This window comes from Malania oleifera, chromosome 13, assembly GCF_029873635.1.
Source record: "Malania oleifera isolate guangnan ecotype guangnan chromosome 13, ASM2987363v1, whole genome shotgun sequence".
In the NCBI taxonomy this organism is placed as follows: domain Eukaryota; kingdom Viridiplantae; phylum Streptophyta; class Magnoliopsida; order Santalales; family Ximeniaceae; genus Malania; species Malania oleifera.
The window spans coordinates 70182802-70321640 of record NC_080429.1 but is presented as its reverse complement, the minus strand read 5'-3'; the positions used below and the strand labels follow the sequence as shown (position 1 = coordinate 70321640).

At 36.7% G+C, this 138839-nt stretch overlaps 2 protein-coding genes across 9 annotated transcripts; both read left to right on the top strand.

The window, feature by feature from the left end:
- Positions 1–27216: 27216 nt before the first annotated feature.
- Positions 27217–129588, top strand: LOC131146856 (uncharacterized). 8 transcript variants are annotated; one of them, XR_009134480.1, is made up of 8 exons: positions 27323–27813; positions 43375–43509; positions 43824–43911; positions 63081–63175; positions 93484–93651; positions 96552–96742; positions 109196–109259; positions 129336–129588. XR_009134480.1 is itself a non-coding variant. In XM_058096667.1 (7 exons), the coding sequence occupies exons 1-6, from the start codon at positions 27444–27446 to the stop codon at positions 96710–96712; spliced, it is 1017 nt and encodes a 338-aa protein (XP_057952650.1). In that variant the 5' UTR covers positions 27217–27443; the 3' UTR covers positions 96713–96742; positions 97191–97772. The 8 variants fall into 8 exon arrangements, 7 of the variants coding, with proteins under 7 accessions (XP_057952650.1, XP_057952652.1, XP_057952649.1 ...); XM_058096667.1 differs by lacking the exons at positions 109196–109259; positions 129336–129588 and adding an exon at positions 97191–97772 and having other exon boundaries at positions 27217–27813; XM_058096666.1 differs by lacking the exons at positions 109196–109259; positions 129336–129588 and adding an exon at positions 97307–97772 and having other exon boundaries at positions 27239–27813.
- LOC131146855 (uncharacterized) lies at positions 35160–38907 on the top strand. The gene is made up of 5 exons (XM_058096662.1): positions 35160–36388; positions 36487–37166; positions 37269–37405; positions 37524–37599; positions 37718–38907. The coding sequence occupies exons 1-5, from the start codon at positions 35373–35375 to the stop codon at positions 38818–38820; spliced, it is 3012 nt and encodes a 1003-aa protein (XP_057952645.1). The 5' UTR covers positions 35160–35372; the 3' UTR covers positions 38821–38907.
- Positions 129589–138839: the final 9251 nt, after the last annotated feature.

The following is a 138839-nucleotide window of genomic DNA, read 5'->3' as shown; positions in this document are numbered from 1 at the left end:
TGTTTAAATCTACCTTCTACTACATGAATACAATTTTAAGGTTTGAATATTAGTGTCACAAGTCAAGCTTGTTTAAGACACTATATTTACTTGTGACTACTTGCTTTGTGTGCAATAGATAGATTACCATTATGTAAATATTAATATAGGCTTTATGCCTTAAATGAGTTAAATCTTAGTATAAAATTAGAACACGACTTCGTGGATAATTTGATATTTTATAGTGATAAAACTAAAATAGCATATAAAGTTGTTCTAAGGGAGTATGAGTGTTCATTAGTTTATAAAATTCACTAGCATATGTTACATGTTTAGTCTATTGACTCTCTCGCTAAACACATGTTTGCGAAGGTGGATTAGATTATCATCAGTGTGTGACTAACATGAGTTTCAGTGTGAACATAATACCACCATTTATTTAACTATACCTAAAATGGCATTTTAAAATTGTACTGACATGTATAACTGAGAATACATAATTTCTAAATAGCATATTGTCGGCTCATTATAACTCATTTTTAGTAAATTTGTCCATATATGCATAGAAGAGACAACCTAAACTACTGAACTAGCATTGTCATGCTTTCCCATCGACATACTTCCCCCCATGACGGATTGTGTGGCCCGAAAGCTGGACTTAGCATATGACCAGTTGACGATAGCTGAGTCAAAATAGGTTGTAAGTACGATTGTGCCAACCCTATACCCTGAATGCCTGTCGGGAGGGTCACCCGGAACTGCATCGGGAGGGGTCTCCTGGAACTCCATTGAGAGTAGTACTGTACCCAGGCCACAAATCGACTATCCATTGTCACACTATCATACAAATGTGATTGCACTCCCTACCAAATCTATAGCTATGGTACCGAGCTCATTGTAATATTTGATTTCCTTTGGGTTCTTAGATCATATATGGCAATTTACATAATAAAAACTGAAATCATGAATTTACTTTCATAAATTTGTATAAAACAGGAGTTGTTCATAATTTTGTAAAATGTCTATCATATTTTTGTCTTGGCATAAAATCGGCGTATCATAACTCGGCATATAGCCGTCATATCATAACTAAACCATAATTGTATTCATCATTCTATTTATTTATGTCATTTTAATCATTCTCATGCCTCACATTTTTTACTGATAAATTATAATATAACTGACTGTCTAGGAAACATATAGTTTGCTAGAAACAAAGGTGTGATCATCTATAGGTTTCATTTAACTCAAATTATATGTTTTACTGGAAAAAAAAATGATCAACCCATTCACTTTAGTTTTTCCCAAATATGTACAATAATCAAAACTATCATTTTCGTAAATCTGATTCGCACATAAAAGCATATATATACTGCTTCTAAAATCATACACATCAGTTTACACTACAAAAAATAAAGTTATTAGTGAAAGATCAAAACCGTCACTAATAATCGCAAAACTATCACTAATAGTATTAGTGACGGTTTTCCAAGTATTAGTGACGATTTTGAAATAGTTGTCATAACTACCGTTACTAATAATTATTAGTAATGAATTTTAAAATTCGTCACTATTATTAGAGTATTAGTGACGGATTATAACCATCACTCCATCACTATAAATTTTACGTTGACTCCGCTCAAAATCGTCACTAATAGTAGACTAGTAGTAACGAATTTCAAAACGTCACTAACACTAGAGTAATAGTAACGAATATAGAATTCGTCACTACTAATTTGCTATTAATGGCAGTTTTGAATTTCGTCGCTACTAGTTCAATATTAGTGACAGTTTTGATATTCGTCACTTCTATTTTATTATTAGCGGTGATTTTAAAATTCGTCACTACTACCTTGATAGTAGTGACGGTTTTGAAATTCGTTACCAATACTTAAAAATGACATTTATTAGTCACGATTTTGAAATCATCACTAATAATTTAAAATTATTATTATTTTTTAATCATTATTTATTGTAAAAATCTATAATTACATTTTCGTATACATAACATTAAACCATAATTACAAAAAAAATTCATAAATTATTGAAAATTCTAATTGAAATTTGAAATTCAAATACAAATACATTATTGAAATTCAATTAGAATACAGAAATTTTATATGTTCAGATAACAAAAAAAATTCAAAATTCAAATTCAAATACGAACATGATTCAAATTCAAATAATGAAATTCTATCTGCTCAGATAAAAAAAATATTAAAAAATTAATCAAAAGTTGTATCTGACTGTGGTGCATGGCATCGTGCTGATGTTGTAACAGCCGCAAACCCTATAAATTAAGAATTATGAAAAATATTAGTATACGATTTTTTAACATATATGTATATGTTTTATAAGTATCAATGATTTGATAGCAAAATAATCAGACATTCAGACATAGTTAAAAAATTGATACAATTTTAAATAGCTAAGTTTTATCAGTTTAGAAGAATTTTGGCAGCATTTCGTCTATAAATAGGACATTTTCCATAGAGATATGCTCTAAACTAGGGTGTTTACAATAAATAGTACACAATAATCCAACCAATAATGAATTTTATGAGTGCACTAGAACTTCATAAAATAAGCATTAAATAATGAAATTTTGGCAGCATGTTATCTGTAAATTGGACATTTTCTCATAAAACCTCTACCTGAAACCTGATTGTTTTCACAAATAAATATTTTCAAGCATGCAACAACCTAAATCCACTACCAGCATGCAATTCACAATATACTGCATCACCTATGTAGTTGACATTCAATACAAACATGTATTACAATAGTTAAATAACATAATATCATCGTCTCTTATATTGCATAAAACTTATAATTCCTTTCATTTCTCCACATTTGATTAGATCTCACACAAAACCACGGATATCACATCAAGTTGAGAAATTCACAACACCCTAACGTTCAATCTTTACTGGCTCCATTAGTTTCTAAAACAAAAAAAAAAATTATTTTGAGATCGATTGAACTAAGATCCTAACATGACAATGTATAAGAAGAAGCGCCTTATTGCTGTGAGGAGGAGCTACAATCTGTAAATTAGACATTTTCCTATAAAACATGTATCTTAAACCTGATTGTTTTTAGCAAATAAAACATTTCAAGCATGCAATTCACAATATACTGCATCAACCATGCAGTTGGTGTTCAACACAAAAATGTATTATAGTAGTAGCAAACAAAGTTTCTGGTTTTTTAAATTATCACCAGTGGTGGTGGGGTTAAGAATTTTTTAATGAAGCAATAACCGTCAAGGGTTTGAAAGATGAAAATCTGTAGTTCATAAGCTACGAGTTTCAAGAACCAGCATCAGTAATGCAAAGAATTCGTCTTCATAGTCCAACACCCTATGCAAGAATGATATTCTTAATGCCGATACCTAAAAGATCATATTCATCCTTAATTTCAATAACATAAAGGGAAAGTAGGCAAGATAAGTAGCATTTTCTCACGCCAATATTTATGGAACAAAGAGATCAAATCCTACCCTCACGCTAATTTGATTATTGTTCCCCATCAAGTCATATAATAAAACAAAACGGAAAGAAGGTAATAAGGTTTCTTAGGAAAATTTCCAACGTTTGTATAATGCTTATGATGAGGAGATCAAGCTCACATGCACTTTTGCTATGCATAATGGGTATGTAACGACCTGCTATTTAACTAGGGTTTTTTTTTAAACATTTATAATGCTCTGATACCAAACTAAACTAAACCCAATCATCAACCTAAGCAGCAAGAAGCAGAAGCAGAAATCAAATAAACATAATATACAACACCAGAGTGCTAAAAGGTTTCTCAAAATATACATATATGACTACTTCCCAAAAATACTCTCAACTAGCTAGGGCTATATAAAAAATACTCTAAAAAAATACCCACTCTATTATCAAGGCAATACTGAGGCCCTTCTATCTACGAGCCTGATCTGCTCGCCTACCTGGATCACCTGAAAAATGTTAAAGTATTGGGACGAGCTAACGCTCAGTAAGACGAAATATGCTATTACTAGTGTGTGGCAAATGAGTTACAATACTATAAAAATCTATTACTATGTAATCATGTATCACTGAATCTGTAAATATAATACTAGTAATATAAACTATCACCTTTTCCCTGTTGCTTAACATATATGTACTTTAGGTTTCTACCAAAATACTTCTAATATGTATATATATGTTTTCTGTCTTTGTAAATCTATATATACATAATAATAACTGAAAACTTCCCTATGGATAACTGTGTGTCATGATTTAACCCCTCACGACGGGGTTGTGCGGCCCCTAGGCGGGATTTGCCCTGGCTGGCTAAACCATTATACTCCATCGGTCTAATCAGCCCTCCTCAACCCATATCTGATGGGGAGCATGTCCACTCGTGGGCTCTATGCGATCGACCTTTATACCACGTATTATCTGAATAGGTGGTTGCACTTTATATACTGTATGTAGCAACAGTACCATGTTCTGTAAACTGTATGGTCCAATAGGGTCTGATACTATATAATACATCTCTATATACAACTATATGTTTTACCATGATTCTGTAATAACTATATAAACCATGATGCTGTGATAAACTGTATTTGTATCAAGTGCATTTTCTGAAACAAAATGTAATACTGTATGTCATGGTACTGTAAATTGTATCTGTATCAACTGTATAATCATGGTATTTTATCATTAGTATAAAATATATTCACTGTCTGTATAATCTATAAAACATAGCTCTGAAAAATACTGTAAAGCATGTCTCTATACTATATCTATTTTCTCAAGCCACATAGTAATTTAAAACATATTATACATAATCAACTGTATAAATTTCTGCTGTGAATACTAATCTGGTAAAATATACATTTCATACTAAAAATCATTCTAAAACTACCTAGCATGGCATATTTCCCTTACCTGATTTCTGCTAAAATCCCCCTACTATAGCGGGTCCTACACCCGCAGGGTTCTCCACTCAACACCCTGAAAACCATAAATCTCATAACAAAACATCATTATTTCTACGTCTACTACATTTCCTGCAACTACTACTAAACCAAATTTTGCTTAAAATACCTTACCCTGAATTTGGGATGAAATCCAACTTCGTCCCACCGATGATCCGCTCCAGCAGATTTGGAGAGAACTTTTCTAGAAGCGTCGTGGTGGCCTCAAATAGTCAATTTGGCGAACGACGGGGCCAAAATCGAAGAGAGATGGAGGTGGAGCTGTGGGAGAGAGAGAAAATGAATTCGATGGATTTTTCTGTGAGAAAATCGAGTTAAACACTATTTATACTACAGGCTTCTTCGACGAGCCACGTCACCTCGTCGACGAGTCCTGTAGAAAGTTCGCCAACGAATTTACACCCTCGTCGATGAATTTCAGACTTCCAAAAATCCTCTTTCGGCATCTTCTCGTCGACGAGACGGAACCTCGTCGATGAAACCCCTGTGTTCGTCGACGAGGCCTGGAAAATTTCTTGGGTTATTTCCTCCAAAGTGCAACGTCGTCGACGAACGCGGCTGCCTGCTTCTGTTCCTGTTTCCATTTCTCTCCCTCTATATTATTTAAATACCATTATTCTTCGGGTCACTACATTCTCCCCTCCTTATAAAATTTCGTTCTCGAAATTTACTATTCATATAACTCATCATCCCTTAAAGACAAAACGGTCTACTTATTTTATTACCTGCCCTTATTATGGCGGAGGAATATCGTGGTTACATGGGTAGTTTTAGGAGATTACAAGTATAAAAGAAAATTCCCCCAAAACCAAAATACTACCTATCCTATACACTACATTACAATTTCACTATGTTAAACAAAATGAAATTACTATTACTTTAATCATACATCACTTTTGTATTCACTGAACAAGTGGGGATATTTCTGTCTAATCTCATTTTCAAGTTCCCACAAAGTTTCTTCTATCGTGTGGTTCCTCCACAGGACTTTAACTAGTGGTATTTTTTTATTGTACAATTCTTGTTCTTTTCTATCTAAGATCTGTACTGGAGCTTCCTCATATGCTAAATCACCACTGAGTTCCAATTTTGCATAGTTGATGATATGGGAAGGATTTGAGACGTATTTCCTTAACATAGAAACGTGAAACACGTCGTGAATTCTAAATAGAGATGGTGGTAAAGCCAATTGATAAGTAACTGACCCAATCTTCTCGAGTATCTCAAATGGGCCAATGAACCTAGGGCTCAACTTACCCTTCTCATAATTCCCTTCAGCGGTGCTATTTTCAAAAATACATGATCACCTACTCCAAATTCCAGTTCCTGGCGGCGAGTATCTGCGTAACTTTTCTGCCGACTTTGTACTGCACTGATCCTATCTCAAATGAGTCGAACTTTATCCTACGCCTGCTGAACTATATCTAATCCCAAAACTTGCCTCTCACCCAGCTCACTCCAGTATAAAGGGGAACGACACTTCCTACCATAAAGTGCTTCATAACGAGCCTTGCCAATGCTAGCCTGGTAGTTGTTATTATTAGAAAATTCCACCAATGGCATATACTGAGTCCAGCTACCCCCAAAATCCTAAACAAACACTCGCAACATATCCTCGAGTACCTGAATAGTTCTCTCTATCTAACCGTCAGTCTGAGGATGGAAAGCAGTGCTGAATGCTAGCTGAGTCCCTAGTGCCTACTGCAAACTCCTCCAGAACCACGATGTGAAACGTGGATCACGGTCTGAGACTATGGATACTGGCACCCCATGGGGTCGAACAATCTTCTATATGTAAATCTCTGCTAATCTGTTCATAGGATAGCTAATCTTAATGGGCGGAAAGTGAGCTATCTTTGTCAACCTGTCAACAATTACCCAGATGACATTCTGACCATGCGGCGCCGACGGTAGCCCAGTAACAAAATCCATGGATACATGGTCCCACTTCCACTCAAGAATGAAAAGTGGCTGCAATTGACCAGCTGGCCTCTGGCGCTTAACCTTAACCTACTGGCACATCAAACACTGCCGCACAAATTCTGCTATTTCCCTCTTCATGCCACTCCACCAAAAATACTCTCGCAAATCCCTATACATTTTCGTACTACCAGGATGGACAGTGTATAGAGATCTATGCGCCTCTTCTAGAATCGTCCTTCTAATACTGTCATCTGCAGACACACACAATCTTGTGCGAAATCTCAGAGCTCCATCATCAGAAATGCTGAATTCTTCCCCCTGACCATCCTGTATTCTGGCTATCACTTCTGCCAATTCTGGATCATCCCTATGAGCAGCTTTAATTCTCTCATAAAGTGTAGGTTGTACAACTAGACTGACAACAAGCGCCTGAAGATCATCTTCCACTAACTCCACGCCGAGTCTTTCCAAGTCCATCTGAATTGGGTGCTAAACTACTACTACTAACTGTGCTGTATTTCCTGATATACAGCTCAAAGCATCAGTCACCACATTTGCTTTATCTGGGTGGTAACTAATGGTGCAGTCGTAATCCTTGATGAGTTATAACCATCTCCTCTGGCGCATATTCAACTCTTTCTATGTAAAGATATACTTTTGGCTCTTGTGATCAGAAAATATTTCACATTTCTCACCATATAAGTAATGTCTCCAGATTTTCAGTGCATGTACAACCGCATCCAATTCTAGATCGTGAGTAGGGTAGTTTTTTTCATATTCTTTCAACTACCATGACGCATAAGCCACTACCCTGCCATGCTGCATCAGTACACAACTGAGTCCTCTCAAAGACGCGTCGCTGTAAATCACATAACCATCACCTCCTGATGGAATTGTCAGTACTGGTGCAGTGACGAGCCACTGCTTTAATTCTTGGAAACTTTGCTCGCATTCTTCATCCCACACAAATCTGGCATTTTTTCTAGTCAACCGCATGAGTGGTCTTGACAAATCCGAAAATCCCTACACAAATTGACTGTAATAACCTGCCAGTCCCAAGAAACTTCTGACTTCCTGCACGTTTTTCGGCCTGACCCAATTCACTACCGCATCGATCTTGCTAGGATCCACCGATATACTGTCTTCTGAGATCACGTGGCCTAAAAATGCAACCTTCTCAAGCCAGAAATCACACTTGCTAAACTTGGCATAGAGCTTCTCTTCCCTAAGTGTCTGTAGTACCTGCCTCAAATGCACCTCATGATCCTCAAAACTCCTAGAGTACACTAGTATATCATTAATAAAAACTACTACAAACTGATCTAGATATTGGTGAAAAACTCTATTCATCAAATCCATAAACACAATTGGGACATTCATCAAACCAAACGGCATAACGAGGAGTTCATAGTGCCCGTACCTAGTCTTGAAGGCTATCTTTGCAACGTCCTCTACTTTTACCCTCACCTGATGATAACCTTATCTGAGGTCGATCTTGGAATATACCCGTGTACCCTGGAGCTAATCAAACAAATCGTCAATATGGGGCAGAGGATATTATTCTTAATAGTAACCTTGTTGATTTCTCTATAATCAATACACATCTTTAGAGACCCGTCGTTCTTCTTTATAGATAATACTGGAGCTCCTTATGGCGATACACTAGGTCGTACAAATCCCCTATTCAGAAAATCTTGCAACTGATTCTTCAATTCTCCTAACTCAGCTAGAGCTATATGATAAGGAACCTTATAAATCGGTGCCGTCCCTAAAGGTAAATCTATAGGAAAATCCACCTCACGTTCGGGAGGCAACCCTGGTAGCTCCTTTTGAAAAACATCTGGAAATTCTCGTATGACTGGGGTACAGTCAAGCTTCACTTCATTCTCTTATACTTCATTTACAAAAGCCACAAACCACCGAATTCCATCCAGGAGTAATCTACTCGCCTACATTGCTGATACTAGCTGCGATGGAGCACGTACACGAGAGCCAACAAACTTGAATTCTTGCTCACCAGGGGGTCTAAAAATTACTTCCTTCAAACAACAATCAATACAGGCGTGATTAGTTGCCAACCAATCCATGCCTAGTATAACATCAAACCCACACATCTCAAACACAATCAAGTCTGCTGGTAGCACTCTCCCCTGAATTTCTATTGGATAACCTTTGAGTACCCTTTTACACTTCAACTCTGACCCAGATGGCGTAGCTACTGACAGCCCTCTATCTAATAATTGGGTCTCACCTCCAGACAATTTAACGTAGGATGTAGAGACAAATGAATGAGTAGCATCTAAATCAAATAAAATAATAACGGAATGTAATAAAACAGTAAAAGTACCTGTCACCACATCCGCGGCAGCCTTAGCATCACTCGGTGAGCCACATTCCTTTGTTGTCCTCCATAAGGCACCTGATATCCTCCTCGATAAGGCCTGGGACCTAGTCTGGCAGTCCTAGGCATGCACGTGCCATGTGGTCGGGTCTCCCACAACGATAGCATACGCCTCTCCCTTCTAAGCACTCCCCCTAATGACGTATCTTGCACGTCCGACATACCGGGACATTCGGCGCACCCTTATTCTCACGAGGTCCTGTCATCTGCCTTTGATCTCCCCTATCACGTCCTCCTCTCCATGGACCCCTACTGAAGCCAGCCCGAAAGCCCTGAGGCGCAGGTCTCTTCCTGTTACTCTGAGCCACTATACCCCTCTATATACCACGCTCAATGATCGCAGCTCTGTCTACAACCTTTGTAAAAGTCTGAGCTCTAAAGCCAATCACCTGCTCAAACAAATTCTACCTCAGTCCTTGCCTTTTTGTCTTCATCAGGTGCTAGATGTGGAGCAAAACGTGACAACTCGATAAACCGAGCCTCGTACTGGGATATCGACATCTGCCCCTGTACCAAGTGCATAAACTTTGCTGCCTTCGCGCTCCGAACTATAGCAAGGAAATACCGCTCAAAGAACAGCTTCTTGAATCGGTCCCACTTCACTAGATACTAGAACCAGCCTCTACTCCTCCATCAGCTGCGCTGATCTCCACCAGCGCTTTGCCTCCCCTGTCAATTTATATGCTGCAAATACCACCTTCTGCTCATCCAAATAAGGAAGCACTGCCAACGTCTCTTTAATGTCCTGGACCCAATTCTCAGCTACAATCGGGTCATCTCCTCTAGTAAAGGATGGCAGCTTCATCCGCGTAAACTACTCGATCGAACAGTCACGCTCCCCTAAGCTCCTGGCCATCTCAGCCATCACCTGCTGAGTGACACTACGCAGCACAACATTTGTATCTCCTTCGCCTATGCTGGAAGGTTTTGGCCTATCCTCCCCAGCATTTGTACCACTGCTTCCTTGGTCCATCCTGAAACAAGAAACACACTTAAGCACCTCATCTCCTTCACAAACCTATCCTATACCAATTCAAAATTAACTGTCTTCCTTGACCTTAATTCAATATCTAGTTCTGTCACCTAAACACATAACCCGACAACAGTTTATTATGATTTTCCTGAAATCGTCACCCCACGAAAAACACAGAAACCACCACAGTAATCATGTACCTAGACACATAACACACCTCAAATCCTTTTCTATACTCTGGTATTGCTTTCGCTGCACTCTAAAGTCTACAGAACCTAGCAACCTAGGCTCTGATACCAAATTCTAACGACCTGTTATTTAACTAGGGTTTTTTTTTTAACATTTATAATGCTCTGATACCAAACTGAATTAAACTCAATCATTAACCTAAGCAGCGAGAAGCAAAAATCAAATAAACATAACCATATATAATTATATACAATACCAGAGTGCTAAAATGTTTCTTAAAATATACATATTTGACTGCTTCCCAAAAATACCCTCAACTGGCTAAGGCTATAAAAAACATACTCTAAAAAATACTCACTCTATTATCAGGGCAATATTGAGGTCCTTCTATCTGCGAGCCTGATCTACTCGCCTACCTGGATCACCTGAAAAATGTTAAAGTATTGGGAGGAGCCAACGCTTAGTAAGACGAAATATGCTATTACTAATGTGTGGCAAATGAGTTACAATACTGTAAAAATCTATTACTATGTAATCATGTATCACTGAATCTGTAAATATAATACTAGTAATATAAATCATCACCTTTTCCCTGTTGCTTAACATATCTGTACTTTAGGTTTCTACTCAAAATACTTCTAATATGTATATATATATATATTTTCTGTCTCTGTAAATCTGTATATACATAATAATAACTGAAAAATTCCCTATGGATAACTGTGTGTCATTATTTAACCCCTTATGACAAGGTTGTGTGGCCCGTAGGCGGGATCTATCCTGACTGGCCGACCAGGATAAACCATTATACTCCATCGGTCTGATCAGCCCTCCTCAATCCATATCTAATGGAGAGCCTATCCACTCGTGGGCTCTATACGATCGACCTTTATACCACGTATTATCTGAATAGGTGGTTGCACTCTATATACTGTATGTAGCAACGATACCGTGCTCTGTAAACTGTATGGTCCAACAGGGTCTGATACTATATAATACATTTCTATATACAACTATTTGTTTTACCATAATTCTGTAATAACTATATAAACCATGACGCTGTGATAAACTGTATTTGTATCAATTGTATTTTCTGAAATAAACTGTAATACTATATGTCATGGTACTGTAAATTTGTTTAAAATAAACTGTAATACTACTAGTTTAAAATAAATTTGTTTTATTTATTAAAAGAAACGAACTAGTAGTGACGAAGCATCCAAACCGTCACTACTAATGGAATAATAGTGACGAATATGACAAACTGTCACTACTAGTTTAAAATCAAATTGTTTTATTTATTAAAAGAAAATAACTAGTAACAACAAAGCATATGAACCGTCACTACTAATGGACTAATAGTGACAAATATTACAGATCGTCACTACTAGTTCAAAATAAATTTATTTTATTTATTAAAATAAAAAAAATTAGTTGTGACGAAGCATCCGAACCATCACTACTAATCGACTAATAGTGATGAATATGACAAATTGTCACTACTAATGGAATAATAGTGACTAATATGACAAACCGTCACTACTAGTTTAAAATCAATTTGTTTTATTTATTAAAAGAAAAGAACTAGTGGTGACGAAGCATCCCAACTGTCACTACTAATGGACTAATAGTGACAAATATTACAAACTTTCACTACTAGTTTAAACTAAATTTGTTTTATTTATTAAAATAAAAGAACTAGTAGTGATGAAGCATCCGAACCGTCACTACTAATCGACTAATAGTGACGAATATTACAAACTGTCACTACTAATTTAAAATAAAATTATTTTATTTATTAAAAGAAAAGAACTAGTAGTGATGAAGCATCCGAACCGTCACTACTAATCGACTAATAGTGACGAATATTACAAATCGTCGCTACTATTGAAAAATAAATTTGTTTCATTTATTAAAAGAAAAGAACTAATGGTGACGAAGCTTCCCAACCGTCACCACTAATGGACTAATAGTGACGAATATTCCAAACCGTCACTACTAGTGCAAAATAAATTTGTTTTATTTATTAATACAATAATAATAGTGATGGTTAATTAACCGTTAATAAAAAGTTCCTTTTAGTGACGCATTGAAATCATCACTAATACCCAAATAATCGTGGCTAATTGTTTTTCGGGATAGTTTTCGAGCGAAAAGTGGTTTCTCTCGCTGGTTTGAGCGAGGAAACTGGAGTATTAGTGATAGAAGTATTAGTGTCGAATGAAATTTCGTCACTAAATGTGCAGTATTAGTGACAGATAAAATTTCATCACTAATAATCGAACTATTAGTGACATTTCTAAAAGACTGTCACTAATAGTGCACTTTTTGTGACATAATTTCATCTGTCACGAATACTTCCGTCACTAAAAACTAGTTTTCTTGTAGTGTTAATCAGTTCATGATTTCAAAATCAACTGACATAATCTAATCCCCTTACCTATCTCTGGAAAATCTGCCTAAAACCTTCAGAAACACAAAACCCTAGCCGTTTAAATTTGTCGAGGATCTATGACCTAGGAGTTGAGAGGAGGGAGAGAGGATCAAGGAGCACAAGGAAGCCTAGGAGAGCCTTAGAGAGAGAGAACTTCAAAACCCTAGGAGAGAGAGAGATTTTTTTCTAAGAAAATTTGAGCTTACACCTATCTATAGGCAAGTTGGCCCACACGAAACTGTCGACGGTTTGGTCGTTTACCAAACCAAATTCTTCCTCAGAAACCTCTCGGTAGTTTTAACCATCTACGGTTTTCCCGAGATTCCCTGAAACCATCGACGGTTTGGTCCTATGCCAAACCAATTTTTTCATTTATTTCCCTTTCTATTTTCTTTTTCTTTTTCCTTTTATTTTTTTGGTTCGCGTCCCTATATCCTCCCGTCCTTACAAAAATTTTGTTCTCGAAATTTTTTAACTAACTTTCACCACAATCACTGGATTATCACTGATCTGTTGGACCGACTCTAAGAAGAGCCGATGGCCACCCACATAGTCGTCGTGTCCCAAGTTTATTAATTACCCTCATTTATGGCGGAGGAATACTGTGGTTACAATAACGCCTATAGGAGATTACAATAACTATTAAAAACTCTCCCAAAGACCATCCATATACTAAAATCAGAAATAAATAGATAACTCAACAAACCTATACACAAACCACTTCCAACTCCTATGAAACTTCTTCCACTGCATGATTACGCCAGAGCACTTTCGCTAGCGAGATCTTATTAGTACGCAGTTCTTACTCCTTACGGTCCAAAATCTGAACTCGCACTTCCTCATAGGATAAGGTATTGCTAATTTCCAAAAATTCATAATTGATCACGTGTGAGGGATCTGGGATGTACTTCCTCAACATCGACACATGGAAGACATCGTGCATTTTAGACAATGCTGGGGGTAACACTATCCTGTACGCAACTAGATAAATTTTCTCGAGTATTTCGAATGGCCCGATATACCTAGGGCTCAGCCTACCCATCTTTCCAAACCTTATAACCCCTTTCATCGGAGCAATCCTTGGAAATATCTTATCTCCTGCCTCAAACTCCAGCTCTCATTGGTGTGTATGAACATAGCTTTTCTGTCAACTCCGAGTTGTTTTGATTCGATCCCTGATGAGTTTGATCTTTTTAGAAGTCTACTGAATGATCTCTGGTCCCAAAATCTACTGCTCGCCAATCTCATCCCAGTACAATAGAGATCGGCACCTTCGATCATACAATGCTTCATATGGTGCCATCTCGATACTAGCCTGACAGCTATTATTGTATGCAAACTCCACTAGCAGTAAATACTGAAGCCAACCGACTCTAAAATCCAACACACACACCTTTAACATATCCTCTAATATCTGGATCGTCCTTTTTGACTGTCCATTTGTCTGAGGGTGAAACGTTGTGTTGAAAGTAAGTTGAGTTCCTAAAGCTCTTTGTAGGCTCTTCCAAAACTGGGAGGTGAACCGGGGGTCCCTGTGTAAAATAATGGAAATTGGTATGCTGTGCAGTCTCCTAAAAATATAACTCTATCAGTCCGTTCATGGAGTAGTTGATTCTAATAGGAATAAGGTGGCCAATCTTCGTCAGAGGGTCAACAACCACCCAGATAGCGTTTTACCCATGAAATGCCGGTGGAAATGTGGTCCCACTTCCACTCAAAAGTGGGAAGTGGTTGCAACGATCCTGCTGGCCTCTAATGCTCGACTTTCACTTGCTGACATGTCACGCACTGCTCTATAAATCTAGCAATCTCCCTCTTCATGATATTCCACCAGAAAAATTCTCGCAGATCCCTGTACATTTTAGTACTCTCTGGATGCACGGTATAGAGAGAGCAATGTGCCTCCACCAGAATGGTTTATTTAATCTTAACGTCATTTGGTACACATATCCTGGCATGAAACTTCAACATCTCATCGTCTGAGACATTTAACTCTACCTCCAATCCACTTTGTACTTTACCCACCATCTTCACCAGCTCTGCATCTCTCATCTGAGCTGCCCTAATCTCTTCTAGTAAGGTCGGTTGAATTACTAGGCTAACAATGATTGCCTGGTGATTTCCTTCCATTATCTTAACACCAAGCCATTTCAAGTCCATCCTGATCTGATGTTGAACTATCATTGCCGATACCGACGCGTTCACTGACTTTTGACTTAGCGTATTAGCTACCACATTAGTTTTTCCTGGGTGGTAACTGATGGTACAGTGATAGTCCTTTATTAGCTCTAGTCACCTTCGCTGTCTCACATTTAGTTCTTTTTTGCGTGAATATGTATTTGAGGCTCTTGTGGTTTGTAAAGATCTCACATCTTTCACGATACAAGTAGTGCCTCCTAATTTTTAAGGCATACACTTCTACTTCCAATTCCATGTCTTGTGTGGGATACTTCTTTTTGTATTCCTTTAGCTACCGAGAAGCGTACGCAATGACCTTTCCCTGTTGCATCAGAACACACCTGAGTCCTTTCTAAAATGCATCACTATAGATAAAAAATCCACGATCTCTTGATGGAATGGTCAAAATTGGGGTAGTGACTAGTCGTTGTTTCAATTCCTAAAAACTTTACTCGCACTCACTAGTCCACTCAAACTTCACATCCTTCCTCGTTAGTCGTGTCATAGAACCTGATGGTCTAGAAAATGGCTCTTCAAATCGGCAATAGAATCTTGCGAGACCCAAGAAACTTATGACCTCATGCACATTTTTTGGTCTCGCCCAATCAAGTACCCCCTCTATCTTGCTTGGGTTCACTGAAAACCCTCCCTGGATACCACGTGTCCCATAAATGCAACTTGTTCCAACCAGAATTCGTATTTCTTGAATTTAGAATACAACTTCCTTGCTATAAGTAGTTGAAGTACTAGCCTCAAATGCGTCTCACGCTCCTCAGGACTCTTCGAATAGAACAGTATGTCATAAATGAACACCACTACAAACTGATCCAGATACTTATAGAAGACCTTATTCATCAGATCCATGAATGCAGCTGGAGTATTTGTCAATCCGAAAGGCATAACTAGAACTTCATAGTGGCCATACCTGGTTCAAAAAAGCTATAGTGACCTGAAGAATAATATTATTTTAATAATAAAGAGGGAGGAAAATGGAAACAGGAACAGAAGGAGGCTGTAGACTTCGTCGACGAACGCGATATCGCATTTTGGAGATAATAATAATAATAATAATTTTAAGGAAATTGCTAGGATTCATCGACGAGCGCATAAGGAAATTCGTCGACGAATACAAGGTTTCGTCAACGAGAAAATTCCGAGAGACGGATTTGGGCTGCTTTGAATTTCTTCGATGAATACAGGGCTTCGTCGACGAATTTATTGAAGAATTCATCGATGAGGTGACATGTCTCGTCGACGAATCTGGTCCTATAAATAGCTAAAAATCGGATTTTTATCCTTTTTTCACGCTGCTCTCTCTCTCTCTCTCTCTCTCTCTTTACGTCTCTCTCTCACTTCTCTCTTCGTTTCCGGGTCTATTCCTCACCGGATCGAAGATCTGAAGCCACCATAACACTCCTGGCGAAGTTCCTTTCAAGTTTGCTAGGACAGATCGTCGATGGAATCAAGTTGGATTTCACCCCAAATTTAGGGTAAGGCCTTTTAGTCAGTTTTTGGCTTTCTAGCAGTTATAGTAAATGATGTAGGCGCAAAAATACTGATATTTTATTCTGGCGAATGTTGTTTTCAGGGTCTTATATAGGAGGCCCTACGGGTGTTAGGCTAGTGTACCATAGGGGCTTTTCAATAAACAGGTAAAGGAAATATGTTATGCTAGGAAATTTTGAAATATTATATAGTTTATTAAATTATGAAAATTATGTAATATAGTTTGGTGTGGCTTAAGATTAAGATTATAGTATGGAAATATGAATTATGAATTTTAGCACTATGATTTTTATGAATTTCAGTATTCATGATTTTACATATTTTAGTACTATGATTAAACAAATTTCAATATTATGATTATGTAGCTTAAGTGCTATGATTATACTAATCTCAGTATTATGATATATGAATTACAGTACAGTTTATGCAATATCATGGTTATTACGGTTATTTCAGAATCATGGTAAATTAGATAGTTGTATATAGAGATATACTATATAGTACCAGACCCTGTTGGACCATACGACAGAACACGGTACCGTTGCTACAGATATTATGTTATGTTATGAGTGCAACCACCTATTTAGATAATATATGGTAGTAGGTCGATCACCTAGGCCTTTGGCGTGGATAGACTCTCTATTAGATATAGGTTGAGGTGGGTAGATCAGACTGGTGGAGTATAGTGATTTATTCCTGGTTGGCCAACCAGGGTAAATCCCGCCTACGGTCCGTACAACCCTGTCATGAGAGGTTAAATCATAACACACGGTTATCCACAGGGAAAATTCTCAGTTACTATTACATATATACAAGTTTATAGTAACAGGCAACATAACTATGTACACTAGAATTATTTTGAATAGTAATCTACAATACTGTTATGTTAAGCAACCTGGAAAGGATGGGGTATTTTATTACTTGTACTGTACTTTCATTTTCAGTTATACGTGATTATATGAAAACAAATTTTCATAATATTATAGTTCATTTGCCACACACTAGTAATAACATATTTCGTCTTACTAAGCGTTGGCTCATTCCAAGGTTGAATCATTTTTTCAGGTGATCCAGATAGGCGAGCAGACCAGACTCGCAGATAGAGGGGCTTCAGTAGTGCCCTGTCAGTGAAGTGAGTATTGTGGGAGTATTTTTGTATAGCCCTAGCTAATTGAGGGTGTTTTTGGGGATATTGTTATGTTTGTATATTTTAGGAAACATTTCAGAACTCTGGTATTGTATAAAATGATTTATGGTTATGTTTATATGATTTATGCTTCTTGCTGCTTAGGTTGATGATTGGGTTACCCCCAGTATGGTATCAGAGTATGTAGAGTATATATATAAAAAAAAAACATGGAAATTAAGCAGGTCGTTACAAAAGTAGTTTTTGGTATGTCCTCTGTTTTAACTTTCACCCGATGATACCCGAATCAAAGATTGATCTTGGAGAAAACCTGTGTTCCCTGAAGTTGGTCAAACAAATCATTGATACGGGGTAACAGGTACTTGTTCTTTATCGTCACCTCATTTATCTCCAGGTAGTCAATGCACATCCTCATCGACTCGTCTTTTTTTTTTTGCAAATAGCACTGGTGCTCCCCAAGGTGACACGCTAGGTTTGATAAATCCATTATCTAGTAATTCCTGCAATTGCTCCATCAATTCCTTTAATTCGGCTGGTGCAGTTTTGTACGGAGCCTTGGAGATCAATGCCTTACTTAGATGCAAATCAATGGCAAACTCCACTTCACGATTAGAAGGCAATCCAAGTAAGTCCTCAGGTAAAACATATAAGAACTCCCTTACTACTGGGATATCCTCTAGTTTGAGTTCTCTCTTTGGTGCTTCTTTCACAAATGCTCGATACCCTTGGCATCCCTCTAGGAGTAGCCTCCTTGCCAGAATAGCTGAAAGAATCCATGGTGCAAAGCGCATACACAGCCCAACAAATTTAAACTCCAGCGCTCAGGAGGTCTGAACACTACCTCTCTCCGATGACAATTTATGCTTGCATAATTGGAGGCTGACCAATCCATTCCCAAAATGACATCGAATCCATACATATCAAACATAATTAAGTTAGCAAGCAACATTCTACCCCGAATATCCACTAGGCAATTTCTAATCACTTTACTACATGCTATTGTCACCCCTATCGGTGTAACTACTGATATATCGTCGTTTAAGAACTATGTTTCTACCCCACGAAATATGACATATTCTAGAGATACTAACGAATGTGTGGATCCTGAATCAAATGATATAATAACTTTATTTAAAAACATATAAATGTTACCAATCATCACATCTCTTGCATTATCCGCGTCGCCCGAAGTTAAAGAATACACCTGCGCCTGGATAGTGCCCCTTTAGTAGTTCTCACGCAATGCCTAGTTTCTTCCTTGATATCTATTCTATGGGGGCACGTTGTTCAATGAAGCGTGGCAGTCTCGCGCAATATGATCAGCCCTACTGTATTGGAAGCAGTTACCCGATCCACTCCTGCACTCCCCCAAATACCTTTTGTCACAAGTAGGACAAATAGGGTATGATGGGGTACCCTATGCCTTGCTACCCGTCTCCCGTATCTTGTCTTTGGCCTCTACTGTTACCATACCTCCTCCAAGGACCCTGCCTCAAACCTGTGTGAGAACTAGAAGGCATGTGCCTATTCTTTGGGTTCTGCACCTCCACACCTCTCTGTCTACTCGTCTCTACCACGATGGCTTTATCCACTAGCATTGAGAAGTCTTGCACTTACAACATTGCCACATGCTCAAAGATTTCCTATCTTAGGCCTCTCTCGAACCTCCGTACCTTTCTGAACTCGCTAGGTACCATATATGGAGTGAAGCGTGACAGCTCCACAAACCTGGTAGCGTATTGTTGAACCTTCAGGTGTGTACTGACCCGAAAATTAAAACTATAAAATAATTTGGAAGTATAATAAATAAAATAGATTAATGGATAATAGAGAGAAAAAGGAAAGAGATTAGAGGAGGAATAGCAGGTCTCGTCGACGAATGTTTTGTCTTCGTCGATAAGTGTCCTTATAGAGATCTTCGACGAAGTCTATTGCTCATCAACGAAGGAATCCCAAGAGAGTCCATTTTAAACTCTGAATTTCTTCAATAAATGTATCTTCTCATTGACGAAGTTTCTTCAGTGGTTCGTTGACAGACCCACGTGTCTCGTTGACGAATTCACGTGGTAGCAGCGTCTATAAAAAGATCCAAGGTTGCTTCCGCAAGAAGAAAATAGGTTTTCTTCGTTTCTCTCTCTAGGAAGTCATTTTCTCTCTTTTCTCTCTTCAGATCCGGCCCGGATTCAACCTGAATCGCTGAACAAAAGCCGCTAGGGTGTTTTAGGGAGGATTCTCTACACATTTAGCGGATCAGTTTCTTAAACTGGGCTTTTTGGGGAATGCTCCTAAGTTAAGGTAAGGGCTAGGTTTCTTAGTTTTGGGAGTTTTAAATGCTTATTTGAGGTTTAAAAGTTGATAAACTGTTGAAATAATGGGTTATTTGGGGTATATCTGACTAAACTAGGGTTTTAATTCAGGGTCCAAGTGAACGCCGTGGGTATCGGTTCGAGGATCCTACATATGTAGTTCAGAAGTCAGGTAAGGGGAAATTATATATTAAATCAGATTTTTATGAATTAAATAAAAATGGACTATGTTGTATATGTATATGAGTTTTCATGGGGGTATAAAATGTCAATCATATAAATTATGTTTTCTGAGCTTAGTGCTGCTTATTTAGCTATGTATATGTGAAAATGAACCAATGAAAGTGAATAATAATATTTTGAGGATAATTATGCAAGAAACTAAAGGTATATTTTTAGTATATGAACATTAAAAATTGATTGCCCTATTTTACAGGAATATATATGAATTTTATTGCTAAATTGTGTGGCATGAGTACATGTAAGTTCTGTGCAAATATATGTTAAATGTATGAGATGTAGGCTAAGTAAGTAATCCATTAAGAATGAAATATGACACGAACTATGCTGCTTGTATATGTTAATGCAATCATGTAAATGTAAGACAGCTGAAAGAGTCGTGTTAGCAGATTCTAGCGCATTTCTATGTGCACTAACTGATGACAGCTAAAAGGAGCTGTGTTAGCAGATTCTAGCGCATTTATATGTGGACTAACTGATGACGGCTAAAGAGCAGTTGTAGTACAAATGAATGAAATGAAAATGGAATGAAATGACAAAGGAATGAAATGTGAAATGTGAATGATGTAAGTGGGAAAGAATCACTTAAAGTGAAATGTAATGGAATGTTAAAGTTATGAACATGAATAGAAGTGAATGGTTGAATAGTGACAGAAAGAATAATGTATTATGATATTATAAGTATTTATGCTAATAGAACATGTTACGTTTGGGCGAGGCAAACTCTTCGCCCGAGGGCTTGCTGAGAAAGGCTAGTGCCCTGGTTGTATCAAGTGTAGCAATAAGCAACATAACGTGTTAGGGTAGAGGGAAAGTACTTGCATGGGCGGGTAGATTTCCCTATTCTTGGGAGCCTTCGTTGGTAAACCTTTGTTTGAACTGTGTGAGTACGAGATCAATCTAGTACTTAAGGGCTTACTAAGTAAGGTGAGTGCCCTAGTATGATTCAACAGCGACCTGAGTATCAGAGCAGAGAGGTGCTACTTGTATGGGCGGGTAATCACCCCCATCTTCAGGTAATCTCGTGGGTTAAATCCTTTGCATGTGATTGATTAGGTTGAGAGAATGGTTTCAATGTTTATGATAATATTTTGCAAATGTTATTAAAATAATATTTATAAACCTCATGTTAGCCACACACTGTTTTAAATATATTGTTACCTCCCTTACTGAGATGTGTCTCACCCGAATATGACTATTTCCTTTTCAGGACATCCTCGAGGTCGGGCTTAGAAAGCTCGAGGGTTTATAGCATTTTTTAGGATTACAAAGAGAAAGGGTATATTTTTTATAGTATTGTTGGGTTGTATAAAGTTTAAGTTATGTTTTTACGTTTTAAGTCAGATGAGAAAGGAATGATTGTGAATACTGAAATGTTTTGGAGATATGTGTATATATGGAAATGCGGTTGATGAATGGATAATATGGATTATAGATAAAAAATAGTAGACTCTGGTATTATATCTATGGAGATTATGTTTATGTTTTCCGCTGCGTATGTATTGATTTATGGATTATCATGATTTAATTAGGTATAATGCACCGAACCGGGTTTAAGGGTTCAGGGCGTTACAAGGTGTCCTTGGGTCAAGTTTAGGAACTCCTCCGCCTTAGCGTCTTTGGTAGTGGCGGGAAAGTACCGATTGAAAAAAATCTCTTTAAAGCGATCTTAAGTCAGCGTCGTAGGTACGAGCCTTTGTTCCTTCAGCAGCATAACAAGTAACCACCACTGCTCAGCCTCTCCAGTCAGCTTGAACGTGGCATAAAACACTTTCTGCTCCTCTGTGCATCGCAATACTACCAAATCTTTTCAATTTCCTAAACCCAATTGTTCGTAATGATTGGGTCGACGCTTCCCACGAATGTGGGAGGATTCATGTGGGTGAAGTGATTGATGGTACATCATAGCTCAATGGTGGGACAGTCCTGCCCCCCGAAACTCCGCATAACCTCAGTCATGAACTGCTAAGCGAAATCTTGAATCACCGATGTAGAACCATTGCCGTCCTCATTTGACATCCCCTAATTACTACTTCCTCTGACGTTCGTATTATTATCCTTGGGATCCATCTTGAAAATATAACCAAAATGAATTTAGAATCTTAACATATTAACATGTCTGGTGCTATTATAACACTAAAAGACCCATTTGGTATCTCAATTCTCAATGTAAACCCCGAACACACAACATAGATACAAAACCATCGACTGTTTTACTGAGACCCCTGAAAACTGTTGACGAAAAACCTAAGACTTAAATACCGAGAGCCTGTTTTGAGCAAATCATCGATAGTTTGTGAACACCCCAGAAGAACCGTCGACGGTTTAGCCCCAGCAACCTTCACTAATTCCCTTTCCTCATATACGTTTAATCATTCTTAGGAACATGCCTCAATTCACCACTGATATTACAACATACTTAACTAAGACATTCCGGTTCCAACTTTTCGAGTTCCAGTCTTTTTGCTGAAAAAAAAAACCGTCGATGGATTACTGTGGTTTTTTGGAAACCATCGTTTCAGGAAAAACACAGAAGTCGGTCAAGGAAATTTTGCCCCCGGGTTACGAAACCAAAACTCAAAATTCCTACCCGTATCCTAACTCTAAGTTATACTCTGGTAAGATCATCTGACAAAGTGTGTAGAACCTAGCAACCTAAGCTCTGATACCACTTTGTGACGCCTTGAACTCGCCCTTGTGGGGCGTGCTACGTAGGAAAACCTGCAAAAATCTCTGAAATAGTCTCTAATACCAGAAATACACAACCTGCCCTCAAACTGAGGTCTTGGGTATTCTTTTCCATAACTGTAAATGTAACCATGCAACAGAAGAAAAACCTCCTCTAAACACGTTACGAGAGTTCTAATTGTCCCAAACACATAAACAAAACTCCCTGTCAATATATTACAACCTAAAATAACAAAACATAACATCTGGTACCTCACCAGCTCTAACAACCACTACCGGCAGTCTAATTCCCAGCCCATAGTACGCTAGTCTTGGTTCCCTGTAGGTCCTAAAATATGAGATGGATATTGGGGTGTGACAATTCTCAGTAAGGTGGATTAGATTATCATCAGTGTGTGGCTAACATGAGTTTCAGTGTGAACATAATGCCACCGTTTATTTAATTGTACCTAAAATGGCATTTTAAAACTGTACTGACATGTATAACTGAAAATACATAATTTCTAAATAACATACTATCGACTCAATATAGCCCATTTTTAGAAAAATTTCCATATATGCATAGAAAAGACAACCTGAACGGCTGAACTAGCATCGTCATGCTTTCCTGTCGACATACTTCCCCCTATGACGGGTTATGTAGCCCCCATGATGGGTTATGCGGCCTGAAGGCTGGACTTAGCATATAGCCGACCGACCATAGCTGAGTCAAAATAGGTTGTAAGTACGATTGTGCCTACCCTATACTTGGAATGCCCGTCGGGAGGGTCACCCGGAACTGCATTGGGAGGGGTCTCCTGGAACTCATCGGGAGTAGTACTGTACCTAGGCCACAAATCGACTATCCATTGTCATACTATCATACCAGTGTGATTGCACTCCCTACCAAATCTATAGCTATGGTATCGAACTCATTGTAATATCTGATTTCCTCATAGTTCTTAGATCATATATGACAATTTACAAATAAAAACTAAAATCATGAATTTACTTTCATAAATTTTTATAAAACAGGAGTTGTTCATAATTTTGTAAAATGTCTATTATATTCTGTCTCGGCATAAAATCGGCGTATCATAACTCGACGTGTAGCCGTCATGTCATAACTCAGGGTATAACCGTCAAATCATAACTCGGCGTATAACCGTCATATCAGAACTAAATCATAAATGTATTAATCATTTTTTTTATTTATGTCATTTTAACCATTCTCATGCCACACAATTTATACTGATAAATTATAATATAACATACTATATGGCAAACATATAGTTTGTAGAAAAAAAAGGTGTGATCATCTCTAGGTTTCATTTAACTCAAACTATATGTTTTACTGGAAAAAAAAGAAAAGAAAAAGAGATGATCAACCCTTTCACTTTAGTTTTTCGTAAATATGTATAATAATCAAAATTATCATTTTCGTAAATTTGATTTGTACAAAAAATATATATATATATATATATATATACTGTTTCTAAAATCACATACATTAGTTTAATCGGTTCATAATTTTAAAATCAACTGACATAATCTTATCCCCTTACCTGTTCCTGGAAAATTTGCCTAAAACCTTCAAAAACACGAAACCCTAGTCGTTTAAATCTACCGAGGATCGATGACCTACAAGTCGGGAGGAGGGAGAAAGGATTGAAGAGCACAAGGAAGCCCGGGAGAGCCTAAAAGAGAGAACTTCAAAACCCTAGGAGTGAGGGAGAGAGAGAGAGAGAGAGAGAAATTGTTTTTATAAAAAAACTAATCTTACACCTATTTATAGGCAAGCGGCCCGCGTGAAACCATCGATGGTTTGGCCATTTTCCAAACCAAATTCTTCCTCAAAAACCTCTCGATAGTTTTTACTGTCAACGATTTTCTTGAGATTTCCTGAAATCGTCGACGGTTTGGTCCTATGCCAAACTGATTTCCTCATTTCTTTCCCTTTCTCTTTTCTTTTTCTTTTTCCTTTTATTTTCTTGGTTCGGGTTCCTACAAACCATGAGTGGAATGGGTGAAAAAAATGATGGTTCTCTAACGGATGTTGTTGAGGTGTGGGATTTTTTCATGGATTATGCTATTTGGCACTTGTGGTTGCATCAACCACAAATTGACTACTGCGCTCCGTCATATTGGACACCTTTAGTTCATCCCTAAAACAATCCGCCGGATCCTATCTACTTCAAGTATAAAGAGGCATCATTTGGAGGTACTATCAATGAGGCCATAAATTACATACTTGAATTTGAAGATCCAAATTCAAGGCGAATTCAAACCATGCACCACCATAGGTTATCCATCTTGCCAGAAGAGGAAGGGCAAGTCTCATAAGGTTTTGAGGACATAAATGTTTGATAAGTATATGCCTTGACCCATAAATTTAAAGGATTATTATGAGAAGTTTTGGGCTCGCTGGCCTTTATACCATCGGGAGTGGCAAGAGAAAGTATAAAAGTTGAAATCATAAAAGAAGAGATTGTCTGAAAAAGTTGCAAGATGAGGTCTAAGAGGAACAAAAACTAAGGGTTAGGATCGATAATGTAACTGAACTGAATCGAAATTTGTAGAAAACATTAATAGAGCAAAAGCAAAAGCACAAATTGGTGAAGAAGAGGTTATAGTAGGGGTCGATCGAGTAACTCAAAATATGAGCATTGAAGAGACAAATGATAAAGATGTATAATGAAAGGGTCCAGTGAGCTAAGAAAACGTTATAGATAGAGAAATAAATTGATTTATTGATTTAAATGAACCAAAAGTCGAGAGCAAGACTTAGGGAAGCTCCTTAAGTTGAAATGCACCATTTCCTTAGTACATTTAGCTACTAAGGAGTTCTCATAATTTTGGTTGATGGTGGGCTTGATCTCTTTGTCTTCTTTTATACAATCGACCAATCGATTGTTCACATGATCTCATCGACGATATTTTGTGTGAAGAGTACCTATTGTCCACCATACTGCTAGGTCTAGTCGAAGTCATTATGAATGATGATTTGACCATGAAGCAATTGTAAGTGAACAACGTTTTCCCTTCAGCATCCTCTTGCAAAAGAATATGTTGGCCAAATCCTTTAGCGAAGTTATAGGCGGTGGTTCAACCATGCCTATAGAAGAATCGTGGGCAAATTGTACTAGTGGCTTTCATGGGCATTTATGTTAGGAATCTTTAATTGTTGAAAAATATATATTCACATACCCTCCTTAAAGGATATCATCTCAATTATAGATCATCTATGATCATCTTCATCACGGTTGTTACCTAGTGAGATGTGTGAGTGATAACATGAAAATTTTCTTCGAGAAATTGTTTTTGAATCATCGCCAAGTCAGGAGTCTATTTGACTTCAATGATATCGTGGCTTTACCTTGCACCCATAGTAAGTGACATAATAAAATGTCTAGCATGGGCATGCCAAAGAATAAACACCTTTTGAAGTGATGATGTGATTAAGATGGGGAGATGGTGGATTGTTCGTGAATGAACTCGTTATGTCAACCCTTATCAAAGGTATACGGATACAAACAATGAAAAATTCATATAAGGTGTAGAAATTGTAAAAAAGGATAGAAAATGAGGAACATGATAATAACTAGATTAAAAGAGATAAGGTGAGGGAGAAAAGAAGGAATTGAGATAAGGAAGTAGAGGCAATAAGAGATGGAAATAGTGGGATCAAGTGGTGTAGAGGCTAAAGTGATAATTGTTTACCACGTTGTATGAATTGAGATAAATGTGTTGAAGGTTTGTTATAATTGAAATTAATCACATATTTATGTCATTCCCAAGTCAATTTTGGAGTAACAATTTATTTCAAATTATTTCCAAAACGTAGTTATGATTAAAAGTTATAAATTCAAAATATTTAAAAATATAGTCATAAATTGGGAACTATTTCTAAGCATTAATAGTTCAATTATTATACTTGACTTTCATGTCTGAGTATCACTTGCTCTATCTCTAATAGCTGGGTAGCTTTCGCTTGATGACTAGACCATCTTTGTTGTTTGCATTGGTAATTAATTATTTGCCTCACCTTGTGAGTGTGTGATTTCCGAATGGAAACAATCCTCATTGTCGTTTTTTGGATGGTTTAATGATAAATGATTCATTTTACATGCGTGACTGCGCGACTATTATATATCTAAGTGAGACACGTCATATAGGTTATTTAAGTAATTTATCATTTTAATTCTCACAATAATATCGAAATAAATGATTTGCTTTATTTTTGTCATGTTTCTAGGTGACAGTTACTATAAGAAGGTGTACTAAGGTGTATAAAAATGATGCAAATAATATTTTATTTTCATAAATTAATTTGACCCGTTTCACATATTATTGGTTTACAAATTTTGAACCTTTAGAATAAAAATAAAATATAATAAACATTTGGAAAATTCTAAACCCTATTTTCAACGTGGAGCTTCGATCGAGGCAACGAGCCAAGGGGAGTAGGGGACGGTGATCGGTCTGCGGATCACTCCGCTTCTTCATTGCTCCCATTCCAGGAGCCATGAGACGAGCGTCGACTCTTCTCAGAGCCTTCTCCTCCATCTCGGCAGAGGGTATCGCCGCGTCGGCCGCCGCACCAGGGCCTGAAGCAGGAGTCATATTGACGCAACGCAGGCTCCTGCAGGTGGCTCTATACGGGACCAGCAGCAATGGGAGTTCGTACTCCCGCCGGCGGTGGTTCTCCCCATATATTGATCTCTTCGCCTCCCGAGCCGCGTATTTTGGCATCACCGGAGCATTGTTATCCGTCGCTGCAGTGGGCTTACTATCGCAGGAAGCTTATGCCAAGGAGGTATTGCCACCGGCGGTTATTCCGAAGGACGTTGTGCTTTATCAATACGAAGCTTGCCCTTTCTGCAACAAAGTTAAAGGTAAATTCTGTTGTGTTCTCAGTTTTTTATTCGTTGCGAAATTTTAATTGTTGTTTTCGTTTCTATGCTCAAATATTTCAGTGGTCGGGTTCATTAGTGATTATGGTGGACACAGGATTTAGTCCTTGATGGGGTGAATTGTGTGCTGTCAAAAGTTGAAGATAAAAGTTTATGTTGTCTATAATTCAACTACATGGGTACATATGTATCTGCGACAAAAAATAAATGCACATTTCCTTCTTCTTTTTCTCGGTTAAAAAAGAGGAAATTTTATTGTAGAAGAGTGATTATACAAAAAAAACACAATAAATCCTCATTATAAGAGTTGTGAACCAAGAAGAAAAGAACAGCAAAAATATAAAAACAAACTGCCATTGGTTCACGTGAAGGCCAAAAAAGACAGCCCTTTAAAGGTTGTGTTTGATATGGATAGGGAAAACGCACCGGGTTTGGATGGTTTTAAAATTGCTGTTATTCCCAAGAAGGAAAGTTCTAGGAGGGTGAAGGATTTGGGGCCGATTAGTCTACTACCCGAGGTTTGTGAGAATACTTAGGGAGGTGTTTAGGGATATGGTGACAATGACCAAATATGCTTTCATTAAAGATGGACAAATCTTATATATATATATATATATATATATTTCCTAATAGTAAAAGAAGAATTTCATTAATAGATTGAAAATATACAGCTAGGAGAATTAGATATCTCCTTAGTAAAATCTGGAAAGATCTAGATAAAAAAACAAAGAAAAAATCGTAAAATTAAAAAAACACATAAAACCAAAACCATTGCAGACTAACAATCCGACGCAAAGCGCCAAAATAGCAACAAAGGCACATTTCTAGGGTGTTACCCTATCCTTATTCCTACCAAAACCAACTAAAGAAGTTGTGAGAAAGGCCTCCACTACGTCTTAACTCACCAACATTTGCCTAAAAAACCAAATAACTTGTTCCATGTCCTCCAAGCATAATCACAATGCATAAAAACATGTGATCTAGATTTTGAACAATTAAAACGAAGAACATAAACATTTGGAGATAAAGCCTTCAAAGGTCAGCTGACCTATAACAAGTTATTGGTATTAATTCTATCTAGCGCAACCAACTAGATAAAAGCCTTAATTTTAAAGGGGACTTTGGCCTTCCAAATGTATCTATAGAGAGAAAAAGATGTATAGAGAGAAAAAGATGAATTAGATCTAGTTAGAAAATCACAGAAAGATTTGTAAGGATAAACCCTTGAAGGATCCAAAGACCAAGACCAACTATCCTCCTCCAATGAAAATTGACAGTTATTCAATAAGACTTGCAAAGAGAATAGCTTTACCAACTCCCTATCATTCAATAACCCATGAAAATGAAAATCCCAAGAAGGCAAAGGACTCTTGGATCAACAACAAAAGATGAAATGGGACCATCTTGCTCTAAGCTCAAGCAAAAGAGGTGAGGAAAAGAGGTGGAGAAAACTACATTCCCCAACCAAGGATCTTTCCAAAAGCGGATATTACTACCCCTTCTCACTAGGACTTTAATATGGGGAATGAGAAGGTATAACTCTAAGAGGTAGTTTTCCACGGACTCTTTGAAGAATATCTAAATCTCAAATTAGTATACCACCCATTCTTGTTTAATCCATACTTTTAACAACTTTATGCCACAAGGAAGAATTCTCTAGCGGAAACCGCCAAAGCCATTTAGCTGGAAGAATTGTGTTTCTAGACACGAAGTTTCCAGTACCCAAACCACCCTCCCGTTTAGACTTATCTAGCACTTCCCAACTTACCAAATGATTCTAAAGCCCCCAACCCCTAGCCACAAGAAGTCCCTTATTATCTTCTCATTCTTGTTGGCTACCCTCACCAGAATCTTAAAAATAGAAAGTATAAAGGGATTCTAGAAAGACAAGCCTGAATGAGTGTAATTCTACGATTGAAGGAAAAAGAGCACCTTTCCATCTATCTAAACTCTTAAAACCCTTTCCACAACTAGATCCCAAAAGCTGATAGATCTAGGATTACCCCCTAAGGAACCCCTAAATAGGACAGTGGTCAACTCAAGACACTACAACCCACATCGGCATGCAAATCCCTAACACTTTCTTTGAGCATAGTGATAGCTGTGATACTGCTCTTCCCCATATTAATCTTAAGCCCAGAAGCCTTCTTGAGAATGTGGAGGAGACCCAAAATATTCAAAAAAGAGGGTCTATGATCCTTTAAAAAGAAGTTAGTATCATTAGCAAATTGAAGGTGCGAAACCTTGACCCCCCTCTCTCCCTACCTCCAACCCTTTAACTTAATCTATATTTATAGCCCTACCCAACATCCTACTCAAAATATCAGCTGCTAAAACAAACAAAAATGGGGATAGAGGGTCACTTTGCCTAATCTCGCTCATAGCCTTAAACCAAGACTTAGACTCGCCATTCACCAAAACCAAGTAGCTTACATTATGCAAACTACTTCTAATCCAACGCCACCACTTCTTACCAAATTCCTCACAAAAATCTTATCCAGGAAATTCCAATTCTATAATGAGCTTTCTCAAAATCCAACTTAAAAATGAGACCCTTCTTCTTCCTTCTCCAAATCTCCGTAACAACCTCATTGGCCACCAAAATGGCATCCACAATTTGCCTTACCTCTCAAATGCATTAGGAGCCTCAAAGAGAGTCCTATCTTGCACCAATCTCAACTTATTGGCTAACATGTTAGTAATGATTTTATAAATGCTAGAACTAAGCTAATATGTCTATAGTCCAACATCTTGATGGATTTATTCTTCTTTGGCACTATAGTTGTGAAAGTTGATTTGATACTCTTACTTAAAACTCCATTCCCATAACTCCCTAAAAACCTTAAGCAAGTCATCCTTAACCACCTCTTGAAATCCTAAAAGAAAGCCATATTAAATTTGTTAAGTCCTAGAGCTTTGTTTCTATGCATTTTGAATATCATGCCCTTATTTCCTCTTCCTTAAAAGTCCTCTCTAACCTAGCTACCTCATCGCTGGACGAAGGGTCCCAATCTAAACCTTCAACCATTGGTCGACTATCATTCTCCTCAAAATGCAAATTAGAATAAAACTCTGATTTTAGAAGCAATTTGACTTTGATCGATTATAGTATCTCTACCACGTCCAACTACCTAATCAAATTCTTCCTCATTATCCCATTAGCTATCCTATGGTAGAAATCTGGAATTACAATTACCATTTTGATTCATTTAAAATTCATTGTCTGCTTCCAACTTCTCATTTCCTTGAAAATCACCTCCTCTAATTCATTCTTTAAGGATGCCCTTTTCATCTTTCTTCCTTAGATAGAATACTATCTTCTTCTTTCCTATCCAACTCAGCCATCTCTAGTCTTTCTAAATCTTAAATCTTTGAACACCTCCTTATTCTGGACCTTCAATTTCTCTTTTAACCTTTTCAAATTTTTCATGAATCTAAAGCCTTCTTAAACCTTGAATGACCATAGATTCAGGGAAGAGTGTAACTAAACAGTTCATGGATTTGGTAATCTTGCTAACTCACATAAGATTGAAAGGAAACTTGTGAAGATACAAAACTGAAAAAAGAGAAATAGAAGATGTGGAATTTATAGTCCCAATTCCCTTAACAATGGTGGTGGATTCATCAACAAGAGTAACACAAAGTAAGTTTTCAAGATATTGGAGTATTGAGAAGAAATTAGGTATACTTGTGATATGGTCAGTGGCAGGGGAGTTTATAACCCAAGGACTAGGATGAGAGTATTGGATGGCAGACATGCTGTGGGATTAACTATTTGGGCAAGAGATGCGATGAGAAGAGAAGCTTGTTGTGATGCTTGATATTGTTGGAACTTGGAATACTCTTCCTCTGACATAGATATAGTATGTTGCCCCCTAGTTGGCCCCAAAGGTGTAGGGTTGGTGGTGGCTGCCCCCAAAGGTGTGGAGTCAGTGGTGGCTACATTGGCAACATGTGAAGGTTTATCGTGGATATCCCAACAATGCTCAATAGTATAATTATGTCGTCCACAATGTGCGCACTGGCGAGGAGTGCCACTACCTCGTCCATCTCTACCACCACGACCGCTTGAACCAGCTCCATAACTTCTGCGGTTGCTTGACTGAAAACTAGAATTACCATGTGTGGTAAAAGCTGTCCACTCAGAGCCAGATGCAAGAGCAGGATAATGTGTGCTGAAGGAAGCACGAAGGACACAAGAATAAACATTGACAAATGATGGCAACTCTGCACTACTAAGTATCTGGGATTAGACCTTAAACTAGGTTTAAAACCTGCTAAAACCTGAAGAAAGGTCATCTGCTTCCTTTGCTTCTGCATCACACGAAAATCGGCAGTTATAGGTTGCATGATGTTAAGCTGTTCATGAATACGTTTCATCTCTCCAGATTAATTTGTAATGCTCCTATCTCCTTGTTGTAACTGAAATTACTCTTGGGATAAATCATACATACGTGTAATGTTACTAGAGTATAGAAGCTTTGCATAATCACAAATCTCCTTGCATGTATCTTGATGCATGCACATCAGTGCAATCTGGGGCTCCATCGAAAGCCACCAAAGTGAAACAATCAAGGCATCTTCCTGAATCCACTCTTCTTTTCTCTTCTCATCAGAAGGACTATATTGGAGCAAGTGGTCAGATTTTTCTAGTCCTGCTAAATAAACTTGAACAACCTTAGACCACTGAACATATTTCTTTCCATCCAAATTTCAGTTGTTATCTGTGACAGCGATGAAGGAAACATGTTTTTGGGATTGATAGACTCCATATCAACACTTACAAACCAGCAGCCAAACCACTATCAAACAAGAAGAACAATCAAAACTAATTGGGACAACCGCAAATGTGCTGAACCACCAAAACAACCACGGATGAGGTGATCCACCTTCGAACTGATATAATACTGCCACAGCCTCACAAATCAACTTATGAACACCGCCACTCCTCCAAGAGGCTCACAAATAGCCTTTATGAACACTGAACAGCAACTATCGGATTACCATGAATGCGTGGTCGAAATAGGTTGGATCTTTGAGAAAAAAACATGCCCAATAGCTTGATAATACGGTCTAGGGAAGGGATCAGAACATGCTGGAGGAATAGTCAGAAGAAGTGCCCTGAAACAGTTTCACATGCTGGTGTGTGGGGTTGGGACTTCTGGCAGTTGTCCAGCACGTGGGGAATTTTCCGGCATTGAGATTTTGTAGGGTTTTGGTTCAGAGGGTTCTGTTCATGGTTTTAAATAACGGCCGTTACGTAGCGTAACGGCCGATACGTAACGGAAATCGGAAGCCCCGAAACCGATACGGGCCGATAATGCGGTTCGGAAAAAATTCACGGCCGTAACGGCCGTTACGGAGGCGTAACGGCACGTAACGGCCGATTCTCCAACGTTACACTTCGTAACGTCCGTTACGGACCGTTACATGGCCGACAGTCGCAGATTCGCTGAAGGATTTCTGCTGCAGGCAGCAGGCAGCAGCGCTGCTTTCCCCCTCCCCAGTCCCCACACTCATCTGCCATTCAAAGGGTAAAATGGAAAGTTACAAACTGACCTTGAAAATTTGTTGGCGCCTGGCGGAAGCAATAAGAAGGCTTCGAAGCCTGAGAGTGAGCACACCGAGGCTACCGAGCAGATCTACTCATCTTGCAGTTCCAGCAACTTGGCGAGTCACCAGCGACGGCGAAAGGTCTGCAGCAGCTCCGCCAGTCGTCGCAGTCGGCACCTTCCTCCGCCAGTCGTCGCAGTCGCCACCAGCCAGCCTCTCGTTTTAAGCTTCGGAGGCTCGGAGCTTGGCGTCATCTCTGCTTTGTGCTTCGCAGTTCGCAGCCTTCGCTCCTTCGAGCTCCTTCGAGTTCCCTCGAATCCCTCCCCTCTCTCGCTCTGAGTCGACTACCAGGCCCAGCGTATGAGACACTCTAACTCTTAACACTCAACACCCACAGCACTTTTCATTATGTTTTTTTTTTTTTTAAATTATATTTTGTTGTTCACAGCACTTTTCATTCTGTTTTTTTTTTTAATTATATTTTGTTGTTCCCACAGCACTTTTCATTATGTTTTTTTTTTTTTTAAATTATATTTTGTTGTTCCCACAGCACTTTTCATTCTGTTTTTTTTTTAAATTATATTTTGTTGTAAAATAGGTTTGTTAAATTGATTAAAAAAAAAAAAAGTAATTTAATAGAGTAAAAAATTAGAAATCATTAATAATTATGTAAAATAAAATTTTCTTAATTTATAAATATTTTAATTGTATTATATTTTTTGAAAGATAATTATGAAAATTAATTCCATGACATAGCAAGCAATTATTAATAGTATATAATTAATATTTTTTAAGGTTAGTAAATAATTAATATTTACCAATAATAATTGAAGCCTTTTTTATAATAATATTTGAATATCAATAATCCACTACTGCATTCACCATCTAAACAAAGCATTAAAATAATGTATGTACACAAGACATCCATGTGATGGCATTTTATATTATCTAGGCTTAATTGAGCTATATTTTTCACCATTCTTAAAGAATTCTAAGGAATACTCTGCACAATTATTATAATATTTAGTCTTAGGATTTGCCAAATTCTAAGGAATACTCTGCACAATTATTATAATATTTAGTCTTAGGATTTGCCAAACTTATAGAAATAAAATTAATTCATGGCACCAATTGGCTAACATGCTATTTATGTCAGCTGGACAAAGTGGTTATTTTGATAAAGAAGATATCATATTCACTCCCATCTATTGAAAAAATATTGAATAATGTTCATATTATAAAATAAAAAAAAATTAAATAACATCTGTCACCCATTTTATGTTACATGTGTATCTACTTGCCATTTCTTGAGTAGGGTGACCCTGTTTATTAATATTTTTTAAGTTTTAATACATCATTTTGACCTTAAATTTAAAATTAGGTAAAATAAATGTTTACATCTATTTTTTGTTTTTAGTTATCAAATAAAGTAAAATTTGATAACTTAATAATAAAAAAATTAACCTAATAGTTAATACATTAATAAATCTGATTTTTACTAATTACTACTGGAATTTATAGAAAAATTTAATTTTAATCCATATACTGAGAAAATGCTTAAAAAATTAAATAGTCAATTTGTAATGTATGGATCTCTATTTGTGATGCTATGATGTATATGAAAGTAGAGCAAAAATCTTTTTCACCTGTTAATTTCTTATAGTTATAAATGAAAATAAAATCAAGCTATGAAAAATAATAAAAATATCTTTTTAAAGATAAAGAAATATATTTTTTTTGTAATAAAATATCTAATATTTTATAATTTTGTTTATTTAAATATAAAAATAATAAACATTACTTATTATTTTTAATCAAATATTATACTTTATTTTTACGTAATAAGTATTTAAAATTAGGACTATTTAGTACTTATTATTTAATATTTACTAAATTACTAATTATATTATTCCTGTCATTGTAGAAAGGTTGTAACTTTGTATTTTCTTTATATTTTGTGTAGAGATCATCAAATTAAGTCTATCAATATGTCACGTGATAGAGGAAATGAAAACTTACCTAGTGAGGATATTGGATGGCATTTTGGTACTGCGGTAGACGGTAATAGACATGTTATTATGTGTAAGTTATGTGGGAAGATAATCAAAGGGGGCATTACACGCTTGAAACAACACTTGGCACATAAAAAGGGTCAAGTAGCTGGATGCTCAAATGTGACCACACAAGTAAGAGAACAAATGATGAAACATCTACAACAGTATGCTGAGAAGAAAAGAGATAAACAAAAAAGGCAAGAAGAAGCAGAAGCCCAAATTAGAGGAGATTTTGAGAATTTGAGCGATGAAGAAGACTTAGAAGAAGAAAGTATGAGATTTGCTCGACAAGAAAGCATGCGATCACAACAACAATGGGAAGAAAGACAAAGATTTCGAGCAAGAACAACTGGAAGAGGTAATATTTATGAAGAGGGAGGTGGCTCTGGCAGTGGTGCTACCAGTGGTTTCAATAGAGCAGGAGCTCGATCTTATAGTGGTCGAGAAGCTGGAGGTAGTGGACGACAATGGATCAATCCTGATGCCCCTGAAGCTAGACTAAAGGCAATGGATCCTATTTTAGAAAGAAGCAAGAGTGCGAAACAACCAAAACTCAACACAAAGTTACTGAAAGGTTTAAGAAGTAAATTAGGAAAAGCGGTTGGAAAATTCCTAATTTATAATCGGATTCCAGCGAATGTAGCTGACTCTCCATTTATGCAACCTATGCTTGATATTGCTGCAGAGGTTGGAAAGGGGGTGAAGGGTCCATCACCCTATGAGATATCTGAAATTTATTTGGAGCAAGAGTATCAAGAAATGAAAAATTATATAGCTTCTTTTGCTGGAATTTGGAAGGAAAGAGGTGTAACACTTATGTGTGATGGTTGGTCAGGACCAACTAGAAAACACATTATAAACTTTTTAGTTTATTGTGATAGAGGCACCGTGTTTCACAAATCAGTTGATGCCTCTGATGTGCCAAGCAGAACAGCTGAATATTATTTCAGGTAATTTTCTAATTTTAATTGTATATGCAAATAGTATTATGGACTTGCATGTTTTTAATTAAATAGTAGTAATTATTGAATCTATAATTTCATTTCAGATTAATGGATGAGGTGGTTGAAGAAATTGGAGAGGAGAATGTTGTTCAAGTAGTGACTGATAATGAAGCTGCAATGAAGGCAGGAGGAAAATTATTGATGCAGAAGAGGCCCAATCTCTATTGGACAGCATGTGCAGCTCATTGCATAGACCTTATTCTTGAAGATATTGGTAAGAAAAGTAACGTGAAGAAGGTCTTAGAAGATGCAAGAACAATAACCTCATTTATTTACAACCACACATGGACAGTGAATTTCATGAAGAAATTCACAAATAATAGAGAGTTACTTCGCCCTGCCATCACTCGATTTGCCACAAATTTCATTGCTTTGGAGACTATTGTCAGGCATAAACAAGCACTAAGGGAAATGTTTACATCTGATGCTTGGAAAAACTCAAGATTTGGAATGGCAAAATCAGGCCCAGCATATGATTCGAAGAAAATTATCTTAGGCAAAGAGTTTTGGCAAAAGGCCTCTGATATAATTAAAGTGCAAGAACCCTTGGTGAAAGTTCTTAAATTGGTTGATGGTGATGAAAAACCAACCATGGGCTTCATATACGAGGCAATTGATAGGGCGAAGTTGGCCATTCAAAAAGATTGCCGGTTTTACAAAGATTATTGGAAAATTATTGACAACCGGTGGAGTTTTCAGTTGCACCAAGATTTGCACGCTGCTGGTAAGTGTAAATCAAATACAATTTCTTATTATTTTAACTTTTAAATTATGCATAGTTGCATTAGAAAACTATTGATTAATATGTTTCTAAATTTAATTGTAGGGTATTTTTTGAACCCACAATTTCTTTATGGTGCCCCACCCTCTCCTGAAGTTGCTAGAGAAGTCATGGATGGAGTTAAAAAAGTGATAACCAAGTTGGTACCCGATATAGATACTCAAATTCGGGCTATTAATCAAGTAAGTATTGGTTCCATTAAATTGAATAATGAATTGTTCTAGTATTCTGTAATACTTTTAAGAATAATTATTAATACATCTAATTAATTAATTTTATTTCACAATCATCCTTTTTTAGTTGTTGCTATATCGAGATAGGCAAGAGACTTTTGGAACCCCATTGGCTCAAAGGGCAGTGAAACAAACAAATCCTGGTAAATATGACTATATAGCTAAATAATGGAAAATTACTCTATTTTCTCTCTTTGTGTTCAAATTTGACTTTTGAAATACGCTATACTAATATAAAACTCTTTTTAATTATTAATGCAGCTGAATGGTGGATTCATTATGGCTTGTGTGCTCCTGAACTCCAAAGAATAGCAATTAGAGTTCTTAGCCAGACCACATCAGCTTCGAACTGTGAGCGTAATTGGAGCACCTTTAGCCTCATCCATACGAAAACAAGAAATAGATTAAAGTACATGAGACTACAAAAACTTGTTTTCGTACATTACAACATGAGGTTAAAGTTAAGACGTACAATGAGAAGAAGCCAACGAGAAATTGAAGAGGGTTTCAATCCTATCAATTTGGACTACATTTTCGAAGAAGATGATCCTTTAAGTCAATGGTTAGAGGAGAGAGAGACACCACTACTCGACGGTCAGGACAATTCAAATTGGTTAAATGAAGAGGTTGGTGGTACTACAGAAGGAGGTGATCAACCACCAATAAACGCGCATGATGATTCAAGTTCAAGCCCTGAACGTACACAAAGTGATGACAATCTTGGTTTGAGCCCACCAAGTGATGATGATGGTAATAGTGGTGCTGGAGCTGGGGTTGGGGGGGGTGGCAGTGGTGGTGGTGGAGGCGGCGGTGTAGAATATAATTATGGATATGATACAGGGACATCATTTGGAAGGGATATATATCCTTCTGATCCTTATGGACTACATGACATACCTGAAAATTATGACTTGGGTATTCCTCCAAGGAACCAATCTTCACAACCCAGGAGAAGGAGTGCTCGTGGTGACCCTAACGATTCTACTGAAGATTCATATGGTGTGGTTCGTAGTTTTGGCGACTTTGGTTTAGATGGTTCATCATCACAATCATATGGATCTCATCCAGCATATCCACATTATGCATCTCGTGACTCACATTTTTATCCCAGTGGATCAGGAATCTCAGGATCTAGTGAGTCTTCTTCTACACACTACCCAGAGCCAGCCCCTGCCCCAACTTATAGACATTATTCAGGAGAATTTTCATCACCAGTACATTTTCAAGAGCAACAACAAAATGACGTAAACTTAGGTTCATTCAACTATGTATTTCCACAAGGATGGGGAGATAATTTCCCATCCCAATCCCAAGATACAGATGCAAATTATGAAGACCCTCCACGTCATTCTTTTTGGTGGTGACATGTGTTATGTTACAAATTTGTAATATTGTATTCATGTATTTTCAACTATTTATTGATATTTGATATTAATCACTTTTTAAATTCATGTATGTGTAATGTGTATATTGAGTATTAAGTCTATTGAGTATTGATTCATTTTTAGTAACTTTATGACTTTAATTAATTGATTCTTACATTTCTACATCTTTTTACTCATTAAAGTAATGTAAACTATAAAAAAAATATGTTTTTTTTTGTAAACAGCGCACTAAAATTAATATAAAAATCATAATGCCTATTAAAAAGCATTTGTAGGTTGAAAAAAAGCCTTCAAAATTCATTAAAAATCATGTATTAATGGATTTCATGCTTATTTTTTAATTTTGGCATGGTTGTGCATGCGTGAAAAAAATTCACGACCGTTACGCCCGCTTCCCGTTACGTAACACCCGCGTCTCCCGCGACCCGCGACACCCGCGACCGTTTCGCGACGTTACCCGCGACCGCGATTTCGAACCATGGTTCTGTTTTTGGCTATGTTGTTGGGTTTGTGAGATAATGAAGAGCTGTGGTGGTTTTGAGAAGGGCAGCAACGGCAGGGTTTTTTCTGGCTGCATCTGAGTTTAGGTGATAGGGTTTAGGTTGGATCATGCTCTGATACAATGTTGAGATTTTTGATTAAATGAATGACCTAATTCGAAGATTGGTCTCTCCCTCTATTTATATTACACATCAAATACGTTCTAATGATCTTAATACCCTTACTAACTCTCACTAATTAACATCACACTAACACACTTCATAATACTAAAAGACTAAAATAGCCATTAACAAATGGATCTAGGAGAAGCAAGTTCAAAGGTTTCACTTGTTTGTTGGCTCTGGTTTCCTACATCTTAGGGGCTGAGTCACAATTTTTTAGTTTTCAGGTGTGGAGCCTAAATTTATACTTTAGGGGTGTGGTTGTGCAGTTGTACCTTTTTCTTTTTCTTTTTAAATATTAAGTTATTTTTGGATTATTTTATAGGGTAAAATTTTAAAGAGTGGTTCACTGATCTGTCAAATTATGTGTTTGGGAGATTAGTCAATGATTAGTTTCAGAATTTCTTGTTTCCCAAACAAGTTAGAATGGTAGCAGGAATGGTAAACACGGAGCTTTATGAATATTTGTAATATTTGATTTTATGGAGATGAATGTAAATGTAAGAGAATATTCCAGCATTATGTCTTTTTATTGGCTGTGTAGATTTCATGGTTCACATATTGTTGGTGGATTTCTAGGTTTTACTCATACCTGCAACTTTCTTGTGCTTCAAGTTCTATACCAAAATTCACCCACCAAAAGCCAAAATGAAAACCCCTGATTCTCTGCGTCAACTAGCTTTTTTTTTTTTTCCAGCAACAGTAAATCTAAACCTTTTCTTGTGCTTCATTTTTGTTTTTGTTTTTCAAGTACTCTAACATCTAAAACTATTTTCATCCTCATAAAACCATGAAAACTGTTATTGGCATCTGATTTACTAAATTGTTTATTTCCATAGCTTGCCCTGCATAAGTATGGCTTTGATTTCTCAATCATGTTCTACAGTATAGGAGTTGATGTACACACGGATTAATGTGTTATAAGGGACTCATATGGGGCAGCTTGAAGAGTATACTTGAACTAAATGTCTTTTTGACGAGACATTTATTCTTGAACAAGGTAATTGCGTGTCCCTACGCTGGAATTTGATTATTTCTCCACCAGATGTGAAAGTAATAAAATGATGACCTTGGCTCTTTCAAGGTTGAATCTAAGAATTCTAGAGAATATAGCTGAAGCTAAATTCCATGACCTCCAAGAGCTTAGATGCTGCTCATGTGTGGCAGTTACATCTTAAGTTAGTGAAGCCTGTTAACCAAGTCAAATCAAGAGCTTCTTGTCTTCTAGATCACAATCAGTAGCAGAAAGATCAGAAAAGGCAGCAAAAAATATGATGAAATACTGCACTGGCCAACAAAACAACCATAACTGCTAGCAAAACTGCAATCTGCTGTTAAGAAAGTACCCCTTAGAAGTTTTTTCCAAAGTGGATTTTGTTGGTAGTAGGAGTGAAGCAATGTGGTTCCAGTAGAGCATTATGCAGGTGCAAAATCAAGTGAAAAAAGTGGCTACCGATCATGGTCTTGAAATGCCTTCAAAGTTTGTGATGCTAAATATTTTATTTAAGAAGACCACGATAAAGAAATGAACAAGAATATATGTTTCCAAGACAATTCAAAAAAGTTCAGCAAATGAAATACATGCCCCTCTGTCACATGCTCCATCATTGACCTAGTACAAGACATTGCACATGTTAAAGTGAAAAATAATAATTATGAATGCTTGTTCAGGGGTTTGCACTTGTGATGGAATCTCCCAAGTCGGGGATTTACCTATTTTTGAATAGGGAATCACAAAGTAGTAGTTCTAAGGGCCTTGATGAACTGGGAGCCAGACAGCTTCATTAGTGCACAAAATAATCATATGCTCACCATGCTGTTATCTAAAAATTTAATCCTAATTAATCATTTGCGTGAAATCATAATCAGCACATACAAAATTAGTCAACAAAAGCAAATCCTGTTGTGCTAATAAAATGAATTACAGAGAAGTATGAATTGGTCACAGGGGGTTCTACTAGGAATTAGACGCCTTGTTCCCTACATACTCCATATTGTTCAAGGTATGAAACCCCTGGTAATTCATATTCTCATGGAACACCAATTCATTCAAACACTAAATCATGCATATATATATATATATATATATATTTTGATAAGAAAAGAAATATACTAAGAGAGGAGAGAAGGAATTAAAATGTAAAAGAGCACCAGAAATTCTCAAGAAATAAGAAAGGAAAACAATAAAAAATTCAAAAAAAAAAAAGAAAATAAAAAAACTGAACACAAACTAAGGAAGCCCCTTCTTAAACCCTTCCGAATGTAATTGCCCCTTGCTCTTTGTTTGAAAAGCCAAAGTCCTTTCTAAGATCAGTGCCTTTTTGTCGACAGTGATCTTGGGAAAAATTAATACCAATTACATTCTTCAGAAATGGAGATCTGACAACTTTTTATTGCCTGATGTGTGTTCTCTTTAGAGTGGGGTGACCTGTTCACATTTGTTCTTACATTGTCATTTCTCTTGGATCCTTCGGAGTAAATTGTTTGGAATTTTTGGAGAGAGTTGGGTGTGCGGCGTGTGCCTTCCTTCTTGGAGGCATTTTGTACTTTATTGTTTAAGGGGTTTGGAGAGTGGAAGGAAAGAGGAGCTTTACAGCACTGCTCAATTTTGACTATCTTTTGGTGCATTTGATTGAACTGAAATGCCAGAATATTTATTAACTTGGATACCCCTCTTAACTTGCTTTGAAATAGAGTAGTGTTTCTCACGTTGCTGTAGGTTTCGGAGAATGGATTCTTTTGGATTTCGAATAGGGTGGTGTTTCAGGGAATGGTGTTATTTCAACTGCTCTATGCACATGCTTAAGCTCACTCTTGCTGCATTTTTCTCCCTACTCTCAAAAATCTTGGATATACAGCTCTTCGTCTCTTATTGTTTAATGCCTAGTTTAATAAGTTATTTACTAACACGCTGAATATTCCTCCTACACTGCATCTGGTTGCATGGAATTCAAGCAACTGCACTGGTTATTTACTATCAGTACTATTCAAGCTGCAGCTCTGATTTCAATTCATACATGTTAAGATTGGACAATTTTAGCTATGAACCAGGACTTTCATCCTTGGCATCCTACTAGGGGATTTCACTTGGAAAAGAAAATGGTCCCATACTAATGGATTCGGGTCCATAACCATGGGTTCCGATGCGCGAGATCATGTAGCACTTTCCAATGAGGCCCTCCCAAAATTTCTAGAAATTCGTTGATAGTTAGAATACGTTTGCAGCATTTTGTTTCCATCTGTTTATTTTTCAACATTTGCATCTAATTTCTGTATTTCTCCATGTTAATAAATCTTTTGATAAACACCCCCCCCAAAAGACACACACACACACACACACACACTAAAAAAACTACCATATGTGGATTGTATTAAATTTGGGTGACTGGGGGTTTTTGTTGCATGCTGATGTAATACTCACCGAACTTGAGGTTGGATTCTAATTTAAGGTCTTGTAATTTTTTTTTTATCAAATTGGTTTTTAATACAGATACTTGACTCTTAATAGAGCTATGATGCAAAAATTTTGATAAATTTCTTCATTTTTTTACTTTTTTAGGAACATATTGGATTTTCGTGGGTTTTAGAAAGTAAATGTCCGCAATTTAGGATTTGATCAAGTATCGTATGCTACATGCTGAGTTGCAGTTTTGATGTAGAATGCATTTTAAGATAAGGACATCCATGTTAAAAGAAGTACCTGCAAATGACGATAATTTGATTTAAAAATGAGCATTATGATTTTTGTCCACTTTTTTGAAGGTTGATGGGGAATAGTATATTATGATGCTACAGCTTTCAACATATTTATTTATTTATTTATTTTAGGAAGGTGTTACTACTCATCATGTTATGTTTTTGGGCATCTCAGCTTTCCTAGACTACTATGACGTACCATACAAAGTTGTGGAGGTCAATCCAATCAGTAAAAAAGAGATCAAATGGTCAGACTATAAAAAAGTGCCTATTTTGATGGTGGATGGTGAACAGCTGGTTGATTCCTCAGGTTCTTATTGTTTCTGTGAATATATTGTTTGGAATTCTTAAATAGATTTCTTCTTCTTCACTGCCACCACGACCCCGATCACAACCACACTTAGGTGTTGAAGGGTTGTTGTGGGGGAGGGAAGTACGAGGTTTGGATCTTATTTATATAAAATTACCCATACTTCTCAGCAAAATCTTTTTATTCATTGTTGAGTTAAATGTTGTTGTCCCTTGAACAATTGTGTGAAGTTTTTTTTTTGATAAAAAAGATTGTATTAGATAGAGTAAAGAGAAGTTTCAACCTAAGTGGACAAATATGTGACATTTGTGCAGATATAATTGATAAGCTTAGCCAACAATTTCTTTTGCCAAAATATATTGATTCAGCACTAGAGGACAATGAAGAGAAAAAATGGCGCAGGTAGGGTGTTTTTCTTGTGTAATTTTTTTTGTTGATAATTTAAATATTTTGATATGTAATGCAATGTTGATGTATATTTTTTTTGGCGGGAAAAATTGTGTTTAAATAAGTAAAAAGTTTGGTATTTGAGATTTATGTTGTTATGATATTTATGTTGTTGTCTGTTTTAATTGTTCAAAATCTTCATTGCATTTGTTCATTCATTGTGACTATGCTTGGAGGGTTTGGAATAAGTTTTGGTATTTTAGGCAAATGTTGGGTGAGTTCTAAGAATGTGGAAGATGTTTTGGCAGTGCCTTTTGCTTGCTTTGGTAGGAAAAAGGAAAAGGCAGCCTTGTGGAAATGTGCTTTTCTTTGCAGTCTTTTGGGAGACGTGGATGGAGTGTAATGTGCGCATTTTTCTAGGGAAGAAATGTCTTAGTTTGTTTGTTTGGGAAAAGATACATTTTTTGGCTTCTCTTTGGTGTGTTGGACAAGGGAATTTAAAGGGGGTGAGCTCTTTTGATATTCTGCACGATTGGCGTTATGTGTTGGAGTGTTAGTTGGTGCTGGTTTTTCTCTCTCTTGTTTTTTAATCTTTAGATTGTTTCTTTGCATTTTTTATCTGGGTTTTCGAGACTATGTTGAGGAGATGTCTTATTCTCCTAGCTGTATATTCTTATTCTATTAATGGAGTTCTTCTTTTATTATAAAAAAATGATACCTTCTCGCATCAATGTTTTTCTTATAGAGAAAAATTTTATCAATAGAGAGAGAGTAGAATGAAGTTTTTAGAGTAAGATGTCCAACAAAAGAATTACAAAAAGTATTGACCTCCAATCTTTTTTAAATTTGTACGTGCATGCGCATTTTTGTAGTTACATTTCATAACTACATTAATTACCGTGGAAGAGGTTTGAAAAGGGTTTTCAGAACTATGAACTAGTACTTGTAGTTTTTAGGTTTCTTTTTATTTCTTCCACTTATATTTTTTGGTTTCAAGAACCTCTTGTCCTCTTTTAATAGTACTTAATTGGTTATCTTAAAAGAAGAAAAAGAAAAAAATCAACAAACAAACATGTGGTTCCTCCCTTTTCTTTGAAATTATTCTTTTATTATTAAAGAAGGGCAAAGACACTCACCTCTCTTGAGGTCTTGGCAAAAATACAGTGACCTCCCTTGCAGTTTCAAAAATGCCACAAACCTCCCTTGAGGTTTTAAAAATGCCACAGACTTTGACAAACATCAGGTGAGGTCCCTGTGATTTTTGAAACCTTAGGGGAGGTCATTGTCTTTTTGCCAAATCTCAGGAGAGGTTAATGTCTTTTACCCTAAAAAAAATTATATCTTTTCGCATCAACGTTTTTCTTGTATGGAAAAAAAATTTATCAATAGAGAGAGAGTAGAATGAAGTTTTTAGAGTAAGATGTCCAACAAAAAGAATTACAAATAGCACTAAACCTCCAATCTCTTTGAAATTTGTATGTGCATGTTCATTTTTGTAGTTACATTTCATAACTACATTAATTAGAATGGTAGAGGTTTGAAAAGGGTTTTCTAAGCTATTTTTTCATTTTTTTTTAATTTCTTCCACTTCTATATTTTGGTTTCAAGAACCTCTTGTCCTCTTCTAATAGTACTAATTTGGTCATCTTAAAAAATAATAAAAAAAATCAACAAACATGTGTTTCCTCCCTTTTCTTCTTAAATTTGGTATTTCTTCCTTTGTCATCAATTTGGAAAAGTTCTTTAGTCCTAGATCCTGTAATTTAAAATTTAGTCCCTTGCTTTCCTCTCTTTCTTTCCTCGCATCTCATTCTTTGTTTCTCTACAATGGACTTAGATTGAGACCTAAAAATTTGATCTAGGTCCCAAGGGAGGATCGCCTCCCACATGTATATAGATTGAGGAGAAAAACTTTTGTGAGTTGAGGTTTGAAAAGGCTAACATTGGAGCATTCATATATATGTTGGAGATTGAGTTAATGACTTAATAGGGCAGATTTCTTTCCACTTCAGGAGAATGTGAGGAGTTACAATTGACGAAGCTTTTCCATTGAGTTTGATATATCATTTTCCAATTGAGTTAATTGAGTATGCGGAAAATGAATTTCGCTTCAGGCCTAAAGTGAGGGAGATTGAAGCATGTTATTTTTTTTTGATATGGGTCTTAAATCTTAACAAAATTATTTTAAAGTTGAAAGAAAGGTTTTTAATCTGGATTCTTTAAAAGGTGGTTGTTCATCTAACAGAGTTCGCAGTGAGAAATTACCTCGTACCTGGATGTAAAGGAACTTTAATGGCTGATTAACATAATCGATGAAGTTTGCTTGGGACATTGTCAATTAGACAAGGGTTTAGGTGGCACATAATTAAAGATTAAGGATTTTTTTTTTTCAGTTTTAAGAAGTTGCTCAACAATGGGGGTCATTTCTTGTGCCTGGAAAAATTGAAGGGAAAAGGTGTGATTGACTCTATTCTAATACCAGAAGGAAGTGAAGTGACAAGTTGGTGGAGCTTTCAAAAAGCTTGGTAGTGTTTCAATTGATGGGAGGAGGTATTGCGGAGAAATGGAGGGCATATTTTTTTATTGATTTTTTTTTTTTTTTTTAATTTTTTTGTTGAGACAATGGTTTGAGGAATGGTGGGAGATGTGAGAAATCAATATTGATTTTTCAGCATTTTCCTACGCTGACACATTGTGTCAAGTTTTGGTGAAGAATCCTTTGTCCTCTGACTAGGGCTTTGTCAGAGGTGGTGGTTACAATGCAATGACAAGATTACAGTGGAGAAAAATCTCGGGAATAGTTTGGATTTTAAGGGGATGATCACATGCTGAAGTCTCCATGCCTTATGAGGGGTTTTGTGAAACTAGTTGTAGCACACTTGTTTAGCTAGATAGCTGAAAGTAAACTGCAATTTCACTAGATGAACAAATTCACAACCTTCAAATAGAAAGTAAGCGGAAGTAGTAAACATGCATTTATGTAAACATAGGATGCCGTAAATCGTAAAGCAACGTAATTCATTATTCACACCTTCATAAGCCAAACATGTTTACAATAGCTAGAGTTTGCAATTATTGATAAACATTCACCCTTTCCTAAAGGGCCTTTATGCTTTTCTCACTTTGTCACTAGGAAACATCAAAGTGATCGAGGAGTCATTTTGGCTATTTTCACTAAGGCATTATCCTACTCAAAGAATAAAACCTACACTAGTATTTAATGATAATTACCCATCCCCCGTACACAAGACAAGCAGTCACAGACAAGTATAATGTCTTGAGTAAGCTTGGATTGTGACATTCTCCCACTTATGTAGTTGATGTCCTTATAGATTTAAATGCTAAGTACTCTTAACTTTGTTTACAAACAATTCCATGTCTTCTATTGACATCTAGCTGATTTCTTCATCTTTGAGCCCTTTTACTTTACTAAGAACTCATGCCAATTCTTCGTTGATGATGTGTACTCTTTATCTGCATGCATATCTTCAACTTCTGGCCTATTGGGTTGCAGTGTCTTCAGTGGCGCTCTATTTGATTGACTTTGAGTTGGATCTTTAGTGTGGGTAATGAATGGATTGAGGTAGTTAATGTGAAAAACACGTGATGCAACCTTCATCCAAGCCTTAGGATCAACCTTGTTAGAGGCCTTCCTAACTTTGGCCTAGATGGGGATTTTCATATTTATGAAGTAGTCTCCTATTTTGACCGTGTTATGACTTGATCTATCCATGATGGAGCCTAACAAGCACCATGCCACATATGTTGAAGTGCGAAGGTCTCCTCCCTTGATCTTCCTAGTTCTTTGTCCATAGGTGTGCTTAGGCAATCTTCGCATTTTGTTTTCATTCTTTGGTGAAGATGTATGCCCTTGAACTCTTTCCTCTATACAAATTCATTGTATGAGGCAACAACGAGCTTGTTACAAGCTTAAAAGGACTCCTATTGTTTGTTGAGGTTTTTTTTGGGTATTGAAGCAAAATTAAACCATGTTGAATAGCTATACACCTGCACCTAATTCTTTTGGTTAGTGGTGACGAAATGTCTCAAGTACTTATTTAGTAGCTTGTTGAATCTCTCTGTTTGTCCATTTGTTTGTGAGTGGTAGTTTGAAAAGATGTCAAGCTGTGAACCGAAGATTGTGAAAAGTTAAGTTTCTTGTGAATTTTGTGCCTTAGTCTCGAAACATGTCAATACTTTACAATATACTTGAGAAACAAGTGTGCTGACATCCTTTGCCAAACTGTACTTTGGTGCTGGTATGAAAGTACCATACTTCAAAAACCTATCTATAACCAAGAGTATATGGGCAGGTTTGTAATGAAATCAAGTGAGATGTGAGATACTCTCCCACGGTCTTGTTGAAGTCCTATTGTGGGTAAAACAGTTTTTTAGGGGAAATGTTTAGGGCTTGCAAGGTGGAGCGTAAATATGTTCTTAGAAAATATTCTTGGGATGGACATGCTGAGTAAATAAAAGGGAGTTTCCAATCGAGTAATTATAGATCTCAAGCCTAAAAAACATGCTTCTGTTCATTCCAATAAGGAGGCCCTTATTCGAGGTAGATCATTGACTCTCATAAGTGAGAATTCAAAGTCCATAATTGAAGAGCGAGGGAGGGAATCTCATTCTCCATTGGCTAGTACAAGACCATAGGAGGAGCTGTTATAGGGACTTTCTGGTACCTATAGGAGAGTTAGAGCTTAGTTGGGAAGGGGGCGGGGGGGTTAAGAGTAGAATAAGGGCAAACAAATTTCCCTATTAGAGGGTGAAGCTTTAGAGGAAGAAGAAGGTGATTTGACCTCTTTTTCTTCAGATAATGAAGGGCTTATTATTGTCTGTCTCTACAGGAAGAGTGAGATCAGAGACAATGATAGGCGCAAAGGAATAGAGGGTCATTATTCAGGGATCCCATCTTTTGAAAAAGTTGGAGAGTTTTCCTTTTAAGAAGAGGCGAGTTAAGATAGGGTCCTTAGCTTAGGAATTCCCTCAAACCATATCCTCTCTGTTGATAATTTGGAGTTTTCAGCAAACTAAATACCGTCCACGATTTGAACTCTTGTGGTTTGAGTAATGAACATATGGAGGGCATGAAAGATAGACTTGCTGTAGTTGAGAGCAACCCACCCATTCTGTTGGTATCCCAAAATAACTCGAATGCTCCTTATTGCATTAGGGATCCATTGGAGGAGGATTCTTCTTTTCCATTGGACCTTTAAGAGGATGAGAAGGATAACCTAGATGCCTAGGTTCTCCTAGATGAGTTGGAGCTAGCTATGCTTAATTTGAGGAGGGAAAAATTCGGCTTAGGAAAGGGGATTCAAGGGATAAAAAGAAGGCTAAGAAATTGAGGAGGGAGCTTGGGAAGTTGGCGTATTTGGTTAAGTATGATAAGGGTGGAATTTTAGCTAGGACCTTTTTGCGTACGGAATGTAGCTCCTTTTTTAGAATGTTAGAGGTCTAGGTAGTAGGGGTAAAAGAAGAGTGGTTGAGGATCTTATTTATAATTCCAGTTTGGACATCTTATTCCTTCAGGAAACTAAGTTGAAGAATGTGTATTTTGTCCTGATCAAAAGTCTTCAGGGCAATACAAATAGAGATTGAGTGTGTCTCCTTTCCTCGGGGGCGTTCGGGGGTCAGATTACTATGTGGGACTCTAGAGTAGCATCCATTAAGGATGTCCTTTAGGGGTCCTTTCCTTGTTCGTTCTCCTTGATATTAGAGGTCTAGGTGAGTGGTGGTTTACATCGGTGTGTGCGCCAAATGTTGCCTTTTTGAGGAGCTGGAGGCCGTTTTTGGTTTGTGTCGTCCTCATTGGATGGTGGGGGATTTCAATTTAGTTCCCAATTCTACAAAAATCTCGGGGTGTTCTAGAACCTCTTCAATCATGAGTAAGTTTGACTATTTATTCGGGAATGTGGGCTTAGAGATATCCCTATTGATAATGGTTGTTTCACCTGGGGGAATTTTGAGGATGGTAGGGCTTGCTTTTGTATTGACAAATTTTTGTTCACTATTGGATGGGAGGACGTTTTCCCAAATTTTGTCTAAGAAATCCTCCCTAGGTCCTCCTCTGATCACTTTACTCTCCTTTTAGAATCCAACCCCATGAAGTGGGGGCCCACTCCTTTCTGTTTTGAGAACATGTGGTTAACTCATCCTTCCTTTTGGGAGAATGTTAGAGGTTGGTGGAGTGAGTGTCGGGTGGAGGGTTGGGAGGGTTTTAAATTCTTGAAGAAGCTGAAATTCTTAAACTCCAAGCTGAAAGTTTGGAATACGGAAACTTTTGGGAATGTCACTGTTGCTAAATATGGGATTGTCTCCAGATTGTTGTTTTGGATAGGTTCGACAAGTGTGGTTTCCTTGACAAAGAGTGTAGTTGTAGGAAGGTCAAACCTAGCTATGTAAAGAGCATCCAACTTTAGTAGCAAGGGTTCTAGAGCCAAAAAAGACCAATAAGAGAATCCAATCAATAAATTGGTCAATCGAACTAAACGATTATCCTTAATATACAAGTACACAATAGCATTCAAAAGCCGAAACCCTTTGATAGGGAGGCTTCTTTCATTACATCTGACAATCTTGGCTTTTGATCTAGAAATTGCAGTAGATGGAAAGAGTTCCTCCTCTCTTTTCTATTGGAAAGGGAGGTTGACACCTTTTTGCGATATAAGCTTGCCAACAACCAAAAGAATGTAAGCCCTTTCTCTTGATTTTCTTTAGTTTCGAAAGCTGCTTGCCTAGTTGAGGCCACGAGTGACAGCCAGGAAACTTAAACATCCTTCGTATGTGAACGCTATCTTGTTGCTCAAAATCTTTGAGAAGATCTCGGATCCTAATACCAACTTGTCTATAAATGGTTGGTTGGTATCAATATGTGGAAAAGTGGTTTAGCGGCTACGAATGTGCAAGCCAAGCATGTCAGGGAGGCTAACGAAGTGGGGTGTGGTATATTGGATTTGCCTTTGACTTACATAGGTGTCCCTTTGAAGGGTAACTCCTTAGAATCGTAGATTTTTGGAGCTCGGCAGTGGAAAGGGTGACGATGAGATTAGATTGTTAGAAGGGAGCCCTATTTTCTCTTGGGGGTAGAATTATTTTGATTAAGGCTTGTCTTGCTAGCTTCTGTTATATTTCCTATCTGATTTTAAGATTTTGGTTTGGATTGCTAGTAAGCTTGAGAAGATTATGAGTGAGTTTTTGTGGTCCGGTGGAGTGAGTCATAGGGACCATCTGGTGAGTTGGAATGAGGTTTGTAGATCTAACAAGGAGGGGGTTTGGATCTTGGCATGTTGGTGTCTAAAGACCTTGCTCTTCTAGCTACATGGCTATGGCACTTCCCTCTAGAAGAATCGGTTCTCTAGCATAAAGTAATAAGAAGTAAGTTTGAGATGGATGAGAATGGGTGGGATACCAATGCTAATTTAAGATGCTCTTTGGGGAGTTTGTGGAGGTCCATTTCTCAGATCTATCCTTCTTTCACTCATAAACTTGAGGTGGGTAGGGGTTCTTATATTTATTGTTGGAAAGACCCTTGGTTGGGAAATGCACCATTTCTACTTCTTTCCCTTGTCTCATTCATCTAAGTTCTGAACAAAATAAAGCCATTTCTTTTTCGTTGGTGGATTGAGTAGTCCTTTGGTCTCCTGGAATCTTCAGTTTAGGGGATCTCTGAACGATAGGGAGATAGTGGAATTGTCATTTTTTTTTTATCTTTATTGAGTTGGAGTAACCTTTCTTTGGGGAGAGACGTCCGTTCTTGGTCTTTGGACAAGTTAGGAGCGTTTTCTTATTAAATATTTTTTTGAATTTTTAAAATTCGTTCCAAATCTTCTTTCTCGCTATATTCTACTATTTAAAAGGCCGAGATTCCCCTAAAATAAAGGCTTTCACTTGGTTGATTGTGTTTAATAAGATAAATACTAATTACTTGTTGCAAATTAGGAGACCTATGAAGGCTCTCTCTCTTGATGTATGTGTCCTTTGCTACAAGAACTCTGAGACAACTTCTCACCTTCTTTTGCAATGTGAATTTGCTTGGAGTATACGAAATATGCTTTTTGGCGTTGTGGGAGAAAGTTGGGGTTGTCCTCCCTTGGTGGAAGATTTTTCAGAGATAAAGCCACACTTCCATAAAGTTGCTCTATCCTTTCTACTACCAAAGCCGGCAACTTTGCCTCCTTGTGGTGTGTCGGGCATGGATTTTTTAAAGAGGCAAGCTTTCAGGAGTTTCAAAGAGATTGGAGCAACACATTGACTTGTTGATCTTTTTTTTCTTTGGTAGTTTCTTTTGTTTTTGTTTAGTCTTGGAGTGTCTCAGTTTGTCTCGGGAGATACCTCATTTTGCCTCTTGTAATTTTTTTTTTAAATTTTATTTTATTAATGATATCTTCTTTTGTAATTTAAAAAAAAAACACGGATGATAGGACTATTCAGAATTTCAAATTGAGTGTAGATTTGTTCCATTTCATGGTCCTTAACTTATCCCCACCTCCCCCCTTGGAGGTAACCGTAACTATGAAACCTTTTGGGATCCCATCTTGGATAAGGTGGCTAGGAGATTGGAGGGATGAAGAATGGCATATTTTTCCATTGGGGGTCCTGCTACTCTCCTTAGTGGTTCTTTCTTGAACATCCCGTTTTATTATCTCTCTTTGTGTGGAGTCCCAACTAGAGTGGCCAAATCCTTAGAGGTTGATGTGTGATTTCCTTTGGTCAAGTTTTGCGGAGGTTAGGCGTGACCATCTTGTTTGCTGGGACTTCATTAGGAAACTTATGTCCGAGGAGGGTTTGGCATTGAGAATGTGGTATCCAAGAACGTGTCTCTTGCAGGTAAATGGCTTTTGAGTTTCCCTCTAGAAACCGAGTCCATTTGGCATAAGGTGATAAAGAGTAAGTACGGGATCAAAACAAGGAATGGCATTATATTTCATGCATGTCCTTGGGAATTTGTTTCTCAAGCAGCTAGTTAGTTCTTTCCTCTCATTCAATGCAAGGTGGGAATTGGCAATAAAGTTCACCTTTGGAAAGATATGTGGGTGGAGGAGATTTTCTTGGATATGAAGGTTCCTCGACTTTTTAAGCTCTTTTCTCTTCATAATGCTCCTATCAGTCAGTTCCTTTATTTCTTCTGACAGGGGCTTTTCTTCTTTGGATTTCCACTTCTTCAGGAATCTCAATGAAATAATTGATGAACTCACTACCCTTATTTTCTTGTTGGCCCAACACATTCCCTCTATTAGTGAGGACGAGAGAGTGTGGGAGTGGGATTCTTCAGGTATATTTACTTCTAAATCTTTTCTCTTCTATCTACTAAAAACCCATACACCTCATCCTTTTCCTTGGTACTGCAGTATTTGGAGGGGTAAGGTGCCAGGGACGATTTGGGCTTTTGTATGGGACTGTGATCCTGGAAAAGATTAACACGCATGATCTGCTTCAGAGGAGAAGATTCTATATGGCTCTCACTCCTGATATGTGTTTCATGTGTTGTGAAGATAGTGAGTTCAATGGCCCATCTCTTTGTGCATTGCTAGGTGGCATGGCATCACAGCTTTGGAATGGCCTTTTCTCTTTGGTTGGGGAAGAGTGGGCGGCTCTGTGAAGGGTAAGAGGCTTGCTTCAGGTAATTTCAAGGGCTTTAGAAAGAACAGGAGTGGCAGATCTCTATGTTGTGCTGCCCTTTTTTCTATCCTTTGTACCTTCTGGATAGAAAGAAATGCTAGGATTTTCAGAAGTCGATCAACGTCCTCACAACTTTGTGGGATGGTGCATCTTTCCTTGCCTCTTTGTGTGTGTAGTCCTTTGGTTTCTTTAGGAGTTTTTCACTGTCTGATCTCGTTAGTGACTGGAAGGCAGCGCTTTTGTTATGGTTTTTCGTTTGTATTATATTTTCTTGTTCATATGTTAGTTCTGTCCTTGTTTTTAGTTTTTTATAGCTTTTCTGGCCAGTTGAAGAGGACTCCTTGCCCATATTTTGTACTCCTTTTTCTCCAGTTTTAATAAATTATCTTCTTCTATAAAAAAGTAAAAGAAAATGGGCCCTGATTTGGGATAAAATTCAGTCTTGGGCTTCACTGGTGCATCGAATTGGGATTTTTCAGACGAATTAGTTTCCATGTGTTACAAAGAGATTAGAGGAGCCTATTGGCATGTTGATCTTTTCTTTTTTTGGTATTTATTAGTTTTTTTTTTCGGATTGTTCCAGGCTTTCCTAGGGATATGTCTACTTTTCCCTTATGTAAATTCTCTTTCTATTAGTGAATTTTTTTTTGCTATAAAGAACTGATATTTCTTCATGTTCTATATAAAAAGGTGCATAATAATTGTTAAGATTTGAATAAAAATGAATGACCTAACTTGAAGATAGGTCTCTCCCTCTGTTTATAATACAAATTTAAATACATTCTAATGACAATAATACCTTCACTAACTCTCTCTAATTAACATACTAACACACTCAATAATAATAATACTAAAAGACATATATAACCTCTAACACTCCCCCTCATGATGGAGCATAAATGTCATAAGATCCTAGCTTGCGACAAATGAATCTAACACGAGCATCACCTAATGTTTTGATAAACAAATCAGCAAGCTGCATGTCCGACTTCACATAAGCGGTTGTAATGAGCTTTTGCACAAATTTTTCCCAAACAAAGTGACAATCAACGTCAATGTGCTTCGTCCACTCATGAAAGACCGGGTTGGAGGCAATATGAAGAGAAGCTTGATTATTACACATCAACTTCATAGGCTAAGAATGCGGAAAACCCAATTCTTCCAAAATGTTCTTCAACTAGACAAGTTCACAGGTAGTGTGAGCCATAGCTTTATATACAAATTCAACACAAGATCTTGCTACACAGTTTGTTTCTTACTTTTCTAAGAAATCAAATTACCACCAACCAAGATACGGTACCCGGTGGTGGATCTCTGATCGGAAGGCGATCCAGCCCAATCTACATTTGTATATCCATGGATATAACTGTGAACTCGATCATGATATAAAAACCTCTCCCAAGTGCATCTTTGAGATATCTCAAGATGCGAATTATTGTGTCCTAATGACTTGCTCTTGGAGAATCTAGAAATTGAGTCACAACACTTGTTGCAAAGATATATTCGGCCGAGTAACTATTAGATAATTCAACTTTCCAACAAGTCTCCGATATTGTCCAAGATTAGGTAGCAAATCACCCATATTCGGCATTAACTTGCTGTTAGGATCCACGAGTGTATCAACTGGTTTAGATCCCAACAAGCAAGTTCCATCTAACAGATCAAGAACATACTTCCTTTGTGACACAACAGTTCTGATACGTGGTCTCGATACTTTTATGCCCAAGAATTATTTCAACGGTCCCAAATCTTTGGTCTAAAACTTATTTTGTAGAAAAAGTTTGAGACTTTGAAGACCTTTATCATCATCACCTATAATATCAAAATCATCCACATAAACAACAAGAAAGATCCTACCCGATGAAGTATGACGATAAAACACGAAATGATCCACAACACACCATCGGATACCAAACTCAAGTACTACAGCACTGAAACGACCAAACCATGCTCTTGGGAGATTGTTTTTAACCATAAAAAGCCTTCTTGAGCCGACACGCTAAGCTTGACTCCCCTTGAGCAACAAACCTAAGTGGTTGCTCCTTATAAACCTACTCCTCAAGGTCACCATGCAAGAAGGCCTTTTTTACATCTAACTGATGCAAAGGCCAGTGACAAGTAGTTGCAAAGGAGATGAGCAAACGAATTGATTTGAGTTTGGAAATCGGAGAAAAAGTATCAGAATAATCTAGACCATACACTTGAGTGTATCTCTTAGCAGCAAGACAAGCCTTTAGACGAGTCACAGAATCATCAGGGTTGACTTTCACAGTGTAAACCCATCGACAACCAACCACAAACTTGTCAAGAGGAAGAGGTCCCAAGGCCCAAGTACCATAGTCATGTAAAGCATTCATCTCTTCAACCATAGCATCCCCCCATCCTGAATGGGTTAAGGCTTTCGAAATAGATTTAGGAAGGGTAGTAGATGACAGAGCAGTGACAAAACAATAATAGGAGGGTGATAAGTTGTCATAAAAACATAGTCGGAAATGTGTGTTGAGTACATGAGCGTTTACCTTTTCGAACAGCAATAGGAGGATCTACACCATGGGAAGCATGATCAGACAAGAAAACCAAATGCGTGGGGAATGCACTTGCAAATTAGGATGATCAAGGCGATGAGAAGGACTTGAACTACATGGAGACTTAGATGGTTGGTTGGGCAAGGACAACAACGTAAAATTTGGAAGATTAGGCAAAGGAAGAGACTCATTGAACTCAGAAGCGCTTAGTGATTGGGTGTAGTAAGGCATAGACTCAAAGAAGGTAACATTGGCAGAAACAAAGAAGCGATCCAACACATGACAACAACGATATCCCTTTTGAGTATACAAGTAGCCTAGAAAGACACATTTTATCCCGCGAGGATCCAACTTATCCACCCTAGGAGTTAGTTGATGAACAAAGGACACACACCCAAATATACGGGGAGGAAGAGAAAATAAAGGTGAATTGGAAAGAGAATGGGGTAGGGAATTTTATCGCTAAGAACAGAGGATGGCATTTTGTTGATCAGATAACAAGCTATAAGTACAACATCACTCTAAAACACTTCAGGTATATGCATTTGATAAAGTAAAGTGCGAGTGATTTCAAGATGTCTATTTTTTCGCTTTGCAACCCCATTTTGTTGAGGAGTGTGGGTGTATGATTGATGAACTATTATACCAAAATGAGTCATATAAGTTGTGAATTGTGCATTGAAAAACTCTAGCATTATCACTTTGAAGCATTCGAACTGGCAAACCAAATTGAGTCTTTATTTCAGAACAAAAGGCACCAAAATACATGAAATAACTCAGAACGGTCTTTTATTAAGTATAACCAAGTCATTCTTGAATTATCATCCACAAAGGTTACAAAGTACTGGAAACTCAGCTTGGACACAACCCTACTAGGACCCCATACATCTGAATGAACTAACATAAAAGGGCTTGCAGCCCGTTTATTGACCAGGGAAGCAAAAGAAACACGATGGTGCTTTCCCAGCTAAAATGACTCACAATTGAGACTAGACACAAAACTCAAACTAGGAACAAGACATTTTAACTTTTCCAATGAAGGATGACCCAAGTGATGGTGAATTTGGAAAGGTGTGGCAGCAGTAATGCAGCCGGTAGAAGGAGATAGCAGCTCAAACTGATGAGTCCACTTGCTTCATGCCCTCTGCCAATCATCTTCCTTGTCTTCAAATCCTGAATAACCACAAAATCAGGGAAGAATGTTATTGAACAATTCATGGATTTAGTAATTTCGCTAACGGACATAAGATTGAAAGGAAATTTGGGAATATATAAAACCGAAGGAAGAGAAGTAGAAGAAATGGGATTTACAGTTCCAATTCCCTTGACTGCAGTAGTGGATCCATCAGCAAGAGTAGCACAAGGTAAATTTGCAGGTTATTGAGGAGTGGAGAAAAAGCTAGGTATACCAGTGATATGATCAATGGCAGCGGAGTATATGACCCAAGGATAAGGACGAGAAGTACTGGATGACAGGCATGCTGTGTGCTTACCTGATTGGGCAAGGGATGCAATGGAAGGAGAAACTTCTTGTGATGCTTGATACTGTTGGAACTTGGAATACTCTTCCTTTGACATAGAGATAGTACATTGCCCCCCACTCAGCCCCAAAGGTGAGGAGTTGGTGGTGGCTGCGTTGGCTGCCCCCAAAGGTGTGACGTCAGTGGTGGCTGCATTGGCAACACTTGAAGGTCTGCCATGAAGATCCCAACACTGCTCAATGCTATGATTATTTGACCCACAATCAGTGCACTTGTGAGGAGTACCTTTGCCTTGTCCATCTCTACCACTATGACTACTCAAACCATCGCGATAACTTTTGCGGTTGTTTGGTAGAGAACTAGAATCACTCTGTGTAGCAAAGGCTGTCCTCTCAGAGTCAGATGCAAGAACATGAGAATGTGTGGTAAAAGAAGCATGAAGGACACAAGAATAAACATCAGCAAATGATGGCTGCTCGGCACTACTGAGTATTTGGGACCAAACTGCCTCAAACTCAGGTCTCAAGCTTGCTGGAACACGAAGAACTATCATCGACTCCCTCTGCTTTCGCATCTCACGAACGTCGGCAGTTATAGGTTGCACGACGTTCAGCTTCGCATGAATACACTTCATCTCTCCAAAATAATCTGCAATGCTCATATCTCCTTGTTGTAATTGAAAGTACTCCTGGGATAAATCATACAGTATGTGTAATGTTACTAGAGTAAAGAAATTTGACATAATTCCAAGTCTCCTTGCACGCATCTAGATGCATACACATCAGTGCAATCTATGGCTTCACAAACCCTGAACATGGATTAATGGAATATTGCAACGTGCAAGTGCATGGTCGAAAAAGGTTGAATTTTTGAGCAAAAAACTGGCCTAACAGCTTGATAATATAGTCTGAAGAAGGAATCGGAGCATGGCAGAAGAAAAAAAGAAAGCAAAAAGTGGTCAGAACTGCTCTCACCCGCCGGTGTGTGAGGTTGGCCTTGCCGGCGCGTGGGGGGCCCTCTGGCAATAGGGTTTTGTTGGGTGGGTCATCGGGGGGGGGGGGGGAGTTGGTTCTGATTATGGGTATATGGTTGGTTTTGTAATTTAGTATGGGATGGAGGTAGATTAGGGAAGAACAACTGCGGGAATGGTGTTTTCTGGTGACGGTAGAGGGAAATAGGGTTTAGATAGGATTATGCTCTGACACCATCTTAAGATTTGATTAATAATGAATGACCTAACTTGAAGATAGGTCTCTCCCTCTATTTATAATACAAATTTAAATACATTCTAATGACAATAATATCCTTCCTAACTATCACTAATTAACATACTAACACACTCATAATGATAAAACTAAAAGACATGTATAAACTCTAACAGTAATATTAAGCTATTAGAATATATGTAGATATAATTTTTGAAAAAACATATATAGATGTAATGGATTGTTATGTGATGAACATGTATAAGGTATTTTAAAATTGACAGAAGTATTATTTTTCTAAAAGAATACTTTTTATAACAAAATAATGTTCAATATATTTTATTTTATTTTTTATAGAGATTCTATAGTTATTTGATTTTATGCATGTGTGTGAATCATGATTTTGATTTATAGAATATTGAAATATTCATAACTATATATTTACAATATATTTTTAATTTCTTTTATAGCAAAAGAAATTGATTAATAGGAAGAGAATTTACAGGGGGGAGAAAATGCATCTCCCAAAAAGATTTGTCATACACAGTTATACTCATTTTGATTTGATGTTCATAGTATACCTATCAATATATCACATTGTTTATGGAAATAAAATTTTAAAAGGAAAAAGTTTTATAATATAGACAATGATATAATATAAGATGGTCATTATTGACAAAGAAAATTTTAAACAAGCTAGTCTCAAGCTATTGGCTAAGTTAAAAATACATGCAGACATAATAGATTTTTTAAATGATAAATATTATGAGATATTATGTGATAAAAAAGTGAAGGTGTTATTGTCTGGAAGAATATATTTTGGAAAAACATTTGACATAATTTTGTTCTTATGGTGATTTTGTTATAATCTACTTGCATAATATACATTACATGTACAGTATCTGTAAATTTTAATGTATGAGAATTAATTTTATGTGGGTTAGAATAAATTTAATTTTTTGATAAAATAATATTAACTCTTTGCGTCTCACGCTTTTGATTTGTTCCTTTGAATTAAAAAATATTAAAATAATATTTAATTTACATACTATTGTGGTACACAATTGCTATAAGTTTAATTTAATAATTTTGTTTATTTAAACATTGATCAGTGAATTTCTTATAATTCTAATAAATATAACATTTATTATTTAGAGGTTATTTATAATATTTATTTTTTAAAATTTAAATTATTTGTATCTAAATAATATTAAACTCTTGAAAGGTTGTCCATACATACAAACTTTTACTTTTTGGTTGCATTGAACCTGAGGTACAAAACAGGAGGTACCTTATTCTATCCTCTATGGCTGTGCCCCTTTCTACCTCTTCAAAAATTAAACCTAAGACCACTAATAAAAAGAATCTCAAACTTTAATTATTGGGACATCTATTAGCAAACACACATACTGCGTAAAATTTATGGCATTATTGATTTTTTTTTAAAAAATTAAATCAATTTTTTTTAAAAAAATTAAACCTGACCTTGTTTAAAGTAAACACTATAAATTCTATTTTATCTAATTTTAATTAGATCGTATTTCTTTAAAGAAATGTTTATTTTTTTTAGAAATAAAATATTCTCTTGCAGTCAGCTATCCTGATTTGTATAGATTTTGCTGAGATAAAGAAGCTAGCGTGGCTGAGCTTATGAAGTTTGATAATGGAGTCTTGTTTTGGGATGTAAGTTTCTTTAGGGGTATGCATCTTTGGGAATTAGAGGCCTTGACTGGTTTTATGGATACCATATATGGTGCATTGGTGAAGGGGTTCGGTGAGGATAAGATGTGCTGGAAATCAATGGGCTCCAAAGATTGTGGCTTTCCTTGGAAAAGTATTTGGAAACAGAAAATTCCATCTAGAGTAGCTTTTTTCCTTTGGACTGCTGGTTTAGGGAAATGCTTAATGATTGACAATTTACGAAAAAGAAAGGTTTGGATATTGGATTGGTGCTACATGTGCAAGTGTAATAATGAGACGGTTGATCATCTTTTTATTCATTGTTCGGTTGCAATGGACTTGTGGGTTATGGTGTTGGGTTTGTTTGGAGTGAGCTGGGTTATGCCACTATCTGTAGTGGGACTTCTAGCATGTTGGCAAGGCAGATTTGGTCGTTATCGAAATGGGTTTATTTGGTTGATAGTTCCTCAATGTTTACTGTGGTGTCTTTGGAGGGAGAGAAATAGTAGGTGTTTTGAAGATAAGGAAAGATCCATTTCGGACCTGAAGCTATTTTTCTTTACAACTTTGATGGATTGGTTGGCTGCTTTGTGAAACCAATCATTTTCTTCTGTTTTTGATTTACTAGATTCTTGTAATTTCTGTTTTTGATTTGTTTACCCCATGTACACTCCTTGTGTACTTGGTGTTCATTTTTGATGTCAATAAACTTATTACTTATAAAAAAAAATGTTATCCTTGATATATAATTATTTACCTGTGCGCGCTACACAGCGGAAAGGGAAGTACATGAAATGAAGGAGGAATTTATTCAAATGAAACCAGTTTGGTTCATAGTACAAATGGTAGTATTCTGTCAGCATGAATGAAATATGAATGAGTTCACATATAAATCAAAATTTTGATACAAAATAAGAAAAAAGCATAGAAAACAATGATGAGGGGCATATACCTGGACATGTGGTACCACAAAGATGCATTAGGCTCTGTTAGAGAAGCTAAGAGTGACATCTACATCAGACCCTTTTTTTTATAAAAAAAAAATAAAGAAGGGAGAAAACATTAAAAAAAAGGAACGCGTGGCAAGCCGGAATGCAGTGGACTCACTTTTAGCTATATTAGATTTTTTTTTTTTTAAATTTATGAAAAGAAAGAAGGGGGAGAAACCATTAAAAAAAATAGGGACACGTGGCAAGCTGGAAAAAAAGAAAAAAAAGAATAAGATAAGGAAGAAACCACTAAGAAAAAGAGGACGGGTGTAGGGGTGTATTTGAGTCGAGTTGAGTCAACATAGTGAGATTCTTGAACTCAACTCAACTTGAAAATGTTAAGCTCAATACTCAACTCGAACTCGGTCAATCTCAAAATAGTTAAACTCGAACTCGACTTGGCTACAAGTTCCTAAAACTTGAGCTTGACTCGATTAAGCCCGATTTGATTATAAATTAAAGTACATGTATAAATATATGTAATTTGTATATAATATTTAAATATATGTGTAAAATATATAACATATAACTTATATTATATAAAAATAAAAAAATTGAAAAATCTTGATTAGGCTCAAACTCAATTTGATTAGTATTACAAAGCTTGAGCAACTTGTTAAAATAGTTGAGTAGTTCAAACTCAACTCAAACTCGAGTAGAATCAAGTTGAGTCGAGTTTGGGGACAAGTTGAGTCTGAGTAGAGCTCATGAGAAGGCTTGACTCACTTACATCCTGAGACAGGTGGCAACCCGAAATGCACTGGACACACTTTTAAATATAGGTTGAGATTTTTATGCTAACATGGTATGAAGAGCCTATGTATAGAATTTAATAATTTTGACATACAATTCTTTTATGCATGAGTAGTTTAATATTCATGTAAACTATGATTCATTAATTAACATCGTAGTAGATACTAATTTTTGTTTACTTAATAGTCAATTAGTTTGTTTTTTGTAAGTACAAATAAATTTGGCCTCTTTAATGTAATAAAAATGCTTCTAAATCTATGATTTTATTTTTAATATATATTTTAGAAATCAGCTTTATTTATTTATTTTTGGATGATATTAAAATTTTTACATAAATTTGAATTTAATTATTTTTAGCATGTTTTAGTTTTTACCTTGCTTTCAAAAGATAAGATTTTTTTTATCTACAAAGTGATTTACATTATTTGTACTTTTGTATATGGTATAGATAGAGTATTTGAATAATGGCCAAAAAGCATTTACCAATAAAACCTTTTTTGATGTTTATATTTTATATTTTTGGGTAAACCAAAAATTGGAGGAGGCTAAACCTTGATTTTTGTTTTGGTACAAATTGGTTTGTATATAAACTTGATTTTGTTTAGTTTTGCAAATAGTGAAAAAGGGGGCCAAATCAAACTAGGCACGTCCGTATTAGAAGTATTCAGTTGACTATGATTTGTACCTTCATGACTAGGTTGGTTAATGGTCACTAGGTGTGTGTGTTGGTACTAAACATCATCCTATTCCTCACATTAGGGGTTATTAGAATCCCTTTCCTCCTCTATTTAGAATATATCAATGCTGTGTTAGGAGGGGTTGGGTTGGCAAGTTACCTGAATAACTTGGCTGCTGCCAGCCCCCTGTTACTGGAATTCAGCTTTAGACATATTTAGCTGACTGATGATTTATACTTTCTTGGCATAGGTGGGTTGATAATCACTTGGTGCATGTGTTGTCACCAAACATATATCGAAATACTTCAGAGGCTCTTGAGTCCTTTGATTATATCACCACCCATGGTAAGATCAATGTGATTTTGTATGCCCTTATAAACTATTTAAGCCATGTAATATTCAAATTATTTTTTTTCAATCTTGACAGTTATCATCAAACATCATTAAAGTTTATATTTCCTAAACATGTTTTTGCTGTTTGCCTGTGTATTTGCATGTTGTGTGCTATTAATTATTCTTATCAATCTTGACATTTAGCGTAAAAAATCATTATGGTTTATGTTTCACTCCATTAACATTTTTTTGCCGTATGTGTGAATAGACACTTCCATTTTTATAATCACTATTTTCTCACTTATTCACACACGCTTGATCTTCAATTTTAGTGTATTGAATCTTTGATTATGCCGGTTACTGCCTCCCCTTAAAAAAGGTGGTGATTATAGTATATACACTGTTTCTTACTCGGTTTATTTCTTTTCAAGCTTGTGGACATCTCTTCATGATAAATGGATGTCTTTGTGAATGATTTTTTTTGTTTTTCACAGTACTTCAGTGCTATATCTGATATTCATATGCTTATCACCAAATTGTATTATTGTCTATAGCTGCTTGGCATGCAAAATGTGTCATTACACGATAACTTGAGAAAATGTCATGTGAGGGAACTCAGGTAGTTCATATTTTTCTTTAGTTGCAGCAGTTTTTGGGTTTAGGAAGGATTTAAATGGTTAAAGCATTCGTCAAAGTCATGGTGGTTTTGGAATTCATCAAATTGTCTTTTAGTAGGGCTTTACTTTTGAAATGATTTTGGATGTTCTCAGTGGGAGAATAGATCGTTTGGGATTTTCTATTTATTTTTGAGCATGGGGTCGTGGATTCTCTTGGGAGTTTAGATCTAACCATGGAGTAGCACTTTGGAAGGCAATCTCCAAGATTTGTAGTGATTTTTCAAAATGTATTGGATAAAGAGGGGATGGTAAATGAATTGTCTTGGGGATTAGATTTATCTACTGACTAGTTCTTTTTTTATTCATTTGGCCTGATTGTTGTTGATGGAAGGTTTGACTTCACAGTTTAGTGGTGGTGCTTGCTCCAGCACGGGAATTTCAGCAATGTTGAAGCAATAACTCATACGTTTTGTTGCTCGAGTGAGAATCTATGAATAGAAAATGAATCTCTGGCATGTGCCAATTTAGCGTTCTTTCATGTTTTTACTTTCGGGCATGTGCCTATCTGGCTTGGGAAATTGTTGACGTCTACAAAATCTCTCTTTTGGTGGTTGTGATTGGAGATGATACTGTGATGTTGGTGACGTTAAACACCATTTAAGTTGATTGCAGAACCGTATGAATTTAAGTTGAAACTCTGGACAACCCTGTCAACATGGCGGTTTGAGTTGAAAAATGATGAACCTGTCAATTAATGCGGAGTCCAATGCAGAAGAATTGCAACTCAACTTTGGCAAGACAGCTGGTGCGACTGATCCCCTCTTAGTTCCCAATTTCCTGCTATTTTCAATTTCGCTTGCAACAATGTTGCTTTGGTTTGTATGCAGACCTCTCAGTCAATGGGACAATTCATAGCATCCCCTATGTAAGAAATGGCCATGATTGGGAGCTCGATTCTTTTGCTGATATTTGCAGCTGTTAAACAAAAAAAGTGCCTAGTTGGATCAATCTGGATGTGCCTTTATGGAAACTCGAACAAAAATGGCCACTTCACGGTCAATTCCTTCTACAAGTAGGTGGACAAGCCCTTGTGCGTCAGGTGCCATGGCCCTGCAAGTGTCAATACCAATGAGGGCCGTGCAGCAGTCGTTGAGAACCCTTCCTCAACTAAGTTAGCTAAAGTTTACACTTTCACGCCTGCAAGAATGAGGACCTTATAAGTCTCTCAACAGAAGTAGTGACATGAGTAAAATTAAATACGACCACAGTCCAATGGGCAAGAGTCAACCACACAGAAGGTATCCATAGATGAGAGAAGTACATTACAATAATACATAGTAAAACACAATGATAGCAGTGTCTTGTTCTATTCAATCGAGGCAACAATACAAAGCATTAACAGAAACAATTTATTTATCAATACAAATCCCTGGAGAGTTACACATAGAATCATTATTTCCTCCTTTGTTATCCCATTACGTTGTCACCCCCTAACATCCTCCCCCCACTCATTCTATTGATGTCCTCGTCAATTTGCTGTAAGAGATCTTCAATCCTTTGGTTGTGCTGCTACTGACTTGGAGTTCAGTAAGTCTTGAATCTTCTATGTGACATTTTGGAAGTCTTCGGTCTTCTCCTAATTGTTCTTTTCTTCTCCAACTGTGTCTATTTGACTAGGTACTGCTGTTGTTGACAACCTTCTTCATTGATGACTTTATTTGCAAGGTTCTCTTCAACATCTCTGGCTGTAATCTTCTTACTGGAAATGGTTGGTCTCTTTGACTTTTGTCAGTTGGGATTTTCTTCATCTGCATGGATTGGCTTTAAGTTGATATGTGGAATAGAGGATGGACTAGTTGTCTATGGCTCTTCATCCACTTTGGTTGCTCGACTTGGTAAGATGCATGTTTGATTTTTTCTATCACCTTGATTGGGCTTTCGTACCTTTGTAAGAGTCTTTTGTCCTTGTGACAAAGGAACCAGAATGTTTTTGTGGTATTTTAGCTTGCACGAGGTCCCTAGCTTCAAATTGTTGTGGCCATCTCCCTTTGTTTGCCCATTTTCTTCATATGTTTTGAAGCTTTTTCCAACTGAGCTCGAGTTACTTTGATATTTAGCATCCATTTCTTTGTATAGTGGTATGCTTTCGGGCAATTCCCGCTATATCAGCCATTAAGGGTGTGTGGAAGGGTGGGTTGTTGACCTGTCACAATCTTAACAGGACTTTTATTAGTTGCTGCAAATTTCATAGAACTAAAAAAAAATTGCACTGTATCCAATAGTGAAACCCAATTTTCCTGGTTAGTGTTGACAAAATGTTGCAAGTATTCTTCCAATAGCCTATTAAAACATTTTGTTTGACCGTATGCTTACAGGTGGTAGCTTGTGGAAAGATTGAGGCTTGCCCCATTAAAGGAAAGAGTTCACCCCAAAATCCACTAGTGAACCTAACATCTCGATCATTGATAAGGCTCTCGGGGACTCCCCAATATTTCACCACATGCTTGAAAAATAACTAAACTGTCTTTTTCTGCAGAACACAATTTTGAAGTGGGCACGAAGGTCGCATACTTCGAGGATCGATTAATCACCACTAGAACTGTATCATGGTCTTCCACTTTTGGCAAAGAGGTAACGTAATCCAGATAGACGCTCTCTCACTGCCTGATTAGTACTAGCAATGGCTCTGGCAGTCTTGGAGTTTTCTTCCTCTCAACTTTGTCTTGCTGGAAGGTCAAACAAGATTTTGTATACTCCATCACATCATTTTCCTTTTGTGGCCAATAGTATCCTTCTTTGATCAAGGCATGAGTTTGTCACCACATCTGGTGTCTTGCACATAAAGTGTCATGACACTCTTTTAATATGGTTTTCCGTAGGTTCCTAGATTTAGGCACAAATAGTCGTTGTCCTTTTGTCATCAATAGGTTGTCTTCGATGTAAAATTGTTGAGTTTTCCCCACTTCCACTAGTTTAATCAATGTTCTGGACTACTGATTTGCTCACAGGTGTTTTTTTGATAAAATCATTTATGGATAGGCTAGCCCTACTAGCTGACAAATGGCTTACCAATTTCAACGCTGTTAGTTTTGTTTTTCTACTCAAAAGCATTTGTCACTTGTTTAATTCTCCTCGCATTATATTCGAAGTGGAAATCAAATTCTTCTAGTTGCTATTGCCAATGTGCTTGCTTTGAAGTTAACCTTAGTTGAGACAAAAAGTGAGTGACCACAACATTTTCTGTTTTGACACAAACTGGGACCCCAATAGGTAGTGTCTCCAAACCTGCAAGTAGTGTGCCACAACTAGCAGTTCTTTCTCTTGTGCCGTATAGTTCTACTTTGCATTAGTTAATTTTCAACTTTTGAATGAAATTGGACGACCTAGAGAAGGACCCCTCCCTATGCAAAATCTAATGTGTTTGCTTGGACTTCAAATGGCCTCATGATATCCGGAAGGGTTAGTACTAGGTCCTTTGCAATTTTCTTCTTTAGCTCATCGAATGCGGATTGACAATCTTCCTACACCCCCATTTTACTCCCGTTAGCTAGTCTGTCAATGTTACAATTTTTCTAATCTTTCTATAAACTTCCTGTGGTAGTTGGACAACCCAAGAAACAAACATAGCTCTCGACAGATGTCCATACGTAGATAGTCTGAACCTTAGTTGGATCCATTCAAATTTACCCCTCCTCGATAATATGCCCCAAGAACATGATGCATTTTTGAGCAATAGCACATTTCTATCTTTTTAGGTACAACTGATTTTCTTTGAGCTTTTGGAAGAGTAGGTCGATGCTCCTTATGTTTAGCTAGTGTGGAGCAAAACACCATGAGTCATCAAGATAGACCACCACAAATTTGTCTAGATAGTCTCGAAAAACCTAGTTCATTAAAGTACAAAAAGTGGCAGGTGCATTCATTATTCCAAAAGGCAAAAGAAGAAATTGAAAGACTCCACAAGTGGTTTTTGGTTAATCTCCTTCAGCAATATACACTTGATGGTACCTCGATCTCAAATCTAGCTTGGTAAAATATTTGGCAGGGCTCAATTGGTTGAATAGATACAATCAGGGGGATGGGGTACTTATTCCAAACCGCCACCTTATTCAAGGTTCGATAGTCTACACACAAGCGTAAGCTCCCATCCTATTTCTTTTGGAACAACACAGGGGCTCCAAAATGTGCCTTTGAAGGTTGAATAAACTCCGCCTCTAGTAACTTATTTAATTGTCTTCGAAGTTTTGCTATTTTGGGCGATGCCATGCGCCAAAGGGCTCGGGCAGGCGGTTTTACCCCAAGAAGGAGTTTAATGTCATGGTCTACTTGCCATTAGGCCGATAACACCTTGGGTAGCTGGTCTGGTATCACATGTTTGAGTTCTTCGTGAACTATCTTGATTCCAGTTGGACATAGCATAGGTTTTTGACTACTTGGGTCTACTGGCAACACCAAAAATGAGGGTTCTCTTATCTTCAGCCCTTTCTTGAATTGAAAGGCTAAGAGAAATTTCTTTTCATTTATAGATCTATGGGCTACTGGCACTATACAAGGTGAATCCCCTATCATTAGGAGATAGTTTGCAGTGGGCACCATAACTATTCGAGTAATCTTGAGGAAATCCATCCCCAATACTACGTCAAAATCATCGAGGGGTACCATGGTGAAGTCTACCCCTCCTGACCAAGGACCCATTTGGCACACTACCTTTGAAGCAACCCCTACTATGGACAAAACTTTAGAATTCACCGCCTTAAGTTTTCCTAAATCCTTGTCAACTTGCAATTTCATTTGTTGAGTTGTAGTATCAACAATGAAGTTGTGAGTGGCACCTGTGTCGATCATTGCTTTAGTATTCTTTTTATTTAGTACCTGATAAACATGCACGAGAACCTTGTCTTGTGATTTGTTGACACTTGCTTGATGTTCAAGAGTCTCGAGAAATATTAATGCCCCGGCCATATCCTGCTTCTCCCCTGTGTCCTTTGTCATGGTTTCTATTTCATCCCTTAGGGCCTTCAAAGCATTTAAGATCTTCTATTCAGGACATTTAGCTACTCAATGAAGTCCTTTGCAAAGAAAACAAGAAATGGGCGATTGATTCTCCTTAGTCATTGCGTATCCGCCCCTTGAGTCTCTAGATGAGAAGGGTCTCCTGCCTTTCCCAAAGTTAGCAACCCTTTTGTCCCCTCCATCGTTGGTAGGTCTGTTCATCTTATTGGGCCTTTGCTTATTGGAGGGAAGTTTTTCCTCTTTGGATGGATTTCTGAATAGTCATCTAAACATATTCTGCAGCGCGAGAGTAGTGGGAAAGTCACGGACTCATTGCCTTTGTAACTCATTTTTGGGCCATGTCTTGAGTCCTTGTAAAATGTGAAACAATCTATCAGACTCAGTTATGCCTGAAATTCTTGTATGTATTCCTTGTTCGAGCTAGTTTGTTGTAGATCATACAACCTGCAGCGAGCAATATAATTGACATTTTCTGGATAGAATTGTCTTTAGGGCCTATTTTAATTCCCAAGTATTGATGGTGCATTAATTGTTCAAGATATCTTCACATTTGGTCCTTCCCCTCAACTTTGCATCATCCACAAGGAATATTGTGGCATTTGCCACTTTGTCCTCCATTTCAACTTGAAAGCACTTGAAATAATGTTCCAAGTCGAGGATGAAGTTGTCCAATTCCTTGGCATCACAAGCCCCACCATAAGATTTTGGGTCCAATAATTTTACCTGGATCCCTTCACTAGCATCTACTGCAGATTTCCTAGACATTTGGGCCACCACATTCAAGTTGGCATCATATTCTTGCAATTGGTTTCTGAATTGATCCATCATGCTCTAAAACTTTCCCATTTCCTTCAGCTCCCCTTTGAAGGAACTAATGGACTCATTAACATGATCTGTAAGCACATAAAAATTCTTATAAAGTTCCCGAAAGGAGGCCTCAAGCTTTATTGGCCCTCCTTTTTGGGATGATAATGGTGGCAACATCCCTTCTATCTATTTTAGCCTTCTTTCAAAGGCGTCCAATTGCTCAAGTTTCCTCTAGAAGGCCTCGAGCTCTCTTGGCCCATTCTCTTGGGATTTTACACGTGGAATAAGATTCTCTAGTTCCATAATCATTTCCTCAAATTCTGATGTACAATAAAGGATCCCTCTAGTGGTTTCTTGGGCGGCCTCAAGCTTTGTTGGCACACCATTCTCCTTTGACAATTTCATCACAAATGCTTGGAGTTCAAAGAATCTTGTCTCTAGGGTTTCTAATTCTGAAACTCTAGCCTCATGCACTCCAATGTGCTCAAAGAATATTGTCTCCAGGGTTTCTAATTTGGAAACTCTCGCCTCAAGCTCTTTAATGTGCTCCGTGTTAATAGACTTAAAGATTCTCGGGTTACCACTCATGTTGACTAACTACTGTGCTCTGATACCAACTGTCATGAAATTGTAAGTGTTGACACCAATGGGGGCTGCACAGCACTCTTTTAGAACCCTCAACCGAGTCAGCCAAAGTTTACAGGTTCGCGTCTATAGGCACAAGAACCACATAGGTCTCTCAACAGAAATAGTAACATGAGAGTAAAATTAAATACGACGAGTCCATATAAGCAAGAGTCAACCATGCAGAAGACATCTATAGATGAGTAAGTACACCAGAATATTACATAGTAAAACACAATGATAACAGATAACAGTGTCTACTTGTTTTATTCAATCAACAAGGCAATGGTACAAAGCATTAACAGAAACAGTTTATTCATCAATACAAATCCCTTGAGAGTTATGCAGTCATTATCTCCCCCTTTGTTATCCCATTACATTGTCACCCCCTAACACTAGGCTTAATTTCCCGTGTATTTGGAAAACTCTTCCGCTTATCAAAGCTGATTTTTTATTTTTATTTTTTGCTTAGGGAAAATTTTGGGAATATCCTCACTCTTTATAATCCTAAAAAAGGGGTTTCACTTTGGTCAATAGATGCTTTCTATGCGCCAAGATGCTTAAACTGTTGACCACTTGCTTCTCCATTGGCCCTGAACCACAATTTTTCAGAATCTGGCTGCTGCTATTAGGGGACAGCACTGGGTCATTGCTGAAACCGTGGGGATGGAAGGGTATATCTACGAAAGGGGAAAGGAAAAAACCTTGTCCTTGATCCCACTTGCTAGTCTCTTGGATAGTGTAGTAGAGAGAAATGCTAGAGCTTTTGAAAGAACAATGATATCTCTTAGAACCCTCAAGGATGGTTGGCTTACAACTCCTTCAAGTTAGTTTAGTAGGCAGTACATGCTGGTACGTACTTACTTCTTGAATACCTTATCATACAGTTGCTTTTCAAATCTTTTTGTTTCCCTCTTTTCTTTGCTTGTAAATGGATGGGACCCCGTCAGTGCCCTATTTATGAAATTTCTCTTTACTGATAAAAAAGGAATGAAACTAGTATATAATAGGCTTTTTAATGGCCTTACAATGCTCACAAAATAAGAAAACTTCTTTTAGAGACTTAAATGGACTAAAATGTTAATTTCTTAATCTTAAATGAAAGAATGTCCCAGAATGTTAAAGATATGATCCCAGTAAGAATGCCTTAACTGAAAAAATGAAAGTAAAATTAATTCCATATGTTGACTGCATTAAAAAAACTCCAAAAAAAGTTGGTTTTATTCGATATTGGATTCAATATAAGGTTAGGGAATGAGGGAGAAATTAGGGATCCAAAGGTTTCTGGGATAAGATGTGGCTGCAAATGGTTTCTCCTATCAGCTTGGTGATGCAGCACAATCATCAAGGAGAAGAAAAGGAAGAGGAGAGATGGAGAGCTCTTTTTATTTTTTTGTTGGGTGAGGGAGGGTCTTCATTTAGTCTGATTCAATTATAAATCAACCAACTTCAATCATCGTAATAGATTATATCTTTCATGTGAAAAGCTGGAAGAAAAAAAATTATGAAAAATTGCTTGTCAAATTACAACCCCTTACTATTTAGATTTCCTTGAAAAATATCCCTAACTAATTATTTAATATGATCTTAATGGCCAAAAGCCCTACAAAATTCCGATTTGAATCAATCAAATAAATCCTCCCAATTTCCACCTTCTCGCTCTAGATAGATTTTTGTCTGTTGGAATAAATTCAACGTCATCAGGTTTAGGGAAAAACCAACCCCTCATTATGCTTCTAAGAAAGTTGAAGGTGTTTGAAAGATTTTGAGATGGCATAAGCATGCAGTTCTTCTAATCAATGGAAAAGGTATAGGAACTTTCATCATGCCTGACCATTGTGTCAAGCTATCATGGATGCCCTAAAAGAAGGGAACAAATCATGAGAGGAAGAATTTCACAGTGTTATGTTATTGAAGTTAAGCAGGTGCCAATCAGCATACTGAAGTTGGTGTTGTTTGCTCATGGTATGGTCAAGGATGTGCGTAGGCTTTCTAATTCAATTTGTCCATGATATCGTAACACTAAATTTGTGCTGCTACTGAGATAATGGTAAGCTGCTCTTGACAAATCGCTTGTCTGATTCTTCATTTCCCTTCAATGTTATGTGTACATATTTCAGGTCAAAGTACGAGATATTCTTTTTTATCTACATAGTCCTCTTCATCTAAGCTGCATGGTACTTTTGTATTGGCATCAATCTATTGATATCATTTTTGTTTTCAGCAGCTTCCATTTCTTGATTTGGACACTGCAGCACAATGGCCTCAATCATGCCACTAGAAACATCAAAACTGCTATGCAGAACTTAAAAGATGACCTAGAATGCGCTAGTCTTCTGTGGAGCAGCCTGGTAACATTTTTCCAACTGCCCATCTGTTCTAGCACAACACCCCTAGCAGTATTTTCAAGTCAAAGGTCAATGCATCCATAGGAAGCTACATTTTGTGTTCTTTTTATGCAGTTGGTAAGTGACTACTCAGATCGCATCAGCAATTGTAATGATGACGAGCAACAATTTGGATGCAATGTCGGGATTTTACCTTTACTGACAAAAGATCTTTAAAAAATATATCTTTTGGATAGAAAAAGAAATTATATTTATAGCGGAAAGAATAAACGAGGAGGATAAGAAGTCTTAAAAAAAAGTGACAGAAAGCTCAAAACAAAAGAAAACAAAACAGATGGAAGAAATCAAGGCATTAAAGACGTCTGAAAAACCATTGCACCCAAAATGTCCAGTAGAGGAAACCAATAGCAATGCTGAGAAAATGATTCTGCCCCACTTGTAATCCATAACCGTACAACAATATTGGAATGCTTTTGGTTCTTTCTATAGAATCACTCATTCTCCCACTCTTTTAATATACCTTATGTATGTAAAAGGAACGATGGTACATTGTTACCGTTAATAACATGGTAACCTGTAACAAAGAATTCTAAGCATAGAGGTCATGCTAATTGTGAAAATAGTTTTGAGTCCTGAGCTCACATAGAAGGGAAGAATTTTAATCTTTTAGGAAAAAAAATTTAAGCTCTTAGCTCACGCGAAAGCGAAAAAGTTTTGAGCCCTATGCTTGTAAAAAATGAGAGATTTCTAAGCCCTGATTTTAATGAAAGGAGAAAGAATCTTTGCCACGCTGTAGTCATGAGTCAATTTCGTACTAAGGAACAAAATATTGAGACTTGGATCCACTCTATCTTAAAGGAAACCTTTGGCCCCAATCAATTTTTGTTACGAAAGATACCTTAAAATTCATCGTAGGGCAAAGCAATTCCTTGCCCTTGAGGCACAAGAAAGAAATCTTAAGCCCTAATTTCATCCTAGTGCAAAGCAAATCCTTAGTACCTAAGTCAAACTTAATCACAAAAGAAATCTTGAGCCTGAGTTCATCCTAGCCTAACTTAGTCAAGAAAGAAATCTTGAGCCATGGGTTCATTGTGCCCTTGAGCCATTCTTTGGACTTGATCCTATTTCATAAGTTAACATTTTCCATGTAATGAAACGTTCGAAATGACAAGTCTTTCTATGATCATCATTTGCACCAGATACATAAGGTTGCAAGAGGAGTGAGTAAGCATTGGAGATCATGATGAAAAGCGTGCTTTTAATTATTTTTGTTTGTGCTTGAGTGCTTGGTGATCTCGGCTCTCCTCTTGATCGGAGATTTTGAAGTACTATGGATTTGATTCCCATTCAAGAGTGGGATAATTAGGCACCTTTTAGTTTCATTCGATAAGAGTAAATCCATGGCTAGAATGCTTTTGCTGTTTTTGATTAATAATTTAGTTTTGTAATTTTGGATGATTACGGGTTGTTATCCCATGGTTCGCTAAGATTGATCCTTCTTCATAAGCTCAGGTATTTTTTTTTTTAGATGACTTTTTTTTTTTTGATAACAAATAACAAAAATTTCATTAGAGCAAGAAGAAAAAACAATTATGGAAAAGAGGATAAGGCATCCTCCATAACTAACCAAAAACAAGGAAAGAGAAATACAAAAGATTTATATCAATGTTGCCTTTAGACCTAGCAAAATGGATAAAAATCCGTTAATCCGACCCATTTTAACCAACTTATAATCAACTGCTTGCTAAATGAGTCGAATATGGTTTTCCATTTTCATATCTGCCTCCTTGCGAGTCAGGTCGGGTTTATCTGGCGGATATCCGCCAACCTGCTTAATTTTTTTTCTTTTTTTTGGAAGAACAATGATATTTTTATTTAAATAATTGATGTGAACATTACGTGCTTTAGAGATGATACAAGTAGGGGTATTTAAACACGATTACACGATATAGGTTAATAATAAATAAGATATCATAAATCTGATAATTTGAGATAAAATCTGCATTGTTGACATATAAGCTCCTTTTGAATCAATAGGCTTTGATTTGTTAGCATATATGATCCTCAGACAATTGACTTTGGATTTTTGACGCTCCTTAGTTTTTATTGTGATGATTCGCCTTAGATCTTCGTCATTTGAATCTGTAGCGGACAAATGTAACTGTTGATGGTTTGGTGTAACCGTTGATGGTTTTGCTTCGGAATTGCTTTCTGTTTGAAACCGTTGATGGTATTACTCTCATTGAGTGTGCTACAGTCCGTCAGTCCCACTCCCTAGCCAACCTTCTCAAATCTCAGATTAGGCTATTAGGGTTTCATTGTTTCAAACTTTCAATAGCCACTCAGCCATGATTTCAGCTGCGCAGCCACATCCTAGGATCCACACGGCCAGATTGAGACTCCCACTCCTAGTATCCCACGAGCCACGATGACGACAATTCTCACTGCCGTCGCCGAGGGCCACCCATTAGTAACAATGTTGGGTAACTTTAATTAGTTACGTTAGTAACAATGGTTGCATTTGATTTCCCTTTTCTCTATTTTTTGCAGTACATTAAAAGGATTAGGAAAAAAAATGTCTCAGTCAATAGCAAATTCAATTGATCAAAATGGTGAAATGAGTGAAGAAGAAATTCGGTTGCTAGATTTATCAAACATAGAACCCACAAATGAAACAACTCCACATGTAAAAAGAGCTAGGAAAAAAACATCTAATATTCGGAAAAATTTTGACTTGATTGAAGATGGAAATAAACAATATGCCCAATGTAAGTATTGTCCTAAGAAATGTCTCTACCGTAGTAAGAACTCTGGGACATCAAACTTACATTGTCATATAAAAAAATGCATGGGAAAGAAAAACAATGATATGAAACAAATGCTAATGAGTCACAATGATGGGAAGTTGTCTTTGCATACATGAAAACTTGATCAAGCTGTACAACATAGGAAGTTGGCAATGACAATTGTGAGACAGAATTTGCCATTTTCTTTTGTTGAGTATGAAGGAATTCATGAATGGGCTTTAGAATTAAATCGAGAGACAAAATTTGTGATGAGAAATACTGCAAAAGCCGATCTTATGGGGTTTTTTTTTTTCAAGGAAAAAGATCATATTCATGAACTTATGTTGAATAATTCTGGTAGAATCTCTCTTACTTCAAATTTTTGGACTTCATTAAATACTAATTTCTATTTATGTTTAACTGCACACTTTGTGGATAAAAATTGGAAGCTTCAAAAGAAAGTGTTTAGTTTGTCAAGCATGCCTCCTCCACACACTGGTCTAGCACTTACTAACAAATTCATGGACTTATTGGTGAATTGGGGTATAGACGAAAAATTATTTTTTCATAACATTAGACAATGCTACATCCAAGGATTGCTTTGTAGAGTTTTTGAAGTCTAATATGAACTTGAAAAATGCTTTGGTAGGGGAAGGAAAGTTTTTTCATGTTCGTTGTTGCACTCACATATTAAATCTCGTTGTCCAAGATGACCTAAAATTATCTCATTTGGCTGTGGACAAAATACGAGATTATGTCAAATATGTGAAGCCTTCACAACATCGGAAGTTTAGATTTCATGAATGTTGTGAAAAGGTGAGAGTGCCACGTGTGAGAGGATTTCGCCTAGATTGTCCTACTAGGTGGCATTCTACTTATATGATGCTTGAAAGTGCTTTGTACTATAGAGATGCTATTTGCCAATTCAAGTTTAGTGAGGAGAATTTCAAGTTTTGCCCAAATGATGATGAATGGAAGGAAATTGAGAAAATTGCTTGTTTCTTGAAGGTTTTTTATGACAGGACAAATATTTTTTCTTGGACTTCTTATCCAACTGCAAATTTGTACTTTCAAGGAGTATGGAAGGTACAAGTAACTTTACTTAATTCGGTATTGGGTAATGATGTCTTTTTAAGGGATGTGACTATTCAAATGCAAGGGAAATTTGACAAATACTGATAAGATTATAGTAAAATTTTGGCTATGGTTGTTATTAATGATCCTCGTTTCAAGATGCAATTTGTATCTTATTGTTTAAAAGAAGTGCAATCAATGTCTTGGAAAGATCGAGTAAATGACATTCAGTGTGAGATGCATTCTCTTTTTGATGAGTATGTGAAGCACCACTCCCCTTCGACTTCTAAGGAAATGCCTTCCTTTGAAGAACCTACTAGTCATGATCATGGTCATATGACACCTATTGCATCATCAGTTGATGTGACACTAAAAGTAAGATGTTTTTTTAAGTACAATTTTTTTTTTTTACTTTTATTATACATCCATACAATTTTTATATTTCTATTGTTATGTACTTGTTTTTAGGGTTTTAAATCTTTTGCTAAGGAAAAAGAAGAAGCTTCAATGTCAGAACTAGAAATATTTTTTAGAGAGCAGATGGTAGATTGTGATAAAGAATTGGATATTTTGGACTTTTGGAAGAGTCATGAATATAAGTATCGAATTCTTTCTCGAATGGGGTCGGATAATCCGTGGTGGAAAAGGCGGATTATCGGGTGAAGAAATCTTAATCCATATTTGATTTGTTTAAGTAGTGGATTAGGTGGTTTTGGGTTGGATAATTCATGGCGGATGGGCGAATAATCCGCTATTCTCAAATATAATTTGATTAATATTTTATTTTGTGTCATAATAATTTAAGTTGTGTAGGACAACTTGCGATTAGTTTGTGTATTATTTTTTCTAGTAACTATATCAATCATTCAATCGTTTATGCTAATTAAGAACTCCTGATTAATGTAAGTAAAACTGTAAGCGTTAAAACATAATAAATTAGTCTCAATCCAACTCAAAATAGAAACTTAAATCTTGTGACTCTTGTGAGTCTCTAAAATCTAAACATTACAACTATTCTTAAAGCATGTTTCTTTAAACACAACTATTTTCAAATTGTGTGAATTTCTCAAAATAAAACTCTCAACAAACTAAAAAAATTTCAATAAATCCCTCAAACAAATTCAAAATCATTTGAATGTCTCTAATTAATTGTAATGCTTTTATTTGTGGCATCAAAGCTTCCATCTTCTTCTCCTCGTGTGCCTATCATGAAATAATTCAAAATATAGTTGAAGTTATGGATCGCATAACATAAATAGAACTTATTAATTAGCATCTCAAAAGTTACAAGTTATCAAACTGGAAAAAATATTTCCAAATAATTTATTCAACACTACAAGTTAAAACAACAAATAAGCAATAATTTATTGACTACATAATTTTTAAAGATAAATAGAAGCGCTAGCTGTGCTAAGGTAGTTGTGTTCAAGTAAAGTCAAACAGAGCAAGATGATATGCTAGATGAGGTACGATATGCTCTTTCAACTTGAGCAATATATTCAACAAGTTCTTTCTTAGCTACAAAATCTTCAGTTGCATTCAAAATTCAAAAGACAAATAAATAAATATTGCATAGTACATAGTAATTACAATAACATAGAAATATAATTAAATAAGCGTACCTCCTCGACTATACAACCAATCACGATTTAAAATGATTGTTTCAGTAGTATCAGGCATAAGAGAACTACATGACATATTTATCACTTTTCCTCCAATACTAAATGCTGATTCCAATGCAACAGTTAATATTGGAATTGATAAGATATCCCTTGCCATTCGAGAAAGAATTGGATACCTATATTCATGACTCTTCCAAAAGTCGAAAATATCCAATTCTTTATCACAATCTACCATCCGCTCCCTAAAAAACATTTCTAGTTCTGACATTGAAGCTTCTTCTTCTTCCTTAGCAAAAGATTTAAAACCCTAAAAATAAGTATATAACAATAAAAGTATAAAAATTTTATAGATGTATAATAAAAGTAAAATAAAATTTATACTTAAAAAAATATCTTACTTTTAGTATCACATCAACTCATGTTGCAATAGGTGTATATGACCATGATCATGACTAATAGTTGCTTCAAAGGAAGGCATTCTCGTAGAAGTCGAAGAGGAGTGGTGCTTCACATACTCGTAAAAAAAAAATGCATCTCACGCAGGATGTCGTTTACACGATCTTTCCAAGACATTGGTTGCACTTCTTTTAAACAATAAGATGTAAAATGCATCTTGAAACAAGGATCAAGAATAACAGCCATTGCCAAAATTTTACTATAATCTGACTAGTATTTGTCAAATTTCCCTTGCATTTGACTAGACACATCCCTTAAAAAGACATCATTACCCAATGCCGCATTACGTAAAGTTACTTGTACCTTCCATACTCCTTGAAAGTACAAATTTGGAGTTGGATAAGATGTCCTAGAAAAAATATTTGTCGTGTCATAGAAAACCTTCAAGAAACAAGCAATTTTTTCAATTTCATTTCATTCATCTTCATTTGGGAAAAACTTGAAATTCTCCTCACTAAACTTGAATTGGCAAATAGCATCTCTATAATACAAAACACTTTCAAGCATTATATAAGTAGAATACCACCTAGTAGGACAATCTTGGCGAAATCCTCTCACATGTGGCATTCTCACCTTTTCACAACATTCATGAAATCTAAACTTTTGATGTTGTGAATGCTTCACATATTTGACATAATCTCGTATTTTGTCCACTGCCAAATGAGATAATTTTAGGCCATCTTGGACAATGAGATTTAATATGTGAGTGCAACAATGAACATGAAAAAACTTTCCTTCCCTTACCAAAGCATTTTTCAAGTTTAGATTAGACTTCAAAAACTCTATAAAGCAGTCGTTGGATGTAGCATTGTTCAATGTTATGGAAAATAACTTTTTATCTATACCCCAATTCACCAATAAGTCCATGAATTTGTTACTAAGTGCTAGACCAGTGTGTGGAGGAGGCATGCTTGAAAAACTCAACACTTTCTTCTGAAGCTTCTAATTTTTATCCACAAAGTGTGTAGTTAAACATAAATAGGCATTAGTATTTAATGAAGTCCATAAATCTGAAGTAAGAGAAATTCTACTAGAATTATTCAACAGAAGTTCATGAATATGATCTTTTTGCTTGAAAAAAACCCTTATAACATCAGCTTTTGCAGTATTTCTCATCACAAATTTTTTCTCTGGATTTAATTCTAAAGCCCATTCATGAATTCCTTCATACTCAACAAAAGGCAATGGCAAATTGTGTCTCACAATTGCCATTGCCAACTTCCTACGTTGTATAGTTTGATCAAGTTTTTGTGTTTACAAGGACTACTTCCCATCATCGTGACTGATTAGCATTTGTTTCATATCATTGTTTTTCTTTCCCATGCATTTTTTTATATGGCAATGTAAGTTTGATGTCCCAGAATTCTTACTATGATAGAGATATTTCTTAGGACAATACTTACATTGGGCATATTGTTTATCTCCATCTTCAATCAACTCAAAATCTGTCCAAATGTTAGATGTTTTTTTCCTAGCCCCTTTTACCTGTGGAGTTGTTTCATTTGTGGGTTCTATGTTTGATGAATCTAGCAACCGAATTTCTTCTTCACTCATTTCATGATTTTGATCAATTGAATTCACTATTGACTGAGACATTTTTTTTCCCTAATCCTTGTAATGCACTGCAAAAAATAGAGAAATGGGAAATCAAATGCAACCATTGGTACTAACGTAACTAATTAAAGTTACCAAACATTGTTACTCGTGGGTTGTAGTCCGTGACGGCAGTGGGAATCGTTGTTGTCGTGGCTCGTGGGATACTGGGAGTGGGAGTCTAAGTCTAGCTGTGTGGGTTCTGGGATGTGGCTGCGCAGCTGAAATCGTGGCTGTCGAAAGTTTGAAACAATGAAACCCTAATAGCCTAATATGAGATTTGAAATTTGGGATTGAGCTGGTCTGTGAGTGGGACTGACAAATTGTGGCCATGTGGGCTGTTTGTGTGGCGTGTGGGCATTGCCGCACTTGGCTCTGTGCACTTGGGCAGTGGGCTGTGGGCAGTTGGGCTTTTTATGGGTTAATTAGTAATGGGGTTTTTTAAGTTGTTTGGCGTACGTAGTGTTCACGACTCAGTTATGTGAATAAAAATATCATTGTTCATCATGTTTCAGTTTTTCTTTATGGTATCAGAGCCATTGTGAACACTATGTCAAAAAAAAAAAAAAAAAAAAATCCCTGCCCCTGTATTATCCGTATCTTATGTTTTTTTTTTTTTTAACCATTTCTCAATTACAGATGCAAAAGTCATCAACATATCAACTACCTTCGGAAAGAAGATCACACAACAATAGGCGAACATATCTGCACCCTCAAAGGCCACTCTTCATTATTTTTTGCAACAAACTTTGCTTGCAGCCTCGGCAAAGTTTGGGGGATGGTGTTAACAATGCATCATAGCTCGACACACTAAATGATAGTAATATTATCGATGGTTATATCGACGGTTTCAAATAGAAAGCAATTTAGAAGCAAAATCGTTGACGGTTACACCAAACCATCGACGGTTTCATCAAACCGTCGATGGTTACATTTGTTCGCTGCAGATTCAAATGACGAAGATCCAAGGCATATCATCACAATAATAGCTAAGGAGCGTCAAAGATTCAAAGTCAATTGTCTGAGGATCATATATGCTAACAAACCAGAGCCTATTGGTTCAAAAGGAGTTTATATGTCAACAATGCAGATTTTATCTCAAATCATGGGATTTATGATATCTTATTTATTATTACCTATATCGTGTAATCGTGTTTAAATACCCCTGCTTATATCCTCTCTAAAGCATGTAGCGTTCATGACTCAGTTATTTGAATAAAAATATCATTGTTCTTCGAAAAAAAAAAAAAATTTAAGCAGGTTGGCGGATATTCGCTGGATAAGCCCGACCTGACCTGCTAAGGAGGCCGATATCAAAATGGAAAACCATACTCGACTCATTTAGCAAGCGGTTGATTGTAAGTCGGTTAAAACGTGTCGAATGCGGGTCAGATTAACGGTTTTTTATCCATTTTGCCAGGTTTACCAGGACAACATCTAAAATTTGTCTCTCTTTAACAAAAGTAGACTTGGCCAAAGAAATAGTTCCCCATAATACCTCCTCGAGTCTCCTCGACAAGACGATTTTGTATATGCTAGTAACTACAACTACACTTATTGGTCTGAAATCCTTCACCTTCCTAGACCTTTCTTTTTTAGGATTGAGTGCTATGCAAGAAAAATTCACATTCTTACACGACTAAATTCCTATGGAATTCCCTAAAGAAACTCGTGAGTCATGACATTATCTTTCAAAACTTGTCAAAAAATCCAATAAGAAACCCCCAAACTTTACCCCTAATCCATATCAAACGCAACCTTTTTGATCTCTTGCATTTTGAATGGCCTCTCTAACCAGTTAGTAGTTGCTTCCCCAGTGGGTTCCCAATCAAGCCCCTTAACCATCACCTTGTACCTACAATCTTCATGTTATGTTTGGTTTGTGGAATGGAATGAGGTAGAAAAGAATGGAATGAAAATTTGAATGGAGAGCATGACAATCAAGTGGTAAATTTGATTCCATTGCATTCCTATGTATCAAACGCATAGCTAGTGTAAAGGATTTTAAAGAAATTAGAAATCCCCTCCCCAATCTGCATTTGATCCCTCACCACCCTTCTTGAATCTAACTCCAACTCTTTAATCAAGCTTGTCCATCTCCTCCCATCAGCTACCGTATGGCAAAATCTAGAATTCCATACACTTCTTTAGCACAATCAATGCTATATTTTTTGATGCCAAGTTGCTAACTCCTTTCTTCCCTTAACGAAAGCATTTTCAACTCATTACAAACGTGAATCTTTTCCCCATCTTCCTCTCCCAACAAACCACACTTTTCTTATTTGTCTAACCCTATCAAATCATTCAAAATGCTGCTTTTATGCTCTCTTATATTCTCAAACACATCTTTATTCCAAACCTTAAGCTTGTGATTTAAATGATTCAACTTCTTCCTCACCTTAAAGCCGTCCCACCCTTGAACATAATGCTCCTTCGACAAGTCTTGAATTTTATCTCGAAAACAACATATTTTCAAACCTAAAGGGAATAGGGAATCCATTGGACAACATTAGAATCCAAAAGGATATGATGGGAGGTAGGCCTGATTAACACCTCTTGTGCAATGTTCAGGAACAAATCTTCCCAATCATTCATAAAGAGGAATCTATTTATACAGGACAAAGCTTTGTCCCTTGAGGCCACCCAAGTCAAGCAACCATTATTTAAGGGCACATCCCTAAGACCACACTCTCGAATAAAATTATAAAATCTTCTCATGCTACTATTCTCCCTAGAAATATCGGACTCCCTTGAAGTGAAATCAACCCGCACCACCTAATGCAGATTACAAAGTCCAGCAAGGCTCGCCAACTCATCAAAAAAATTAAGAGTGGAGCTATATGGAAGTAAACCACCACTCACGAAGCCCCTTAACTCTAGGATTGGCAGAGAAAACGAGCCTAGTAAACAGTTCTGTACCATGTAAATTTTGGTGTCTCAAGCCACTAGTTGCCCGCCCCCCCTTGGAAGGGAAAATCACCCACCCCTAAACCTCTCTCAGGTGCTCCTAAAAGACTGGGTGCCAATTTCCTCTAATTTAGTCTCCTACAAAAATAAAATGTCGGGGCTAATTCTATTAACCAAGTCCCTGACAGTCCTTCTCTTCCCCAAACCTTTATATCTCTAACATTGCACGACAACATCTTCATTTTGGAACATCCTTAACCCCTAAACACTTCCCCATTATCGTAATTGACTGAGGAAGTGACTTTTCCCAATTCCTTGCTCAGTTTTTTAGTTTTTCTTCTTTTCCAACCCCCTTAATGCAAGTTCTAACCTTACCTCCCACAAGACTTGTTAGTTTGAGACCTAGATCAATCAGAAGTTTCTGGGCATTGTTGTTCTCTCTCTCACCCCCAAAAAAGTTTACAGGGCATCCCTTAATTCCTGATTCCTTATGGCACATAGGTAATTCATAAATAGTATAAAGACACAGAGATGGAAGGTTTATCTTTAGGTATAGCATTGTATCCCTATCTCAGCTCCTGGATTATCCCTTTCAATATATCTGGCCATAGCTAAGGAACTAGAACAGGGCTCGGCTGAACTAGGAGTAATTCTGGCAAATGTGGCAAGGCTGTTTCCCTTTAAAATTGTCGCATCCTTAGTACTCTAGACTCTTAAAATAGGGATTGTATGAGACTTTAGATAGAGAGAACACTGAATTTTTACCTTTGACACCTTCCTCACCTTCTTCCTTGTTGTTTTCACATAAGCTTAGGTATTGATCTAAGGTTCATAATTCGTTTGTCTTTTTGTTTTTTCATTTATCTTGATTGTCATTACTTATGTTGCTTAGTCAACTTAAGCCTTCCGTATAGGCCTAGTTGCGATTAATGGTTTGAATAGTGTAAATATCCTGTTTCCTACCATTGCATGCTTCTTGTTTGATTGAATATATTTTTGGATATAAGGTTATATTTTGATGATGTTTGGTTGATTCGTTAATGACATTTGTATTATTGTTTGTGTATAGTTATTTTATTTATATATTCTTATTTTTAGATTTATTGTCCCTAAATAATTAAAAGTACCTTTGCCAAAAAGCAAATCCAAAGGGAAAATGTTGGTTCTCAATGGGCTTTCACGAAGTCCATATATTTTCTCAATTTGTTAATTTCTGGGCTATAGACTTCCCTAATGATGCCTTTTTGACTATTGAAATCAAGATTAAGTTTTAAGTTGGATTCTTGTTATTCAAAGATCATATTATCTTGGAATGATGTCCATCATGTACATTCCTAACATCAAGTTGTAGATAATATCATGTAAGGACTCTTACCGCTTTGGTGCATGTTAACTAGCTATTGATCTAAAATTGGATTTGTACTACTTGGTTTGTGGCAGATAAGTGGTGTCTTTTGTAGGCAATAAGCTGGCTTAGCTCCCATGATTTTTAAATTGGGTGAGTGAGGTGGTGGGCTATTCTTACTTCCTATCAGTTGGCTTGTTTATTTTGAGAATGGTGGTTTAGAACATATTAACCCTAGATTGCTTGGAAAGGGATCCTAACTTACTCCAAAATACTTTATTTCCCCTATGGGATTTTTTTTCAAAAATAAATGAACCAAAGGAATTTTAAAAATTTTCTTTGGTGGGCCCAATATGTAGCATTCACGGTGCACCACTTATTGCATTCAAAATTTGAAGGAATTGAAACTGATGGATGAACTATAGTATTCTTTTTGATAGAAAAAGAAGATATATTAATTGTAGAGAAAAGATTGTACAAATAGGAGAATAAGATATTTTCATATACAACAACAACAACTACAACAACAAGCCTTAAGTCCCACTAGGTGGGTTGGCTACATGAATCCTTTTCCGCCAATTCACTTGATCAAAAACGTTTTCTTCAATAGATTAAGGGCTATTAAATCCTTCCTCAATACCTAATTTCAAGTTATTTTAGGCCTACCCCTATCCCTTTTTATGCCAAACACAATAATTGACTCACTTCGCCCTACAGGTGCTTTGCTAGGTCTGCATTTCAAATGTGCAAACCATCTAAGCCACCCCTCGCTTATCTTGTTTTCAACTTGTGCTATGCCTAAATTATTACGTATATGTTCATTTCTTACTTTGTCTTTTAATGTTAAACCACTCATCCACCTTAGCATTTGTATCTTAGCAACTTTTATTTTTTGTACATGTTGTTTCTTAGTTGCCCAATATTTTGAAACGTAAAACATAGCTGATCTTATAGTTGTCTTATAAAACTTTCCTTTTAATTTTAAGGGTATTCTACGATCACACAACACACCTGATACACTCCTCCATTTTACCTAGTCTATTTTGATTCTATGCACTACATCTTCTTCAATTTCCCCATTAGCTTGAATAATTGATCGAAGATTTCTAAATCTATCAATGCTATTAATATCTTGATTATCAAGTTTAGTTTTCTCTCTATTGCTGCTCCTTACATTACTGAAATTACATTTCATATATTCTGTCTTATTCCTACTTATCTTGAACCCCTTATTAGACTCTAATGTAACTCTCCAAAGTTCTAGAGTAGATCCCACTCCACTCCTACTGTCATCAATCAACACGATATCATTTGCAAACAATATACACCATGGGATCTCCTTTTGGATATTCTTAGTTAGTTCATCAATTACTAAAGTAAAACGATAAAGACTCAAAGTAGAACCTTGATGTACATCTACTGTGATTGGAAAATCTCAAAATTCACCTCCTACAGTCCTAATAGTCACTACACTATCATACATATCCTTAATGACCTCCATATATCTACTACAAACTCCCTTCTTTCCTAAGATCCATCAAAGAACTTCCCTAGACACTCTATCATAAGCTTTTGCTAGGTCAATAAAAACCATATGCAAGTCCCTCGTCTTTTTCCTAAACTTTTCCATTAAACTTCTTAAAATATAAATAGCTTCCGTTGTTGATCTCCATGCATAAAACCAAATTGATTTTTTGAAATCTTCATTTCTAATCTTATTCTATGTTCAATTATCTTTTCCCATAATTTCATCGTATGACTCATAATCTTAATTTCATGATAGTTATTACAGTCTTGAATATCGCCTTTGTTTTTGTACAAAGGTAGTAATGTACTTTTCCTCGATTCTTTTGGCATTTTCTTTGTTTTTATAATAGTTTTGAATAGATTAGTTGACCAATTAATTCCTTTATCCCCTAAAAATTTCTAAACTTCAATTGGTATTTTATCTGGTCCTTTAGATTTCCCACTCTTTTTTTTTTTTTTTAATGCCATTTTAACTTCAAGGACACTAATTTTGCGAATAAATCATCTATTTTTAGCCTTCTCTTCATTTGTCATTTCCAAGTTTAGTATTTCATTTTGGTTTTCATTAAACAAATTATCAAAGTATCTTCGTCACCTCTCTTTTATGTTTTCTTCTCTAATTAAGACATTATCATTCTCATCCTTTGTACATTTTATATCACTGATATCTTTACATTTTCTTTCTTTAGCTCTAGCAAGTTTATAAATGTCTTTTTCTCCTTATTTTGTATCTAGTTTAGCATATAAAGTATCATAAGTTTTATGTTTAGCTTTACTAATAGGGTTTTTTTTTTGCATTTTTTCTTGCTTCTTTATACTTTTCAAGATTTTTTGTATTTCTACAATTTTTACATATTTTATGCCAATGTTTTTTTGTCTTAACAGTTTTTTGGACTTCTTGATCCCACCACCAACTTTCTATACTGCCCAAGTATCTTCTTTTGGACTCACCTAAAACCTCTTTTGCCATCCTTACTATAGAATTTGCCATTCTATTCCAAATAGTATTTACATCTATCTTATCCCTTACTGTCCAATCATACTCTTTCATCATTTTATCTTTTAATTTTACTATCTTATATCCCTTCAAGCTCCACCATCTAGTTCTCTTGCATTTATTCTACTTCTTCTCTTCCATATTTTTATATGTATATCTAATACTAAGTCTCTATGTTGTGTAGCCAAACTTTCACTTGGATGAACTTTACAATCCTTAACAAGATAGATGATCCTTGTTTTTTGTTAAGAAAAAATCTATTTGGCTTTTATTAAATCCACTTTTGAAGGTTATTAAATGTTCTTCTCTTTTTATAAAGCAAGTATTCAATATAACCAAATTGTAAGATATGACAAAATCTAAGATTGTATTTCCATCGACATTTTTATCTTCATATCCATGGCCTCCATGTATCCTCTCATATCCTATATTATCCTTTCCAACGTGATCATTCAAATCAGCTCCTATGAATGTCGTTTCAAACATTGATATCCCTTGTAAAATACTATCCATATCTTCCCAAAATTGTCTTTTAAGATTTTCTGCTAATCCTATTTGAAGAGCTTACATGCTAATGATGTTCACCATCTCCAAGCCTTAAGCTATCCTGATTTTAATGATCCTATTCCCTATTTTTTTAACATCTACTACATTATTTTATAGGTTTTTGTCTGCAATAATACCCTCCCCGTTGTAAAATACTATCCATATCTTCCCAGAATTGTCTTTTAAGATTTTCTGCTAATCCTATTTGGGGGGCTTACATGCTAATGATGTTCACTATCTCCAAGCCTTAAGCTATCCTGATTTTAATGATCCTATTCCCTATTTTTTTAACATCTACTACATTATTTTATAGGTTTTTGTTTGTAATAATACCCACCCCGTTTTTATGCTTCCTTTTACCAGTATACCAAAGTTTAAATCCTAATTTTTCAATTTCTCTAGCTCTCTCTCCTACCCAAGGTCTTAAATTTCAATTTCGACTTAAATTTCGAAGCTCCAAAAGTACGGGAATTTTGAAGAAAATTTTGATTTCAATGTTGATTTTGATTTCGATTTGAAAAAATAATGGAAATTTGTGATAAAACATGGAATTCTTTGTGAAACTTTAGAAATGGTTAACAAACATAATAATATAAGTTTTAGGACTAGTATATTATAAATTAAATACATCTATGTTTTGTATGAGGTGGAAAAGTTGTAAAATGGTATGTGTATCAAACATATTTGTAAGATAATGTACATTAAATATATTCAGTTAATACAAATGAAATTCATAAATCATTTAAATATTATTTATTGTACAAATAATGATAATATAGACATGAATGGTTACATAGAATGTTACTGTAAGTTTATTTTTTCATAAAATTTCAAAAGCACTTGTAATAATCTTTTGTTTCAATAAAATAAAATAAATTAAGATAGAAATTTCACTCCACTCCTAAATTTCTCATCGAATAGTTAAAGTTTTGACAAGTTTCGCTAAAATTTTGAGATTTCTATAAATTTCGGATGATTCATTTAGATTTCGACGGAAATTATGCAAGACGGAAATCGATTGCCATTTTGATTTCGAGGGTGATGGAAATCAGAAATTTCGACGAAAATTTCGACAATTTCTTGGAAATTTAAGACCATGCTCCTACCCATTTCATCTATTGAAGGCAGATTAAGTTAATTTTCCTCCTAAACATTATTTCCACTGTTTCCATACTTTTTCTTGTGAGAATCCCTATATTCCAAGTTGCTAATCTAATCTTAGTTTCTTGTACTAAATTATGTATCCTCTCCCTTTTATGCTGACTCGGTCTATTCCTTTGACATTAGGATTCATGATAATAAGATCTGACAAAGTTTTATGCTGGCTTTTAGCTAGATAACACAACCTTGTTCCTTTGTCTGGGCTTGAGACTGACTGTGTGTGCAAAGAATTTGTGTTACACAGGCGAGTACATGTTTGAAAACTTTTTTTTTTTTCCCCACAGAGACAAATTTCTAAAGCACACCCTACAACTAGTAGTAACCACACACACCATTTTTAATACAACTGCATTAAAAAAAATTTTAGAGCATACAATTTTGTTTGTGAATCAAGCTAGACTACAATTAAAAAATCATGAAATAGTTCTCTTTGAAAAATTTTGTATATTCCAAAACTTGCAAATAAAAATCACAAAAACACAAAAATGCATATGTTAAGCCTACAAATCATGAACACAAAATCTTCACTACTAACTATTAGAATTTTTTTTTTAATAATAGTAATAACAAAAGAAATAACAAGCGAGGAGAAGATCTTACTGGTGACTGAAACTGAAAAGGAAATGACAGCCATTAGGGTTTAGGGTATGTACCCTTTGCTGTAGGAAAATTTGATGCTGCTAACGAAAATCAATCGAAGAATATTGAAGCAAAGGGAGATTGCAAGAATTTTTCAATCTAAATTCGAGATTCAAAATCCAAGAGTATTGAAGAAACTAGATTTCTCAACCCATAAAATATTTATTGCTTCGTCATGATTTTAGGGCTGAGGAAACAAGAATCCTTGAATTTGTTTGGGTTGTTGTGAGAAAAGAAAGGAAGTTCAAAGAGGGGATCTGTTAGGTTAGTGAGAAAACAGAACCAAAAAGGAAAGAACATAATAAAGAAAATGAAAAAAAAGAAAGAGAAAAGAAAAGAAAAAGAAAAGAAACCTTTGGAAGTAGAAGCAAAAAAGAAAAGAAACCTTTAGATGTAGAAGTAAAAGAAAGAAAAAAAGAGGAATATAAGTCAAAGTAGATGAAAGATGAAAAAGGTTTTTGATTAATTGTGGGTGTTTGAGAGAATTTGATAAAATATCTTGAAGGCTGCATCCAATAGATCTCTCCACTGCTGCCAAAGAACTTCCAAGAATTTGATCTACAATTTAGCTTGTATCAGATCAAGAATGATCCTCTTAAAGTTCTCCTTGAGAAATGGAAATTCCTTCCCTTAGAAAATCTGAAGATTTGAAGCTTGATGTATGGGATGCCGGCAGCAACGAGAGTAGATTTGGCGGTGAGAAACTTGATGTCATGTTGGGAGGCCGACAGTGACAGGAATCCCGTATCGTTGTCGTTGAGGCGTGGCAGGTTCTTTGGGCAGGTTCTTTTTCTTTTGGGGTCAAGAGAGTAATTGATCCGATACCAAATTGATGTAGGACAGGAATTATAATTCAGAATCAGAAAGAGAAACAGAGAGGAGGAAAGAAGGGAGGATAAAGGAGTGATAGCAGGACATGGAGTCTAGAACCAATAAGATATTTTCCTATAAAAAGGAAAAAAAACTGAAAAAAAAAAATCAAATAAAACTCCTCCTCCCAATCTCTCTGAAGTTCTGCACAAGTGCCTATAAAACAGCCTCCTGCATAAGACTAGAGAAAAGCTAAGTACTGAATCCTAATCAGAGCAAAGTACCAGAATTCCTCCTCGAAAAAATATGAGCATTCAAAGATGCCACAAGTCAACTAGAGTAAGAAACTTCATTCTATCCTGTAAAGGAAATATGTAATAAATTCTACACTGAAGCTGGGTAAACTAATCCCCCAAAACAGTGAACAACTTATTCCAGATCCCCCAAAAGAAAGTAATGTGAAAAAAATATATGGGATGCGGATTTTGAGCTATGAAAATGCATATTAACTTCCAGAGATAACGTTGTTGTTAACTGTTAACTCTATTAATAATAAGGGCAAAAGACACTGACCTCCCTTGAGGTTTGACAAAAAGACAGTGATCTCTCTTGAGGTTTCAAAAATCCCATTGAGCTACCGTAAGATTTCAAATATGCCTCAAACCTCTCTTGAGATTTTCCAAAAAGACACAAACCTCCCCATAAAAGACTTGTCTTTTTGCAAAATACAAGGAGTGGTCTGTGCCTTTTTGACAATCCTGAGGGGAGGTTTCTAGAATTCTTGAAACCTTAGGGGAAGTCCTTGTCTTTTTGTCAAAACTCAAGGGAGATCAGTGTCTTTTGCCCTAAATAACAACTAAGTAAAAGCATTTTATCTTATAGGGAATTTAAATTTCCTGTTAAAAAGATGAAGGGGAAAGGATATAAAGGATCTGGTCAAATGCTCAAAGAAAGATTTGGAAGAATATTGTCTTGAAGGATCCAAAATCCAACCCTAGCTATCCCTTTGATGTGAGAGATGATAGTTACCCAGCAAAACCAACAAAGAAGAGAGTTCCTCCTGCCCCTTATCATTTAGAGGCCTACAAATATGGAAATCCCAAGAAAGTAGTAAACCCATTTGAATTAAGGAAGCAGTGAGATTGTTATGCACAAAATAGAGATGATATAATCAAGGAAAAGAAATGGAAAGTGGATAATTGCTCGTCCAAATATTTTCTCAAAAAAGGATCGGAAGCCCATTGTCCACAATATTACTTTTTAGTTTATATAGGATATAATCAAAGGATAAATCTGAGTAATACTCTTCCAAGGACTCCCCACTGAACATCTTAAACCCCAATAAGTATCTCTTCCATTAGAATGTAGGCGGAGTTTACTTTTTATAACTTTATGCCAAAGGGAGTTCTCCTAAAAGGGAAAATGCCACCACCCTTTATCCAATAAGGTAGTGTTTTTAGGCTCCAAATTTCCAAGACCCAAACTGCCTTTCACTTTAGATCCACACACAATCTCCCAACTAACCAACTGATCCCTCTTTTCTGCCACCCTGAAAAGGAAATCTCTCATCACTTTCACCATTTTATTAGTTACCCCTATTGGAATTCTAAAAATGGACATATAATAAAGAGGGATACTACATAGGTAAGCCTAGATAAGGGTGACCTAGAGTATAAATCACCCTTCCAACCAGCTAAATGCGTGGACATCTCTCCACTACTGGATTGCAAAGCTCAACAGATGTGGGATTACCCCACAGTGGAACTCCTGAATAGGACAAGGACGCTCTAGGATGTGATACCAAGCGAAGGAAGCTAATTCCAAAGACCTTCCCCAAATTTACTTTTAAAGTTGAAACCTTCTAAAATATTTGAAGAATTGTGAGAATATTCAAAAAATATTCTGATCATGCAAGGAAAAATTAGGATTAAACTGAACATGAGACACAATCACCCCTCACTGCCCTGCCAATCCCCTTCACTATCACTCTACATTCTGCTTGAAGTATCAACAACATGAACAAACAAAAAAAGAGGCAGAGGATCCCCTTGCCTAACTGCTCTTGAAACCCTAAACCACTCAATAGGCTCCCTACTGATATGGTTCAGCAGAAAGCTTTTTGACAAACATTCTCTCATCCTACCTGCCACCTCTCTCCAAGACCCTTCTTAGCAAAGATCTTATCCAAGATATTCCGACTAACACTATTGTAAGCCTTTTCAAATCCAATTCAAATATAACCCTTTTTTTTCCTCTGAACCTCCTCTACTATTTTATTTGTCACCAAAATAGCATCCACAATCTGTATTCACCTACTAAAAGCATTTGGGGCCTGAGAAATAGTTATCTCCTATCCCCTTATTCATCCTCTCTGCAAGCCACCCTTCTGCAACAGTTTTACACACACCTGTAACTAAAATGATGGGTTGAAAATCAGCAACCTTTGGGGGCCGATCCTTCTTGGGCGCTAAAGTAATGAAAGTAGAATTAATGTTTTTTCCTTAAGACTTCATTAAAGTAGAACTAGTTAAAAATTTTCATTAGATCAGCCTTAACCATGTCTCACCAATCTTGGAAAATGGCCATAGTAAAATCATCTGGGCCTGGAGCCTTAACCCATCCATCCCAAACACTACATTCCAAACTTCAACATCCTCAAATGGCCTTTACAACCAATTCATCTTATCACCACAAGTAGTACTTCACTCCAACGCCTTTATCATTGGTCTATTCTCATCCCCTCTGATAAATAATTTGGAAAAAAATCGGTGATCTGATTTGTAATCAATTGGTGATTAGAATAAACACCTCCTCCCCTCAATTCTAAGTCCCTCACCAAATTTCACCTCATCTTACCATCAGCTACTCTGAAAAAAATTTAATATTATAATCACCCTCTCTAACCCATTTAAATTTAGTCTTTTGCCTCCAGCTCCTCATTTCCCCTAGTATCACTTCTTCTAGCTTATTTTTCAACAAAACCTGCTTTCCCTCCTCTAGATCCGTTAAATTTCATTCTTGCTCTTTTCTATCTAACAAGTCAATCTTGGCTAAAATGTTTGTTTTCCTAACCCTATTATCTTCAACAGTTCCACATTCCACCTTTTAAAGACACCTTTTAAATGTTTTGAGTTTTTTCACGATCTTAAAACCCTAACAATAGATTTGGCAATTCATGGTTTTCTTGTTTAATTTCAAAAACCAACTGTTATTTTGTGTGCTTGACCGTGAGATATCAAGTGGTCAACCATGCAGAATTTGTTTGAAATTTTGGTAAAAAGAGTTTGTTTTGTTTTTAGTTTAGCTTCCAGGTAACATGTTTTGGCTGCTAATTTGGTGTGTGAAGCTTATTCTTCAGAGTTTATAGTGAAATCATCTGCTTGCTGTTAGATGATCAAAACATCAGACTTATCAGGAAGTTTAATGTGATGCTCTCCTGCAATTGCAGGTAATTTCAGCTTCACAGAGAAAGTAACAGTCAAGTATGCTGGAGCTGCAGCAATGTATTTTGTCTCCAAGAATCTGAAGAAGAAATATAACATAACTGATGAACGTGCAGCTCTGTATGAAGCTGCCGATACATGGGTGAATGCTCTTGATGGCAGGGAGTTTCTTGGTTCGTCCCTTAGACAATATCATACTTTAGTTATTAACAGGCATGGTATGCATGAAATGGCATGCCTCTGTTGCATTACATGCACTCTTGTTTTGATGGTGACAATAATTTCTCCTTTATACATGCTTCCATCATGTTTCTTCATATGATGGAATTGCTTACTTGTTTATATGCTCAAGTGAATCCTTGTAATTCCTCAACTCTCCTCACCCACCAAAGCGATTCCTAGACCCCATTTGGTTTAGTTGGGCCACATGCAAAATTTTTAGTGAGACTCTAAACCTATGCACAAGGGGAAGACACCATACTTTTTTCTGTTAATTTGGAAAATATAAAGTGAAAGGAATACTGCACAAAAAAAAAAAAAGGTAAAAGATTTCATTACATGATCATTCAATTTCAGTTATATTTCCAAATTAACCAAAAATTTAGGACAAATTTATTTTAAATGAATTGACTAAGATATGTGGTTATTGACGTAGTGCAATTGACCAAGTTATCCTTTTTTGGGCTTCTTATAATTTTGGTATTGTTTTTGGTCTATTGCTAAACAAGTGACGAAGTGCAATTGACCAAGTTAAAAAAAGGCCTAGAGAAACCCAAAAAGAGGGTTAAACCCTTGCAAGAGTGCGGTGAAGGGGTTTTCTGTGGGTGGGGGTAGCATCATTATGATGGGAAGTGCCCTCCTCCCCTTCCTTCCCCCACCCTCAACAGGGATTCCGCATCCATTGTTGTTAAATTGTATTTGGATGGTGGGTGAAAATCTTAAATTGAATGGAATAAAGATTCAGCATGAATTCTAAACATTTATTGTATTATTAGTGCATGTATCTAAAACATACAAAACACATTAAATTATTAAAATGGAATATAGTGATGAACATTGAATGATAATGTACCCTAATATTATGCAGAGACATCTATGTATGGATGAAAGTAATACTATTGACTAGAAAGTTGAGAAAGTAGACTCTCCTTTGAACAAGAATGTTGAATAGTTTTAATATCTAAATACTTCTACCTTCAAAATAAACTATTTATGAGGAGAATCAAACAAATGGGGACTTTATGGAATTGTCAAACTCTATAGAAAAAGTTTAGGAAACCAAATTTTGAGAACAATCCGTCTACTCGGTACAGTTCAGACATAGGTATGTTGTTGAAAAGAGATAGCGATGGCAGTTCTTATATTGAGGAGAATTCAAATAGGTCGAAGTTAGATTCAGTATAGAAGATTACTGAGGAAAGTTCTATTAAGGTGGTGAAGAAATGGCACGATGCGTCTAATGATGAAAATGTGTCCAATAGTGATTTTGTTTGTGATGGAGGTCTGCTTTTAGATGAGTTTTGTTATCAATGTGTGTGTGTGTGTAAGATTCTTCTGTTTTTATAAGTGATATTTCTTATGTGCCTCCATCTCTGCTGGATGGTCTAGAGGGTGCTTCTATATTTGAGGATGACAGTAACAGGCATGGAAAGACGGACGAATGGCTGACTGAAGCTGGTATCATGCCCACCCTTGTTTCTTCTATGGGGGATTCTAATGAGAAGGTTTAAATGGCTCAACAACTATTGGAGAAGGTGGGTTTGTTGTTGTCTGATCCGGTAAGTATGTTTGGACGGCGGTAGAAGTGGGGCAAAAGAAGGGATAATGGGGATTAGTGAATTTGCAGTGCTCTATTAATTTTGATGGCAAGGGGTTAAAAAGGAGATTTCTTCCCTACCTTCTGCTAGTTCCTTTTTTTTTCCCCAAGTTTTCTTTTTGAAGGTTTCTTATCTTCCCTTGATTGTATTTCCTTCTTGTATACATACATACTGATTTTAAGGGCCCTAGTAAACTGTTTTAAGGCTTTTTTACTTGAAGTAGTGGGCTTTTAGATTTTTAAATAGTTGGGTTTGAGTGGCAAACAATTGGATTTCATGGATCTAGGTCGGATTTTAATGCGTACTGAATTGTGAATTGTAGGACCTGCATTAATAATTGACATATTCAAGGTCAATTCTTGCTTATTCCAATTATGTACTAGATTTGAATTGATATGCTAGTGAATCAAATCGAATTGTATGATGTGGATTGAGAATCATATGATTTATGCATTGCTCCTCATCAATGTGGGACAAAAAGGGAGGGACCCCCACACCCCAACAGGCAATGCGTTGTAGGGCCTGTGGGTGTGTATATGATATTTATAGGAAGCGCCCTCTTCCTTTTGTCTGGCTTTGGTACGGGGCAAAGGTGAGGGAATGTCCCCTCCCCCTCCCTAGCAAGCAGGCATCACTCTCCCTTCTGAACCTACCTATTTCCCACTCTTCCTTCCTAGTTAATAAACAAATATAATAAACAAAAGAATTAATAGAAATAAAATATAAACTTAAAAATAACTATAAATAATATATAAATAAATTTTTAAATAAAATTAAAAAGTTTAGTAAAAAATTATGCATATAAATTTAAGTTAGATATTTCGTTTAATTTAATTAACTGAATTATTTGAACCAATAATCAAAAATAAAAAATTTTAAAAAATCTCTATTGAACTGAACCAAATTAACCATTTTTCTTGGTCTGCTTGGTTAATTTGGTTTTTGTGGAATAATGCTCAACCCTAATTGTTAATTTGAAATGCCAATTTGAGATGTTTAAAATAAAATACAACAAAGAAAAAGGTTGACCCATATGTAAGAGCTCCAATCATGACTAGTATACAACTTTAATGCCCCAAACAAGGGGCAAGTTTGAATATATGTTTTTACAAGGTGTGAGCCTCAAGCATGTATTTTTAGGGGAGCCTGATGGCAAAAATGTCACCTTTAAAAGTACAATAGTTTCCATTTGAGTTTGTGTTTCCCACTCTTACCAATATCTTTCACAATGATGATATTTGCTTCCACTGCTTTAGGGGGTTCCAAGCCTAATTTGGCTGATCTTGCCGTCTTTGGAGTGCTGAGACCCATCCGGTACCTGAGCTCTGGAAAAGACATGATAGAGCACACTGGTATTGGTGACTGGTATGCAAGAATGGAAAATGCTGTGGGGGTGTCTTCAAGAGTCAAGCCTTGACTGTTGGTTTATTCCTTTATTACTTGATAGGTATGTTCTCCTTATCCTTAATTTGCAGGTTGTGACCAGTGCGTTTGTCCTTCGTAAAATAGAGGAAAAACACAATATTTTATTAGAAACAATTTTGCCCCTGTATTCTTTCAAAATTTTGCTGACAATGGGGAGTTTGACCTTTTTGTTGCCATTACAATTCCTTTTTTTTTTTGACTAAAATTGGAGGAAGAAATTTTAGTGTTAAATAATGACATTCCTTGCTGATCTTTTAGTGAGGACACCATAATGGTGTCTTGTAATCTGGTTACTTCTGCTAATTAGAAGTTTCAAAAGGAATGTGTTTTGTATTTTACCATAGAGTATTTTCTAGACTTAATGCTATTGATTTGAATTGTTGGCGGCTAGCTTGTCTATTATGTTTTGTAATCTGATACATTATTCCTCAATAACGTGCTGTAGCTCAGTTAGTGTAATTTCTCTGCAGTTAGCGAACTGAATTGAGTGTGTGCAGGCTGATTACATCACATAAAATGGGCTAAGCATAGCACACCAGCAGAAATCAGTACTAAACAGTTTGTAATTTGTTTCCTGGCCATTTAGGAATTATTTAAACCTAAACATCTCCCTCAATTACTGGTACTTGTTGCTCGGCAAGTACAGCTCCAGCTCTCCCGAACTTCCATGGTGCTGTTTTTTCTCACTTGGCAAGGCAGACTTATTGTGGATTTTTTTCATTAATTCTCAAACGTGTTTGCTTCCACCCTGTTGTGAGACACTTCCAGCACATGAGGTGACGTGTACTGTGCGCTATGAAGGAACATTTGTTTCAGAGTACTCATTCCTAGAAATAAGATGGAACTAAACTGAGAAATTTGAGAATGAAGGCTATAGTTTTCATTCCTCATATTCTATTGTGCATTCATAAAAAGTCAGTTTATGGGGCTTACCTTTATGACTGTAGGGAGGTGCCTGCCTGTTTTGATAACAAAGCATAGTGGATTGTGTATTGAAAATTTGAAGTTGAATAGGTTTGATTTGGGTAATGGATATCTACTTGTTGGCTCCATGGTTTCACAACAATGTTAACTTTTGACCATACATGGGATTAAGTCCATAGTTTTGATCACACTAAGGACTCGGGTAGTTTCAAGTGTTTGTATTGTAGCAACAAACTCAATGGGTGATTCAAGTTGGATAGAATTTTAGAAGAAAATTAAAATTAAAGGAGGTTTTGGATGCAAACCCTCATTTAATATTCCAATGTAGTAAAAAATAGTGGGTATAATTAGTCTCGATGAAAACTGCATGGTAACCTTTATGTAATTAATTAAAAATAGAAATAAAATAAAAAATGTTTCTGACAATTTAATAGGTTTTAGCAATCTCCTTTTTTTTCTTGTAATGTTAGATATTAAAAAATATTTTGAAGTTCTTAGTTATTAGTTTAAGCTGTTTTGTCATGCTTATGGATAATAAGGCCTTTTTAAGAAATTTGAAAATATTAGGAGAAAGAAAGAAAAATATTAAATAATTTACTCTTTTATATTTGGTTAAGGAAAATGTTAAAAAATTAGCTACTGTTTGGTTTGCTGAATGAAATTTAGGCAGGAAAGAATTGAGACAGGAGTGGAATTAGAGTAGGATTGGAATCAGTATTGAAATGTTATTATTGTGTTTGGTTAGCCACATAGAATCATTGTTGGAATGCAACTTTTTATTCCTTTCCCATGTTTGGTATTCCTAGCATAAGGATTGGAATAGAATAAAAAATAAGCCAATTTTTCAAAATGTCACAATTGCAGAATTATTTATTTTAGCAATATTTAATTATATAATTTTAATTTAAGTTTATAATTTAAAATTTTGTTGCTATGTTGAAATGTTTAAAGGAGTTATGTTTCAAAAAAAGCTTTTATTTCAAAGTTAAATCTTGTTTGTCTGGGTAAAAGGCTTGAATTTTCTTTTGTACTTAATTCCAGTGGGAAAAACCCTTAAGGATTTTGATAGACAATAAACATCCCATCCTAAAAGAACATCCTTTTGAGGGAGTGGACTACCGATTACCTGAGTCCAAATGATGCAATTAGGAAGGAGTTTAATTCCAATTTTCTTTTTGGAAATCAAAGTGGTTGTAAAGATTTGATCATTGGCAGCTCTGAAAAACTAACTATCCTATTACATATACTTTGCATGCTAGTTTCATGTAATTTTAATTTGAACTTTGGCATTGTGTAAATTACACCATGATCTTTATTAATAAAAACAAAGGCAACATCTCCTGTTAATTTTTGACGACAACATCTTGTTAATCACACTTGTGATTATATAATATCTACAAAAATTGATAGAATCTTCTTTTAAAAATTGATATTCCACCTGTTAATGACAAATTATCATATTGTTGATCTAACAATTTTTTTTTTATCTAAATCCACAAGAAACATCAATCATAAAACTTCACTTACAATGAAAATCTTCTGAAATCAAAATTGCCAATTACCATAATCTATCATCATAGAAAATATACTAAATTAGAAAAACATATATCTAGAAGAACAATTCAAGATAACAAGTTTTAAATTTCAAACTTCTATTAACAAGTTGCAATTTCCATAAAAAAGTGACTAAAAATCATCTACCCATGACCCAAGTTTCATATGTAAATTACTAATGACTTCCACAAAAAGTGACTTCAAAACATCCAAACCATCCATCGGAACATCATGTCTGGCCTCCAAGCATCCCCCTTATCTAGACAAGCTTGTTATCATCACGTATGACAAGGAAAAGGTCAATCGATTCCGTATCATGACCAAGTATTCTACCTGTTTTACAACGCACCGTTAGGGTTAAGTCTAGAAACTTATCAATTTCTTCTCTCATTTTCTTTTTTTTTAGCATCTAATTTATCTTTGTGTTTTGTTAACACATTAATTAGAAAAAAAAAAACCAATATGCTTTCTTTCACTTTTGTAGCTAGAATTGTTGTAGCTTTAATTAAATCGGACTCACCATCATCACTTCCAATACTGTTTCTCCTCTTCCTCTTCCTTGAATTAGTTGTAGTATTTGGATAACCATTCAAAGTTTTAGAAGCGGCCGATGCATTTACTTCATCCCCAAATACCAAATTAGTATCATTTATTTCATTTTCTCTAATAGTGGTTCCATGCTCCTATTCTTTATCCATCTCCTCAACCATATCAACTGGTCCTTATGCATCCTTTCAAGTTGCACAATCCTCGCCAAATATGATGCATAATTCCTCAAAGAATGGAGATGACTTGTTTCTATACGTCCCCGCTTTCCTATGCCCTTGTAAAATAAAAATATAGAATATGAATCTTGACAAGAAAAGTATTAATAAGTTTAACTAAATTAGAAATTATCATAATTCCTTTTGTAGCGTCCTTTCTAGGGCCCTAATACTCCTGGTCTTAATCCATTATCCATTTGATACTTTCTCATGTTTTGTATCCCAAGCAAACATTCAACAAGTTTTGCATCCTCCTCATTAGTTCATTTCCTTTTGTTTCTTCCTGGACCTCATTCTTGTTGTGAGTTTTCTATATCCTATGACAAACAACATTAGCATTATCAATTAGGAAACCAACAAAGGATCATCTAATATATTGACATACATGAAGAATATGATGCTTGCATTTAAAAATTAACACAAAAGGATAAACAAATAAACATTATAAAAATTAAGATTATATAACACATTCTAAAATAGAAATTCCACACCAAATAATAAATAATAACGTAAATTTTCTAAATATATGCCTATTGGCTTTCACACATGTCTAACCATCGTCTATTTTGCCTACTAGCCATCCATTCGTTAAAAAATTGATTAACCAAATTAGCTCTAAAGTAGTCCATTTATTTGAATTATCCATAGTTGTTATACAATCTCCATCAAGTTGTGGGCTAGATTTCTCTACATCTAACACAATGTTTAAAGAAATCACATGATTTGAGATAAGATCTGTTTTGTTGGCATATATCTTTATTTATTTATTTTTTTCTCAATAGGTTTTGATTTGTTAGTATGTATGACCTTCAGACATTGACTTTGAATCTTTGATGCTCCTTAGTCTTTATTGTGATAATTCACCTTGGATTTTCGTCATTTAAATCTGCGGCGGACAAATGTGACTGTCGGCGGGTGTAACCATAGATGGTTTTGCTTTGAAATTGCTTTTTGAGTTTGCCAAACTGTGATGCATTGTTAATAATGTCATCGTCTTCCATATCAAATGACATCTCTCTTTTCATTAAATATTGTGAAGTAAGCAACATGCCGTGATGATACAATTTTAAGTTTTAAGGGGATAGTAAGCCAGACTTCTTAATGAGATTGGAATAGCTTCCCAAGAGGGGGGTGAATTGGGATTTAAAAATTTTATTCCCCTTTGTCTTAATTCTTTTGAGTTATAACAATAACCAAAACTTAAAAACAATCACAAAATTTATCACAATCAAAACAATATAATCAATTACTCAATCCTTGTAACAATAGCTCTGTATCAATATAAAAAATTGCTGAACTTGTTATAAGCCCTGTATCACAATTATTCTTCTTCCTAATGTTTAACTTTTAAATGAACTTTCAAATTAATAAGTCAAGGATGATCAACCAACGTAGTCCCTTTCGATTTCCGCAATCAATGCTGATCAATTCAAAACAAATTACCTTCCAGTCTATTTAACAACCGAACACTTTGAATTGAATTTTAAAGCAACCACATAGATTATATCTTTTGCTGAAAAATAAAGAGTAGGGAAGAGAAAGAAGAAGATAGGGTTTTTACGAGGTTCGGCTTCAACACAGCCTATGTCCTCGCCCTTGGTAAAATCACCAAGGGATTCACTATCACCGTTCCTTTATCAGGTGGAACAATACCAATTACAACACTCCTTGGGTAAGGATAGAACCCGTCTTCTTCAGACAATATCCCCTTGTTTGGTCCAACGATTCAGCACTCAAACCATCAATCAACCTGTTACAAAGATATAAAACAAGGCGTACAAGAACTTGCTTCTCAAAGAGCTGATTAGTACAAATTGAAAAACTGTGTACTTCAGTAAATTCAGAATATGAATTTCAGAATGAAACTCTAGAAATTTATCACCGTAAGTATCTTTCAATGAATGAAAGAATTAACAATCAATGCACAAATTTAGTGAGAAACTCAGTAATACTTCAGAGATTTTCGTGAGTGATGAAAGCAATGAAGTACTTTCAGAATTTCAGTAAGCTTTGAAAGAGTATGAGAACTGAATTGATTTTTTGGTGTCTAAATTGATGAACCTTGAGGGTATTTATAGATGAAGAAAGACTTCTTACTTGTTCCCCAAGTTTTCTTGGAGTAGGGTCCAAGTTGTAAATTAATTTGGGCTTCAAATAATTTAAATTTCAAAAATATGGCTGTTGAGAATTTTGAAAATTTTCACAAGCTAGACGATTGTGAAGTCACTGGCAGTCGTCTGTCCATGTATAACATTCATATTTTTTCAAACAGAAAGGTGGTAGTCGTCTGTCACTAGAATAATTCAGTTTTAAACAACTCAGTAGGATGACAGTCGCTTGTCCTCAGCTTGGCAGTCGTTTGTTACTAGAACAACTTAGTTTTAAAACAAACTCATAAGGGTGGCCATTGTCTGGCAGAACACACACAGATGACTCACTTGTTACTGGCAGTCGTCTGTCAATTGCTTGACAGTCGTATGTCAGGCTTCTGACTTGTCTTTAAAATCTTTACAAAAATATGCCAATCGTCTGTCAGCTGGCTGTAAGTCATTTTTTGATTTCTCTCTCTTTTGTTTAACTAACCTTGGGATTTTAATTTGTTTTATCTTTTGAAAAACATGTTCCAAGATTCTAAAATCTTTAGATTTCTAAGTGTCTTTGCCTAATGAGCTTCAAAATGAAAATTCATATTTGAACCAACTTGAAGTACTTACAAAGACTTTGTCCTAAGATGATTTGACACTTTCTTTGCTTCGAGTCCTTTCAATGCTGCTCTTCAATCTCTCAGAATTCTATGAGCTTTCATTATGGATCTCTGGTATTCACATGAGACTTTCCTTATTCCTTGATCCTTGTAAGCTATCATGTGAAATTTGAGCAAATCATCTTTGCCTGAAATAATATCATTTGAAATTTTATTAAATAACTTTACTTTATTATCATCAAAACCAAGAGTTTGTAAGCCTGACTAGGTCAACAATCTCCCCCTTTTTTATGATGACAAAGAACGAGCAAAGATATAAAATTAAAATTAATGTTCCCCCTGTCAATAAGCATAGTTTTAAAATAATCTCATTAAGACATAAGTTTAGAAGATTTGAAATTTCCAAGATTTAAAAGTTTCAGATTTATCATTAAAGCATATATATTCATAAAACTCTTCATAGAGCTTGTAGTACATTAGACTGGAAATACAAATACACACATAGGTTCAAATCTCAGAATTGGAAATACATACATAAACAAATACATGCATAAACAAATACATGCATAGTCTCATAGACTTTGCTCACACACATACTCCCCCTTTTGACATCAACAAAAAGGCATACAATTAGAAACTAAGCATGTGTAGCATACAGAATAGCAAAAAACCAACATCAAAAGTCTATGCATCAAAATCTGTGTCACTATCTTTAGCAATTCCTTTGCCTTTGGATTGCTGTGAGCCTTCATCTTCATCTTCATCTTCATCTTCTTCTTCTTCTTGAGCCTTTTCTTCTCCTGATTTTTCTTGAGAGTCTTCATCATCATTCTCATTACTCTTTTTATCTGAGTCAGTGACATTTGGTGTGACATGGTGCTCTATTTTGGCAATGCGATTATCCAGCAAGGTGTATTTGTCATCAATGTTTGAGTTCTTATCCTCAAGAGAAGCAAAAATTTCCCTCATCTCAGAACTAAAGCTGGTATAATTCTGATAAAATTGAACAAACCATGGAGACGTATCAGCTTCTTCTGGTCTTGGGTTAGGTTCTTCTGGTGCTGGTCTTGCCGACCTATTTCTTCTCAACATCCATCCCTTGGTATACTTTTTGTAACCCATTCTTTTTAGTGTAGTAGAGGAGAAAATATGGTAATGGGTTCGCTTCACTATTTTTGAAGATGGAGAGAGGACTTGAAAATGAGCGAAGACCAAGGAAAGAAGGCCGCCATATGGAAGCTCAATTCTAGGAGATTCGAGCTTTATGACCATCCATTTTAGTATGATGCTAGCTAATTCTAATTTCTTCCCTTTTTATAGACACCACATTACAAAACAATCGAAAAAAGACACATGATCAAAGGATCCAGACCTTAGAATTATATTATAAGCAATGATCTTATGGAGGATTTGTGCTTGGAGATTAAGCTGTTTATATGGTGGAGGATGTCCAAAATAGACGGGTTGATCGTTCATCACAAGAGGCAAAAATTTTTGTGGTGAAAAACCTTGCTCTATAGTCCACTATTGTTCTACTGGATTACACTCAAAATCCCCATGCTTGATACGAAGAAATTTTCGTAAAGAGTGTGGAGTAGCCATAAATTTCAGTATCAAATCCAACGTTTTCTTTACCAAGTTTAAGTAAAAAAGCTTAATCTGATCTGGGTAATACCCCTTAACTTGGTGAAGAATGAATTTATCCCATCCTATATTTTTGAACATTTCAAGAATTTTAGGAAAGTTTTCTTCAAAGAAAGTGACATCTAATACCTTAAAAAACATTGGATCAATTGTAGAGATGTGGTTTTGATACAACGCTTTCGCGTGCGATGAAACCAGCCATTTCTTTATGTCATTGTTGCTTGTAGGCTTTGAAGAAGACGAGGAGGCTTTGTCCTTTCTCCCTACAGTTTTGGTACGTACCATTTTGATGAATATGAAATTCAAGAAACCCTAGGTGTGTATAGATTAAGGTTATAATAGATGGTTGTTGGGAGGAGTTTAGGAGAGAAGGAACTTTGAAGAGAATGAAGAGGAGCTGGTTTAGGGAAGGGGAGACGAATGGACAGACGTGTGGGGGGTTTTAAAAGGAGTGTTTTTATGTGAATTGAACGTGACCTGCCGCGAGACAGTCTTCTGTCACCAAGTTGACAGTCGTCTGTTCACAGTTGTTTCATATAAACAGTAACTTGCCAGTCGTCTGCCAGCTATCTGACAGTCGTCTGCCCTGAACAATTGTTCTCTTCTCTCTTAGTTAACTTCTCTTACATGTAACATTCCTAATTCTCGTTGGATAAATACAAATTGATCTTCAGCTAATGGTTTAGTAAATATATCAGCTAATTGATCATGAGTGTTAACAAATTCAAGTACTATTTCTTTCTTGTCTACATTATCTATTAAGAAATGATAACGTATATCAATATGCTTGGTTCTTGAATGTGATACTGGATTCTTTGAAATATTTATAGCCCTTGTATTGTCACACTTTATAGGGATTGTTGTAGCATTTTCCATCACCATTTTTACCAAATCTTGGTTGTCATTATTTAAGTGATCCATTAGTGCTGCTAAAAATACCAACAATTTCATTAATATTTAGCATATATTTTTTCTAATAATGACGAATACAACCACACATATGCATACAAAATTTAATGATAATAATTAAGCAGCAAAACTATATAGCACTTGATGTTAATTTATTTATGATTCATGTCATTACTATAGTAAGTTGAAATAAGGACCAAATTATTTTAAGATTTTACTCTTTGATATACTTAATTTATGAGTCTCCTAGTATTTATTAATAGAAATTAATGGATAAAAGAAAATAGGAATCATGGAATGTGTTGATTGTCAAACTAGCCAAAACCACATTGAAAGAAATGTAAGAAAATAAACCCAATCACAATGCACTCTTCCTAATCCTAACTTGAGGTAGCCAAATGCATTTTTCTTAAGGTGAATCACCAAATCAAATCAAATTTAATCAAGTGTAAACCAAAAACCGCCTCCACTCAAATTACATAATCGAGTTATAGAAGATATCTCAACAATGAATTTTGTTGTGGGATAAAAATAGCGATGACCTATGAGGCTGCTCTCCGACTTCCGACAACCTAAAAAAGATGAAAACAAAACAGACTTGGAGGACCCTGGGTGTACTCCGGGGGATCACTCCGATACTTAAGTATGGGGAATGCTTCAAAGAGGTTTAATGCAACAGTAAGAGTGGGTTAAGAATGACTTACCTTAGTCTCTTCTTCGAGTCCTCATTTATAGTAGCTGGAGTTGACCCGAGGGTGTGATGCCATTTATTGGCGAATTATGACACTTGCATGAATCGCTCTGGCTTTTATGGAGTTGACAGCAATCGCTCGGTGTGAGCAGCACCCCTGGAGTGATAAGGGCCCTTATCATGGCTGTGCTTTAATGCTCCTGTATTACAAATGATATTCCTTTAAGGTTGATATGTTTAGGGTATATCAAATTTGATTTAGACAAAAATAATTCAGTCACCTTCACATTCTTTCTCTTTTAATTAGTACCTTTTCACTTCCAAGAAAGAAGGGGGAAAAATGTGAGAAATGTTGATAATTCCACTTTTGAGTTTGTCCCACATTAGAAAATTTGAGTAGACGATGAGTGCTTATATACATGGTTGGGCCCAAGACCTAATGGACTTAAGCTTTTGGATCAAGTTGGTGTTCACTCATGTGTATCAAGCCCACCCATGGGCTCCTCCGGTGTTAACATGTAGAGACTCGAAAAATTTAATTAATAAGAAAAACAAAGAAAAGATGGAAGATGATTTGGTGTAGACCAAATTGTCAACAGTTTGGTGGGAGGCTAGAAAATTGTTGACTATTCTGTGTAATTATGGCCTAATAACGGTAAAACAGTGAAAAAGGGCCTTTATCGTGGCTGTGCTTTAATGCTCCTTTATGACGGATGATATTCCTTTGAGGCTGATATGTTTAGGGTTTATCAAATTTGATTTAGACAAAAATAAGTCAGTCACCTTCACATTCTTTCTCTTTTAATTAGTACTTTTTCACTTCCAAGAAAGAAGGGGGAAAAATGTGAGAAATGTTGATAATTCCACTTGTGAGTTTGTCTCACATTAGAAAATTTGAGTGGATGATGGGTGCTTATATGCATGGTTGGGCACAAGACCTAATGGGCTTAAACTTTTGGGTCAAGTTGGTGTTCACTCATGTGTATCAAGCCCACCCATGGGCTCCTCCAGTATTAACATGTACAGACCCGAAAAATTTAATTAATAAAAAAAACAAAGAAAAGATGGAAGAAGATTTGGTGTAGACCAAATTGTCGACGGTTTGGTGGGAGGCTAGAAAATTGTTGATGATTTTGTGTAACCACGACCCAGTAACGGTAAAACAGTGAAAAAGGGCCCTTGTCGTGGCTCTGCTTTAATGCTTCTTTATGACGGATGATATTCCTTTAAGGCTGATTTGTTTAGGGTATATCAAATTTGATTTAGAAAAAAATAATTCAATCACCTTCATATTATTTCTCTTTTAATTAGTACCTTTTCACTTCCAAGAAAGAAGGGGGAAAAATGTGAGAAATGTTGAGAATTTCACTTGTGAGTTTGTCCCACATTAGAAAATTTGAGTGGATGATGAGTGCTTATATGCATGGTTGGGCCCAAGACCTAATGTGCTTAAACTTTTGGGTCAAGTTGGTGTTCACTCATGTGTATCAAGCCCACCCATGGGCTCCTCCGGTGTTAACATGTAGAGACCTGAAAAATTTAAATATTAAGAAAAAATAAAAGAAAAGATGGAAGATGATTTGGTGTAGACCAAACCGTCGACGGTTTGGTGGGAGGCCAGAAAATCGTAGACGGTTTTGTGTAACCGTGGCCCAGTAATTATAAAACAGTGAAAAATGGAAGACCATCAACGGTTTCATCTGGAAGTGCTTAATAAAATAGATCTTGCAGCCCATTTCATGTAATCAAAAAATTAAAATCTCTCTCTTTCTCTAAAACCTACGGAACCCTCTCCCTTCTCTCTTAGATTTCTCTCTAATTTTAGCTCGATTCAATGATCAAACATCACCATGGGGTCCTAGGAGCGATCCTTAACAAGTTAATCAGAGCAGTTTTACGTTTTGGGGTTTTTAGGCACCACTCCAAGGCCGAGGTCAGGGGGATGAATTATTAGTTGTTTTATAGTTTAACTAGTTTTGGAATGTGTGGGCCTAGGAAATGTGAATATGATTATTATTCTAGAGTTGAACTGATTAAGGCAAGGTTTGTGAATACAGGGGTTGTGCGAACGCCGCGGGCGTCGGTCTAGGATACTTGTAGGCACACTCTCAGTAAATAAGTAAGGGGAATAAGTTATACCAGTTAGTTTTAGAAATTTTTTCGGTTAAAGTATAGTATAAGATTATGAAATATCAGTATAAGATTTTCTGGATATTATAGGATATGAAATTATGGGCATGGAAATTTATGATTTTTTTTTTTCAAATGATATGCATATTCTGGAAAATTCAAAAATTTGGGTTGCATGAAAAACCCTATAGATGATATATTATTTTCATGTAGCAGAAAATATAATTTTCCCATACAGTAGTAAAATACAGTTTTCCCATATAGAGTATAGTGTTGTGAGCATTACTCAAATTGTGTGGCATGAGAAATACTAGTTTTAGTACAGAAATTTGATACAAAATTTTACATAGCTTTCACAGAACAATGATATTAAAGCTTTTATAGAACCATGATATTAAACCTTTTACAGAACCATGATATTAAAACTTGTGCAGAACCATGATATTAAAACTTGTATAGAATCATGATATTAAAGCTTTTACAGAACCATGATATTATAGTTATTACAGAATCATGGTATTATAGTTATTATAGAACCATGATATTACAGTTATTACATAATCATGGTAAAATAGTAATATATAGAAATAGTATTATACAGTATCAGAGCCCTGATAGACCAGAACTGAACATAGAGCATGGTACCGTAGCTAATACAGTATAGATAGTGCAACCACACATCTCAGATAGAGTGTGGTAATGGTATTCGATTATGCCTTAGTGAAGAGTAGAGGAGCTCCCTGGCAGTCTGGACTAGGTTGAGCAGGCCAATCGTACTACAGAGGAGTTATAGTTTGACTTAATCTAATAGGCCAACCATGGTTAAGTCTAGCCCACGGTTCGCACAACTCGATAATACTGGTAATTCATGATCACAGTTATCCATCCAGGGAAATTTTCACAGTTATATACGCATACATAGATTTACAGAAACAAAAAATGTGAATTACAACTAGAAGTACATTCAAATAGAAAACGTGTATTCTAAATGGTATAGATGTGAGTAATGATACGTATTTACACTTAACTGCTATCTTAGTTACATTTTAAATTAACAGTTATGTTATTTGTGTAAAACTCATCTTCCACACACTGGTGTTAACTTATTCTGTCTTATTGAGAGGTGTCTCACCCCAAGAATCTTAAACATTTCAGGTAATCCAGGTAGCCAAGCGGAGCGAACTCTGAGATAGTAGAGTTGTAGCTTCAGGATTACAGTGTATGTATTTTTGTTGGGGGACTGGGGTTATGTTTGTTTAATGCTAGGGATTTCTGATGGATTTTTGGGAAGTATGTATGTTAATTTTGGAGGCTCTAAAACCCTGGTATTCTATATAAAGTTTAGGTATGTTATGTTTTCCGTTGCATAGATAGAATGTGAATATGAGCATGAGTATCCTCGGTACTCCACCTTGGGTCTGGGTTGACTTTATTATTATTATTATTATTATCATGGTATCATAGATATAAAAAAAAATAGTATAAATTTTTGGGTCGTTACAAGTTTGGTATCAGAGCCTAGGTTGTTAGGTTTTGCAGACTTTAATAAACAGCGGATAGCAATACCAGAGTATATGAATAAATTTTGATGAGGATAAGAGATGGGTAGAGTGTGATTATAGTAAGTCATTGTTGGAGGTTAAGATTGAAATTTAAGGTCCTATCTTGCAGCTTGGAGGTAGGAAATTCTATGGTGGTTTCTGTGATTTTTTCGGGGTGACGATTTCAGGATAGCCATGGAAAACTCTCACCGGTTCTTTTTTCTGAGTGGTAAAACTGAATCTTAAATTGGGAAATATGAGGATGTTAAGATGAATGGATATAGGAGAATATCTTATGGTTCTTAGTCTGATGAGTGTATTGGTTGTGTTATGATGATAGAATTCTAAGATTGTTTTGTTCTATTTTTCAGGATAAACCCTGAAAATAGCAATGCTTATGCTGGAGGTAGTGATGATGTGGGGCCTTCTAGTATAAGTGGCAACGATTCTGATAATTCCTACGTAGTGTTGCTCAGTGGGTGATGGAAGAACAAGACTGCCCGCCAGTTGATCAGGGCTGTTCGATCAAACAGTTTACTCGGATGAATCCTCCAACCTTTTTAGGAAGTGCGGATCCGATTAAGGCAGAAAAATGGTTGTAGGAGGTTGAGAAAATCTTAACAATACTGCATTGTACCGAAAAACAGAGAGTGTTGTATGTCACTTTCAAGTTGACAGGGGAGGCAGAACGGTGGTGGTCAGCGGTGAAGCTCTTGGAGGAGCAGAGGTTAGTGCCAGTAGCACTGTCTTGGGGGAGATTTAAGGAGATCTTTTACGATTGCTACTTTCCCGCCTCTGTTAGAGATGCCAAGATGGAGGAATTCTTGAATTTGACTCAGGGTCAATTGACAGTGCCACAATATGCTGCAAAATTTGTGGAGCTGTCCTGTTTTGCTCCCTTCATGATCCTAGATAAGTTCAGGAAGGCATAGAGATTTGAGAGGGGGCTAAGACAGGAGGTGTATGAGCAGGTGGCGGTTTTGCAGAGATGACATTTTTCTGAGTTGGTGGATAAAGCCACCGTAGCCGAGACCAGTTGACAAAAAGCTATCGTAGCCGAGACTAGTTGACAGAAAGCTACCGTAGTCGAGACCAGTCGACAGAGAGGCATAGAGGGGTAGAGTCAGAGGAAGAGGCCCACGCCTATTGGGTTTCAGGAGGGATCTAGCGAGGGTTTGAGGAGGAGGAACAGTGGGGGATAGAGATAGGGGATAGGAAGGCGGGTGTATTAAGGGACCCAGACCTACTCGATTTGTCCCATATGTAATAGGAGGCACGTGGGGGAATGTCGCGTGGGAGAGAATGTTTGCTATCGTTGTGGGAGACCAGGACATATTGCGAGAGATTGCCGAGTGCAGCCAATTAATCCACTTGCTCCTAGACAATTTTGAGGAAACAATCAAGCACCTTGAGAAAATCAGTAGAGGAACACCGCCCCGGCACGGGTTTATGCTCTAACACTGGGAGACAATGAGGCGGCAAGTGATGTCGTGGCAGACATTATCCCTATTTTGTCGAATAAAGCTATTGTTTTATTTGATTTAGCGATGACTCACTCTTTCATAGCTCGGGAGTTTATCAAGTTATGTGGTATAGAAACTCAATCATTAGATGTTAGTTTATTAGTGGCTATACCAATTGGGACCATAGTTCTGTGTAGAAAGGTACTCAAAGATTGTCCCTCAGTATACAGGGGAGGTCTTTGCCAGCTAAATTGGTAGTTATAGCTGCCAACTATGCCAGTATTGATTGCCATAAGAGAGAAGTGGTAGTCAGACCTCTAGGAGAGCACGAGTATCGATTTGTGGGGACATGTGTGCGTTCCTTACCGTAGATTTTGTCAGCTGTTCAGGCGAGGAGATTGCTTTTGAAGGGATGCCGGGGGTACTTGGCCTGTGTAAAAGAAGCACCAGAAGGGGAATTCAGGTTAGAAGATATTTCAATAGTGAAATATTTTCCTGATGTGTTTCGAAGGACTTGCCAGGATTGCCTCCTGATCGTGAGGTAGAGTTTACCATTGACTTGTCTCCGGGAACAGTGCTGATTTCTAAAGCACCGTACAAAATGGTTCTAGTGGAATTGAAAGAGTTAAAAGAATAGATACAAGAATTGTTGGACAAGGGGTTCATTAGGCCCAACGTGTCACCTCGGGGAGCGTCAATATTGTTTGTAAAAAAAGAAAGATGGGTCAATAAGAATGTGCATCGACTACAAATAAATCAATAAAGTGACCATTATGAATAAAATCCGCTTCCACGCATTGATAATTTGTTTGACCAGTTACAGGGAACACAGACATTCTTAAAAATTGATCTACGATCTGGGTACCATCAAGTAAAGGTCAGGGTGGAGGATATTTCAAAGAGAGCGTTCCGGACTCGGTATGACCATTATGAGTTTCTGGTTATGCCGTTCGGACTAACGAATGCTCCTGCCGTATTTATGGATTTGATGAATAGAGTGTTCCATCAGTACTTAGATTAGTTTGTTGTAGTCTTTATTAATGAAATTATGATATATTTAAGGAGCTACGAGGAGCACGAGGATCATCTGAGGATAGTTCTACAGATACTGAGAGAAAGAAAGCTGTATGCAAAATTCAAGAAGTGTGAATTTTGGTTGAAGCAAGTCCCTTTCCTTGGACATGTGGTATCTAGGGGTGGCATATCTGTGGATCCGTGTAAGATTGAGGTAGTAGTGGACTGGGAAAGACCGAAATATGTGCAGGAAGTTAGAAGTTTATTGGGATTAGCAACATACTATCGCTGGTTTGTGGAGGGATTCTCTAAATTGTCAGGCCCTTTGACCAGATTGACCAAGAAGAATTAAGGTTTGAATGGACAGATGAGTGCGAACAAAGCTTTTAGGAATTAAAGCAGCGACTCATCATTGTACCGGTTCTAACGATTCCTTTGGGAGAAGAGGGTTTTGTAATTTACAGTGATGCGTCACATAAAGGGATCGAGTGAGTTCTGATGCATCAGGGGAGAGTTATAACTTATGCTTCATGGTAACTTAAATAATATGAAAAGAATTACTATTGACCCTATAGGTCATGCCCTGTTTTGATTATGGCAAATACTCTGGTATTTAATGTCTATCTAGTTTGTATGCAGATTTATATTAGCAAACTAATTGATGGCACATGAAAGCAAAGCATGAAGACGCTGAGGATTCTCTTTCATTTTGTAAATTCAATTAATGTTATATTTGGGTCTGTAATAGTAACTAAGGATATGGTCTGTAATAATCTCTGCATGTCATGCATGTCGGTTTTTGTAAGCTCAATATGACCATAGACTGACGTTAGGTTACCAAATGTCATTAGGGCACCCTTCGGTCGACTGATGCCGAATTTTTTCGGTGTCCTCATAGACCCTAGAAAGACCCTAGGTCCGAACACTTAGTGCACATTGTCCCCATAATCACATATATCATCTGGGGAATTAATTGAAGTAAAATTGGGTAAAATTGCAAAAATTAAGAGAGGTCGGGCGATCGAACCCTAGGAGTTCAAAACTCCTCGGGCACCCGAACTGCTGAAAAGTCAGCAGCTTGACCAGGTTTTGGGCGACCGAACCCAAAATGACCCCATCGCCCTCGGGCACCCCGAACCCTTCGAAAGAGACATTCCACCAACTCAGGTTACCGAGAGATATAGTTTAAAAAGAGCCCTGGGCGACCGAACACATGAGTTCGGGTGACCGACCCTATGATCGGGCACCCGAAGTTACGAACAAAGGCTACTGACTTTGATTCAGATTGTCGAAGCATGACACGGGTGACCGAACGTATTTAAATACCTTTTATTCCTGTATTTGTTCAGGCGGCCGAACCATGGTTCAGCCACCCGAACTTCGCCGGGTTAAAAATTAATTAACTAAGGTAAAATTGAGTTAATAAGGGTTAATTGTGCTTAAGCATTTTGGAACTTTTCTAATAATACCCAATAAGTCCGAAACGGTTATATTTTGACCTTATCTATAAATATGAGTTCATTTGTAAAGATTAAGAGAGATTAGCCAAAATCATTAGTAAAAATCCTCTCTATCTCAAAGTCACATTTTACCCAAAATACTCGCAAATATTCACTCCCTTCATACATCTTGATAGTATGAGAGTTTATTGATTGTCCTTGTGTTCATTAGATAATGCTAATACTCCCATTTGTTTAGTTGATTGTTTGATATTATTTTTGGGGAGTCAAGTAAGAGTTTTCCCACATATTTTTATTTGATACATCTAGTATTGGGAAAAATTCATTAGCTTAAGGATCTTTGCATTGTCATTGCAAAGAATCCTATAGCTTGATTTTTTTGTGCAAAAACATTTTTCTACAAGCTATATTATTCTTTCAAACAACTCTTGAGCATATTATATTAAAGAAAATATTTTGAGTTGTTCTGAATATTTGCAGCATCTTTGAAAGCCTGATTATTATTGAGATTTGATATATCCTGTTTCATAGAAATAGTTTGATTAGAACGCTCTTGAGCATATTAGCGATCATATCCTTTTGATTGTGGCTTGCACAAAAATACACATCACTGAGCTTACATTTACCTATATTGTTGATGTGTGATTGATTGAGCATATTGTGTGTATTGGGATACATATCTGTTTTACTTAAGAAGCATAATCACTATACTAGTCATGTTGTGAAGAATACTGTTGTATTTCCAGGCATGGCTTGAGGGGGTTTGATCTAGCTCGGTAAGGATTGTGTAAAGGTTGGGGTCAGCCTTATGAATTTGACCTAGGGCATTCTCTGCCCCGCAAGGAGAATTTGTAAAGGTTGAGGTCAGCCCTGTGCTAAATGACCTGGTTGTATTAGGTGCCGCTCCACCCGTTAAGTGAGCATTAGTGGAATCCTTGGGCTTACGAGCTAGAGGCGAGGACGTAGGCACAGTTGGCTGAACTCCGATAACATATCTTATGTGCAGTGTTTATCTTTCTGCAATTTGCATTCCTGCACATGTATGTTATAGTTGGCGAATGCTGCGTATGATTTTAATTTCCGCACGTTATATTTATCTGCGCATTTGGAACTACATAGACAAACCCTAGGTTGTGAATGTACTACTGCTATTTAGGTCAAACCTAGGAAAAATTTTGAAATTCCAATTCACCCCTTCTCTTGGGAATACACCAATGCTAACAATTACCCTACCTATGATCTGGAGTTAGCAGCGGTGGTTTATGCCTTAAAAATTTGGAGACATTATTTGTATGGGGGTAGGTGTGAGATTTTCATAAATCACAAGAGTTTGAAGTATTTCTTCATACAGAAAGAATTAAACATGAGACAGAGAAGGTGACTAGAGCTGATTAAAGATTATGACTGCACCCTCAGTTACCACCCATGAAAAGCTAATGTGGTAGCTGATGCTTTGAGTAGGAAATTAGTGGGTTCATCAGTATCAACAATGGTGACTCAGCATCTGATCCAGATGGATTTAGAAAGGCTTGGTGTTGAGTTGGTAGAGGGAAATCGCTAGGCCCTCATTGCTAATTTGGTACTTCAGCCCACTTTACATGAAAGAATTAAAGCTGCCCAAATGAAAGATGCGGAATTATTAAAGATTATGGATAAAGTGCAGAATAGTCAGGGAGCAGAGTTTAATATCTCTGAGGATGGAGCTTTGAGATTCCGTACCAGACTTTGCGTATCTGCTGATATTGAGATCAAGAGAATTATTTTGGAGGAAGCGCATCGTTCCCTTTATACAATGCACCTTGCAAGTACTAAGATGTACAGGGATCTTCGGGAGTCTTTTTGGTGGAGTAATATGAAGAAAGAAATCGATGAATTTGTAGAGCAGTGTTTGACATGCCAGTAGGTGAAAGCTGAGCATCAAAGATCGGTGGGAATGTTGCAGCCACTCCACATTCCCAAATGGAAGTGGGAACACATTTCGATGGACTTTGTCACAGGGTTACCACCGGCATTGCATGGACAGGATGTCATCTGGGTAGTCGTTGACCGATTTACGAAGGCTGCTTATTTCCTTCCAATTAGAGTTAACTACTCCATGAGTAGATTAGTAGAGTTGTACATACATGAGATAGTTAGATTGCATGGGGTGCTAGTGTCCATAGTATCAAATCAAGACCTAAGGTTCACATCTCATTTTTGGAAGAGTTTGCAAAGGGCCATGGGTTCTCAGTTGATGTTTAGCACAACATTTCATCCTCAGACAGATGGACAGACAGAGAGGACCATAGAGATACTGGAGGATATGTTGTGGGCCTACGTACTAGACTTTGGGGGTAGTTGGATCCAGTATTTACTAATGGTTGAATTTTCTTATAATAATAGCTATCAGACCAGTAATGGGATGGGGCCATATGAGGCATTGTATGGTCGGAGGTGTCGGTATCCACTATATTGGGATGAAATTGGTGAAAGGTAGGTGTTGGGGCCAGAGATTGTTCAGCAGACATCAGAAAATATCAAGCTCATCAGAGATAGAATCAGAACAACTTAGAGTTGACATAAAAGTTATGCAGACACCCATCAACTAGGGCTGGAGTTTAGTGCGGGGGATCATGTATTCTTGAAAGTTGCACCGATGAAAGGAGTTATGAGATTTGGGAAAAAGGGTAAGCTGAGCCTTAGGTTTATTGGACCATTTGAGATATTAGAAAGAGTGGGTCTAGTCACCTAGAGGTTAGCATTACCCCCGATGCTATCTAAGATCCATGATGTATTCCATATATCATTGTTGAGGAAGTACATCATAGATCCCTCACATGTGATCAGTTATGAAGCATGGAGCTTAAAGATACTTTGTCATATGAAGAAGTGCTAGTGCAGATTCTGGATCGAAAGGAATAGGAGCAACGCACTAAAAGGATCCCACTAGTAAAAGTGTTCTGGCGCAACCATGTAGAAGAAGAGGCTTCATAGGAGTTGGAGGATAAGATGCGTCTGAAATATCCATACCTGTTTAGTGGAGCCCAGAGTTGAGTTAGTAAGAGTAAAAGTAAATGACAATGTATGTTTATTGATTTGTACAATGTAGAATAGTTAGTGTTTTTGGTTTTGGTTATGAATGGTTTTGGGAGAGTTTTCTTTTTATGTGAATGATTGTAATATCCCAGATACCTCGTTTGTAACCACGATATTCCTCCGCCATAAGTGAGGGTAACTAATAAAATTTCGGTGTTTTTCATTAAGGCTGGTACTAGTGATAGATAGCAAATTTTGAGGACAAAATTTTTTTAAGGAGGGGAGAATGCAGAAACTCGAAAAATTTAAATAATAAGAAAAACAAAGAAAATATGGAAGATGATTTGGTGTAGACCAAATCCTCGACGTTGTGGTGGGAGGTCAGAAAATGGTCGACGATTTTGTGTAACCGCGGCCTAGTAACGGTAAAACAGTGAAAAACGAAAGCGTTAAAATCCCAAACCGTCGACGATTTGGGAAACCGTTGACGGTTTCGTCTGGCAGTGCTTAATAAAATAGATCTTGCAAGCCCATTTCATGTAATTAAAAAAATTAAAATCTCTCTCTCTCTCTCTCTCTAAAACCTACGGAACCCTCTCCCTTCTCTCTTCGATTTCTCTCCGATTTCAGGCCGATTTGACGATCAGATATCATCACGGGGTCCTAGGAGCGACCCTTAACAAGTTAATCGGAGCAGTTTTACGTTTTGGGGTTTCCAGACACCACTCCAAGGCTGAGGTGAGGGTGATGAATTATTAGTTGTTTTATAGTTTAACTAGTTTTGGAATGTGTGGGCCTAGGAGATGTGAATATGATTATTATTCTGGAATTGAACTGATTAAGGCAGGGTTTGTGAATACAGGGGTTGTGGGAACGCCGCGGGCGTCGGTCTAGGATACTTGCAGGCACACTCTCAGTAAACAGGTAAGGGGAATAAGTTATACCGGTTAGTTTTAGAAATTTTTCTAGTCAAAGTATAGTATAAGATTATGAAATATCAATATAAGATTTTCTGGATATTACAGGATATGAAATTATGGGCATGAAAAATTATGATTTTTTTTTCAAATGATATGCATATTTGGGATAATTCAGAAATTTGGGTTGCTTGAAAAATCGTATAGATGATATATTATTTTCATGTAGTAGAAAATACAGTTTTCCCATACAGAATATAGTATTATGAGCATTAGTCAAATTTTGTGGCATAAGAAACACCAGTTTTAGTATAGAAATTTGATACAAAATTTTACAGAACCATGATATTAAAACTTTTACAAAACCATGATATTAAAGCTTTTACAGAACCATGATATTAATGTTATTACAAAATCAAGGTATTACAGTTATTACAGAATCATGGTATTACAGTTATTATAGAATCATGGTAAAACAGTAATATATAGAAATAGTATTATATAGTATCAGAACCCTGATGAACCACAATAGAACACAGAGCACAGTGCTGTAGCAAATACAGTATAGATAGTGTAACCACATATCTCAGATAGAGTGTGGAAATGGCTATCAATTGTGCCTCAGTGAAGAGTAGAGGAGCTCCCTAGCAGTCCAGACTAGATTGAACAGTCCAATTGTACTACAGACGAGTTATAGTTTGACTTAACCTAGTAGGCTAGCCATGGTTAAGTCCAGTCGACGGGCTGCACAACCCGATCATGAGGAGTTAATTTATGATCACAATTATCCATCTAGGGAAATTTTCGTAGTTATATACATATATGTAGATTTACAAAAACAGAAACTATGAATTACAGTTAGAAGTACGTTCAAATAGAAAACGTGTATTATAAATGGTATAGGTGTGATGCTCTGATTTTCGTACCAACTTTAAAAAAAAAAAAAAAAAAATCATATATCGGCCACGTCAATAACTCTGATATCATACACAACCTGACTCGCATTGGGTACTGGGTAAACAGACATTTCACATACACAACCTAACAGTGGAAGACATAATGTACATATCATCCAAAATACAATATCTAGAGTATCAATAAACACATACACCCATTCTATCATACCTAAAAACAACACAACCCTAGGAAAATTACACCTCCCCAGTCCAAAAACTCACCCTGTAAATCAGGGTCTCAGCTCCCTACTGTCTCGGAGCTTTATCACCTAACATATCTCTATTCCCTGAAAAGTTTAGATAATTTGGGTGAGACACATCTTAGTAATACGGAATAAATTATTTATAGTGTGTGACAATATGTGTTTCATTATATCATAATGTATAAACATATCAGTGATTGTATCTTCTAAGAAAATATACCAATCCATATATACAGACATATATATATATACAACACAAGCTTTTAATTTTGTTTCCAAAATCATTTGTACAAAACTCCTGTTTACCAGCGAAGTTCCTGAGAATAGGGAAGCTTACCCGCCCATACAAGCAGCTTCCCTCTGCTCCGATATCGTTTGTATTCTTACCCGAATAACTCGGGTTTGGCCACAACTGATACTTATCAGGGCACTCACCTTACTCAGTAAGCCCTCAGGAGGTTAGTTTTACTTCGCTTTAATTATTTATAATGTTAACTCACACAATTTCATTTCACATTTTCATTCTCATTCCCATTTTCATTTCATTTCCATTTTCATTTCCTTTCCACTTTTATCTAGCTCATAAGTGTGCTTGGTAACCAATATACCCATGTCTGTAACTCATGGCTGCCTTGAGGATATTCGCTACTCCATGCTTCCCCCCATGATTAGGTTGTGTGGCCCGAAAGGTAGGATCTAACCACGGTTGGCCGACTTAGTTAAATCAAAATATCATATCATATATCCCGTATCTGTAGTACGACTGACTGACTTATAGCCCTGATCCAGACTCAGGAGGCACAACAACTCTACTAAACAGTTCAGTCAACTGTCACACCGCACGCTCCACGAGTCTTTGTGGTTGCACTAACACTACTAGCAACGGTACCGTGCTCAATATCACAACCCATCATTAGGGTTTCCATATCCATCCCTCAGGATTATCATTAACACATGCCCGTAATCATTATGCAGTATTGACATTTTATCAATCATATTTCAATGATCCCATTGCAGCTTACGCACTTTGCAATGTTCACATTTTCCAGTATTTAATGATCCCATTGCAGCTTTCGTACTTTACAATGTTCACATTTCAATTTCCACATTTCAATACTTATATTGCAGAATTTGCATTGTCATATTCCCATTTTTGATATTCACACTTCAAAATTTATTTCATAATAATACATATATATCCCATTTCACATTATTCAACATTTCCTAGTGACACATTTCTATACTGCATATTTCGTCATTTTTCGGAAAAATACTCCTCAATATTTTTATATATCCTCGTTTCAACGTTTCTCAATAGAACAATTCTCATATCAGTATATTTTAATTCATCTAAATAAAAATATTCTCTACATTTTTAGTACACATTCCATCATCTCATAATAGTATATATCATGTTTCACATATTTCAGCATTTCTCAGAAAATACTCATTAGTATTTATCACTTTTCATTACCTCTTATATTTCAAATACCAAAACACCACAATTCAATATAAGTCATATGCCACACAATTTTATCTGATATTCATATCATAATAATTTCGGGCAAAATAACATATTCTCATTTTCACGTATTAACTAAATCATTAATTCTAAAAAATAACTGTAATAATTTATTCCCTTTACCTGGCTTATTGAGATCTCACTAAAAATACCCAATTCCTATGCTCCTCGGTGTTCGCTGCCCAAAAACCTAAAATTCACATTTATCCACAATTATTTAACTCAATTCCCAGAATAACTTCCGTTTATCACTTCCTAGATTTCGTATACTCCAAATTAACATTAAAATTCTAAAATACTTCACTTACCATGGTTTTCCTGAACTATGCTTGTAAGGACCGAAATTATGCCTGCGGCGCTCACCCGAACTCTGAATTCAATAACCCAAGTTCAACCTCTGAATGCCCAATATTCTAATATTCCAAATCTACATTAATTAAATAATAATTAATCCTTTAATAACCACCTTATCCTAATTTTGGGGTTATGCCAACGACAATTGCACGAGAAATTCGCTCCGCTAGACTAGTAAAGAATCATCCCTAGATTCTTGTGGTGGTGTTCGATCGTCAATTCGACTTAAGATTTAAGAAAAATTGAGGTGAGAGTGAGAATTTACCTTACCCTAAGGGATATGCCTACGCCGCTCCTTCGACAAATCCGCTCTAGTAGAAATGTCGGTGGCGTAGAATGGAGTCCAACGATATTTTCTGATTTTCGATTGGGTGAATATCAGCCGAAATATTGAGAAGAGTGGGAGAGAGAGACGGAGGAGACGAAGTGGTGGGGGGGGGGCATATTGCTTCTCTGTACTATATAATCCTTAAGCTTCTTTGAAGTTTTAGGTAATACTTATGTTATATTTATATATATATATATGAAATAATAATAATAATAGTAATAATATTATAATATTTATTAATTTATTTAATTAATAAAAATAAAATAAAAATTAATTTTGTTTTCTTTTTTAAAATTTAATTAATTAATTAATTAATTTTTTAGGATCACTACACCTAAATACTCTTGGGGTCATTACATTCTCCTCTCCTTATAAAAATTTCGTCCTCAAAATTTGTTAAATATAATCCTACTTTTGTTACAGTCTTAGATAATGTTTATTTGGCTCTAGGAAGAGCCGATGACCACCCACATAACAACCTCATCCCAAATATATTAACAACCCTCACTTGCGGAGGAGGAACATCGTGGTTACAAGGGAGGGTCTTGAGAGATTACAACAATCAAACAAAATTCTCCCATAACCATTCTTATCTCAAAACAAAAAACTTTATCTATCCTACACTATACCATACAAATCAAAATACATATATCATTATTCACCTTTTCTCTAATTAGCTCAGTTCTGAACTCCATTGAATAAATATGGATATCTCTGGCGCATCTGATCCTCTAATTCTCAGGAAGCTTCCTCCATGACATGATTGCGCCATAAAACTTTTACTGGTGGAATCTTCTTTATTTGTAACTATTGTTCCTTTTAGTATAAAATCTACACTGACACCTCTTCATAAGTCGAGGTATCACCCAGCTCCAGTGCTTCGTAGCTGATCACATGGGAGGGCTTTGGGACATATTTCCTTAGCATAGAAACATGAAATACGTCATGGATCCTATATAAGACCGGTGGTAATGCCAACCTGTAGGCAATTGGACCTACTCTATCAAGAATCTCGAATGGTCTAATATACCCAGGGCTCAACTTACCTTTCCTCCCGAACCTCATAACTCCCTTCAATGATGCCACCTTCATAAATACGTGATCTCTTGCGTCAAACTCTAACTTTCGTCGACAAGTATCTGCATAACTTTTCTACCGAAACTGTGCTGTTCTGATCCTGTCTTTGATGAGTCTGACTTTATCCTGAGTATGTTGTATCAGCTCTGCCCCAAAATCTATCTTTCCCCAATATCCTCCCAATATAACGGGTATCGACACCTCCTGCCATATAATGCCTAATACGGTGCCATCCCAATGTTGGTCTGGTAGCTGTTGTTATATGCAAAGTTGACCAGTGGCAACTACTGCATCTACCGACCTCCAAAGTCTAGCACACATGTTCGCAGCATATCCTCCAGAATCTATATCATCCTCTCCGTTTGCCCATTTGTTTGAGAATGAAAAGTTGTGCTGAATGACAACTGAGAATCCATGACCCCTTGCAAACTCTCCAAAAACGAGATGTGAACCGTGGGTCTCTATATGAAACTATGGAAACTAGGACGCCATGGAGTCTAACTATATTCGATGTATAACTCAACCAATCTGTCCATTGAGTGGTCAACTCTGGTCGAAAAAAAGTGGACAGTCTTCGTCAATCGATCCATAACTACCTAAATAGCGTTCTGTCCATGTAATGCCGGTGGTAATCCTGTGATGAAATCCATCGCTATGCCCTCCTACTTCCACTCAAGAATGTGAAGTGGTTACATCAATCCCACTGGTCTCTGATGCTCAGTTTTCACCTGCTGGCATATCAAACACTGATCCACATACTGGACTATCTCCCTCTTCATGTTGCTCCACTAGAAAGATTCTCGAAGATTCCTATACATTTTAGTGCTACCCGGATGTACAATATACAGGGACCGATGTGCTTCCTCCAAAATAACCCTCTTGATCTTAGGGTTGGCAGGAATGCACAAACTGGTATGGAACCTCAAGGCTCCATCATCTAAGAAGCTGAACTTTGTCTTTTGACCATCCTGTACCTTCTTTATAAGCTCTACTAGTTTTGCATCATTCCTATGAACTGCTTTAATTCTCTCTTGTAGAGTGTGCTACAAAATCACGTTAGCAATAAATGCCTGATGATCGCCCTCTACTAGCTCCACACCGAGCGTCTCTAGATTCATCTAGATCAGATGCTGAATCTCCATTGTAGATACAGATGAATCCATTGATTTCTGGCTCAAAGCATCAACGACCATATTAGCCTTTCCTAGGTGGTAGCTGATAGTGCAGTTGTAATCCTTTATCATTTCTAGCCATCTCCTCTACCTTATATTTAACTCCTGCGTGAAAAATTATTTTAAACTCTTATGGTTAGTGAAAATCTCACACCTACCCCCATAAAGATAGTGTCTCCAAATCTTGAATGCATAGACCACTGCCACTAACTCCAAATCATGGGTAGGGTAGTTCTTTTCATATTCTTTCAGCTGTCGTAAAGCATAGGCTATCACTCTCCCCCGCTGCATCAACACGCATCCGAGCCCTTTGCGGGACGCATCACTATAAATTACGAATCCCTTTTCTCTTGAAGGAATCGTCAACACAGGTGCAGTGATGAGTCGTTGCTTCAACTCCTGGAAGTTCTGTTCACATTCGTCAAACCACTCAAACTTCACTCCTTTCCTGGTCAATCTGGTCAATGGGCCTGAAAATTTAGAGAAGCCTTCTACAAACCTGTGATAGTACCCAGCCAATCCCAGGAAACTCCTAATCTCGTGCACATTCTTCAGTCATACCCAGTCTACTAACACCTCAATTTTACTCAGATCAATAGAAATACCACCCCTGGATATAACGTGTCCAAGGAAGGTAACTTGTTCTAGACAAAACTCGCACTTCTTGAGCTTCACATACAACTTCTTTTCTCTCAGCATCTGAAGTACTATCCTCAGATGTTCCTCATGCTCCATTAGGCTCTTCGAATACACCGGTATATCATTAATAAATACTACCACAAATTGATCCAAATACTGGTGAAAGACCTTGTTCATCAAATCGATAAATACTGCAGGAGCATTTGTCAAACCAAATAGTATAACCAGAAATTCATAGTGGCCACACTGTGTTCTAAATGCCGTCTTCGAAACATCTTTCGCCCTGACTTTCACCTGATGGTACCCGGAGCATAACTTTATCTTTGAAAAGATCTGTGTCCCCTGTAACTAATCAAACAAGTCATCGATACGAGGGAGCAGGTATTTATTTTTTATAGTTATTTTATTTATTTCTATGTAGTCAATGCACAACCTCATCGACCCATCCTTCTTATTTACAAATAAAACCAGTGCTCCCCAGGGCGACACATTGGGCTGAATAAACTCCCTTATCTAACAGTTCTTGCAACTATTCTTTCAATTCTTTTAGCTCTACTAGTGCCATTTTGTATGGCGCCTTCGAAATCAGTGCTATCCCTGGAACTAGATCAATAACAAACTCTACCTAATGATTAGGAGGTAGTCCCGAAAAATCCTCGAAAAACACATCACGAAAATCCCTTACTATCGGGATATCATCTATCCTCAACTCTCCTTATGATACCACCTTTACATAGGCTAAATATCCTTGATAGTCTTCTAATAGAAATCTACGTGCCTAGATAGAGGATAGTAACTGAGGTGGGGTGTGCACATATGATCCCACGAATCCGTACTCCTGCCCCTTTGGAGGGTCTGAACACTATCTCTCTCTGATGGCAATCAATGTTGGCATAGTGGATAGCTAGCCAATCCATCCCCAAGATTGCCTCAAATCCATGTATATCTAAAACCACCAGATTAGCTGAAAAAGACCTCCCCTGAATACCCACTGGACAGTCCCTGAGTACCTTTCTATATATCCCTACAGCCCTAGTTGGCGTAGCAATAGATAAACTAATATCTAACTGCTGAGGTTCAAACTCACATAAAATGACATATTCTCGGGCGGTAAAAGAATGAGTCGCCTTTGAATCAAACAAGACAGTAGCTTTAAATGACAGTATTGAAATAGTATTTGTCACCACATCTCCTGCCGCCTTAGCATCTCCCGACGTTAGTGCATAAACTCGCGCCGGGGCAGTATTCCTCTACTGTCCACCTTGAGATGCCTGATAGCCTCTTTTATATGGTCAAGGAACAACCACTATCGCTGGCAGTGTTTGACAGTTTCTCGCGATATGTCGAGGCTGATAGCACCGATAATAGACAGGCTCCCTCACTCGACACTCTCCTGGGTGTCTCTTGTAGCATTTGGGATAAGGAGGGGGCATATTTCTACCTTATACTACTCGTTCTCCTCCTTCATGTCGTCATCCCCCCTCTGCTATCATATCTCCTCCATGGCCCTTGACTGGACCTTACCTAAAATCGGGAGGCATGGGCCTCTTTCCCTAACTCTATGCTGCTGCGCTTCTTTGTAGGCTACTCTCAATTACTATAGCTCTATCTACTATCTTTAAGAAGGTTTGAGCCCGGAAGCCTACCACCTGCTCATACAGGTTCTGCCCCAAGCCCTCCTCAAACCTTCTTGCCTTTCTCTCCCCATCTGGCACTAGATATGGGGAGAATCAAGACAACTCAATGAATCTCGTTGCATACTATTGCATTGTCAAAGACCCCTATGTCAGATGCAAAAACTCTGATACCTTCGCACTCCTGACAGTAGCGGGAAATTACCGCTCGAAGAAAATCTCCCTGAAGTGACTCCATATCATCGCTATAGGGTCAGGCCTCTGCTCCTCTAGTAGTCTCACCGACCTCCACCAACGCTTTGCTTCCCAAGTCAATTTAAATGTGACAAATAACACCCTTTGCTCGTCTGTACACGAGAGGACTGCCAGTAAGTCCTTTATGTCCTAGACCCAGTTCTCTGCTACTAGTGGGTTTGCTCCTCCAACAAAAAATGTGGGTCGCATATGCGTGAACTACTTGATCGTGCAGCTCCGCTCCCCTGAGCTTCTAACCATCTTAGCCATCACCTATTGGGTGATGCTACGTAATACTGCGGCAGGGTTTTTGCCACCTATACTGGAAGTTCCTGCTCCATCACATCCCGCACTAGTGTTATTGTTCCCCATATCCATCATGCAAAGGGAACAACTAGTCTCAGCATACAATTACTATCACACCACCAATACACTACTACAACTCATAAATTACTCTCATACGACCATTTATCTCCACATCCTCAATCCTCATTTAAGATTCAGTCCTATCACTCAGAAACAAGACCCAGCGATAGTATCCATGATTTTCTTGAAATTGTCACCCTAGGAAAAAAAACATAAACAACCCCGGTACTCTTGTCTCTAGGCCACAAGATAGAACCCTAAATTCTTACCTCATCCTTCACAATGACTAACTGACATTTCAATCTACCCATCTCTTATTTTCCTCAAAATCCATTCCTATACTATGGTATTGTATTCCGTTGTTTACTAAAGTCTGCAAAACCTAGCAAGCTAGGCTCTAATATCAAACTATGACGCTCTGATTTTTGTACCAATTTTTTTTTTTAAAAAAACAATATTAAACAATCATATATCGGCCATATCAACAACTCTGATACCATACACATAACCTGACCTGCATTGGGTACTGGGTAAACAGACATTTCACATACACAACCTAACAACGGAAGACATAATGTACATACCATCCGAAATACAATATCTAGAGTATCAATAAACACATACACTCATTCTATCATACCCAAAAACAACACAACCCTAGGGGAATTACACCTCCTTAGTCAAAAAACTCACCCTGTAAATCAGGGTCTCAGCTCCCTATTGTCTCAGAGCTCTATTACCTGACCTATCTCTATTCCCTAAAAAGTTTAGATAATTTGAGTGAGACACATTTTAGTAAGATGAAATAAATTATTTACAGTCTGTGGTAGTATGAGTTTCATTATATAATAATGTATAAACATATCAGTGATTGTATCTTCTAAGAAAATATACCATTCCATATATACAGACATATAGATATACAACACAAGCTTTCAAAAGTTTTTAATTTCGTTTCCAAAATCATTCGTACAAAACTCATGTTTACTAGCGAAGTTCCTGAGAATAGGGAAGCTTACCCGCCCATACAAGTAGCTTCCCTTTGCCCTGATATTGTTTGTATTCTTACCCGAATAACTCGGGTTTGACCACAACTGATACTTACATGACACTCACCTTACTCAGTATGCCCTCAGGCGGTGAGTTTTACTTCACTTTAATTATTTATACTGTTAACTCACACAATTTCATTTCACATTTTCTTTCTCATTCCCATTTTCATTTCATTTCTATTTTCATTTCCTTTCCACTTTTATCTAGCTCATGAGTGTGCTTGGTAACCAATATACCCATGTCTGTAACTCATGGCTGCCTTGAGGATATTCGCTACGCCATGCTTCCCCCCATGGTTAGGGTTGTGCGGCCCGAAGGCAGGATCTAACCACGGTTAGCCGACCTGGTTAAATCAAAATATCATATCATATATCCTATATCTGTAGTACGACTGACTAACTTATAGCCTTGATCTAGACTCAGGAGGTACAACAACTCTATTAAACAGTTCAGTCGATTGTCACGCCACACGCTCCACGAGTCCGTGTGGTTGCACTAACACCACTAGCAATGGTACCGTGCTCAATATCACAACCCATCATTAGGGTTTCCATATTCATCCCTCAGGGTTATCATTAACACATGCCCGTAATCATTATGCAGTATTGACATTTTATCAATCATATTTCAATGATCTCATTACAGCTTTCGCACTTTGCAATGTTCGCATTTCCCAGTATTTAATGATCCCATTGTAGCTTTTGCACTTTACAATGTTCACATTTCAATTTCCACATTTCAATATTTAAATTGCAGAATTTACATTGCAATATTCCCATTTTTAATATTCACACTTCAAAATTCATTTCATAATAATATATATATATATATATATATATATATATATATATATATATATATATATATCTCATTTGACATTATTCAACATTTCCAAGTGACATGTTTCTATACTGCATATTTCATCAATTTTCAGAGAAATACTCTTCAATATATTTATATATCCTCATTTCAATGTTTCTCAATAAAACAATGCTTATATCAATATATTTTAATTTCTCTCAATAAAAATATTCTCCACATTTTCTGTGCAGATTCCATCATCTCATAATAGTATATACCATGTTTCATATATTTCAACATTTCTCAGAAAATACTCATGAGTATTTATCACTTTTCATTACCTTTTATATTTTAAATACCAAAACACCACAATTCAATATAAATCATATGCCACGCAATTTTATGTGATATTCATATCATAATAATTTCAGGCAAAATAGCATATTCTCATTTTCACGTATTAATTAAATTAGTAATTCTAAAAAATAACTGTATTAATTTATTCCCCTTATCTGGTTTACTGAGATCTCGCTAAAAATACCCAATTCCTACATCCCTTGGCGTTCGCCACCCAAAAACCTGAAATTCACATTTATCCCAATTTATTCAACTCAATTCCCAGAATAACTTTCGTTTATCACTTCCTAGATTTCGTATACTCCAAATTAACATTAAAATTATAAAATACTCCACTTACCCTGATTTTCCCGAACTACGCCTGCAGGGATCCAGAAATTATACCCGCGACGCTCACCTGAACCTTGAATTCAATAACCTACATTATTCTAACATTCCAATTCTACATTAATTAAATAATAATTAGTCCCTTAATAACCTCCTTATCCTAATTTTGGGGGTTATGCTTACAACGACCCCATGAGAAATCCGCTCCGCTAGACTTGTAGAGAATCGTCCCTAGATTCTCGTGGTGGTGTCCGAACATCAATTCGGCTTAAGATTTAAGAAAAATTGATGTAAGAGTGAGAATTTACCTTACCCCAGGAGATATGCCTATGCCACTCCTACGACAAATTCGCTCTGATAGTAATGTCAGTGGTGGAGAATGGAGTCTAGCAATATTTTCTGATTTTCAATCGGACGAATATCAGCCGAGAAATTGAGGAGAGTGGGAGAGAGACAGAGGAGACGAAGTGGGGGGGGGGGGGTGTACTACTTCTCTATAATATATAATCCTGAAGCTTCTAATACTTATGTTATATATATATAAATATAAAATAATAATAATAGCAATAATATTATAATATTTAATTAATGAAAATAAAAAATAAAAAATAATTATTTTTTCTTTTTTATAAATTTAATTAATTAATTAATTAATTTTTATTTTGGATCACTACACCTAAATATTCTTGGGGTCATTACATCTAGTGTGAGTTATGAAATGTATTTACACTTAACTGCTATCATAGTTACATTTTAAATTAACAGTTATGTTATTTGTGTAAAACTCATCTGCCACACACTAGTGTTAACTTATTCCGTCTTACTAAGAGATGTCTCACCCCAAGAATCTTAAACATTTCAGGTAATCCAGGTAACAAAGCGGAGCGAGCTCCGAGATAGTAGAGTTGTAGCTTCAAGATTACAGTATATGTGTTTTTGTTGGGGACTGGGGTTATGTTGGGGATTTCTAATGGATTTTTGGGAAGTATGTATGTATATTTTGGAGACTCTAACACTCTGGTAATGTATAAAAAGTTTAGGTGTGTTATGTTTTCCGCTACATAGATAAAATGTGAATATGAATAGGAGTATCCCCGGTACTCCACCTTGGGTCCAGGTTGACTTTATTATTATTATTATTATTATTATTATTATTATTATTATTATTATTATTATTATTATTATCAGAGATTTAAAGAAAATGGTAGAAATTTTTTGATCGTTACATAGAAAGTGGTATCAGAGCCGACGATTCGTAATTCTGAGTGAGTGATATCGTAAAAGTCCAGACGTGAAGCTAATTCTCCTTACGTGCTAAAAGTTGGAGGACCAAGTGTGTAACTGAGGCTAATGAGAATCATCTACGGCTGGGATGGATCATGTGAATTACTGTAACGACCTCCTTTTAACTTGGTTTTTTTTTTTTTTTATATATATAAACATATGAACTACTCTGATACCCTCTGCTATGAAACTCAAGCCTCGGAAGGCACCGGGGTAAATTTGATTATAAAATCATACCTATGCAGCGGAAACATAATTCATACATCCATTCACATCATACAATACCAGGTATCTATGTTTCTAAACCATAACTATATATAATACATCTCTCTCCAGAAATATCTGTCCCAAAAATACAAAATCCTGCATAGACTTACCCTCTAACCAGGGTAATCAAATAAGCTTTCTATCTGTGAGTCTGATTTGCTCGCCCAGCTGGCTCACCTGAAAAATGTTAAAGTCATGGGGCGAGTCGACGCTCAGTAAGTGGAAATATGCTATTACTAGTGTGTAGCAACTAAGTTATGAATACTGTTTAAATAACAACTGAACTATAATACAATAGTAAATTTGTAAAGCGTATCTTTCTTTTTCACAATTTAAGATATAACTGTATCATCTGTGTTTTCTACTTTTCATACTGCCAATATCATACTATACTCATCATATATTGTAAAACTGTATACATATACATAACTGTGCTTTATTCTTGGAACTCTATATGTCACGATTTGACCCCTCATGATAGGGTTGTACGGCCCGTAGGTGGGACTTAATCTGGTTGGCCCTCCCGATAAGTCACTATACTCTACAATACCTCAGCCCGACCAAACTATATCCACTCTTAGGCTCAGGACTGGCAGCTACCTCGTCAAATCGGTCCCCTCCACCCAGCGAACTGGGGAGCTGCATACTCTCTGAGCACGACCAACGGTACCCACATACTATTTGAGATATGTGGTTGCACTCTATCTGTATCTTGCAATGGTACCGTGCTCTGTATTCTTTATCTGTACTGTATCTATCTGTAATCTTCCTCAGGGATTTGATACTATATATATATATATATATATATATATATATATATATATATATACTCTTTTACTGTTTTCATCATGTTTCCAAAATTACAATAACGCTATCTTTCTGTATTGTAAACTCTGTAATCTCTATATTGTGTATCTGTAGCATTTTGTGCTATCTCTATATATCTGTTTGTATACTCTGTCTATATATATTCAGTCTGTATACTCTGAATGTTATGGTAATAGGAAACATGACATACTGTAAATACTGTATATACTGTTCTGTATAAAGCTGTAATATACACTGATTTGAGTAAAACTGTAATATATTATTCTGGATAAATATCTGTGATATACTGATCTGTATAAAACTATAACATATTGATATGAGTAAAACTATAATATACTGCCTATATTTGTGTATTCAGTATAGTATGATATACTGTAAAACTTATATAGGTTCTTCATCACATAAATATCTACTCAAACCACACAAGCATTTAAAATTCGTATTCTATAAAACTGGGTAATAAACTGGTATATACATATGTGTAAAATATTTGATAATATTATAAAAATTCTTAGCATAGCATATTTCCTTTACCTTATCTCTGAAAAGTCCCTACTGTACTCTAGCCCTATACCTGCAGGGTTCTCCACTCAACACCCTGAAAATCAAATCCCTTATAACAAAACATCAGTATTTCTTTGTGTATTATATTTCTTATAACTGAGGGAAAGACAAATAGAGAATAAAATGCCTTACCCTGAGATTGGGACGAAATCCAAACCAACTCCACCAACGATCAGCTACAGTAGACTTGCAGAAAACTTCGTTAGGAGAGTCGTGGTGGCTTCAGATCGTCGATCTGGCGTAAAACGGACTCAGAAAAGAAGAGAGAAGGAGAGAGGGACGTAGAGAGAGAGAGAGAGAGAGAGAGAGAGAGAGAGAGAGAGAGAGAGAGAGAGAGAGGAGAGGGTTTCTACGTGAGTTTTGGGTGAAAAATCTGAGTTTTCACTATTTATAGAGCCGGATTCGTCGATGAGACACGTCACCTCATTGACGAGTCCTTTAATAATTTCGTCGACAAACTTTATTCCTCGTCGATGAATTTCAGATTGTCCCAAAAACCCTTCTCGGTATCTTCTTATCGACGAGGCGTGGTTTCGTCGACGAGGTCCCCTTATGGGCTCATCAACGAACTCCTTGTGTTCATCGATGAGGCCCTGTGGAAAAATCTTTTTGGTCATTATCTTCAAAGTGCAATGTCGTCGACAAACGCTGCCGCCTTCTGTTTCTGTTTCCATTTCTCTCTCTCTTTATTATTTAAATACCATTATTTTTCGGGTCGTTACATTCTCCCCTCCTTATAAAATTTCGTCCTCGAAATTTACTATCTATATCTCCATCTATACTCTCCATCATCTCGTAAAGAAAAAGGGTCTACTTATTTTATTACCTGCCCTCATTTATGGTGGAGGAATACCGTGGTTACATTTTATGTTCTAGGAGATTACATATATAAAAACTAAAACTATTTACTGACTAAATCCATACATGTACTTGCAAAAGAAACTTATCTAACTATTATACTTTACCTGATCACTTCTATACCTCTTGAAATAACTGTGGATATCTCTGTCTGATCTGTTCTTCGAGTTCCTAAGAAGCTTCCTCTATAGCATGATTTTTCCACAAAACTTTCACTAACTGAATTTCTTTAGTACGTAGTTCTTGTGTCTTTCTGTCTAAAATTTGTACTGAAATTTCTTCATAAGCCAGTGAATCCTTAAGCTCTATTTCTACATAACTAATGATGTGGGATGGGCCTGTGACGTATTTCCTTCACATAGCAACATGAAACACGTCATGAGTTCTAGCCAAAGCTGGCAGCAAAGCTAGCCTATAGGCAACTGACCCTATTCTCTCTAGTATCTCAAAAGGGCCAATATACCTAGGGCTTAACTTGCCCTTCTTTCCAAACCTCATAACTCCTTTTAGAGGAGTTATTTTAAAAAATACTCGATCTCCCACATCAAACTCTAACTCTCGGCGGCGAGTGTCTGCGTAGCTCTTCTGCCGACTCTATGCCGTATTGATTCTTTCTTTAATTAGTCAGATTTTGTCACAAGCCTGCTGCACTATCCCTGGACCCAAAACTCACCTTTCGCCTACCTCGTCCTAGAAGAGAGGAGAACGACATCTCCTACCATACAATGCCTCGTATGGAGCCATGTCGATACTAGCCTGGTAGTTGTTATTATAAGCAAATTCAACTAGCGGTAGAAACTGAGTCCAACTACCCCCAAAATCCAGCACGCAAGCATGAAGCATATCTTCTAATGTCTGAATCGTCCTTTCAGTCTGTTCATCTGTCTGGGGATGGAAAGCAGTGTTGAATGCTAACTGTGTACCCATAGCCTCCTAAAAACTAGTCCAAAATCGTGAGGTGAACTGAGGTTCTCGGTCTGAAACTATGGATACCGGTATACCATGGACATGAACTATCTCTCGAACATATATCTCTGCTAATCTATCCATGGAGTAACTAACTTTAATCAGAATGAAATGAGCGGTCTTCATCAGACAATCAACAACCACCCAGATTGCATTCAAACCCTGCCACGCTGATAGTATTCCTATAACGAAATCCATCAAAATGTGATCCCATTTTTACTTTAGAATGAAAAATGGCTGCAACTAACCTGTCGGTTTCTGGTGCTCAGCTTTAACCTTCTGGAACGTCAAGCACTGTTGTACAAACTTAGCTATCTCCATTTTCATTCCACTCCACCAAAAGTACTCCCTCAGATCCCAATAGATTTTAGTGCTACCTGGATGTACGGTGTATAAGGATGTGTGAGCCTCCTCTAATATAGTTCTCCTAATCTCGGTATCTGCAGGAACACAGAGCCTAACACGGAATCACAGGGCTTCGTCATCTGATATGCTGAACTCCTCTCCCTGACCATCCCGCACTCTAGCCATCACCTCTGCTAACTCCGTATCATCACCTTGAGCTGCTTTAATCCTCTCGTATAGCATAGGCTACACCACTAGAATGGCAATAACTGCATGAAGATTCTTCTCTACCAATTCTATGCGGAGTCTCTCCAAATTCATCAGAATTGAGTGCTGAATCTCCATAACTGCAAGTACGGGTCTCCCTGATTTCCTGCTCAGAACATCTACCACTACATTTTCTTTCCTTGGATGGTAACTAATGGTACAATCATAATCTTTAATGAGTTCTAACCACCTTCTTTGTCTCATATTTAGCTCTTTCTAGGTGAAGAAATATTTCAAACTCTTATGATCCGTAGAAATCTCGCACTTCCCACTATATAAATAATGCCTCCAAATCTTGAGAGCATACACTACTGCAGTTAACTCCAAATCATGGACAGGATAATTCTTTTCATATTCTTTAAGCTGTTTGGACGCATATGCAATGACCCTGCCATGCTGCATCAACACACATCCAAGACCCTTCAAAGAGGCATCACTGTATATTGCAAACCCATCCTCTCCTGAAGGGATAGCCAGTACTAGAGTTGAAACTAACCGCCGCTTTAACTCCTGAAAACTCTGCTCACAATCGTCGGTCCAATCAAACTTTACATTTTTCCTTGTAAGTCGTGTTAATGGACCTGATAGCCTGGAGAAACCATCCACAAAGCACCGGTAATAACCTGCCGATCCCAGAAAACTCCTGACTTCCTGAATATTTCATGGCCTTTCCCAACTCATCACTGCCTCTATTTTACTTGGATCAACTGATACACCTGCTTTAGAGATCACATGATTGAGAAAAGTAACCCGTTTTACCTAAAACTCACACTTCTTGAATTTTGCATATAATTTTCTTTCCCTTAGTATCTGCAACACCAGCCTCAAATGATGCTCGTGCCCCTCCAAACTCCTCGAGTAGACCAGTATATCATCAATAAATACAACCAAAAATTGGTCCAAATACTGATGGAACACCTGATTCATTAGATCCATAAATACTGCTGGTGCATTTATGAACTCGAATGACATTACTAAAAACTCGTAATGCCCATATCTAGTACGAAATGTGGTCTTCGAAATATCTTCTGCTCTAACTTTCACCTGATGGTAGCCTGACCGCAGATCAATTTAAGAATAAATGTGGGTCCCCTGAAGCTGGTCAAGCAAGTCATCGATCCTAGGGAGAGGATATTTATTCTTGATTGTCAGTTTATTGATCTCTCTATAATCGATACACAGTCTCATAGTCCTATCCTTCTTTTTCACGAATAGAACTGGCGTACCCCAGGGCGACACACTGGGTCTGATAAAACCCTTATCCAATAATTCCTATAGCTGATCTTTCAGTTCTTTCAACTCGACTGTAGCCATACTGTACGGTGCTTTAGATACTGGTGCAGATCCCGGCAATGAGTCTATAGTGAACTCAATCTCATGATCAGGTGGCAAACTAGGTAATTCTTCTGGAAAAACATCTGAGAATTCCCTCACTGCTGGTATGTCAGCTTATCTTAATTCTTCTTTTGATAATTCTTTTATGTATGCGACATACCCTTGGCAACTACTCTATTGCAGCCTCCTCACCTGAATAGCCGACACTAGCTGTGGTGAAGCACGTACACGTGAACCCACGAATCTATATTCTTGCTCATTTGGGAGTCTGAAAATTACTTCTTTCTGGTGGCAATCTATGTTAGCATAATGAGTAGCTAGCTAGTCCATGCCCAGTATCACATCAAACCCCTGCATATCTAGGACCACAAGATCGGCTAACAGCACTCTCTCCTAAATACTTACTGGAAAATTCCAAAGTACCCTCCTGCATCTAACCATAGATCCCATCAGCGTACCCACAGACAGTTCTACATCTACTAGCTGAGTCTCTACCCCAATTATTCTGACATACCCCGCCAATATAAAAGAGTGGGTGACACCTATATAAAAAAAAACAACAATTTTATATGGTAAAGTAATAAGGGTACCTGTGACCACGTCTCCAGCTGTCTCAGCTTCTCCCGACGTCAACGCATAGACTCTCACCGGTGCAGTATTTCTCTGCTGGCCTTCGCAAGGTGCCCGATATCCACCTCGAAACGGCCTCGGAGCTTGTGCATAATTCGATGGCATCTAACACGATTGAGCCATATAACCCGGCCTCCCACAACGATAACAAACATTCTCCCCTAGTCAACACTCTCTAGGATGTCTCCGTTCGTATCTAGGACAAATGGCAGGAAGCTGTCCACCCTGAAATCCTTTGTGCTCCACCATGTGCCTCTGGCCTCCGCCTGACCTCCCTCCTCTCCAAGGGTCTCGACTGGGACCCGCCTAAAAGTCAAGGGTGCAGTCCTCTTCCTCTAACTCTGTGTCTTCGTTTCTCGAGATAAACTCTGCTAAGCTATACTGGCCCTATCGACCAACTTTAAGAAATCCTGATACCTCAGTACTACCACCTGCCTATAAATATCACGCCTCAGGTTCCTCTCGAACATTCTGGCCTTCTTCACTTCATCGGGAACAATATATGGGCAAAAACAAGAGAATTCGATAAATCTCGCTGCATACTGCTGGACAGTCAATGATCCTTAGGACAGGCTTAGAAACTCTTGTACTCGAGCTTCTCTGACTGAGGCAGGGTAATATCTATTGAAGAATAGGTTCTTGAATCGAGCCCAGGTCATCAGCACTGGTATAGCCCTCTGCTCCTCCAACAGTCTGGTGGCTGCCCACCATCTCTCGGCCTCCCCCGCAAACCTATATGTAGCATATAAAAATTTCTGCTTGTCTGTGCAATGAAGTACTGTCAGAATCTTCTCTATCTCTTGCACCCAATTCTCTGCAATTGCAGGGTCGGTTGCTCCAGAAAATGCTGGCAGATTCATCTTCATAAATTTCTCTATGGTACATCCCTGAGCTGAAGATGGACCTCCCTGCTCTCTAGAGGTTCATGCAATCTCAGCCATAACTTGCTGAGCCACACTGCGTAGCACAACATCTAAATCCCCACCTGCTGCACTAGAAGGACCAACATCATCATCCCCACTAGTGTGAGCGCTATTGACTCCTAGGTCCATCCTGCAAACACATAGAACACCGTTTCAGAATTCTACTTCCCTACAAACCCAACTTATTCAACTAAAACTCCAAATTCTCTATTAATCATCTCTCCTGATCCAAACCCCAAATCACATCCCATAACCTAAATACATAACTCGTTGATAGTTTACTATGACTTTCCTGAAGTCGTCACCCTAGGAAAAACACAGAAACCACCACGAAATCCTGTATCCTGATCACAGAAAAAACCTCAAATATTTTCCTATATTCTGGTTTGTTTCCCACTGCATTCTAAAGTCTACAGAACCTAGCAACCTAGGCTCTGATACCAAATTGTAACGACCTCCTTTTAACTTGGTTTTATATATATATATATATATATATACATATGAACTACTTTGATACCCCCTGCTATGAAACTCGAGCCTCGGAAGGCACCAGGGTAAATATGATTATAAAATCATACCTATGCAGCGGAAACATAATTCATACATCCATTCACATCATACAATACCAGGTATCTGTGTTTCTAAACCATAACTATATATAATACATCTCTCTCCAGAAATATCTGTCCTAAAAACACAAAATCCTGCACAAACTTACCCTCTAACCAGGGTAATCAAATAAACTTTCTATCTGCTAGTCTGATTTGCTCGCCTGGCTGACTCACTTGAAAAATGGTAAAGTCATGGGGTGAGTCGAGCTCAGTAAGTGGAAATATGCTATTACTAGTGTGTGGTAACTAAGTTATGAATACTATTTAAATAAAAACTAAACTATAATACAATAGTAAATTTGTAAATAATATATTTCTTTTCACAATTTAAGATATAATTGTATCATCTGTGTTTTCTACTTTTCATACTGCTAATATCATACTATACTCATATACTGTAAAACTGTTTACATATGCATAACTGTGCTTTATCCCTGGAACTCTGTATGTCATGATTTGACCCCTCATGACAGGGTTGTGCGGCCCGTAGGCGGGACTTAATCTGGTTGGCCCTCCAGATAAGTCACTATACTCTACACTACCTCAGCCCGGCCAAACTGCATCAATTCGTAGGCTCGGGACTGACTGCTACCTCATCAAACCGGCCCCCTCGAGCCAAAGAACTGGGGAGCTGCATACTCTCCGAGCACGGTCGACGGTACCCACACCCTATCTGAGATATGTGGTTGCACTCTATCTGTATCTAGTAACGTTATTGTGCTCTTTTACTGTTTTCATCTTATTTCCAAAATTACCATAACACTATCTTTCTGTACTATAAACTCTGTAATCTCTATATTGTGTATCTGTAGCATCTTGATGCTATCTCTGTATATCTGTCTGTATACTCTGTCTATATATATTCTGTTTGTATACTATAAATGTTATGGTAATAGGAAACATGACATACTATAAATATTGTATATACTGTTATGTATAAAGCTGTAATATATACTGATCTAAGTAAAGCTGTAATATACTATTCTGGATAAATATCTGTGATATACTGATCTATATAAAACTATAACATATTGATCTGAGTAAAACTATAATATACTGTCTATATATGTGTATTCAGTATAGTATGACTGTAAAAACTATATAAGTTCTTCATCACATAAATATGTACTCAGGCCACACAAACATTTAAAATTCATATTCTATAAAATTGGGTAATAAATTGGTATATACATATGTGTAAAATCTCTGATAATATTATAAAAATTCCTAGCATAGCATATTTCCCTTACCTTATCTCTGAAAAGTCTCTACTGTACTCTAGCCCTATACCTGCAGTGTTCTCCACTCAACACCCTGAAAATCAAATCCCCCAGAACAAAACATCAGTATTACTTCGTGTATTGTATTTCTTATAATTGAGAGAAAGACAAATATAGAATAAAATGTCTTATCCTAAGATTGGGACGGAATCCAAACCAACTCCACCAACGATCAGCTCCAGCAAACTTGCAGAGAACTTCACCAGGA

What these genes read in the sequence shown, in the direction of transcription:
- LOC131146856 (XM_058096665.1), top strand. Translation starts at nt 27,444, where the DNA reads ATGAGACGAGCGTCGACTCTTCTCAGAGCCTTCTCCTCCATCTCGGCA. An exon ending in ACAGCTGGTTGATTCCTCAG is followed by an intron (nt 43,510 to 43,823) that starts GTTCTTATTGTT and finishes ACATTTGTGCAG; the next exon opens with ATATAATTGATAAGCTTAGC. An exon ending in TGATGGCAGGGAGTTTCTTG is followed by an intron (nt 93,652 to 96,551) that starts GTTCGTCCCTTA and finishes CCACTGCTTTAG; the next exon opens with GGGGTTCCAAGCCTAATTTG.
- LOC131146855 (XM_058096662.1), top strand. Translation starts at nt 35,373, where the DNA reads ATGTCACGTGATAGAGGAAATGAAAACTTACCTAGTGAGGATATTGGA. An exon ending in ACAGCTGAATATTATTTCAG is followed by an intron (nt 36,389 to 36,486) that starts GTAATTTTCTAA and finishes ATTTCATTTCAG; the next exon opens with ATTAATGGATGAGGTGGTTG. An exon ending in AAATTCGGGCTATTAATCAA is followed by an intron (nt 37,406 to 37,523) that starts GTAAGTATTGGT and finishes ATCCTTTTTTAG; the next exon opens with TTGTTGCTATATCGAGATAG.